The sequence below is a fragment of the Sarcophilus harrisii genome, chromosome 4 (genome assembly GCF_902635505.1).
Source record: "Sarcophilus harrisii chromosome 4, mSarHar1.11, whole genome shotgun sequence".
Lineage (NCBI taxonomy): Eukaryota > Metazoa > Chordata > Mammalia > Dasyuromorphia > Dasyuridae > Sarcophilus > Sarcophilus harrisii.
The window spans coordinates 69,433,488-69,553,988 of NC_045429.1; the positions used below are offsets into that span (position 1 = coordinate 69,433,488).

The 120,501-nt window shown below is 40.5% G+C and overlaps 2 protein-coding genes across 3 annotated transcripts; one reads left to right on the plus strand and one right to left on the minus strand.

The window, feature by feature from the left end:
- Nucleotides 1-208: 208 nt before the first annotated feature.
- Nucleotides 209-45,457, plus strand: KIAA1614 (KIAA1614 ortholog). Its single transcript, XM_031936984.1, has 10 exons — nt 209-388; nt 3,166-4,122; nt 5,018-5,081; nt 15,484-15,633; nt 18,383-19,953; nt 24,851-25,007; nt 25,336-25,609; nt 32,730-32,854; nt 33,744-33,928; nt 44,724-45,457. Exons 2-10 carry the CDS (start codon nt 3,195-3,197, stop codon nt 44,915-44,917), a joined length of 3,648 nt encoding a protein of 1,215 aa, XP_031792844.1. The 5' UTR covers nt 209-388; nt 3,166-3,194; the 3' UTR covers nt 44,918-45,457.
- An 18,306-nt stretch (nt 45,458-63,763) lies between these two features.
- Nucleotides 63,764-112,358, minus strand: STX6 (syntaxin 6). 2 transcript variants are annotated; one of them, XM_031936985.1, is made up of 8 exons: nt 112,092-112,358; nt 96,337-96,506; nt 90,844-90,938; nt 87,667-87,729; nt 82,516-82,638; nt 81,174-81,280; nt 69,888-69,982; nt 63,764-66,141 (listed from the first exon to the last, which is right to left on the minus strand). In XM_031936985.1, exons 1-8 carry the CDS (start codon nt 112,124-112,126, stop codon nt 66,065-66,067), a joined length of 765 nt encoding a protein of 254 aa, XP_031792845.1. In that variant the 5' UTR covers nt 112,127-112,358; the 3' UTR covers nt 63,764-66,064. The 2 variants fall into 2 exon arrangements, with proteins under 2 accessions (XP_031792845.1, XP_031792846.1); XM_031936986.1 differs by lacking the exons at nt 90,844-90,938; nt 96,337-96,506; nt 112,092-112,358 and adding an exon at nt 89,795-90,805.
- Between the last annotated feature and the right edge of the window lie 8,143 nt (nt 112,359-120,501).

Below are 120,501 nucleotides of genomic sequence, written 5' to 3' on the forward strand. Positions count from 1 at the left end.
TACCGGGGGATGGCATTTCCTTCTCCGCCAGCACCCTCCCCACAACCCTGACCCCCTTCCCAGCTGGGCCGGGAGCAGCCCCCTCATGTTGTCGCTGCTGCTGCAAACCCAGACCGAAGGCAACCGAGTGGAGCTCGTCCAGAGAGGGGGCCAGGCTGGGCCACCCTGCTGGCCCCCCTCCCTCCCCTTCTCAGGTCCTGGTGAGAGTGCAGGACCCAGCCTGACCAGCACTGGACTCATGGGCTAGGTCTGCTCCCAAAGACTTTGGCGGCCTGGAATTCCAGGCCTGAACTCTCTTAGATTTACTGGGGAGACAAAAGGTGTCCTCCTCCTCCTCTTCCTCCTCCGCCCCTTTGAAGAAGGGGTCACTATTCAGCTGCGACTCTGAGTGAGTATTGAAGGAGGTCCATGCTTAGGGTGGGTGGAAGAGTTCTACCTTTTGTCAAGGGCCTGCCAGAGGGAATGTTGGGAACGGAGCCTCCGAAGGAGCTGGGAGGAGGCTGAATCTCGAGCCTGGGTCCCCTCTGGGGCTTTCTAGAGGCTGGGATGATAATAATAGCCTCTGGGGATTGAAGTGCTACTTTCTCAGGGGCCAATAACTTTGCAAGTTGACTTCATTTTATTTTATGTGTATAAGAACAAATACAGGACTTTGTTTATAGAAACAGAAAATTATGCAGGGTTTTGTGTAAGCCTTGCAGAGGGTTTGTCCCATCCTTAAAGATCTCTAGAGATGTGGAACCTAACACATTTCCTGATGACCTGAGTTCAAATGCAACTTCAGACACTTACTAGCTGAATCTGGGCAAGTCACTTATTACTATCTACCTTGGTTTCCTCTACTGAAAATGGGGTAATAATAGCATTTACCTCTCAGGGTTGCTCACCAAATGAGATAATAGTTATAAAGTGCTTAACACTGTGTCTGACACATAGTAGGAGCTTTTGTTTCTTTCCTCCTCTCCTCTTTCCTTCTCTTCCTCCCTCCCTTCTTTCTCGATCCCTTCCTTCCTTCCTTCCTTCTTTCCCTCTATCCTTCTCTTCCTCCCTTCCTCTCCCCTTTCTTCCTTTCATACTTCCTTCCCTCCCTCCATCTATTTCTTCCTCCCTTCCTTTTTTCCTCCCTATCTTCCCTCCTCCCTTCTTTCCTTCCTTTGTTCATTCATTTGTTCGTTCGTTCCTTCCTCCTTTACTTTCTTCCCTTCCTCCGTTTTCCCTCCCTCCTTTCTTTCTTTCTTTCTTTCTTGCTTTCATCCTTCCTTCCTTTTTCCTTTCCTTCCTTCCCTCCCTCCATCTATCTCTTCCTCCCTTCCTTTTTTCCTCCTTCACTTCCTTCCTTCCTTCTTTCCTTCCTTTGTTCACTCATTCATTCATTCCTTCCTTCCTTCCCTCCCTCCACCCACTTCTTCCTTCCTCTCCTCCTTCCTCTTAATATCTTAATTCTAAAGATTCCACAATCAGGAATCTTTTTTTTTTTTTAAATATAATCTGTGTTTCAGCAGTGGAGAAAGCAGAGGACATGGAGTTGGAAGACTCCATTTCAAATCATGGCTGTACTGTTTATTAACCCTGTGACTGGTGCAAAGTGCTATGGCACTTTTAGTTCTACCTTTACAGGGTTGTTGTGAATGTCAAAGATGCTATGTATAAAATGCTTAGTGAGAAACTTAGAGCACCATGTAGCACCAGTTATTATTATTAATTTATAAGAGGGCGACTTAAGGGATAGAACTGGGATTCTTATCCAAGATCCACAAATTAGAGGGAATCTATGAAAGTGGAAAAAATATATCCTTATTTCAACATAACTGGTTTTCTTTGAAATTATGAATATTCTATTTTATGCATTTTAAAACATGATTCTGAGAAGGGTGCCATTGGCTCCACTGGACTGCCGAAGGGGTCTATGATACCAGCAAAGTTAAGAACTCCTGGACCTGAAGAGTAGTACTGATGGGTTGCTATCAGTCTGGAAGGAAGTATTTAGTTCAAAGCTTCTTAGACTGTGGGTCCCAACCCCATATGGGGTCATGTAAGCAGATGTGGGGGTTGTGAAATTATGATTTATTATGTCTGATTTGTATACCTATTTACCTGAGGTCACATAAAAATTTCTCGAGAAAAGAGATCACAAGTGGGAAAAGTTTAAGAAGCCCTGTTCTAGTCAGCAAGCATTTACTAAGCACCGACTGTATGCCAGGCACTATGCTAGGTGCTGGGGATACAAAGGCAAGAAAATAAAATCCCTGCCCTCAAGGCCTCTTGCTTGTGTTCTCAGCATAATGATCTATATCCTCATTTTATCATCAGTATGAGCACAGCTGTTTCCTCGATGTGCTTTCTTTTTTTTTTTTTTTTTTAATTTAATAGCCTTTTATTTACAGGATATGTACATGGGTAACTTTACAGCATTAACAATTGCCAAACCTCTTGTTCCAATTTTCACCTCTTACTCCCCCCCCCTAGATGGCAGGATGACCAGTAGATGTTAAATATATTAAAATATAAATTAGATACACAATAAATATACCTGACCAAAACGTTATTTTGCTGTACAAAAAGAATCAGACTCTGAAATATTGTATAATTAGCTTGTGAAGGAAATCAAAAATGCAGGTGTGCATAAATATAGGGATTGGAATTCAATGTAATGGTTTTAGTCATCTCCCAGAGTTCTTTCTCTGGGCGTAGCTAGTTCAGTTCATTACTGCTCCATTAGAAATGATTTGGTTGATCTCGTTGCTGAGGATGGCCTGGTCCATCAGAACTGGTCATCATCTAGTATTGTTGAAGTATATAATGATCTCCTGGTCCTGCTCATTTCACTCAGCATCAGTCTCGATGTGCTTTCAACACACTCACCAATCTCCTAAAAGAAATATTTGCTAAGTGCCTACTGTGTGCCAGTTACTGTGCTAAGTCCTTTATAAATACTGTTTTATCCTCACCACAGTCTGAGAGGTAAGTACTGTCATTATCTGTATTTGACAGTTGAGGAAATCGAAGCAAACAGAAGTTAAGTGATTTTCCCATGATAGTTCCATGGAAAAGGAAGACCTGGGGGCCTGTGGCTGGCTACCAAAAAGGTGTGAATTCCAGAAGGTTAGTGCAGCTTGGGCTTAATCTCAGTGGTGATTCTTCCTCTTTCTGTGATCTTTCTTCCAGGCTTGGGAACAGAACCAACCATCAGCTCCATGGAAGCAGTCTCACCTGTAGAGAGGAGGTGGTCTGGAAAGGGCCTGAAGGAACACGGGGGCCAAAAATCTCATAGATCCCCACTTCGCCCCCAGGAAAATAAAGAGCCTGGTGCAATGGCCGCAGAACCCATTGTGGGGTGGGTAGGCCAGCCCCATGGCCCCTCTGTGCTGGAATGTAAAGTAAGAGCCCTGAAGGAGAAGAGGATGTTGTCAGAGAAACAGGCCCTAAGTGTTGGCCTTGTCTCCCAAGAGCGACCCTCCCAGAAGAAGCCCAGGAACCGCAGGAGTAAGCCGGCTGCCGGCCCGCTGAGTGCTCCTTCTCAGGACCATGTGGTGGCCCCCCAGGCTCAGATGCGCACTTACCTAACAGACAGATTGTTGGACAGTAGTGATGACCTGGAGCAGGGGCCGGTGCACAGCCCCCCTGCAAGCCCCAAAGGCACCCAGTTTCCAAATCAGCTCGGTTTAGGGAAGGAAAGCCAGAGGCTCCCAGAAGGGGTATGGAGGCCCCCTGACTCAGGTCTATTGCAAGAGGCCAGTTATTTCCAAGCAAGCCCAACTCAGACCATTGCTCAGAACAGGTCAGAGATCCCAGGGCCTGGCAGGGATGTGACCCATATGCTTTCCCTGGACAGTGGGAAGTCGGGAGCCCTTGCAGAACATCAGGTCCAAGGGGGAGTCCTGAAGGAGATGTCTCTGGCCGTAGAGGGAGAAGACCCCATTTGTACAGCCACCTTACAGGAACACTTGTGGAAAGCGGACAGTTGGGATAGTTTAAGGAATGGCAGCCATTCCTTGTCTTTAGCTGACCGAGTGGAGAGGAACCGCCTTCTTCTGCAGGAGAGGAGAGGCCTGTCTGAACCCAGCTGTTCTCAGCACCACCAAGAAGGACCCCCAGCCAGAGCCCCGCGGGGAACCACACCAGGTGAGAGCAGCAGATAAGAGGTGTAAAGTCTGCTCTGGATCAGCTCTTTTCTGTAGCAGATATAGGAAGGCTCTGACAAGAGGCTTTGGGTCCAAATCTTTCATTGTTGAATTTTCTGCCCAAACATCAGAGAGTTCCCCAGCACCGTCATTTGCTGCAGTCCTGCTGTGAGCTGTAACCAGCTGAATCACAACCAAAAAGCCTCACCTGGTTGATTAAAGGGGAACAGCAGAGCTGTCAGCAGTGTCCCTTCTTAAGCATTACCATGGCCATGTCCCTGTTTGAAATATCCATGAGCCTCAGGTTATTGTGAAAATCCACAGCCATGCCAGAACTTCATCAATTTTGCTGTCTCGAATGAATAGAAAGCAGCTCCAACCCATAAAAAAGTCCCAGGGGGAAGCCTTGTCCTTTCTTGTTGTATATTGCTGCTTCCCTATTACCTTAGGTACAGGGTAAAGAGGGCAGGATCTCGTTTCCTCTCTCCTTCCTGCCCTTTTTATCCTTATAGGTCTATCTTCTCTGAAAGTCAATTATCTTTGAGATCCTTAAAAAACAACATCCTTAAAAACTTACTTTTACTTCAGTATCATTAGTACTGAGTCTGCCCTAAGCAACCTCTTTCAGGCTACACAACATGGGAGCGCAGCCCATTGGCAGTCTCTGTAGGGAGATAATTGTTTCAGGGGGCATTGTTTTCCTTCCCTTCTCCAAATGGCAGCTGAGGATGCTCCAGATTGTCCCACTGGTGGCAAGGAGAAGAGTTTAAGTGGGAAAATGTAGTCACACAAAAGGGAATGTGTCATGCGCTCTAAGCAGATTAGTGACCAGGGGACCTTAGGCTCCTGGGTTTTGTGATATTGTCTCTGACCTCTTCCTCTGTTCTGGATTCCAGAGTTGCCAGGGGGAGACCTAGACTGGGACTCAGGAGTATCCTTGCAGGACTCTGATGGGTGCAGGTAAGAATTCAGAGTTCATTTTTTCTTTTCTCCTTATCTCCCTATTCCCTGCTCTCTTCCTCGCCCCCCATCTCACATCACAATTAGCACTAGTTTAAATTAGCAGTATTAAAAATGAAAAGGGTGAAATTTCCATCAGTGAAAAGGAAATTGAAATAACTAGGATCCCTTTTTCCCAATAGTATGCCAATAAATTCTGACAATCTAAGTGAAATGGATGAATGTTTACAAAAACATAAATTATTTCAGATTAACAGAAGAAGAAATAAAATATTTAAATAGCCCCATTTTAGAAAAAAAATGAATAAGTCATTAATGAATTTTCTAAGAAATAATCTCCAGGGCCAGATGGACTTTATAAGTGAATTCTATTAAACATTTAAAGAACAACTAATTCCAATACTATATAAACTATTTGGAAAAATAGGCAACACCAAAGAAATCATAAAAAAGAGAAAAGGACCCACATGTGCAAAAATGTTAGTAACTAACTTTTTTGTGGTGGCAAAGAACTGGACAATGGGCAAATGCCCATCAGTTGGGGAATGGTTGAATAAGTTATGGTATAGGAAAAATAAGTGTACCCTACCAGATTCCTTTTATGACATGAATGTGGTGTGGATACCTAAATCAGGAAAAGCTAAAATAGAGAAAGAAAATTATGGATCATTTTCCTTAGTGAATCTTGATGAAAAATCTTAAACAAAATATTAGCAAAGAGATTATATGAACTTATCACCAGGATAATACACTATGACCAAGTATGAGTTATACTCGGAATGCAGGGCTGATTCAATTTCAGGAAAATCATCAGCATAATTGACCCTATTAATAACAAAACTAACAGAAATCATGATTATCTCAGTAAATGTTAAAAAAAGCATTTGGCAAAATATAACACCAATTCCTTATAAAAACACTAGCGAACATAAGAATAGATGGAGTTTTCCTTAAAATGATAAGTAGCATCTACCTGAAGCCATCAGCAAGCAGTATATGTATTGGGGATAAAATCTCGAAGCATTCTCAGTAAAATTAGGGATGAAACAGGGATGCTTATTATCACATTATTATTAAATATTGTCCTAGAAATGTTGGCATTAGCAATAAAAGAAGAAAAAGAAATTGAAGAAATTAGAGAGAAAATTATCATTCTTTGCAGATGATATGATGGGATATTTAGAGCATCCTAGAGAATCAACTAAAAATCTACTTGTGAAACAATGAACAACTTTAGCAAAATTGCAAGATATAAAATAAATCCACATACATCATCAGCATTTTTATATATTGCAAAGAAAGCAGCAAGAGACAGAGAAATCCTATTTAAAATAATTGTAGACAACATAAAATATTTGGGAATTTACCTGCCAAGACAAATCCAGGAACTATATGAACACTAAATGAATTACAAAATATTTTTCACATAAATAAAGTCAGATCTAAACAATTGGAAAAATATCAATTGCTCATGAGTAGGTCAAAGTAATATAATAAAAATGACAGCTTTACCTAAATTAAACTACTTATTCAGTACCAATCAAACTGCCCAAAAATTATTTTATAGAGCTAGAAAAAAAAACAAAATTCATCTGGAAGAACAGAAGGTTGAGAATATCAAGGGAACTAATGGGGAAAAAAATGCAAAGGAGGGTGGCCTAGATGTACCAATCTAAAATATACTATAAAGTGATGAGGAAGGAAGGAAGGACAAGGAAGGAAGGAAGGAAGGAAGGAAGGAAAGAGTCTCCTTCAGTCTACATTCAAACTCTGTCAGTTCTTTCTCTAGAGATAGATAGCATTTTTCATTGTGAGTCCTTTGGGATTGTCTTGTATCATTGTACTGCTGAGAAGAGCTTAATCATTCACCATTGTTCTTTGCATAATGTTGCAATCATTGTGTACAATGTTCTCCTGGTTCTCAGGATACATTTTAAAGTTTTATCTTCATTATTAACATTTTCTCCCAATACTTTCTTAAGATGAAGCAATCAACAAGATAATAAATCAAGTCCTAATCTGTAATATAAATGTCACACTGAAAATTTAGCAATTGGCTCTCAGAAAGGTGTTGGAGCTTGGCTCCAACATACCTCTTGAGACAGGATTCTCAGACTGGATTTACCACCTCTTTTATGAGTGTATAGCTTTGAGCTAATCATTTAACTTCTGTAGGTATTTGTTCCCCATCTACAAGACAATAAACACTGTAAAGTAATGGAAAAATCACTGAACTTGGAGTCAGCAGTTCTGGCTTTTCCATTTACTAACTGTATGACTTAACAAGTCAATTATTTTTCTGGATTCGGGTTTCATAGGATCATAGCATCTCAGAATTGGAAGAGCTTCAGAAATTATCATCTACTTAAATCTGTTTCTGAGCAAGCATGTTTTGTTGAATATCCCTAAGTCTGGTCTCCACTTGAATTTCTCCATAGGAGACTCTCTACCTTGGAAGTTGGCCCATTCCACTTTGTGGCAGCTCTAATTGTTAGAAAGAATATTCTGAAATCAAGCTGAAATTCCCCTTTCCTAGTTCTGCCCTCTAGAGCCAAGCAAAAATAAGTGTATTTTTATTTTGACAGCTCTTCACATTCAGAAAGACAGCTCTCTTGCCATCTCCCCAGTAAGCCTTTGCTTCTTGAAGCCAAATAGCCCCCATTCCCTCAACCAACATTCATGTAGCACAGTTCCTAAGCCAGCAAATGAGTGTAGTTTCTAAGATCCCCAGAACAGAACAAAGTATTCCATTTGTGGTCTAACCAGGTGTGAGTACAACGGGATTACAGCCTCCCTCTGTTAACGCAGCCACTCCCTACACATATTAATTTGGCTTCCATTAACACACCATTGACTCATATTGAGCCGGCGTCCTGCTAAAACCCCAGAATATTTTTCCACTGTCCTTGTAAAATTGATTTTTTGGACACCAAATAGAGAGATCTTTTGGGATTCTGAATCTGGCTTTTCTATTATTTCTTCTAGTTTCATGTCATTAATAAGCACACTAACCAACCTTCATTCAGCTCAGTTCAACATTTAAGCTATGTAAACAATCTCTTGTGAAAAAGACAAAAAAAAAAAATCTTTGCTAAAAAATTTTGAACGGGACATAGCCCATGACACGTCTCTGAGGCACCTTGGCAGACATCTCCCTTCAGGTAGAATTAGTTCCTTAATGACTATTTTTTTTGGGTTCTAGTCACTCAGCTAAATGATCAGTGAATCGTCAAGCATTTGTTTAAGCATATTCCAGCACTGTGATAAGCACAGTGGGTCCAACAGCCCTTGTTCTAGGCTACCCGAAGGGAGAGTCTGCGCTCAGGTGCACTTTCCAGGTCAAAGCTGTTCTGCTTGAAAACTAGGTCATCCCCAGCCCACCGGTGAGTAATTGCAGGCTGAAGAGTGGCTCCATGCCAGATAGTTCACAGCTCCCCTGGTCCAGACCGAGAATTCTCTGTGGAGGCTGAAGCTGCCAGATCTGTTTGCAGAGATGTGCAGAGGCAGGAGCCCCTTCCACCTCTCAACAGAGGAGTGCCTGGAGGCTGTGTGAGATCTGGGCCGATATACCCGTGGGGAGAGGAGGCAGGCTGGTTTCCCTTCCTGTGGGTCCCAGGACAGCCATGGGCCCGGGTCTGGCCCACCTGGAGGGGTGAGAGCACAGCAGCATCCATCACCACCCCCAGGGGACGGCAGGTACCCCACCTGTCTCCGCAGTAGCAAAGACGCGGGAGCTGCTTCCAGTTTTCCAGCTGTGCAGTGATCTCACCCCTCCTCAGTGTCCTGTGGTTTGTGCTGAGGGCTAAGGTCGACAGTACTGGCTTCCATTGTCCAGGACACTTCCTCCCTTCCGTTCAACATGAAACCTGATCTTTCCTCACACCCTTTGTCTCTGCAGACAAAGAGCAGGTTCTCCACCCCAACATCCCAGACTTAGCAAAGATTTATGTGCAGAAGAATAACATGAGGAATATCATTCTGGCCAGGATTGGGATGGGGGGGACAAGGAGAGGAAACAAGTGGAGAAGGTATAATGGTCCAGATCCATGTTAGTGAGACACTGTACTAGGGGTAGAGCTGGAGGAGAGAAGGGGAGAGACACAGGAGATGCTAGTGGGATAGAATTGATAGGACTTGGTAACTGATTGGATGTCTGAATGAAGGCAAAAGGCAGTCAAAGATAAACTAGTGGAGCAGCTAGGTGGCCTAGTGGATAGAGCGCCAACCCTGAAGCCAGGAGGACCTGAGTTCAAATCTGGTCTCAGACACTTTACACTTCCTGGCTGTGTGACCTTGGGCAAGTCACTTAACCCCAATTGCCTAAGGAAGAAAAAAAGATAAACCCTTTGGCTTTAAACCCAGAAGTAGAGGTGGACCAGAAGAAAATGCCTAGAGTCCAGTCCATATCTAAGCAATAATCTCTTCAGCATCAAACTAAGGAGACAGAAAGAATGAATAGAGAGAAAGTGGATGAAGAATAAAGAGAATATGTTGTCTGAAGGGATGGAATGATACTTGTCATAGATTGTTTTGATCATGTGACTCCATGTCTTCTCTTCGTTCCTTCCCTCCTCTCTTCGTTTTTCCTTTCCCTCTTTCCTTCCTTTCTTTGCTCCTCTCTTCCTTCTTCCCTTTTCCCCTCTTCCCTTCTTTCCCTTTTTCTTCTTTTCCTTTCTCCCTCCCTTCTTCCCTTCTTTGTTTTCTTCTTTCCCTTTCTCCTTCTTTCCTTTCTTTGTTCCTCCTGCTTTCCTTATTTTCCTTCTTTCTCTCTCTCTCTCTCTCCTTCCCTTCTTTTCCTCCTTCTTTCTTCCTTTCTTGAATGAATAGAGAGAAGGTGGATGGAGAATCAGGAGAATGTGTTATCTCTTAAGGGGGGAATGATACTTGTCAAAGGTTGCTTTGATTCTATGTGACTCTGTGTCCTCTCTTCCTTCCTTCTTGTCTTCCTTCCTTCCTTCCTTTGCTCCTCTTTTCCTTCTTCCCTTCTTCTCTCTTCCCCTCTTTCCTTATTTTCCTTCTTTCTCTTTTCCTCTCTTCCTCCCTCCTTCCCTTCTTTTTCTTCCTTAATTTCCTTCTTCCTTCCTTCATTTGTTCTTCCCCTCCTTCCCTTATTTCTTTTCCTCCTTCCTTTCCCTTTCTCCTTTATTCTTCTGATAAGCTGTTTGTTTATACCTCTCTCTCAGACCACCCTAGACCTTCTTTGATTCGGAACCAAATCCAATGGGGCTTTCCTTAGGTTATAAAGGTAGATAGGACAACAATGCTAGGAGATTGAAGTGCAGATGGTTACAACTGAAAGATGTCAGGAGGCAGTAGGAGGGCATGTAGCCTCCCATCCCATCTACTCAGCAAGGAGGGAAGGTGTCCTGATGATGGCAGGTCTTTCTTCCACCTGACTCACCTGGATGGAGTATAGGATTGCTCCTGTATGGGGTATGTGATAGCTTCTGGATGAGGTATGGAATAATTCCTGTATCGGATGTGAGATAGATCCTGGATGGGGTGTGGAGTGGCTCCTGTAATGGGGTATGGAATAGCTCCTGGATGGGATGTGTGATGGTTCCCGGATGGAAAAGGAGGTGAATGGGAGGAAGGTAGAGAAGTGTGATGGTGGCAGATTATTGAAGGACAATTGGACTGGCCGCAGGAAATAGCATTTTGTTATTGTGGTTGGGTTGTTTTAATTGTGTCCTAGTCTTTGTGACTCCATATGGCATTTTCTTGGCAAAAATACTAGAGTGGTTTGCCATTTCCTTCTCCAGCTCTTTTTACAGATGAGGAACCTGAGGCAAACGGGGCTAAGTGACTTGCTCAAGGTCATCCAGACAGTAAGAGGCTGAGGCTGCATTGAACTCAGGGAGATCAGTCTTCCTTACTCCAGACCCAGTGCTCTGGCACCCCTTGTGGCTCCAAAAAATTAGCATTGTGTGGGTAAATAGCATGGCAAAAGTAAATAGCAGGTCCCCTCTCTCCAGGACAGAAAGACCATTCCATAGACAGCAGCTATTTCCTCCATTCCCACAGAGGGGGCTGCCCTCAGGGCTACAGTATGAACCATTTATTCATGGGACCCTTAAAGCTTCCATTATCCCAAAAGGTGCTGGAGACACTGCTAAGCAGGAAGCCTTAAGTATTTTCAGAAATGGGCTATTTTCCCCTCCAGGATGCTGTAGTTGTTGAAAATCTGGAAGGTATTAAATTGTCTCCTCTTTAATCTTCTTCCTTTGGAACTGAAAGAGTTAAAGTCTAGTCTCATTGAAGTAGTCATTTAAGCAGATTATTTTCACTGGAAGGAGGAACACAGCTGCCCAAGCAGACCAGTGGGCTGTCTGCCCCCTTCCTGGAGGACGGCAAAGTCTGAGGTGGGTTTGGGCATTTTCCCATGTGAGACCCGACCCTCCTGACTTTGGGAAGATGCTGAGCCTAAAGAATGAGCTGTTCAGTCCTGGCTCCTGGAGGCTGGGGAGGAAATCTCGTCCTGGCTAAAAATCCACCTAGTAAAGCAGCTTAAGGTGATGGAGGAAGAGGAAGGGAAGGAAGGAAAGAAAGAAGGAGGGAAGGAAGGGGAAAGTGCCAGTGAGCAAGAGCCCATAGTTATTCTCAGAGGATTTGAGACTGAGGCATCTGGAGCTCAGACACCCAGAAGCTGGGATATTGTGCTCCTAGGAGTCTGGGACCCATATTTAGAATAAATTCCTTCTCTTAAAAGGGGAAAATTGCACCTAATTTAAGTTTGTATCTCTTTCCCCATCTCCCTGTGCTCAATATATTTTTAACCGAAGTGATTTGAAAGAAATTAGGATTAGATATGGACTGGAACACACAGGTACCACATAAACATACATGTGCACCAGGCACACACCCACACCATACATGCACATGCACACATGACCACCACACTGCTCCAATGCACACAGGTCTATGTGCACACGTATGTGCCATGTGTATGCACAGGTGACCCACAAATACGCACATCAGTACCATGTGTGCACCACACACACCCACTCCTCACACCCATACACGTCCCTCACATATACATGGTACACATTTACACGACACACACTGTGCACACACAGCCGCTCCCTCTGAGAACCCCCCCCCCAGCCTCTGTCTTTCTTTTCTAGAAACTCTAGATTTCTTTTTCCTTTTTCCCTTTTTTGTGGCAGCAAACAAGCCCCAAGGATGGGCTCGCTGCTTTTTAAGGGTGGCCGGCCCCTCGTCCCCCTGAGTCGCATTATTGAATCCCCTTTTCTTTTAATTGCTTTTCTCAAGAATGATTTTTTTCATCCTTGTCATTATAACTTGCCTGCAGGCTGCACAGAAAAAAGGGGGGAAAATACTTTCCTAATCAATTGAGAGCCTGGCTTTGTTCACGGCTGATGAAAGGGCTCGCCAGCGTGTTGCAAGTGGAGCGGGCAGAATGGTGATTACAGAGCAGGGCAGGCGGGAGGCTGAGCAAAGCGGAGCCGGCTGCCGGGCCGGCAGCATCAGGGGCACCGAGGCCCGTGTCTTCACCAGCGGGCTGTGTGATGAATGCCCCAGACGGCAGGGCTCCTCGGGGCTCTCGATTGCCTCGGCTGGCTGCCAAAGGCCGAGAGCTGGACGCGGGCATCTCCCCGGGCTAGCTGTCCTGTCGGAGTTCATCCCCCGGGGCACACAGCTGTCCTTGGCAGAGCTGGGGAGAAGCTGATTGGCACGGAGGAGAGAAAGCCGAGGAGGGGGAGGGCTGGGGGGCTCCTGCAGAAGGCATCGGTGCTGGCGGCAGACCCGGGGCTTTCATTTTCACACCCACGCAATCTCCTGCCTGCCAGGCTCCCAATTAAAAGCCTGCCTGCCTAGAAGGCACCCCCCAGAAAGCAGCATGTATTGACAGGAACAGAGCCATAGGCCCAGAAGCTGCCTCTCTCCCCCTTCTATGAGCTCATGGAACAAGAATAGAAATACAGTATAGGGAAGTTTACTCTTTCCAAAGCACCAACCTTTGCACTGTCATATTTAATCCTCAAACAACCCTGGGGAGGGACAGGAGGGCAAGAGACACCCAATTTTAAAAAGAAAAAAACCTGGGCCTCGGAGAACTAATGTGACTTTTCCAAGATCACAGAGTCAAGAAATAATAACAACGCTGGGAATAGATTCTTAGTCTTCTGGTTCAGTCTATGAATGGATAGAGGGAATAAAAAAGGCTTTATTTGGTATTCACTATATGCAGGTCAAAAGATGCACGAACAGGAAAGCAGACCCTGCCCTCAGAAGGCTCCCATTCTAATAAAGGGAGACCACCCAGAAAGGGCAGTTGGGGACCCCAGGGACAGAAGCAGAAGGCAAGTGATGGACAGCTCCTTTCCAAGAATTGTCTCCTCACTGACGCCTCTCTCAGACTTAGAGTTGAAAGATGTTCAGTGTGAGGGACGGGGTATACAGAGGAGACTGGGAATCGGTGAGGGTGAGATAAAGTGAGCCCAAGCCTCTGAGCTTGAATATGAGTCTGAAAAGGAGGCTGGCAACAGGCACGAAGGTGTGGAAATGGCTGGAAAAGCTCCAGACCTTCCCTTAGGACCTTTGCAAATGGACCACTTGCTAGGAGGGACTGACTCTCCCTCCAGTACCAACCCCCCACTCTGTGTGCCCTGGGGAACTGTCTTGGTGCTGATAGCAATAAGAGGCCCTTGTTGGTCCAAGAGCAATGTCTGGCATGGAGTAGGTGCCTAAATGCTTGTTTATTTAATTGTACCACAGAGATAAGTCTTTTATTTTTCTTCCTGGGAAAGGTAAGCCCAACCCAGGACTGTTAATATAGCAGGAGGGTATGAGAGCAAAGAGGGAAAAAAATCAGAAACCTGTGGTGAGCTATGGCCAGTCATCTCTCCAAACTCCTCCTGATTGCTTTCCTTGGACTCTCAGGCCTGCAAGAAGCAGAGCTCAGTCGGCAGAGCCAAGATCTGGCCAGAGGGACTCTGAGGTCCCACTCCAGGAGTTGACCATCACACACAATCCTCAGTGGTCAGTGAAAGGGGCCTTTTATCTGTAGCTTCTTGTTATATCTAGAATTAATCCTAGTTTTCACCTTGCTTGCATTTTACAGCCCCTAACTTCATTCACTTGGTCTATACCACCTTCTATGGGAAGGCTTCCCTGATCTTCCCAGTTGTAATTCAGATTCTTACATCTATACTTACCTCTTAACTTATATGTTTGTAGCAAAATGTAAACTTCTTGGGAGCAGGGACTCGTGTGTGTTGTTTGTCTCTGTATCCACATACATCTGGCACATGGTAGGTGCTTAATCCATGCTTGTATAGGGAATGGAACTGGAATGGGCAGGAAAAGGGGGACAGGAGAGCTGTCCTGACTCACCTTAATCCGCTGCATCTTCTTCACCTGCCAAATGAGGAGGGCCACCCGATAGCCAAGTTTGAGACCTTGAACTGGAAAATGTTAGGAAAGAAAAAGGTAGAGAATCTCTGAATAAATCCCTATTTAAGTCCCACCTAAAATCCTACCTTATACAGGAAGCCTTCCCCCACGTTCTGAATTCTATTGCCTTTCCTCTTTTATTTCCTTTCTATTCTGTGTATAGCTTATTGGTGTATATGTTTGTGTGTTGTCCATTAAATGGTAAACTCCTTGAGGGCAAGGCCTGGCTTTGCCCTGTTCATTTGTACTCCTATTTTTGTAGCCGCAAGACCTGGCATATAGTACATGCTTAATAAGTGTTTACTGACTGATTATTATCTGTTATTACTGTTACTGCTGCTAGTCTAGGCTATGCTAGTCGGCCAAAATCATTTCCAGCATCTCTTTCCCTCACTAGGGAGTCAGCATCCAGGTGCTTAACCAGTGTTTACTGATTGATTATTATCTGTTATCACTGTTACATAGCCTACCCGGTCTAGTCTATGTTAATTATCCAAAATCATTTCCAGCCTCCCTTTCCTTCAGTAGGGAGTCAGTGTGTGCTCTCTCAGGTGCTTAATAAGTGTTTACCGATTGATTGTTATCTGTTATCACTGTTACTTAAGCAAAGTTAATTATGCAAAAGCATTTCCAGCTTCTCTTTACTAGTGACTGTGCTCCTTGGTGCTTAATAAGTGTTTACTGATTGATTGAAAACCACTCGGGTTCTGCTCCTGGCCCCAGCGGACAGTCACCAGGCTCCCCAGTGCACCGGCTGCAAGGAGCCCAGGGTCGCCCACCGGCCGATGTCCCCTTCCCTTCCTGAGTGTTCCCAGTTCCTCAGGCGCCGTGTGCCCTCTAGTGAGGGCTCCCAGGAGCACAGCAGCTTGGGAAACCCGCGGGACCTGCGCCCAGCCAGGACCTTGTCATTGTTAAACCACTTCTAATCCTTGTTATTTTCCTCTAATCCCTCCCGGCCCCTCCCGCGGCTCGCTGCCTCCTCCAGGGCCTTTGTTCCCAGCCAGGAGCTGCTGCTGAGCCCCCGGAATGAGCAGGCCCAGCGGCTCCTCCAGCAGGCCCGAATGAAGGCCAGGACCAGCCCTCTCCGGGCCAGCCATGACATCGTTCCGGCCGTGGCCGTGCGGCTCCCCGGCAGGTGAGTGGGGACGCAGGGGCCGGCGCTGGCCCTCGGGAGTGCGGGGAGGGGCCGGGCGCCGGGCGGCTGCCTTCTCTGGGCTCTCTGCCTCTCATTGTGCCTCATCTACACCTGGAAACCGGCCTGTGGCGTCCTTGCGCCCCCCTCTTCACAGCCCGCCCTCGCTGGAAGCCCCTTTGCTGTCCCGGCGAACCCTCCCTGATGGCCCATGCTCCCAGAGAATAATACGGGATCCTTTCCCAACACTAGCGTCCACAACCAGGACCCGGAGAGGACGCGACTCCCAACCTGAATGAGACTGACTATGGTTTTTTCTCCCATTGCAAGGGCCCTCCATTTGGAGATGGAAAGCCCTTCCAGGCGAGTCCCTTCATTGCACAGGGTAGGAACCAGGATTAAGTGGCTTGCCCAGGTTGTCCAGGCCAGGGTCTGAACCGTCCTCTCATTGAGGGCTGGGCTTCTCTCCTTTCAGGCAGTCTCAGAGGGAATAGCCAACAGTTAGAGAATTCCCGGCTTGAGGGATTTTCCCCAAAAGGCCCACACTCTCAGTTCTTCCCTGGGACGTTTCATGAAATCATCAGGGATGCTGAGCCACACTTGACAAGGATTGACCAAACACCTGCAATATCCAGCCCTTTTCCTTCTTCCATTAGATCCAGGACCAGAGAAGGTGGAAAACAAGCCTGCCCTTTGCTGAAATCCTCGGCCCTTGGATGTCCCAGAATCTAAGTTGACCCTTTCCCCTCCTTCAGGACAGGCTCAGGGCTTATTTAGTTCAGTGTCTGGTTCTTAGGAAGTAAATTTAAGAGCATTTGTTAATTTGTTGACTTGGCTGACCAGAGAGATCTGCTTATTTTTCCTGAAGAGCAGTCTCAGATTTTGTTTTGTTAAATTAACCAAGATCCTGGGTATGGTTCAAGATGGTGTTTAGGGGCAGCCGGAGAACTCTTTCTCTCTCCATCCTGGAATGGAGACGGAAGGGGAGATGCCCTCTTTTTATTTGAGGATCTCAGAGACATCCCTCCTTTTTAATCCCACTCCTTGAATGTCAAAGGCCCCCTTGGAATGAAGCTTTCCTTGGTGCTCTCAGCCAAATGCAAGGTTAGCTCCTTGACCCTTCTTTTATCCTTCTAGGGATGCTCCTGGGCTTTGGCTCATAGCTCCTGCCCTTGTTCACTTGCTCTGTTTTCCCTGTTAGGGCACGAGTGCTTGTATTTATCCTAGATTTCCCACGCTGCTCCTCAAACATACTAAATGTGTTGGGTTAAATTGTTGTTCTTTTGGGGAAGATACAACAGCTACATATATCAATATAATATAAAATAATGGATAATGGGGTCAGACCGTCATCGGAATAGCCAGACATACCAGATATGATGGTCTCAGGCAGCCGTGTAAATTCACACAGGCTCTTGTTGACAACCAAGGACTTCACTGTCTCTTTGAACCCCAATTTCCCCATCTGTAAAATGGAGATAACAATCCTTGATTTACCAGTCTCATAGGTCCGAAAGTGCTTTGTGAACCCCAAGTATTCTAGTAATGTGAACAACTAGTAATAGTTCCAGTGCACATGACAGACGTCTAACGTTTGCTGAATTGAATTGAATTGAATCAGACACTTTCTGCACACAGTCAGATGCGCCCCCACCAAACACACACACTATACATTGACATGTATTTTTGCACCCTTTTCTAACAAGCGCACACATAGGCATCGGCATAAATACACAAGTTGTCTTTCATTTCCATTTCTGGGCAATCATCCAGATGCAGAATATGAAAGAAATGTCCTAATGACTCCATCTCCAGCTTTTTTCAGCAGAATCGGATAGAGGAAGGCTGGATGAAGAGGAGGATGTTGTGAGAATAAGAGAGGAAATAGGAATATGTGTGGCAAGTTCAGTAGTATACACGTTATCCTAGATGGAACAGAGAGCCTGTATCCTGGGGCTAAGGCTGGACAAGAGATTGGAGGCAAATTATGGAGGATCTTAAATGCCAAACTAAGGAGTATGTACTTGATCCTATTGATAACGGCGGGAGCCACTGGAGCCTCCCTCAAGGGCTGGATTCAAATTCTGACTGTCACTGAATTAACATGTCATCTTGGGCAAGCAATTTTGTCTCTCCACGCCACAGTTTCCTCAACTACAGACTAAATCAAAGCTTCTTAAACTTGGGTCAAGATCCCCTCTGGGGTCAAGTAACTGAATGTGAGGGGTGTGAAAACTGTGGCAACAGTAAAAGGTTTCTGAAAGCAACGGCTAAAAATTAATTTAAATCAAACTCACAATGCATCTGAGAGTTTTTTGGCAGTTCTTGGCATACTTGGCAGTACAGCACGCACACTTTGCATTGCACGTGCACAAACACTGCCAGAAACACCTCGGATCAGATTCGAGACGGGGTCGCTGGAAAAATTTCTTGGGCAGAAAGGGGCTGCGAGTGGAAAAAAGCTTCAGCAGCCCTGGAAGGGATGAGCTGTAAAGTCCCTTCTGGCTTTATATGTTTATTTATCCTATGATCAATGTCATGACATTTCAGATTAAGCCAATTTGAGCCAGAATGACCTCCGTCTTATCCAGTTTTGGGTCCCTCTGGGGTTTGGTATGAAGTCACTTAGTCCCTTTGTGGAATGAAGCCCCACTTTGGGGGAGCGAGCTTGTGGTCCTGAGGATCTCCCCCAAGTTTTCTCCATACCCTTCCCTGTGACCCTCATCTCTTCTTTGTTTTGTCTCTAATCCAGGGACGCTGGATGTGGGGTGGGCCAGAATCCCAGGCTGACCCTCGCCTCCCAAGATGGAGATGCTCCTTATGGGGGGAGCCTAAGTGACTCTTCCAGCGGAGAGTCCAGCTGTGGCCAGAGGAGGAAGCGAGGGCCTTCACCCTCCAGAGTCCGCTTTGAAGATGAGTCTGCCCAAGATGCTGAGGTCCGGTATCGGGAGAGGTCGCAGCAGCCTCCAAGGAGAGCTCTGGACTCAGTGCTCCGGGCCCTGGGTCAGGGACCCCTGGTCTCCAAGCCTGACCTTTCCAACTACATCAATGGTGACTTCCAGGCCCGAGAGGCTCCGGGGGATGAGGCCTCCTGGGGATCACCAAGCAAAGGAAGCGCGGGGGGGCTGGGCAAGAGGAGCCTCCCTGGGAAGATGGCCGAGCTGACCGTTGAGGGCACGTGCCATGCGTGTGGCTCCTACCTTCAGGGGGTGCCTCGAGACCCGGAGCTGTTTCCTGTGGAGAGGAAGATGCCCCTGGGCAGGAGCCACAGTCGGGACAGGGAGGATGCCCGGTGCGGGAGAAAGGGGCAGGGGGATTCCCAGCCAGAGCCCTCTGCTGCCCGGGGCCTGGTCTCCCCGGTCTGGATCCTCCCGTCCCGGCAGCGCCTCCACACGGAGCACATCCGAGAGACTTACATCGGGTGCGTCTCCTTCCCCGATGAGGCGGACTCTGCTCTGGACAGCACCGACACCTCTGACAGCTGCAGGACGGACAGCGAGGAGGCTGGGACCCCTTACCGCAGGAGCAGGGGCAGAGCCCGGGGGAGTGGCCCCCCAAGGGGCCGCAGGGCCACAGGCCCTCAGAGACAGGGCAGAGAACCCCACCCAGAGAAAGCGGAGGCAGGAGGCAGGGTCCAGGAGCCTCGAAGTGCCCCCGAGGGCTCCTCCCTGCCCAAAGAAGACCATGGGCCCCTGTTCCCTGTTCCCGAGGCCAAAAGCCTTTCCAAAGAAGTGCGGCCCCCCCTAGTCACTGCCAGACAGAACTGTGGGTGGGCCCCCCCAGGAGATACCCAGGTGCCCTGTGGGGCACTGAATGCCATGGCCCCTTGCCAGCAGCTGGCGCTGTCTGTGCCAGCAGTGGAAGCCCAGATTTCAGGGAGCCAAGAGCCCCTCAAAAGTACGGCAGCCTCCCAGCCCCCCAGTCACGGCAGCCCAACAAGGAGACCCGGTCGTGGCTCTCCCCAGCAAGCCAAGAAGGCCGCTCAACCCTTCAAGCCAGGAACGTGGGTCCCTACTCCTCCTGCTGCGAAAAAAGCCTCCTCACCCGCACCTCACAGAAAGGCTGTGCTGGCCCGGAACCTTGGGCCAGACGGCCAGAGGAGCCCGGCCGGGGCTCAGCAGCTCTCCCCGAGAGAGGACGGGGCAGCGGCGGGGGACGAGCCTCGAGAAGGAATCCCGCCCGGGCCCCCCAAGATCAAGGAGCTCCTGCTGGTCCCATGTACCAGCACCGGGTCCGGGGAGCCGCAAGACAGCCCGAGGGATCGGAAGGAGAAGGGCCCAGCCCGGCCGGAGTCCGAGCCCTCCCCAGAGAAAAGCAGAGACGGTAGGAGGGAGTTCTGGGCACGGATGTCACTCCAAGGGTGGGGATTTCACTCAAAATTCTTCAAAAAAATATTGAACCAAAATAGTTTTAATTTAATTTAAATTTAAAATTAATTTAGTCTTAAATAACTTCCTTTTTTAAAAAAATACCTAGTGTGTGAAATAAAGCACTAAACTTGCAGTCATGGGTCTGAGTTCTAATCCCAGTTCTGCTTCTGTGACTTGTCACTTCATAGCTATGGGCCTCAGTTTACTCATCTGTAACATAGGGGACTTGTGATGACCAGAGGAACTCTGAGGTCTTTTCCAAACTCTTTGATCTTGTAACTAATTAATCTAGGTCTCCGTTTCCTCACCTGTCAAAGGGGAGGGAGTTAAATTAGATGCTCTTGAAGGGCCCTCCCAGGTCTTGAGCTGGATCTTTTTTTAGAATTAGAGATCATTTAATTCACTTTCTAATCAATTTATTATTATTTAATTAATTAAGGGCTTCCACTCCTGGCAGTCAGAATGATTGTTATATATGACATTGTACATATATGTATATATACACATTGTACATGACTATTTTTATTTAAATTAACTTAATTTATTATCATTTAATTGATTAAGGGCTTCCTCTCCTGGCAGCCAGAATGAGAAGTCCACCTTGGTCCTGGGCTCTTCCTATTATACAGGACATTGTACATATATGTATACGTACACATTGCCTATGTCTCGGTGCCCAAAGGATAAAGAATCATAGCTCCAAAAGTCTGGAGAATTACTGAGTTTTATTTACAACTTCTGGAGCTAGAATCTCCGCATTGCTCTTCTCTTTCCGTTGTCTCGGAGTTTTAGCTGGGACGGCTTCTCAGGCCCCTCAGAGGCAAGCGGAAGGTGTCCTAGAGGGAAGGGAGGCAGAACACAGAGTGTGGCCCCCAGTGACCTGAGCCTGCCTCTGGACAGCTACCTGATATTAGGTGCGGCAGATTAGTGGAGAAAGAGAACTCCTGGTTCCTGCTGGGGAAACTGAGGCATCTGCAAAGACCCTGAGTTTTGTGGTTGTTGGAATCACTTATTATTAAATCAGTCTCCTTTGCTGAAGGAAGCTGGCTCCAACATGCCCAGGAGAGCTGATTGTTAAATTTTCAGTCAGCATTTACAACTCAGAAATCCACAAGTGCTACAAATCAGGGTTTAATGTAGTGTTTGTTATTTGTTTGAACTTAAGAAAATAATAGGAAAATGTTAATAATATTGGTTCAACTTGAAAATGCATCAACCTTATTCTCCCCTAACCCCCAAAGAGCTGATTGTTAAATATTTACTATTATACAATCCACTCATTCACTTTTGACAAGGAAAAAAAAAGCACAGTTGTGCTATGTTCTATCCCCCTTTCTAAATCTAATTCAACAAGTTTTCTCAACTGTCAAATGAAGGGGAAAGAGTTGAACTGCATGCCCTTAAAGAGACCTTCTGATCTAGAGCTATGATGATCCTGTAGTACGGTTAATATCTTAAATTTAATAAACAAGCATTTATTAAGTGTCTACTGTTCACAAAGCACTGTGGTAGGTGCTGGACATATAAAGTCAGAAATGAAAAGCATTACTCTAAAAGCTTGTATTCTGCTGGATCATTCAGCTAATGATGTTCTGAAGTACTTTATCAACCAAAGATCTCTGGACCTTTTTCAGAACAGAGGGAAGTGAGCAATCTGAAATGATCATTTTCCAGTCTTTGTAGAAGAGTCAGCTATGAAAGTAAAACCCCTTCCTAGGACCCATCAGGAAGAAGGCATTATGCCCCACCATCAACGCCCAAAGCCAATATTCTGTTTAAACTACTTCCTGCACATCAAAAATTCTTTCTTTTTTGTCGCAAAATTCAATTTATATATTATCTCAGTATTGAATTTTTTGCAAAATTTTTTTATTATAATTACATTATAATTTCACACCAAGACAGAACATTTAAAGATAGGGAGATGCTTTGGACAATTTCAGCAATGACAATATGCTCTATTTAAGTGAATTGTGAACAGTGAAAAGTGAAAAATGAATAAGACAAAGATATAGACCTTTATCATCATGTGGAGATTAAAATTATCCCACCTACGATAAGACAGGCTGAGGCAGAAGTCTGAGCCAATGGCACTTTATTAAAGGGTCACAGTCTCCTCTAATAAGTGGATCTCGGATCTCCCTCATGATCTGAGATGCCGTCTCCTTCCATTTTTATATTAAATTTTTTTTTTATTTTTTTATAAGCCCAATTTTTATAGGGCAAGATGTACAATCATTCCAGAATAGCTATACCAAATACAGAATAATTCCATTAAATAAACAAAATAATATGTCAGCAGGATCACAAGCTGAGTAAAGTAAGGAATATCTCCACATAAAATGGACAGGCTTCTCCTTCATTTGGGCAGAAGAAAATGATACAAGCTAACACAGTCAGTGACCTAAGTGGTCATAAAGTTGTCGCCTGTTCCTATTGGACAAGCGATTGGTCCAGATGTATAAAGCTATTTTGGGGGACTTTCCATGTAGTTGTGATCTCTGCCGCACTGGGCTTGGTCACCATCACAAGGCAAGACAAGGGTGGAGGACTTTTAGTTAACTTCCTATAGTTAAGCAAGTACACTTAGAATCTGCAGCTCACAGCTCTGGGAGCTTATGTACAGAATTTTGATATGATTCTCTTAAATTGATCAGTATTGATTGGAACAGAGTAGGGGTCCAAATAAATTATTTTTTTCATTCACCATTGCCTGGGGGGAAATGTCTCCTTTCAAGTTTTTATAGAGTCTTTATAAGAATAATCTATATGTATATATATATATATTGAGGGTTTTCCTGGTGAAAACATGAGGAGAGAATAGGTAAAATTTGGCAGAAGATTTTCTGCATTCTGCCCAACAAGTTAAATACAAGAAATGGAACAAATCAAAACTGATTAATCTGTTAAATTAATAGTAATAAGAATAATAGCTATTATTTAGTTATTTAAGGTTTGTAAAGTGAGCCTTACAACAAGATTGTGAGATTTCAAGATACCACCTCACACCTATCATATTGATTAATATGACAGAAAAGGAAAATGATAAATATTGGAGAAGAAACGTGGATTGTATAATAGTAAATATTTAACAATCAGCTCTTTTGGGGTTAGGGGAGAATAAGGTTGACACATTTTCAAGTTGAACCAATATTATTAACATTTTCCTATTATTTTCTTAAGTTCAAACAAATAACAAACACTACATTAAACCCTGATTTGTAGCACTTGTTGATTTCTGAGTTGTAAATGCTGACTGAAAATTTAACAATCCAAAATTTAACGATCCAAGACAATTCCAAAAGACTCATGATAAAAAATGTTATCTGCTTCCAGAAAAAACAAAACAAAACAAAACAAAAAAAAACTATGGAGTCTGAATGCAGATCGAAACACACTATTTTCTCTTTACTTTTTGATAGTTTTTCTTTTTGTTCTTTCTTCTTTCACAACATGACTAATATCTATTTTACATGATTATACTTATATAAAAGTCAAATTCCTTATTATGTTAGACAGAAGGGAGGGAAAATAGAGGAGACAAATTTAGGGTTCAAAATCTTATTAAAAATAAATGTTAAAATTTTTCTCTGCATGTAATTGGAAAAAATAAAATATTATGTTAAAAATATTTACGAGGTAGATATTATGGGTATTGTTGCTCTCATTTTCCAGATGAGGAAACTGAGGTTCAAAGGGTTACATGATTTGCTAGTTAAGTGTTGGAGATTCAAGCCCAGGTTTTTCTGAGGCATTGTGGTGAGTCTAAGGATCTAGATAAAAATCCTGGCTTTGCCTTTTCCATCAGTGTGACTTTGGGCACAGCTGCTTAGCCCCTGTGGACTTCAGTTTCCTCATCTGTAAAATATAGAGTTTGACTAAATGACTAAAGTCTTTTTCAGTTAGGTCTACGACCATGCAACTTTCTACCACCACAGTGGGGACATCACACATATGGTCAATGAAGCACATCCAAAATGGAATAGGAGGAAGAGAGCAGACTGGATCACATTTGGAAAACTGTGTAGTATTTTTAATGATCTCAAACTGCTCCTTGGCACAAAGACCTATTATTCAAAGACAAATGTTCTCCCAGGTATTTTTCCTAGTAGTTTTAATCTTGGAATGATACAGTCACAGGAGCATTAGGGTAATGGGTGAAACAAGGGACAATGGGAAAAGTCATGGTGAATCCAAGTGGGCTGATCCATATTTTCAGGGGTAACTACCCTGTCTCTTCTAATCATACATTTCTTAGATGATCTCTTTCTTGTGTAGGGGCAAGTAGTAGGCAAGATTAAGGGATAACAGATGGAATGTCCTAGGAAGTCACTGATATCCAGAAAACATAGCAAAGCCTAGAGGAAGGCCTCCAGGGTGGGACCTCTGTGGAGAATGCATGGAAAAGCATGGACACGAATCACCAGATGAGAAGGCTTGAGTAAAACTCTCAAGATCCAGACCCACTGGGGTATTTGAGCATCATTTGCATATAGTACCATTTTTCCCAAATAACTCAGATTCTTTCTCTCTTCTTCTTTGTGTCTCTGTGACATAGGGATGATCATGATTGACTTTTGGTCATAAAAATTAATTTTTTTAAGAGAAAGTAACCCTTTTTAAATATAATTAAACCAATTTATCCATCCCGGTCTCGTCACCATACCAACTACATGGCTTCACTTGCTAAAACCACCACTATTCTGCTTGAAGTTTATTAAACTATGTATACTGTATTTCCTAATTTTCCACTTGTTTTTAGTAAAAAAAAAAAATTTGTCTTTTTGAGGACTTGAAACATACCAGATATGGATGCTGGGACCTGCCTGATGTCTCTATGATTGTTGCAGGTGGATTCTTGGGTCTTTCTGAGTCAGCTGTGACCAGCAGCCTCAGCTCCACAGGCCTTACGGTCTCATTGGCAACAGAGCAACCCCAGTCGAGCAAGGAGATGGAGGACAAGCTCCAGAGGATAAAGCCCAGCTCAGAAAAAACAATCTCAAAACGGTGAGTGACTGAAGGAGGGTTTTCCTGTCTAACTGCACAGACAGTCCCACGGTGGGGATTATCTTGGGGCTTCCTGAATTGCCTTGAGAATCCTGGGGGGTCTCTGAAATCCTTTCAAAGGGTCTACATATTCAAAATTAGCTTTTTTAAAAATTCTATTTTATTTTAAATATTTATAATAAAGACTTTTTGAACAGATCCTCACTAATTTTTAATAGTGTCAAGATAAAAGTTTGATAAAGTTTCTCTCTGCTTCAGAGTCTTACTCCAGACCAGGTTTAAGTTGCCTTTTGTAGTATTTTCTCACCAGCTGACCAACATATTTCAGAGCATCACCAGGGTCCTCTTCAGGCCCCAGCATCCCCTCGATGACCATTCCAGCCGGTGGCAGCAAGAAAGGAAGCAGTATCTCTTCAGCACTTGGCCTGAAGAAATTCTTCTCTCTCTTGGGCCAAACCACTCGCCAAAAACTGGGCAAATTCCGATGCTACAGCATGGAGCAGATTCCTCCTGCAGCCTCTGACCAGGGCCAGCAGAATGAAACCCACCAAGCCCCTAGCTCCAAGATGAAGAAAGCACCTTCTCTGCAGTCCCTCCAGCTGGTGAGTCCCAAGGAGCCATCATCCCCTCTGGAAGGTTCAGCCCCTTCTTTTTGTGGTTGCTGTGATCTTAGATTTGGCCCCGGGGCTTCTTGCTGTTAGAAAGTGGGTATTCTGGGAAGCTGGCCTGGGACACTGACCATGGCAAAGAAACGGACCTATCTATGCTGACACAACCAAAGAGAGCTGGGTCTTGAGTCAGGGAGATCTGAGTTCAAATCCTCCTTAGATATTTTTATTAGCTGTAATGGGTTTCAGTTTCCTTGTCTATAAAATGAGGATTTGGGTTGGACTCGATGCCTTCCAAAGTCCTTTTCCAGCTCTGTGCTCTTATGATCCAGCACACCCTTGAGATGCCAGTGGGTCCCCTTGAACATAGGGTGAAGTGGACCATGGCCCAAACTTTTCCTCTTTAAAAAAGGGAAGCTTCTCCCTCGTGATGCAGCGCCCAAAGTCCTGAATTTAAACAGAAGAGATCCAAGTTTGACTTTATCTTTCATTAGCTGTCTGGCCATGGGCAGGTTATTCTGGATGCTGGATGCCGGAATGTTTTGCCATAACTTCCTAACATGGACTAAATGACTTACCCAGGATTACATAACTGGTGAATATATGAGGCCAGATTTCATTTCAGGTCTCCTTGACTCCAGTTTTGCTTCAGTTTCATCATCTGTTAAAATGAGAAGAATCATATTTACACTACTTTCACAGGGTCATTGAGAAATTGCTTTTAAAAAATTGCTTTATAAAATACAAATTGCTATCATTTTGCATTTATATGATGCTTTAAAATAAGAAAAAACACTTTACATATGTTATCTCATCCAACCTTCACAACAATCCTTTGATTTAGATGCTATTATTATCCCCATTTTATAGATGAGAAAACTGAAGCAGAGAAAAATTAAGTGACTTCATAACCTAGCCCTCTACTGCCTTTCCAAGAGTAAGGTATATACCTCCCCTCCCCTCACTCTTTGGCCCAGTGACATTGGCCACCTTGTATTTAGTTTGTACATATTTGTTTGCTTATTATCTCTTTATTAGCTTATGAGCTCATGGCAGCCAAGGGCTGTCCTTTGACCTCCTTTATATTCTCCAGTATTTAGCACAGTCCCTGGTAAGCACAAGGCAGACTCACAGACTTTCCTGGGGTCTCACAGCCCTTCCTGCTGCAGAGAAATCCTTCTCTTTTTCCTGAGTGAGTCTTTGCCACACTCTCTACAACAGTTATTCTGGGCTTTCCCTTCCTTTCTCAAACATCCTACAAATTGTGTAGCCCTTCTTTCTCAGTGAAGGGAATAATGTCTTACAGTCATTGAAAATTGAGTGCATCTGCCACATTTCCTATCCACATCCCCAAACCCTTCTATGTGATTCCCCTTCCTCTCTTTGTCCTCCGTCCTCCCAGGAAGAGATTGCCCTTCTTGCTGAGTCACTCTCCTTGTTGCTCTGATTCTATCCCATCCTGTGTCCTCCAGGGACCTCTATCCCGTTTAATACCCTTTTCTCCGCTTTCATTTTTTATAACCTACTGCCTCCCTCCATGATGTCTGCAAGCGTGGTTGGATTTCATCTGCCTGTCAAAAATTTCCCCTTGATCCTGCCATCACCTAGAGCTGTTTTCTCCACCTGTCGTTTCCATTTCCTGATCTCCCACTCACTTCTCTACCTCTGGCTTCAGACCTCAGTCTTTGACCCAAACTTTAGTGGTTAGCAGTGATTGATTAGCTGCTGGTTTGGATTAATTATTCTTTCACAGATATCTCTGCATCACTTGATACTGTTTGATACACCCTTCTTTTCCCTAACTTCTTTGATTGGATCATTTCTGCTCAACCTCCACTCCTGGACAATCATTCATCGTCTCACTTCCTCCCTTTCTTGGACCTCAGTTTCCTCATTTGTAAAAAGGAGGGCTTGGGTTCCATCAAGAAGCTAAAGCTGTGAGTGACTCAGAGACCATCCGCTCTCATCCCCTCATTTTATAGATGAGGATATCAAGGTGTTTATAGCTCACACAGGTAGTAAACATCAGGGTGAGATTTGAACTTGTGATTTCTACCTCCTCTTTCTGGATGAGATATTGAGCAAAAAATAAAAAACAGTGTCAGGAAAACATAAAGAGTAGAACAAAGGGAAAATTAATCCGGGAAGGAGATGGGGTGGAGACAATGGCCAGGCAGTGGGGAGGGAGGAAGAAGGAAATGTTCTGTGTCTGTTTGTGTACCCTCTCTGCTGGCACCTGTGTTTGCCAGCATCTGTCAGCACTATCACTGACACCATTTTCCTTGAGGGTCTGGCCTTCATTTTGGAGTCAAATTTATACAGTGCATACCTAAACCCTGTTCCTGGGAGATAAGCTGAGTTTGTACCATAGAGGTGCTTCAAGGGAATGGTGCCATAGTAAAAGGGTGGGGGAACAGGAATGGGGGAGGAGGATTTGTTTGGAATCTAAGTAGAACTGGAGGCCAGAAACGCAGCTAAGAGGAGGCAGGGCAGGAGCAGGACTTAGGAGGGCATTGGAGGGGCTGAAGAAGATGGAAAGAGGGGGCAGGCTGCCCACCTTAGAGGAATTTATGACACAACTCTGGAGGTGAAGTTCTGCTGTTTCAAAGATTCTTGGCTTTTTAATCTTGTGTTTCTATGAAGTGAATATATGGAAGAGTTGGGACCCAACTAGTAATCCAAGCTGTGTTGTCCATGGTTCTTCTTGGGTAACTACCTGTCATCAGCCCTTGGGGAATCAGGAGATGATCCCTCAAAATCTTTAGGATTGATGGCTTTTCTTCCTTCTTCTGATGGTCTCCCTTCTATAGTGTCCCTTGAGGACACATGAGTCCTATTTCCAGAGTCCAAATGTCTTTTTACAATGGAAATTTGGAGTCAGGGAACTTAGATTTTTTTTTTTAATAATAGCTTTTTTATTTTCAAAATATATGCAAAGATAGTTTTCAACATTCACACTTGTGTTCCAAATTTTTCTCCCTCTCTTCCCCTTATCTAGATAGCAAGTTATCTAATACAGGTTAAACATGTTCAATTCTTCTGAATATATTTCAGGAGGCTTGGACTTAAACTCTTTCTGTGTCTGTAAAATGAGGCTGGCTGGGTTGGATGACCTCTGAGCTCTCTTCTATCTGAGATCCTCTCATCCTATGATCTCTGAAGTCTCTTCTAGCTCCAGAACTATAATCTTGTGATTGGATTGAGGTGGGATATAGTGAGAGGAGAGATCAAGAATCAAAGATGATTACCTGACTATGAGCCAGAATGGCTGGCAAAATGGTGGTGCCATAAACAGAAACAGGGAAGCGGGCCAGATTGAGGAGTGCTAGAGCCAGCTGAATTAGATTGAAGCCCATTGTTAAAGTTTCCATGTGAGCATTGATTTATAACTTGAAAATCAGCAAATGCTACAAGTCAGGACTTGATTTTTGTTTTGTTGATTGTCTAGATTTAAGAAAGCCATAGAGAAAATCCTAATAATACAGATTAAAATTAATATGTGTCATGGATATACAATATTCCCCAGTAATCTGGCTGTTATGCATTTACCAGTACTCCTCTGAATTACTCTTAGGTATGTAGTCAACTTCTTATTATTATGTAACTCCTTGTAACAGATTTAAAATGATCATTCTCGTCCAGTCTGTCCATGTTCACTTTCCTTTCCCAGTTAGGGGGCTCCTCCTTTAGCTTCCACCCTGGGGTCCCTGCCATTTCTTGCTGCTTCAGACAAGGGTCTTTTTCTAACACTTATTCCAACTTCAGTTGAACAAGGTTGGGCCCAGGGTTGCCCAGCTGGAAGAGAGGAAGAAGGTTGAAGGGATGAAATTGAGAGTATTCGGAGCTGATTAGATATGGCCCATAAGGAGGAAGAAAGCCCCTTTGCTGCTTTGGGGCTCCTCCTTCACACCTTCCTTCCCCAGGAACCTCATCATTGGAGAATCTCATTCTCCTGCAAGATTGAATCAGCTTTGGTTTTCACATCTCTCATTAGTTTTCTCTGCCCCTTAGATTAGACTCAGACTTGAGGATCACGCCATGAGCTCCAGGACCTCGATCTAAGAAGGGAGCCCAAGAGATTTCTCCCAATTTCCCACCAGTCACATTCCTTTTGGACTTCTTTGGATTTCTCCATCACATCCCATCCCTAGTAATTTTTTTACCTCCATTTCCCCTTCTCTGGCAGCTTCCCTTTATATCTTATTCCCTCTCCCCATCCTATTAGATTGTATAAGCAACCTGACAACAGAAACTACCTTTCTTTTTATTTGTATTCTTATTACCTATGGTTAGCACAGTGCCTGGTATATAGTAGGTGCTTAATAAATGTTTACTGAATGGCCAAAGAATAAAAAAAAAGTAACTCCACGGTTTCAAACACAGCAGACTTGGTGAAAAATGATGGCAATCCATGAATAAGCATTTTTAGGCGTCTACCATGTATCAGGGATTATGCTACTTTGGAGCATGTAAGTACAAAAGAGAAAGAGTCCTTGCCCTTAAAAAGTTTACCTTTTTGTAAAGATATGTGATGTTCACAGATACATAAATACAGGAAATGCACAATTATTAGGAGGAGAAGGAAGAGGAACAGGAGCAATTAAGGGAACCTAGAAAGTTCTCTCGAAGGAAATGGCACCTTATATGGTTTTAGGGATGCAAATACAAAAAAGAAAGTCTGTACGTATGTAAAAGGCCATTTTGGCCGGACTGCCTATGGGGAAAGAGGAGTATCCGTTGTGTGACTGACCTAAAAAGTCTGGAGTCAGATTATGGAGGGTTCTCAATGTCAAACAGAAGAATTTATATTTTAGATATTTAGAAATTCAGCCATTTCCTGAGGAATTAGTGACATCCAGACCTGTGCTTTAAGAATATAAATTTGGCAGCTTTGAGAAGGATGATTTGGATAGAGGGAAGACCAATGAGGAGGCTATTGCCATAGTCCGGCTGGAGGTTGTTAGAGATAGAAGGAGGAGTAGAAGCAAGAGCAAATTTAGGTGCAAAGATATCAAGCTAAGCTTTTGAATTTGGAGGGTGGTGATAAAAAATCTAGATGAAGATGTCCTATAGGAAATGATTCCTATAACAGGAAACCATGTTCTATGTATGTTCTATAGGAAATAAGGATCAGGATGGATTTCAGATGAGAAGTCAGAGTTGGAGTTAGATCTCCATGGTAATTGAAGATGTGGTGATGAAAAATAATGCTGAGAGAGAGTAGGGAGAGAGCGTTGGAAGGACCAAACTCTGGGAAATGATCATATTAAAAAGCCAGGGAAAGGATGGGAAGCCGGTACAGGAGAGAAAGGAGGAGTGGCTAGGAATGCAGGGAGTTAGGAGTCTTCTGCAGAGACTTTATGATGCCTTCGGTGTCTCCGGGAAAAGCACCAGAAGATCTAATGGAAAAGATCATTTCAATCCTTCAATAAAGGAAGAGGAGGTGATTGGTGATTAGTGCCTGTTTTTTGGTGAACATGGAAAGGGAATGTTATATTATATTACATTGTATTGTGTTATATTATATTATGTTGTTATATTGTATCATGTTGTAGAAAAAGAAATTTGTTCCAATTCAGCAAAGATTATTACAACTGGAAGGGAGCTTCGCAATTAGATGATGAAGAACATGAACCCTAGAGCCAGGAGGATCTGAGTTCAAATATGACTTCAGACACTTAACTACCTTTGTGATCTTGTACAAGTCCCTTAACCTCAAATGCATTAAAAAAAAAAAAAAGATAAAATATATTTAGGGGGAGGAATAACTTGTCCAGAGCAACAAGGCTAGTTAGTGGCAAAACTCAGATGGCCTCTTTTCAACAATACTACAATATCAAAAAAACCCTTTAGAACAGAAGTTATTAACTTGGGGGTTTGTGACCTTGGGTTTTTAAAGTTTTAAAATTTATTTTTAACTTAAGTACAAAATAAGAAAAGAAAAACTTGCCACATGCATGGCAGAACATGAGAGGATTCAATATAAAGCAATAAATTTCCATTTTAAGAAACCTATATAATAAATACTACACATTGTTTTCAAAGCTATCTATCTATTCTTTGCTTCCCTGTCAGTTTTCTTTTATCCTCTACTATGCCCTTTTTACTTAATTTTTTTCCCTTTCTCCCCCATCCTCCAAAGAAGGTTACAGTTAGTCTTGGATACATACATACACACACACATATATATATATACATACTCATCTTCATAAATACACGTACATATACATTAATATATAAATCCATATTTATGCATATGCACATATATGTAAGATCATACTGTGCTTATTTCTACTTGTCTGTTTCTCTGATGGATAAAGATAAAAGGATAAAGAAAGATGGATAGCATCTTTCTTCATGTCTTTCCATGTTTTTCTGAATCAACCAGTTCACCATTTCCTAGACCACAGCTATATTTCAATCCAGTCATATTCTGTCTGAGAGACCGTCTATAAAATTTTCCTTATTTTTCTGTCTTTCTTCCATTCTTGGTTGCATACATTTTATTTATATAAAAATCTATAATTTAAATAACCAAAATTATTTATTTTACACTTCAACAGTGCTCTCACCTTATAATACAGTTTAAGGTTAGATCCTATTGCTGAATCTATCTTTTTTCCCCCATGATTTCTTTAAAGTCCCCAACCTCTAGTTTTTCTAAATAAACTTTGATATTTTTTCTAAATCAGTAAGATAGTTTTTTTAAAGTAATTTAATGGTATTTCATAAATACATTAGGTTAAATTGTCATTTTTTGGCTATATTTGTTTTATTCACCCATGAACATTAAATATTGCTTCAATTATTTAGATCTAACCTTATTTGTATACAAAGTGTTTTACGTTTATTAATTTATGCATTTAAAAACATTATCCTCAGAAGAGAGAGTTCATAGGGTTCAGCAGTTTGGCAAAAGGGATCTGTGACATATGGAGATTTTTCTAAATGGTTCTAAAAGTCTGGAGAATGTTTTGAGGGCCCTTGTGCTAAGAGTCGGGGGAATGGATTAGCAAACTTTAAAAACCCTTTTATAGTCTCCACCATAGTCCCCACTCCACCAGTCTGCTTTCCGTCATTTTTCTCACCTGTAATACTGGATCTTTCCCACCAGGTGTCATCCTCTCACCAACATAGAAAAGCTGGCTCAGTTCAGAATCTGCATTCTCTACTAGGCAAGGGGGACCGTTCAAGCCGTTACCTGGCAGGGGACCCGGGCGAGCCCAGAGCGTCTGACAGGTAAGATGGGCCCAGAGCCCTCTGACGGAATGGCTTGGGCAGCCTACGTAGGGACTATCTCCTTCTTGGTCACAAGTGGGGAAGTGAAGGAGTGGGCATCTTTCCCCCCTTTCAGAAGAACTTTCACTAAATTGAAGAAGTCAGTTTCTGATGAGCAGATCAATGGGAAGTTGGAGGAAACACAATCAGAAGAAAGTTTGAAGGGGAGAACTCCTAGGGGAATATTTAGAAAACTTGCTGCAGTTTAAGATCTTTCAGGAGCTTTGAAGAAAAGACTCATGATGGAAAATGTCCACATCTAGAGAAAGAACTATGGAGTGTGAATGCAGATCAAAGCTATTTCCACTTAATTTTTCTTGTGTTTTTTCCCTTTTGTTCTGATCTTCTTTTACAACATGACTAAGATGGAAATATGTTTAACGTGATCGTACATGTATAGTCTATATTAAATTGCTTGCTGTCTTGGGGAGAGAGAAAATTTGGGAACTTAGCATCTTATAAAAGTGAATATTGAAAAGTGAATATTTACATGGCATTGGAAAAGAAATAAATACTATTAGAGGGGGATGGGAGAAAAGAAAAAACTATCTGAGAAACTCCAGGGAATGCTTCTTGGACCCTTGGATGGTCACTCGGTCCAAGCCTGGATTGATTTAAGGGGTGCCCAGAGAAATCCCCAAACTCCCTCACGTGGTTCTGGGTGGGACATCTCTTTAGCAGAGGCACTAGGGAGACTGGGAGCCGGGTCACTGACGATTCTAGAGGACCAGGACTAGCTATGATCATGCTCACTATTGCTGAAAGAAGAGCTAATCCCAGAGAGATGCTGTGCCCTAGTGCAGGTGAACGAACACTAACACCTTTCTCCCGTTCCTTTCCCGGCCTGTAGGCAAGCAGGTGTCACTCCTAGGCGCTCCCTCAGCGTCGACGATATTGGTGTTCCCAACCTGGTCCGCTCTGTGGGTCGGATAGCAGAAGTATTTCCAGATGGGACCAGCCAGTTGGAGCTTCGACGTCCCCCCAATGGTACCTTCGGCTTCTGTGTGTCCTCAGGGAATGGTCGGCCTGATTCAGGTAATTCTATCCCCGTGCACAAGGTCCCCATAGAAGTCCCTGGGAGTCACCAACAATGCCTGCAACCCCAGCTTCTGGGGGCTGCGGCTGGTGGGTTTCAGGGGCTCGGGGTTCAGTGAGCTAAGGTGATCGGTGTTGGTATGCAGGTGCACCGATAGGGTGAGCTCCTGGAATAGAGGGCTGCTCGATGGCCCAGCGTGGGACAAAGCAAACCCATCCGGGTCAGAAACAGGTCAAAACTCTCAGAATAATTAGTCAGATGGCGCTTTATGTCAGTGTACTTCCCCCAAGATGAGTTGTAGATAGATGAGAGGGAGAAAGCAAAAGAGAGGAGGAGGAGGAGAAAGTGGGAAGGGAGGGAGATACAGAGACAGAGGAATAGAGGGGGCACAGTGCAGGGGGAAGGGAAGAGGGGAAGAGAGACAGAGACAGTGAAAGAGAGATAGAGAGATAAAGGGAAGGAGCGATGAAGTCAAAGGGGGGATGGAAGGAGGAAGGGAAAGAGAGAGATTTGAGAAAGCTCATTTGGGGGCGGTTCCTTTTTAATCAAACGGTCAAGATCTTGACCTTTGCGGGCTCTTCTATTGTAGTCTTCACCCCACCTTCACCAATCTCACTTCTCAGGAGCATTTAAGGTGTGTTAGAGAACATGGGCTTAGCTAGTTTAATTCCATCGGGGGACCAGTTGGAACAGTAAGACACTGAGGGAGGCCAGTGTCTGGCTGGGGTAGCATCCAGTCCCAAGGTGGCAGAGAGACTTCAAGCGAAGGATGCACAATGGGACTTGCCTTCTGGTGTCCATAGTATCTTGAAATCAGGTTCTTAAAATCCTTCCTTTGGGAATGCAGCCCGAGCTACCGCGCTCGTGCTCCAGGCCGTCACCGTCACCGCAGTGAGGCTCCCGGGTGCCTGCGGGAGAGGCGGCCTGGGTATTTTCCTTCTCCTCTCCCTTGCCTGTGCCTAGACATGCGGACAGTTTCCTCTCCTACTCCCAAGGCCCCCCACGCTTGTTTGTGGTGGTTTACTGCTTCCCTCACAGGCTGCCCAATCGGTGCCCTGGAAGGTTGCTCTCGGGCTTCTCTCAGCTGAGGCTTGTCTGGGTTGGGCAGAGAGTGGTCGTCATTTGGTGTGGATGCTGTGGGCGACTGTCGCCTCCTGCTCATCCTCAACTGCCCCTCAGAAGTGCTGGGGAAGCGGAGGAGAATCAGGGCATGGTCCTTTGTGGACACAATGTTTTACTGAGAATCTTTTTCAAGCTCAATCTTGGTGCAAATGAAACTTGAAAGATGGGTAACAAGCAAACTGACCCCAACCAATGCAGAGAGTGTATGGCCTATTCCTCCCTGGGTTTGCTCCTATTGACTGATGTGCCTCCATCTAAGTGAAAAAAAAAAAATCCCATTTCTTCTTCATTCAGCATTTTGTTTACAAATCACCTCAGGCTGAAGTTTGCATTTTAAAAACATTTCAGTGCTAAATTTGGGAGGAGGGAAGATTGAAAGAAAAAACTCCTAAAAACAATCTTTGCCTTCAAGTGGTTTATATTCTAATGTAACAAACACACAAGGACTAGGAATGTAATGTATGTAGATTGACTGTAACCTTAAGGGGAAGTGAGAGGCAGGAAAAATGACAGACAGAGACAGAGACAGAGACAGAGAGAGAGAGAGAGAGAGAGAGAGAGAGAGAGAGAGAGAGAGAGAGAGAGAGAGAGAGAGAGAGAGGCAGAGACACAGAGACAGAAACAGAGAGAGACAGACGGAGAGAGACAGAGACAGAGACAAGAGAGAGAGAGAGAGAGAGAGAGAGAAGAGAAGAGAGAGAGGAGAGAGAGAGAGATGGAGAGAGAGAGAGGGAGAGAGAGAGAGAGGCAGAGACACAGAGACAGAAACAGAGAGAGACAGACGGAGAGAGACAGAGACAGAGACAGAGAAGAGAGAGAGAGAGAGAGAGAGAGAGAGAAGAGAAGAGAGAGAGGCAGAGAGAGAGAGAGAGAGAGAGAGAGAGAGAGGCAGAGACACAGAGACAGAAACAGAGAGAGTCAGAGAGAGACAGACAGAGACAGAGAGAGAGAGAGAGAGAGAGAGAGAGAGAGAGAGAGAGAGGGGCAGAGAGAGAGACAGAGACAGAGAGTGCATGTCAGACAGGCAGTCTGAAAGTTCATATCTCATAAAAACCCTCCATCTTCCAGGAAAGCAGGAGTGAGACATAAGCATTTAACTCCCAACAGTTTGTCCACACTGGGAAAGAGATTCTTTTTAATCCTTCTCTCTCACAGCAGCATGGGTTTTCCCAACAACATCCTAAGCCCACATCCCTAGTGTGTCTGGATCCCAGAACCGCTCTGGGTCCTAGATCTTATTTTTATCTGTTGCTGTATCCCCAGCCTTGAAAAGAGGCAAAGCTTAAAGCCAACCACTGACAGCAACGTCCGGGGCTCGCCACCTGTCGCGTCCTATGCTGCCGTCCTGGCCCCCGCCAGCATTTCTTTCCCCTCCAAAATTCCTGTATCTTGCATCACCCGGGGCTGGCCAATCCAGGAATTACTGGCATTAAGGCCGGAACACTCTGTCTCAGCAGACATATCCCCCTGGGACGTAGCAGGGGAAGAGAGAGACTAGATTTCCCCTCTGCTTCTGCCTGGGTCTGTTGGGAGGGAAACCATCTGACATGGAAGGGATGGATATCAGGGGAGCGAGGAGAAAGGGAATCATTCCATCCACAAGCAACTGAGACAAGTCAGGCACTGTGGATACAAAGACCATCCCTGTCTTTAGGAAGAATACAATAAATTGGGAGCGTCAAGTTGTACATGGAGAGTGAGGGGCCTTATTTTTAATTTTATTTTCAATTCCAAAGATCAATGACACCATAAAGATAATGTTTTGACTTGCCCAGGAATTGGATTTAAGGGAGACAAAGACAAAGTCTCAGCCTCGCTCTTTCCTCCTGGGATACTGAGGAATGAAGGACAACCAGTGCAGAGTCACCAAGACTAAATAGAGTTTTGTGTCTGAGGATCAATAAGATTAGTTTGAGTGGCTTGTTGAGAGTGTAAAAGGGCAAACTATGGAAATTATGCCCCCAAAGCTAAGTATGATAGAAAGGAAGGTAGGGACTAGCAGAGTTTCAGTTACCAAGCAGACACAGATAATAAGGAATCATTGTGATTTATTGAGCAGCAAGTGAACAAGATCAAGCCTACAATTTAGGAAAATCTGTTGGGAAGCTTTGGAGAGGAGAATCTTGAGGAAGGAAGATCATCAATGAGGAGGCGAAAAGACGGGATAAAAGTATGACTGGGACAATGTCAGTGGAGGAGAAATGACGATTTTCCTTACTGTGTGAGGGGTGTCTCAACCAAGTCTTTTCTCTTTTTGACTTTGAAACTTCCTCTTGACATAACCTCTTTCCATTTCTGAGTATAAACATACGATAGGATAACATCATCATCTTCCTGACCTTCAGTTGGATAATGGACTTGACTAAGGTCAAGGGGAGCCTTTCTGTCCCTTCCAGCTCTGAGATTTTAACAGTTTTTATTTGGGTTAAACATGAAAATCCACATCCTTGTCAAAAATCCTTTCCACTGGATTAAAAAGTACTTCCCGTAGTAATCTTTTTTGTGCTTTTTATTTTTTACAAATGACTTCTCTTTAGAGTTCTGCCCCCAGCTCCTCTCCTTCCAAAAGGTCTGGCTTATATCTGGGCTTGTTCTTCTGGGTCTTATCTTCACTTACCACCCACACATTCCAAAACTCATCAGGCATTTCTCTTGTTTAGACAAAGCCTGCCCCAGGCCCCTCATTAAGCTTTATAGCTTACCTCAGCAGTATTCTAAAGGGATAAAGGAAACCCAGAGCCGGGGTTTAAACCAGATGAATGAGAATGAAATCGAGGGGTGTAGCAAAGAACCCGTAAAGGAGAGAGACTGGGAAACAGAGCTGGCTCTGAGCTGGTAGGTCCTGAGCCCCCACCTCCAGGACCCTAGGTTTAAGATCTGCAGAGTACCTGAGAGGTCATTTAGCCAAGGGTCTAGGATCCTAGATTTAGGTCTCCTGGAGATCTGAGAAATCACCTAGGCCAGCCTTATGTTTGACAGATGAGGAAACGGAGGCTCAAATTCACACAAGGAGTGGAACTTACTGGAATTATAAGAAAGAGCAGAAGGTGGATCAATAGGGAAGACAGGATACGTACCTATATCACCTGGTCAGTGAGTGAGGAGCTGATATGAAAACAGGATTTCCCAATGGATACACTGATTTTGTGTATCAGCAGTGTTAAAACAATTTTAATCAAAAGTCAGAGAGGTTGACTTCCTGGAGTCCAAGAAAAAAATAACTATTTTCCCAGAAATCGGAAAGGGGGCCCTTGAGAAGGCAAACTAAGCAATACCTAGGAACTTTAGGTATCAAACTGGCTGCACTTTCCCCATCACCCTTCTCTGCTCCCCACATCCAGTTTGCATAAAACCTAGACATTGCCTATAATTGGTAGCATTTTTTTCTTCCAGGATCAAAGAGATTTTCAGAGTTGAAAGGCATCTATCCCGATAGACGGCTGGCTAAACCAACTCAGACCTGAAAAATAGAATCTCTAGTTCAATTTATCTGAAAAGATCAACTGACTTTTGCTTGATTATCTCCAATAAGAGAGCCCTGACTCCCCTCTGAGGCAGACCACTTCACTTGGAGAGAACTCTCATTTGGAGGAAATTAACTTTTTTTTTGCCTGTTGTTCCTAGTTCCAAACAGAATCAGCTGAATCTTATTTCCATTTGATAGCTTTTCCTGTAGTTCTTAAAGCCAGCAATTGCATCTTCCTTAACCCTTCTTTTCTCCAGGGTAAACATATCAGGTTCATTCAACTGATTCTCAGATGATATGAATGCAAAGGGCCTTCATTCTGCTTGTTGCCCTTTTCTAACAGTCTTCAGTTTTATCAAAGGCCTCCCTGAAATGTGGGGCACAGAAAAGGACCCCATTGTCTATGTGGAGTCTGACCAGGGCAGAACACAGCAGGACCTCCTCATTCCTGGACACAACATCTCTCTCAGTTCAGCCTAACATGTCATTAGCTATTTTAGCTACCATGTCACACCATTGATTTATATTGAGATTGAAGTCCACTAAAATTCCCAAATCTTTTTTTTTTTTTTTTTTACTATATTTTCTCCATCACTTACAACAAAACAATAAAGCAAGTCCCAATTTTTTTTATTGTTGTGGTGTAAATGCTCACACAGGAAATTTAACAATCAAGCTTTGGAGCAGAATGATCTGTCTCCTATAGAATACTCTTGCCTGCAGCCAATGTAAACCTGGCTCTATATTTCTCCATTGCCCTTTGGGTAACCAGAAATGTTGGTTCATCTCTGAGGAATCAACATTTCTGGTTGATTCCTCAGAGATTGTCATTTCCCATAATTCATTCATTCAACAAGCATTTGTTACATGCCCAGTAAGTGTCAGGTACTTCTCTAGAAAGTAGAGACACAAAAACTAAAAAACGATGGGATTCTGCTAGAGAGACGTGAGGAGGGATGGCATTCTAGGAGGGATGGACAGTGGGTGAGAGGGAAAATCGAATGCTGTATTCCAGGAACAACAGCAGGCTGGCTAGTTTGGATGGATTATAGAGCGTGTAGGGAGGATAATGTATTTATTATCAGTCTAGGAAGGAGGTCTGGAGCCAGGTTATAAAGAGCATTCAATGCCAGAGGAGCTTGTGTTTTATCCTACATGCAAAAGAAGAGCTACTGAAGCTTCTAAAACAGAGAAATGATGTGGCCAGACTTGGAAGAGCAGGAGGATCCAGGAATAGGCTTTTGCTGTAGTTCAACGGAAAGAGATTATACCTTGAACTAGGGTGATGGAGGGAAGGGGAAGGATGAGAAAAATGTTATGTATGCTAAAAAAAAAATCGAACCCACTGGCATTTATTGAGTGCCTACCATGTGCCAAATACTGTAGATTACTATGGATATACATTATTTCCCTCTAATAGGATATAAGCCCCAAGGGATGTATATTCTCCAGGGGCAGGCAACATGCACAAACACACAAAATTCTAATAGTTTAGAACATACTCGGCCTTTTGGGGCACCCTGTATAAGCATATACAAAATACAGACCAAAAATATAAGATAATTTCAGGGGAAGGTGCTGCAACTGGAGGGGCAGCTGGTATTAGGAAAGCCTTCATGTGTGGCAAAGCATTTGAGCTGAGCTTTGAAGAAACTAAAGCATATCAGAGGTGGACATGAAAAGGGAGAAAAGGGAGTGCATACCAGTTGTGGGGGACAGTCAGGAGCAAGGTTTAAAAATTGGAAAGGTTGCATGTGAGGAATAGGACTGTGTGTAAAGGTGAACACTGTATAATAAGCCTGGAAAGGTAGGTTGGAACCCATTATAAAGGGCTTTCATTGCCAAACAGAGGAATTTCTATTTTTCCTAGGGGTAAGAAGAAATCACTGGCATCTATTGAGCAATGGAGCAATGTTCAGACGTGTATTTATTGAGATCTCTTTGGCAGCTGGATGGAAAAAGAAATGGAGAAGGGAGAGTCCTTCTCCATTTATAAAGTTATTGTAATAGTCCAGGCTAGAAATAATGAGGGTAGTGATTGTGTGAGTGGAAGATGGATGCATTTGGGGAAGGAGACTTGATCATTGATTTGGTATGTGGGGTGAGGGAGAGTGAGACATGAAGGATAGCATTAAAGTTTGGGAACCCCGGTAACGTGGTACCCTTAATAGAAATAAGAAAATTCAGAAGAGGGCTAGTTTTGGGAGAAAAGATGAGTTCTCTTTTGGAATTTTGAAATATCTATGAAACCTCCATTCAAAATATCCAGTAGTTTAGGTGATGACATGAGCAAAATTCTGCAACTTGAGAGTGTGATTGGAACAAGCATATCATGGGCAGGTTTTAGAAAACGAGGAGAAAAAGATGAAGAGCAACACAGATTTCAATTGCAATCAAATAAAGAATGTGTTTGGGGGAGAAGATGGAGTAAAAGGTAAAATAGAGGAATTCCATAGTTCTGAGTTGTGAAGACAAGATCTTCCTTATGTATGGCTGCATTAGAATGAAAGGGATGATCATATAAATTGAGGTTCATAAATCAGGGAAACAAGTATTTGAAGAAACAACAACATGCATAAACAGAATCTCCAAATTTAAGGACAGTGGTTTGAGTGGAAAGGAGAGATTGAGAATCATGTGCTAAAATCCTTGAGAAAGGAAGAAGGGCTAAGATGTATCCTTACATGATGGTATCAAGATATTGGAGAACATATAAAGTGAATCTGTTATAACCTAGGATAGAAAAACAAGTTTGTTTTAGAAGTGCTGACAGACTTGTATAATTTGTCATCTGTTTGTTAGTTCTTCCAGTTTCTATAAATGTCCTTCAGTGATCTGGTTTAGAAAGGTCTCACGCCATGTTTTTTCCAGACTTGTTTTTCCCTGCACTGCTCCTTACTACTTTGGAAGGCAACATTACTAATAATTTCCCACCATCTTCCTTTGTAACAAATAGCAAATGAGTTTATATTATAAATTAGCATTTCTCTCAAATGCCATGTCTCTCCACTTGCCAAGGAGATGAAGAGTTTCTGCTGTACCGTGGCTTCCATTTTGTGGAATTAACATCAGTTAAGCTGATGTTAATAATCAGAAATATTAGTAATTGGAGTTAATGGTTATTGTCATTAATTTTGTCCAATTCCCATTTTCCAGAGTGAGTATGTCAGATTGGAGCTGATAAAGAAGGGTTATCAGCAAGGACATTATAGCACTTGGCTCCTATAAACATAACCCTATATATCTATGTGGAAACAAAACTAGTCAGGAGAACAGAGTGTTAGTTTTTAGATGTTTCCAAATTAGAGCCACAATAAACTCAGGCCTGAGCCCAAATTAATACCCCTTAGATGGCCAGGAAGCTGCATCAATCCAGCTAGAAATCACCAGGACACTTTGCCAAGGGATGCCCAGCTTGGCCTTTGGCCCAACCCCCATCACCAATCAAGTCCAGATTTTGCCACTTTTTCCTACCTCATGTAGGGTAGAGAATGCTGACAGGTATTGGTCCTATCACACAACGTATCTACTACATTGTGAAAGGCAGCTCAGTGGATAAATGCTGGTCCTGAAGTCAGAAAAAGCTGAATTCAAGTCCAGACTAGTTGTGTGATCCTGAGCAAGCTATTTAACTCTTTCTACCTCAGTTTCCTCAATTGTAAAATGGGGATAATAGCACATAACCCATAGGGCTGTTGTCAAGATCAAATGAGACATTTGTAGAGCCCTTATCCCAGTGCCCGGCTCATAGTAAGTGCTTAATAATATTTCCTCCCTCCCTCCTTTTTGACTGTCTTGTTGAGGAACATATTTATGTCATCTCGATTACATATCATTATTTTCAGTTTAGCCCAACATTCTACAGGTTGTTGAGATCTCTTGGTATCCTGAGTCATCCAATATGTGAATTTCCCTCCTAGCTACAAATTTGTAAATTTGATAAGCATTCCATCTAAGCCTTCATCCAAGTGACTAATGAAAACTGTTAAACTACAAAGGGCCCAACACAGAATGTACCTGGGGCAATCCACTCTAGAGCCCTCTTTCCAATCATTAAAGAGCATCAAACCATTAATGGGGGCCTTTTAGTTCCAGCCAATCAACCAGTTTAAGTTCCAGCTAATCATCCTGTGGTATAGTCTGTAGCCTTCCCACAATAATACCATGACAGACTTTGTCAAATGTTTTGCTAAATTCTAGGTTAAACTTTAGTTACAGAATTTTTCTGATCCATCAGTCTGGTAACCATTTAAAAAAAAAAAAGGAAATTGTGTTAATTTACCAAAAGTTTTACACTAGCCATACTTTTATTTTTTTATTTTATTTTTTTAGCCATACTTTTAATAATACACTCCAGAATTTTGCCAGGAATTGAAGTCAGGTTCCTAGTCTATAATTAACAGACTCTACTCTTTGTCCTTTTTTTTTTTTTTTTTGGTGAGATATTCTTGGCCCTTCTCTAGTCCTGTGTTACTTCTTCCCTTCTCCACAGTCTTGCAGAAATCACCAACAGTGTCTCAGCAAATCACACCTGCCAGTTCTTTCCATACTCCAGGGGCATACATAGTTCATCTGGGCTATAAGTCATCAAGGGCAGCTGGGCACCCTTTCACCATTTCTGTATTTATCTTGGATATCCAATCCCTCTTAGTCATTTTTATTCTCCCTTTTCCAGCTCAAAGATCTTTCTTCCTTGGAGAAGAAAACAAAAGAAAAATAATAGTTGAGAAGCTCTGCCATCTCTCCATCAATCTAATTCTGAGCACCGATCCTAGTTCTTCTTTTCCAAAATAGACCTGAGATTTCTTGTTGACCTAAGTTTCTCTTACAAGATATAGCTGTGAGTCTGAGCCTTAGAAATTCTGGCATCAGTCTTAGTTCTTTTTGACTTATGCTTCCCTCATAAATCTAAATTTCCTTGATGCCCATCTTGTTCTCTTTTCCTCATCTTCTCAAGAATATTATTCTGGAAAACTTGCCATCCTTCTGTTAGCCCATGAGATTCTACTTAGACTTCTTTTCAACCTTTTGAAACCTGCTTTCCCAAATGTGATTTTCCTCTTCTGTATCACAAATTCTAAAACAAAATTGCATTTTCCCTCCCAGTCCCAGCCCCATGATTCCCTTCTTTTCCAGACCAGCCACAAGTTTCTGTGGATTGATAACAGTCAAGTTCAGATCACTTTCTCTTTGTTCTTCTAGGACAACCCAAGAACTTTTTAGTTTCCTTCCTTGGGGCAGAGAATGAATTGAATTAAATTAGTTTCTTACTGCTATTCTATCAGGTGTCTGAAGTAGGCTGTTATCTATTTTCCAAATTCCTCATCTATTTCCTTTCTTTCCTGGTTGACTACAGCATATGCCCAATGATCGTCTCATTTCCATTTTTCTTACTGTTGCTGTTCTTCACTGAAGATATCTCCATCATGCTTTCATCCTCTGGTTCCTAAATTTCTCCTTGAGAGAATAGCTTCCTACTCAGTGATGCTGCTTTGTCTTTTGCCTATTTGGTTCCTTTTGAATAAGCTATTGCCTTCTAGAACCACATTGGGACAAATTTAGTGGTAGAGTAGACAGAGGTTGCTTCTTGGATTTAGGATTAGTTCCAATCCTGGGACAGCTGGGTGATCAAGTTACTTAAAATTTCTCAGCCTCAGTTTTCCCATCTGTAAAATTGGGATAATAATGGCATTGACTTTGAAGGGTTGTTGTGAGACTCAAATGAGAGAACATTGTAAAGCCCTTTTGCAAACACTAAAGAGCTATTGCAAACTCATAAATGATAGCTATTCATATTAATATCCTTTTTTAAACGGTGTGAATGCAGGCTTGGGATCAGGACAAGGATGTACTCACTTTGGTTAGGACTGCAGGATAATCATAAGTGACTGATGGCTGGAGGTGGGAGATGGCTGAAGGATTTTAGAATGTGAGGATGAAGAAAATATGAGTCTCTCTCTGAAGGAAAGAAGGAAGGGAAAGAGGGAGGGAAGAAAGAAAGAAGAAAAATGGAAGGAAGGAAGGAAACAAGAGAGAGAGAGAGAGAGAGAGAGAGAGAGAGAGAGAGAGAGAGAGAGAGAGAGAGAGAGAAGGGAGGGGTGGAGAGAGGAAGAGAAAGAAAAGCCCCTTGCTTTCAGTAGATGCCCCATAAATATGTACTGATTTCACTTCCAGGAGTGTTCTAAGTTCCCTCTTTTTCTTCCCAGGGTTCTACGTTCAGGAAATTGCAGATGCCAACACAGCCAAATTGTACTCGGGGCTTCTGGGAGTAGGGGATGAAATCCTGGAGGTGAACGGGGCCAAGGTCACAGGGTTGGGTCTGGCCCTTGTCAACCAGCTCCTGTCCCAGTCAGAGAGCCTCTCCATCCGAGTGCTGAAGCAGAGAAGCTCCCGCCGGTGACCCAGAGGGCTCCACCCCAGCTGTCCTGGGGCTCCCTGGCAAGGAAGGCTCCATAAATTGTGGAAGCCAATTCCACAGACTGTAGGGAGTGTTCTGGGCCAGCTCTGGCATTCAGGGAGGGGTGGTGGGCCAAGAATTAGTGAAATTTTGGGCAAGCCCCCATGGGTCTCTTTCCTCAGGCAGAGACTCTCAGGGGATGCCTGTAACTGGGTGCTTTGTCCTAGTTGGAAGGGGTGAGCCTTGGCCCTTTCAGTAGGTGAGGGGGAAGTCAGCATCAAGAAGTAATTAGCCTGATGGAGACTGGCTTTCCTCACTCTGAATCTCAGTTTCCTCATGTGGAAAATGGGAGAGTTGGGAATTATGACTGTTAAGATCCTTTCTGTTCTAAATCATTGAGGTCCTGGGCCTTGAGTAGACAATGACCAAAGAAGCTCTTCAATACTGAAGAAGTCCCTTGTCTTTTCTTTACCTCCCCCTCTAGATTCTTTTTTTCATCCTCGGGGGTTTTTGTCCAGAAATAAAGGTTCCCTTTGACCAAAAGAGCCTCAAGAACTACTAGGAGTGACCAGATAATTGGGGGGTCACATCCCTGGACCCTGCTTTTTAGACCCTTTTGTAAGAAGGGAAGGAGGAAAACCAACAAGAAAAACTGGCAGCCCCAGCCTAGTTCTGCATGTCCTCTTCTGGTTAATGATAGAACTGGACCACGGTGCCAGCCCAGACAACCTGCTTTGTCTCTAGGGCACAGCACTGGCTGCCTTGTGTCCAAAACATTCAGGCTCTGTGCCCGGGCCTTTTCTGTGAGGCTGAGATAGATGGTCAAGCTGGAGGTGGAAATGTGCCAGGCGGGGCTCAGGGCTCCAGGGCCCGAAGGGATTGGAGGATTCTGATGGGGGATGGGGCAGGGAGGAGGGAGGAAGGGGGGAGGAAGGGGGGGTTACCCCCCTGAGGCTACTCATCTCCTTCAGGGGCTGCTATAGCACCGGGAAACCACGAGGTTTCCTAAGTTATTAATACTCAAAGATGAACCCTCGGGCTTTCTGCATGGAGTCCCATAGGGAGGGGAGAGAGGGGACTTCTAAGAAAGGGCCCTGAAACAGCACACTGCAGTGAGAGAACACTACATGTATCCTAGGAAGACTAACTGCAAGACTATGGGCAGATTACTTAATCTCTGAGCCGGTCCCTTATCTGCAAAATGGGACAATAATAACAGTAACAGCGATGTTACACTAACTTACCAGATGCCTTATAAGGTTGCAAGGTAAGTGCCATGATTGTTCTCACTGCAGATGGGAAACTGAGGCCAGCAGAGGTTAAGTGGCCTGGGCCTCTAATTAAATCTGAGGTTAAATTTGAATTCCGGCCTTCCTACCTCCAGGCCATCTGGGTGAGTCCTTCATTTGGAAGCAGAACTTATCAGATTCACCAGAGGCTGGGGCCCGGGCTATCTTGGGCACTAAGCTGCTGTGACATGGTTTGATTCGGTTCTTTTACCGAAGAGAACATCCTTGGCTTGCAGCGGGGCTGGCTGTATCTAGGGCAGGGTAGCTCTGCTCCAGGAAGATGGGAACAAAGAATCTTGCTCTTTGTTCCACAAAACGTTTATTCTTGATGGAAGTATAAGGGGGGGTACCCTTGCCTACTGGGTAACCCTTAGAGAATCACCACGGTGGGCTCAAAGCTGGGGTAACTCAGCCCCAAGCCTAAGTAGGGTGATCTTGGATAGGTTCCCTTTCTGGAAGGCAAAACAAAAGAATTGGGATCCATGGCTTTTAAGGCCCCTTGTCCTTAAGGGAAACTGTTCCCAGGGTCAAGACATTCCAATGAAATTGGGGTTTGAGGAAGGTGATGTAAAATGGCATTAAGTTAGCACAGAGAATGAAGGATTGCTGTACTACAAGTGGTGGAGATCCCTCACCTAACACGTAAATCTCTCTGCCAAATCCTTTGCTTCTTAATCAGTCTCTTCCAATTTTAGTTCTTAAAGCCATGCACCTCTGGGCAGGGAAACTCCCTGCTGGAACAGCAGCTCGGGGCGAACAGGTGCTCCTTATTTACTCCTCATTGCCAGGGCTGGAGGCTAGTAGGGTTTTTGAGAAGTCCCAGCTACACACGCATCCTGCCTAATTAAAGGACTATAGAAAAGGCCCAAGAGCTGGGAGGGGTCAACCTGAGAGGCCATCTGGTCCGTTCTTTTGTTTCAAAAAAGCAGGGATGGAGACCCAGAGGTCATGTCACTCACCAGGTCACACAAGCGTCAAGGACAAAGTCTTCTGGCTCCAAAGCCAGGATTTGGGTGGAAGACTCTTGTTCCGTTCCGGCTTCTTATTGTCATTTGTCCTTTGCTCTCAAGAAGATGTGGACGTCAGGAAGGTGACCCATGACCAGCAAATGAGTTAGACTGAAGTGAGGGAGGGCTCCCCCGGAGCCATCTGGGTACAATGCCATGGAACACCTGGAAGGTAAGGCCTTTCCCAGGTCTCAGGTGACAGAGGCTGTGCTCTTCAGGGACTAAGGCCAGCTCATAAAGGAGGCAGAGAATGAACGGCCTCTTACTAGTCCAGAAAAAAAGGTCTGAGATCAGGGTTTCTGGGTAAAAGAAACGATTGCTATTTAGGTTCACTCTGAGCAACCAGGCCCCCAACAATGATCCCGTGGGCTTGGGTCGAGCCTTATTGCCGGCCCATCAGTGAGAGCGTGGGTGATTTGGGTTTAAGGCACATCCTGTAGGAAAGACTGTGCAGGTAATAGAGCTACAGCCCTCAGGTCACAGAGGACCAGGACTTTTAGAAAACTAGGTCCAGTGGTGGCAAACTCCAGTAGGAAGGAGATGCTAAACTGCCCATCACCGACTTACAATAGAATATAATGTTGATTTGTGGTTTTCTATCTCATCTATTTTGTTAATATTTGGTATCCCATTTTAATTTGGTTCAGGTTCTTGCAGCTAAGTTTGAGGACTCTAACCCAAAGTCTAAATCATGCTTGTCAAGTGGTCAGCCCAGTTTGAACCGTACTTGGCGATAGGGAATGGGTCGGGGTGGGATTGAGCTGTCTCAACACATAGCCCTCACCCAGACGTTGTTTTCCATGCCCTAGTCTTCCCCTGCTCCGTGTGGGGTATTTAAGGGGGACTAGCCCCTCTGCGTGAGGGCGGGCAGAATTCTTTTCAGGGCTGCTCATGCACCTCTGGTACCATCTGCCCGCCGCTCACTCTGGCCTGTGGCTCCCACCAAGCGGTCACTCCCGTGGCAGAACGTCCCGGCCAGATGGTATCCCATCCCATCCAGTCTGAGGGTAACCAGCAGGTTTCCCCCTCCTTGGTGAGTTAGAGAGGTGTCTGCCCTAAGCAAGTGAAGGCTCCCCTGTCAGAATGGGTCCTTGAGAACAATCTGTTCCAACAAACCCAAAGGCTGAAGCTTAGCCCTTGCAGGGGCACCAAGGACCCCGAGGCTATCCACTGCGCCCCAGGGCCATTGCCAGACCCCCTGACTTTCCTCTTGCCACTAAGGCTCCCTTGAGCAGCTCTGCCATACTAGAATACAATTCACTCATGAGTCAGGACATCACCCTTTGATGGCACTGGTCTTCTAAGGAAAGAAAAAAAGAAAGAGCATTTGCAGTGCATGCATGTAACTAGAATATGATTTCCCTCTCCCTCTCTTATACTGAGTGTGTCACTGAATTGAAAGGAAGACTAAGAGGGCTCACCAGGATTAATCCAGTCTATCTTCTTGCCTTTGGACCACGTCTACACACCTTACCTAAAGCTATCCCGGGCAGGTGATTTTCTCACCCCACAGGTGACCAGCTCTCACAAGGAAATTAATTCTTGACCATAAAACTTAAGTAAATTATGGAGGGCTTCGGTTTCACTCCAGCCCGCCTCCGTTTGAGATTTCTTGCTCTTTCAAGGGGTCCAGGGGAGAACAAGAAGCCCCTTTCCCCAAACACAGACCTTGTTTAGAAAAATGTCAAGGTCCTGGAGAGGAGGGGAGGGAAGGCAATTAAAACAGCCACACGGCAAATTGACGATTGTCTCACTTCCTCGGCTGCTGCCAAACCGGTCCTTAGGGGGTATTTTATCTTCAGCGCGTCTCCTTTCCCCACACCCTTCTTTTCCCTTTTGCTTGGGCTGGGGATGGTTGAGAGGAGGGGACTGCGGGGAGTCTGGACTGGCCTGCCCGGCCGAGCCCCCACAGCTTGCTCTGCCAAAGGAACAGAAGGAAGGTGAGGGTCAGAGGTTGCTGCTGGAAGCCAGGAGCGGCAGATGGATAGCCTTGGGCCCCAGGTGCTAGCTGAGAGAGGGGCTCAGCCATCCCCGCTTGGAAGGGCAGATCCCCCGCCCCTAATGCTGTGCTGCTTACCCCCTGGGTCCAGTTAGAAGTAATGGAGGGAGGCAGATCCCCTCAGCTCCGAGGGGGGTGTGGGGGAGATGAGTAGGATCAGAGCAGGAGGCTGCAAGCAGCCCCCCCGCCCCCCCCCCCCCCCCCCCCCCCCCCCCCCCCCCCCCCCCCCCCGCGCAGGCTGGAGGGTCTGGGGTCTGAGTGGGGCGGGGGGAGGGGGCGCCGCTTCTCGGATACAGATTAGCCGCCTGGAGACGAAGTCTTTTCAGTCCGGCTTCCCGGGAAGCAGACCAGCTCTATAAAAGGAAAATGTAAAGCCTTCACAGCTGGGGCCGCTCCAGGCCTTTCTGCAAAAGCCTGGCCTGGCCCGAGTCCAAGCGGCAAGCCTCAGCGGGCAGCGGGGGGGAAGGGGCCCGGCCTCCCAGCCCCCTCGGCCCCCGCCCCAGCCAGCCGGGGAGGTAGCTGCGGGGGCTCTCCCTCAGCGCGCCGGCCCGACCCTCCCCCCGCGGCCCCGGAGCCAGCTGGGGCCGGTCGGTCCCTGCGCTCCCCATCCCCAGGGCCGGCCCCGAGGGAGCGCGGGCGCCCGGCTCCCGCCACCACCCCTCCCCCTCGCATCCCACCGCCTTCCCGCACCCTCAGGCCCCGAGTCCGGAGGCGCGGGGGCCAGACCCGGATCTCAGCCCGGCTTGGGGCTTGTAAAAGCGTCAGTGAGGCTAGACAGCCCAGCCACGTTCCTGGGGGGCGGGGACGGGCTAGGAGAAGTCAAGGTCCTCCCACGCCCGAGGCTGTCGCCTCCCAGCCCCCCCCCCCCCCAGTCCCCAATCAAATGGCCCCTTTGTTCGGGCTGGATTCTAGACCTGGGTGACCCCGACCCAGCAGACTCCGCTCGGCCTCCCCCGGGGCTCGGAGGTCGCCGAGCCTCTGCATGAGGGGAGGAGTCGGGCAGCCCGGGGCCTGAGGGTGGGAGCTGGGGGGAGGGGAGGAGGGGGCTTTCGGCCAGCTGGCCCCGTCTGAGTTGAGACGTGGAATAGCGGCCGGCTGGAGCTGGGGGCAGGCCGCTGGGGCCCCAGACTGAATAGAGGGGGAGTGACACCTTGCTCCGGGCTGCCCTCCCAGCCGTGGGAGAGACTGGGGACCCGCCCCCGACTCCGGGGCTTTCCGCGGCACCTAGGTTAGTCCTCGGTGCTCCCCTCCCCGCATCTCCAGCAGGGCTCGGAGGGCTTCGATTTAGAGGCAAAGGTCCTGGAAAAGTGGCCCGCTTCCCGGACAGCAGGTGCGGCAGGGAGGGTCCCTGTCATCCCACCCCCCCAACTCCCCCCGGGTCTCCCAGGGTTGCCGCAGTCAAGAGGAGGAGGGACTCCGTTTCCCGCCACCGCAAACAAATAGCACAGTCAATCACTGCAGTCCGCGAACGGCCCCGGGACTGCGGCCAAGAAACCTGATACACCTGTGCAGCTGTGTGTGTGTGTGTGTGTGTGTGTGTGTGTGTGTGCGCGCGCGCGCTCTGGGTATACCTATGTGGGGTGTTTGTGCGGGTGTGTGCGTGTGAGCTCTGGGTACGTCTGTGGATCTGGGGGGGCTGTGTGAGCTCTGGGGGTGTCCGTGTGTGAGCTCTAGCATGCACGTGGAGGTGTGTGTGTGTGAGCTCTATGTGTGGATATGTGAGCTCTGGGTGTGGGGGGTGCGCCTAAGCTGAGGGTATGTGTGTGAGCGCTTTGGGTATATGTATGTGAGGTTTGTGTGTGTGTGTGAGAGCGAGCGAGCGCGCTCTGGGCGGAGTAGGGGTGCGTGGGGGTGTCCCCCTTCCCGCCGAAGCCCTTCCCTTTCTTTTGTCCCCCCCATCCATCCCTTTTGTCTTTGCTTTTTGTTCTCCAGCCTCCCCCCGGAGTTCGTATTCCGAAATTAATGATTCCAGGGTGTCTGGACAGATTGCCCGGGGCTCTCCAGGGAGGGCTGGGAAGGCGGGGGGAGGGGCGCCAGGATGGGGGTTTTTCCGGGAGGGTCTGGCCACAGTAACCATCAGCTCCCCAGCCCTGTTCTCCCGACTCTGCTGCCGCCCTCCCGATCCTCGGAGGGAGACAGAGAAGGGGGGCAGGGCTGGGGGGAGGGCGCTCCGGCGCTGCTGCTGTCTGATTAGTAACCAGAGGGAGGAGGAGGGGACCGACTTCAGAGAGATTGTCAGACAAATTGAGCTACCTGGTGATTTCTGAAAAAAGGCAAGAAAGGCCGAATCCGGATTAGGGCACGATCTGGGGCCCGTCATCCCCGCCCCAAACTCCCTCCTTTCCCTTCTCCTCCCCGCCCCCCAGCTCTCGCCCGGAGAGTGCTGCTCGGGAGGGGCTTAACAAGCACGCCTCCTCCCGCCGGCGGCCGGGCTCGGGGGCTGGGCCGGGCTCGGGGCCGGGCCGGGCTCGGGGCTGAGCCCAGCGAGCTTCCAGCGTTGGTTCGCCATTGTCCCTTGCCCGGGCCAGCGCAGCTTGTGTAGCCGCCTCGGGTCCCTTTGCTCCGGGGAGCCTGCGACCGAGGCCCAGAGTCACTTCTCTGAGGCGTCCGCGGGTTGGGTTCCCGGCAGCCTGCAGGTGCTCGGCCAGCCTTTGGGTGCCTCTGTGCACAGAGCCTCGTTGGGCCGGGGGGAGATAGACATTCTAAGTCTTTGAAGTCCCACTGGCTGATAAAACACGCCCCCAAATTTTAAAGGTGCGGTGCGGGTGAACGTAGGTTTTCCTGGGCGAAACTTCAGGGCACGTATCTGCAACTTCTCTTAGAAAGGGAGGAAGGCAACCTGAGAGCGCAGGACTTGGGGACCGAGGCTCCGAGCCCAGCTCTCCATCCAGCCTCGGGTAGGCTGCTCCCAATTTCATGGATAAATAACGAGATTCCACGACAAACGCGCCAGCTGCAAACCGAAGTACTCGGCTCGAAGTGCTCGGTCCGCAGGATTATTACCAACAAAGCAATCGCCAAAACCTTTAAAAAATGGGCAGGAATGGGAAAGGCAGAAAGAATATTTCTTTTCCCTAGGGGATACAATTGGGGGTTTGGAGTTAGGAATCCTGCCTCAGTTTCCCCATCTATAAAGTGGTGATAATAAAAATCACCTTCCTCCCAGAGTTGTGAAGATCAAATATTAGTAAACCATTTTGCACTCCTGACAAAGCTATACAAATGCCAGCTGTAATTATTAATTAGCACGAGCAAAGGTAAGTAGTCTCCAGAGCTCAGGGTCCACTAGTGAAAACCAGCACCTTTAAGTTAGTTTGAAATTTAGGATTCCTGGGGGGCGAAAAAGTGTGAAAAGGTCAAGATATTTTAGGGTATGGAGGGCCTTGAATGCCAGGCAGAGTTTCAAGCCATTTAAAGTGACTTCATGGAAGACATGCCTAAAGAAGATGATGCTAATAGAAGTATGAGGAATAGTTGGGAGGTAGGAGAGGGGAAGGTCTATAAGGAGGCTATTGGAGTATGGTCAAGGGGGGATGGGAACGAGGGCTTGTACTAGAAAGGAATAAAAAGGAACCAGGAGGAGGAGAATATTATGGAGATCTGAACTCCAGTACTTGGCCTGGGACTGGAGGCAAAAGGCTACAAAAGATAAACCTAAAGTTCACGTGTGGAGCCAGTGAATGGTCAGCCCACAGTTACCATCAGCCTTGGGGAAAGTGTTTTCTGGGGAGGTTCCCTTAGGTCTCAGTTTGGGGTTTCTTACTCCATCAGCCAGGCAGCCAAATGGTGCCATAGTGCTCAGAGCCTTCCTAGCTGGTTGACTCTAGACAAGTCGCTTCACCCTGCCTACCTCAGTTTCCTCATCTGTAAAATGAACTGGAGAAGGCAATGCAAACCCCTCCAGTATCTGCCAAGAAAACTCCAAATGGAGTCACAAAGAATGAGGCAGACTTGAACTGACTGAACAAAGCAGAAACGACTGGCAGTGTTTGGAACCTAGCCATCCAATCTCTGCTCAATCTCATTGCTCCTCCTTCCTTCACAAGGTCGTCATCCTCTGTGTCTTCAGGCTACACAAATTCAGCTGCTGCTCAATCTCTCCCTCACTCCTCACTCCTCACTCTTCCCCCAGAACGGGCTGCCAGTGTGGTTAATTCTTCCAAAGCAGCTCTTGCAGTCCTCCTCTTCTCTCCCCTCTCGGGGTCCCTCATCCCGGCTCAGGCTTCTCATCATTTCTCACCCCGGTCATTGCCATAGCTTCCAAATGGTCTCCTCTACGACAGGGAACTGGGGAAGCTGCTGAGGCTAGTTTGGGATGAATTTCTTTGGAGAGGTAATATGGTAATGTTGAAAGATGTGTCTCTGGAGCCATAAGTCCTGGGTTCAAATCCTTTATCATTTGCTCTGTTAAGCCCGTTTTGTTTTGTTTTTTAATAAATAAATGAGATTGAGTAAGATGAGTTATAGAATGCTCAACATTATGCAAAGTGCTGGGGATACATATGGAAAAGAAGCACTCCTGCCGTGGGGGAGCTTCCATTCTAATGGAGGAAAGGACACATATGGAAGATTTTAGCTGCAGGTCAGATGGAAAGATCCCATGGTCCTGAGGGTCCACCAGCAAAGCAGATAGTAAAACCTCCTCTCCTTTTCCATTCAATCAGCAGTTAGCACAGAACCTGGTACATAATGGCACTAATTAAATGTTGATTGGGGAGTACAGGGATGCCATGTCCAGAGTTCCTGGGCCTCTTTGCCCGATGGATGATGTCTTGGTCAGCATTGGTTGCTGCCTGTGGTAAGGAAAATTGATTCCTTTTCATGATGATTTTCCCCTTAAATGAAGGCTCTACTATTTTCAAGACTGGCTCAAGTCCCAAGCTGAGTGTATGGGTTCTCATCACCTCACCACTGGAATACTTTTTGGATTTTTTTTCCCTACCTCATCTCTCCCCAGTGCACCACACCATCACTCCTCACACCTTCACTCAAATACCGGTGATTTTCCTAAAGCACAGATCTTGTCACCCTCTCTCCCTACTTTAATAACTCCAGTGATAAAATAGAAAACACTTTTCAGCATTTAAAGTTCTTTTACATCCTGGCTAACTCAGGAGGAAACATTTCTGGTGAATTGATCAAACCCAGAGCCAACAAGTCATCAAAGGTAGGGCTAGGAGTAATATTAACAACAGTTAACATATAGCAATTTTAGCTTGGTAAAATGTATTAATTGTATTCCCCCTATAGCTATGCCCTCCTATTTATTTAGTTATTCACCAATTAACACTTATTGTATTTCTAACTTTTTGTTACTATAAAAAGTACTGCTGTAATTCTAATCTTATTTTCCTTCCTTCAATCTTAATCTTATGGTTGCCCAGTTCAAATGTACATTATTTTCTCTTCATGGATCCCTTGCTCTCTTATTCTATCTCCATTTTTATCCTATCCAAACTCAATGTGCTACAAAAGATTTATGGAGAATGTCCTGCAATGGCGCCGAGTTCACTGCAAAATTGATGTTTTTGAAAGGCAAACAGGCTCTCATTCCTGCACAATGATGCTTTTGTTGAAAATTTCTCCTTGATTCTCTAAAAAAATTTCCCATTTTTCTTTCTCTACAATCCCTTCATCAAGCAAAAAAAAAAAAAAGAAGAAGAAGAAAAAGAAAGAAACCTCAAACAAAAAGAAAAAATAGAACTCTCAATACATAAACACATTGTCAGCAAAACAAATTTCCACATGGTTCATGTTAAAAATTGTACCTGTCTGCATTTTCAAGTTCATCACTTTCTGGCAGGAGGTGAATGGTGTCTATTATCTTCATTCTTTTGTCTTGGTGCTTTATCATTGTGTTGAGTAGAGACCTAAAGTCTTTCAAAGTTTTTTCCCCCTTCCATAGTGTTACTATGGAACACATTGTTCTTGCTCTGCTCACTTTGCTTTGCATTAATTCAAAGAGATCACCCAGTTTGCTCTGAAACTGTTCATTTTTATAATTTTTTAGAATATGCCATTCTATACCACAGTTCGTTTAGCCATTTGCCAAGTTTCACCTCCCTTAGTTCCTAAATTTTGCTGCCATGAAAAGAGCAGAGATGAATTTACTGACCAGTAATTAATTGCAGTTTTAATGCAAAAGCAAGTTTCCAATTAGACATACCTGGCACCTCAATCTTTAACATTCGCCAGTCTATTCACAAATTAGCCCAAATTTAGTAATTCAACAAGCACTTCTTAAGCATCTAGTGCAGAATCTGCCTGAGCCCAGTCTTCTTTTTCTACTCATTATTTTCTTTTGTCCCTCTCTTGCTTCTTTCCTTCCTTTATTGCTCCCTTTAGCTGACCTCCACTCCAGCTCTTACACCCCCACTCAGAGAGCAGCACCTGCTTGAACGTGGCAACTGCCTCTGGCACGAGTCTCTGGCTAACTTCAGAACCCATCAGCTTGGCCCAACCAGCAATGGACTAGTAGAGAAGTCAGTCCTTTAATACAGTTGGTTGACAGCGAGGGTTGTTATCAAAATCTGCCTGGCTATCCTCCAAGACAGAGCAGGAGGTTTGACTCCCATGTGGCAGCTGGCATAGATTTGCCCTTCATGAAGTACCTTGGCTTGTGGTTCCCTTGGCCCCAAGTAGATTTCAGAGTGTATTCTCTATCATTTGCATTCCAGTATTAGACCCATAAATGATATTTTGTATTCAATAGCTTTCAAAGCAATTTGCCTAGAGGTGGTGGTGATAGTGGTGTTAGTCAGTCCTGTCCAACTCTTCATGACCCCACTTGGGGCTTTTTTTGGTCCCATTTTACAGATGAGGAAACTGAGGCAAAAAGAGTCAAGTGATTGGCCCAGGGTCACACAGCAAGGAAGTGTGAGAGGAGATCTGAATTAAGGTCTTCCTGACTTCAGACCCAGCACTCTACCCACTGCACCACCCCGCTGCCCTTTGAAACATTCCCTATGTTTCAGCAAAAAGTGATTTTGTGCCCTCTTCGAGATGCTCTTAGAAGTCACATTTCTGGCACAAAGAAAGACACTGATCTTAGCATCCCAAGTTGGCCCTTTAGAACAGAAAAACCTGAAGACGTTACAGCTCAGATCTTTCAGGGCAGTTATCAAAAATTAATTTCTCTTAGGTTAAGGCCTCATAGTGGATTTAGGAAGGTTTAAGATATAATGGAGAGCCAATCCTGAAAACAATAGCATGGAAACTATCTCCCTCCCCCTGCATTTCTCATATTTGAGAGCTCGAATCAGGAAATTAATTATCATATGTACAACTAAATTGACAACATCCCTTCTACAGTTATCAAGGATTATCCAGTTTATTAAAGCAGCTTAATAGCATAATTACCTGGCACCACTAAAATCAAAGCAGCCATTTTTTAACTGAGAGGTTCACACTCTTCCAAATGCTAGCTGAACATCTTGTGGAGCTTTGTATTTGGCTTCTGAAGTGAGACAGGGAGAGAGAAAAGGTTTTCAGAAGAGTAAATTGGCTTTGGGAAAATGCAGTCTACCTATGGTAACATTTAGAGCAGAAAAAAACATCTCCCGAGAAGGATCTTGGCTTCGGGACTGCATAAAAGATCCAGTATTCCTAAGGAGCAATGGCCAGAATGGGCATTTGGTGATACTTGCTCCTCTGTCATATCCAAGGATATGACATGTTTCAAGTATAGACAGGAAGCCATATCACTGGGCACTCGTCATCTGGGCCTTACCTTTTTGTTTCATCTGTGGAGAATTCCTAAAATAACTACATTCAGTGGGGAGTTCCTGAATGTCCCTGATTTGGACGCAGATGACTTACCTTCATTTAAAATCTTTCAAACTTACCATGTAAGACCTTTTTCTTTTACCCTTTTTCTGGGTCTCAATTTCCTTACTTATCAATTGAGAGAGCTGGAATATAAGATCTCAAAGGTCTCTGTCAGTTTGGTTTGATTCTTTGACCCCAAACCTCAGGCAGGTATCATTACCTCAGCAACCAATACAGAAACCTGTATTGACACAGATAGATTTCTCCATGGTCAAAAATGCACACTTTTCATTTGCCCTTGAAATGTGACCTGCTTTTATCCATTGAGAGATAACTATCCTCTTCCTCTCTTCAAGTTCAGCCTCCAAGCTGCAATTACCTATACACAGATGCATGTTGGTTCTGCAGGTAGCACCGCTTTCCGGTCCTAGGGTCTGTCCTATACTTTCATTTGTGATGGTCTTCGTTAAGGTCCAGCAATTTAAACTGTAACGGAATCTCTCCCAGTTTAAAGCCTTAATTCTTTACATTTTTGGACCAAAAATGAATTAATCCTTATCCATATAAAGGGAGGCACATAGAGCTAAAGGACTGGATGGAGGTGATTGTTCAGTGGACAGTAAATAGCAACTCCTGAAGTAATTTGGTAAATTAAATTGTTCGGGGATATTCAGAAATGCAGCTTAGTTTCTAAAATCAATCTGTCAAATCCACCCTTTGGTTTCATTAGGCAGAACTTCAGGATAATTGAATTTGTTTTTGCTGAAGTCAACTGAATGCATACTTTGGCATAATGCAGCATATGAGATATTGCACAATGTGGCAACATCAGCTTGACTGACAGCTTGCTTTTTCTTCTTGAGGTTTTCTGGGAAGGGGAGATAACTAACCCAAGATTTTCTCTAGAAATATGGCTGTGTATGAATTAATAAAAATTGCCAACATTTATGCAGGGTTTTAGAATTTTAAATTTTACCCACCTAATATTTGTTATTTTAATTTTATAACATTTTATAATAATGTATATTATTAGGTGACCTAATAAATAAGATTCCACGATTTGAAACCTCAATCCTGAAATTGCTGATCTTTGACTTAAAACAAGTCCCCACTATGGCCTCCTTACAAATGGTGAAACCTTGACCAGATAAACTCCCACTTTCACTAGAGTCTCAGTCTCCTTTCTGAATAACAAGTAGTTCCTGATGTCATGCTGGGTCTCAGAACTCCGGTGTGGTCACATACACTGTGGTTAACGTGGATGTTCTTCAGAAAGAAACTAGCCTTAATCTTGTCAACCACTGCCTCAGTCAAACTGAGAGCTGGGAAAGATCTTGGCTTAAAGAGGCTCGGTCTCCCACTGCATGCAAAGCCTTCTGGGCCCAGCTCTGGCCACCAGGCCCAGATGGCTCCTCGGGGGAAGCTGTGACTCTGCAGGGTCCACCCCAGTTGTAGACAGGAACATTCGATTGACACAGTCCTCTGCCACGCCTGGCACTGGCTTTTCCTTTCGTACTTCTTGTGGTAAAAGGGAGTCAGGTCGGGCAATGGATTTAACAGAGAATACTCTCCCTGTGGGCCCAAGTGAGGGGAGCTCCTTGTTAGGAATCTAGGGTGAAAAAGCTCTGATCCCATGTGGTTAGCTTAACTGAGACCGTTAAAAAATTTCTGGGTAATTTAATCATTTCATTAAGGCCAGCAGTTACTAATAAAAAAATGGTCATCTCTTTGGCCCACCTCAAGACCAAAAACCTTTTGATTTAATTCCAACACAACCATTTATTAAGTGTGTATATGAAGTGAATGGGGACACAAAATCAGTGCCATTCATTGAGGAGTTTGTATGTATGTACAGGGACCAAACAGCATTAACAAAATCTATGAATTAAACTCAAGGCTCAATTACTTTTTTCTGCTGGTTTGTGGTTTTAAGGACAGGGAAAATAAAGAACCGAAACTGTGTTTTTCTTTTTCTCTCCCCATCCCCCCCTAAAAAAGATCACAATCTTGAGAGATCAAGAAATTGCCCTGGTATTCAAGGTCTCTTCTGAATAAGATAATAAAATCATAATATCAGAGAATGGGGTCTGAGAACTCAGTGCAAAGTCTCTTACTTTGCAGGGCACTTAAATAACCAGCATTCAAAGTCTGCTGCAGGCATTGGGAAGGTCTGGAAGGTAGAAAACACTGTAAAAACCAGACAAGAGTTCAATGTCTTTTCACGTGACTTTAATACAGTACAGTCTTCTTTATACAATTGTATGTAACATGACTCCAAGAGAAGAAGTTGGAAATACAGCAGGAGCTGATAGATCTCGAGGGATAAAAATGCCAGTAAGAGGAAAAAATTCCTAGGATGGCTACTTGAATTGATAATTTTCTTCAAGAATAAACAGTAAGCATGTTTTTCTGATTTATGGTCATCACTGGTTCTGTCTGTTTTGGTGCACACTTTGAAGCCACAGAAGACTGCATTTTATTTCAAGGAAATGGACATCCCTGAACATGATTGCCTTTTGTTTATTCCATAGGAACCGGTCAATAGCTAATATGCCCAGACACTCCAGTCTAGCAGAAACAAACTGCTCAGGGGTATCAGCTTCTTGGACCTGCCTATCCTGCAAACTATAAAATGTCATCAATGCATAGACTACCTGTCATTTAAAACTTGGATCCTACTTTTCTTCATAGCTCAACCTTAAATATCTTTAAAGTAAAATTTTCTCTTCTTCCCATCAGACTGGGCAGTTTTTGCCTAATGTTGCCATTCTCTGTGTTAAATTCTAAATACAATACATATTTCATGGGAAAAAAAAACAATGCTTGGCAATACTTTGTTTATTCAAACTTTATGGTTAATCTTCACTTTTCCATTCCCTTTCTCTCATAAATGTTAAGTTTACAGTTTCAACTTCCTTCTCTTAGATTGCTTATAGACAGACAATTCCCTTAATCTACCCAAGTTTGGGGTTTTTATCCCCAAAACCTAGTGTTAATGATAGGAAGTAATCACTTCAAGCCCCCCCCCAAAAAATATTCCAAAAAGCATTAGTAGACACAGCGTGGCTGTCTCTTATTTGTCCTCACAGGGATAATTAAAAAACAAAACAAAACCCACACAATTATTTTAGTCTCATGCAGACTAGATTACATATATTTCACTGTTTATAACATTACACCAGTACAGTGCTTCTCACTAATGGGTATACCAGCATCCCAGGTAACATCAGCTATCCTCCCCCTCACACACCCACTTTACTGTTAATTTACAACCAGGCTGGTGTATAACACTGGAGACTTTGTGGCCTAAGGAAGGTAAGGGTAAAGCAACTGAGATTTGTTCCTTTATCAATGAAACTTAATACTCTAGTAATCCCACTTGAATAATTCAGTAGCTTTTGAGATTTCAGTAATTCACAAACCAAAAGGAAAAAAGAAATAATATCATCTATATCCCATTTATTCTTATACCAGATCGGCTATGGCTAGCAGAACTGGTCATCATGACACAAAAGCAGAAGTGTATCCCATGGTCAAGCTGCTGCTGTGGAGAAATTGGATAAAGAGATGCATGTCCTTAAGTGGTATTATATTAATATATTATATTAATAACCACCATGGTCAATAGGAAGAACATTTCTTGGGGGGGGGGAAGGTGAAAAACCAATCATCAATTGATATCAATCATTGATAGCACCAGGTTTTTAAGTGACAGAGGGAACCAACTTTTTTCTAACTATTTTGGGAAGAAATTATGGTAATAAAATAAATAGTCCCACCATAGCGGGGCCACATTGATAGGACACATTAGATGGACATAAAATATCAATATTTATCTATAAAGACAGGACTATTTGCAAGACCTAGATTCTATTGTGGTTCACTGTGTGTCAAAATTAAAATGCTCCTAACAAAGTAATGCTAATATGGTCATTATTATTATCAATAGTAATGGTTAATAAAGTCAGTTCCAAATGATTAGCTTTGCACAATTTTTTCACTCTTCGGTGAAATCTCTGCAGGCAAATGAGAGCAAGTGCCAGTTTTAAAGGAGCAAAGGAAAGGCATTTCACTTCCTAATCACAGATTCCGTCTCTAGTGCCAGCCTCAGTTTCCTCATTTGTGAAAATGAGAGCTGAACTACACAATCTCCAAGATCCTTTCCACCTCTGAAGTTTTAGGATGGTTTTTTACATCAGGATGGTTTAGTAGTTTTTTCTGTATCATCAACATAATACCAAACTTAAGGCCAATCACTACACAACAACTGTCTTGAGATACCAGCTGTCTTAACAACTCTCAAAAATTAAGAGTCAGAAAGTTAGCCTGTTCAGGACTGAACATCTCAAAATGGTGCATACTAATTTTTATAGTAATGAGATGGCATTTAGTAAAGTCAGAAGAGACTTTATTCCTATATAGCAATGACCAAAGTTTAAAAACGCTTCATAATTTACTGTATATCTTATCACAGGTACTTCAAAAGATCAAACTAGAGATGAGATGAAATATAAGGTCTTAGTTTTAAAATACGTAAAGTTTCCAAGGCTAGGGTGAAAAAAGGCCCAATAATCCATTAAATCACAAAATTTCTTGGAAGGAGATTCAGAGGTCACTGCTTCAAAACCACAAATGCAGTATTCATGGCTTCCTAGACTAGCCAGATTGTTGTTTCCTGTAAACCTAAATATAAGCAAAGGTATTCAGAGGGATCTCTTCCAATGGAACATCGCCATCACTTATCAAGTGTTTATAGCCAGTGTTGATCTATGAAACCTTTGGTTTTATCTACTCAATACTGATGATATAGGCTAAAAAGTGGTTTCTGATGTTTAAACAACAAAAACAAATTTTAAAAAGTGGAATTTTAAGAAACTCGCCAACAAGATTAGAAGTAGTACCTTCCCAGCTGCCAAAATACATAATATATGCTGTTACCCATTCCTGTTGCTACATATGATTCAAAGTTAAAGTACTTTGCATATATATATATATATATATATATATATATATATATGGCTTTAGATAAGTACTAAACTTTTTATTTGTGCAGTGTAAATATGTATATATATATATATATATATATATATATATAAAAACACATTTAAAGTATACACTTGTATTTAACATACAATTCACAGAACTCCAAATGAAATGGATTCTTTTAAGAAGGAATACAAGGAAGCTTACAGATGTCTCTTATTAATGGAACAGTCACTTTCTAGCCAGAAAGATTCCTCCTCTCCCCTACCCCCCCAATTTGGCAATCACTTCTTTACTTGCAGAAAGTAAAATACTTAACAGAGACAGATTTCAGTTACAGTCAACTAGATTCTCTTCACAGTCCTTAAAACCTCCTAAGGTAAAATGGAGTAAAAGTTGCCAAGTTGTTGGCTACCAGACTCATCAGTCTGTTCAATTCTGGGTAAAAGCAGAACTCTGGAAGGCTGCCAAGTTTCCCCTCCTCTCTCCTGCTCTGGCAGGAATTCTAAGATTGTACAAGCCCCATAAACACACACGCACAATGCCCAAAGCAACATCCTGCTGTACTGTGGTGCAGAACACACAGTGTAACAACACCTCACCGTCCGTACTAAGACACAATCAAAATTAGAAGCACCCCTCGCTTTTAGTCCTGGGTTTGGATTCACACTGTGGCAAACATTCTGGGTAGTTTTGTGCTGCTCCTCCCATGATACTATCACCTGTGGCCCACAATGCCTTCCTAAGAAACGCTATTAACCTTTTGATTCTCATGCACACTGCTCTACAAGTTCCTTAAAAAATGGTGAGGCCTGAATGTGGGAGACAATAAAAGGAAAACTGAATGCCATACCAACCCCACAGGTCAGATGTCAGTTGCTATTCTTACTATTCCACAGGTAATGATGTTAAAGAGAAATCTGAGGGAACCAACCAAGCTTTCATTAAGACCTCATTAACTCCAGTGAACTAATAAAGAGCTCTTTGGCACTCCGAGCCCCCAAGGCCTCCAGCCCTGTCGTTTTCTGAGGCTCTGCAAGTTCACACCCGTCTCACAGGGACTGACTGCACCAACAGCAAAACAACATGCTCTATTTATTTTGGCCAGAACTGGGTTTGGGGGAAGGCCTGGATATTTCATTCATTCACTTATTTACTTTAGAGAGGCTGATTAATAAAGCACAGCTCCTTAACAGGCAGGGCCCCTGAATTAACAGTCTTATTTTAAACCAAGGGACTCCACACTAGCTAATTCTCTTCTTCCCCTCAAAACTTAACAGGCAATGGGTTAGTTCTGTCTGATTGTGTTTTGGGGTAGCTGCTGCCAGTCAGTTAGGTCAGGCCTGAATCCAACCAGGCCAGTGCTACCTCCAAAGCATGGACTTTTAAAGAGAGACTTTGGTAATTAAGAATGGTTTGTTCCTGCACTGTCCATCAATGAATCACTCGTCATATTCCCTTTCGAGTTTCTGTCCCAAGTTTCTTTTGTATCAAGATGTGCAATTTCTACTACATCTAAAGAGAGGTATACAAGCCTAGTTCCTTCTTGCCATCTAGCACTAGGCCCTAGGTGTGGCCGGCTTATTCAGAAAAGCCTTCAGAGGAACAGATATGGCTTCTGCCCAACTTTAAAACTTTTAAAACTACTATTGCTTGCTACCTTACAGAAAATTGCTCCCTGTGACTGGCAGGAAAAAAAAAAAAAGATTGAAACAGGAACAAGTAAAAATGGATCTAGGGAATCAGAACACTGCATGGAAACTTGGGCTCCTAGACAATCTTCAGAAGAGTAGAGGGAATCCTATTTTTTTTTTTCATTTTTTAAATTTCTCAGCAGTGAGAAACATTACTGAGGAGTGATTCCAGTGATTTTGTATGCACCTGAACATCCCGAGTTAGCGGTATAGCCAGCAGTAGCAATGACTACATGCTTATTTTAAGACACTGGTTGTCTCTTACAAGGCAAACCTAGTGGTTAATATTTCTCTAATGTGTCAGTTACTTCTTTTGGAGACATTTTAACCAAATGTACCCAATGAGGATTTATTTCATTGTTTTGAGGACTTTCCTTGTCTCAATGATGTATGTATATGATGTGTGTGTGTATATTTGTGCATACCAAGACAACACAGAACTGATTTTCTTAGAACCTTATAAAACTGAGTGGATTATAAGTGAAGCCACTCAAGAGGATCAGAATTTTTTTGCTAATTTAAAAAACCAATAAAGAGTAGCCAGACATTTGTAATATATAAAAAGTCAGCTAAGTAAGGAGTGTAAACAAAGATTATCAACCATCCCTTTTATTTTATAAATTCATTTTTTAGTATCCACAGAGTCAAGTTTCCTTATCTACCATGATCCTGGGAAGAAAAAAAAAAGGATGGCATCCTTTTTTGAAAAGAATTACAAATATCCAGTATTAAAAATTGCAATTCAAAATTAGCCTGGGCCAATACATAATTATGGTTGATGAAACTGGTGAATACTGAGGAGTTACCCAAAAGGACAAGGACAATCAAGGTAAGGTTGAAATTCCATTTCAACGCTTGGTCCTCTCCAGGCTTTTGCAGTCCACCTCTTTTGGACCATTCCTTTTCTTCAGTGACCCCGTAATTCCATCCATGTGACTTCTCCTTCCCACTTCCTGAGTTACTGTGGCCAAAACCATTCATCCCATGGGAGCCAACGTCAGGTGACTTAGCTCATTGGCTAATGCTTTGGCTCATGCTTTCCTAGAGTGGCCTTTGAGAAGCCAGAGTCCCAAACTGCTACTTTAATAGTTTATTCATTAAGGAAGGTTATAAAAATATCCTATTTACATGTGCATGTATTTGAGGCATTTGAAGAATAATCAAGAAGCCTGACGTTTAGTTAGTCAGCAGTCTGGGTTTCCATGAAAATTACCTTAAACTAAGTATGACAAAGCATTTGTCAGTTTCATTTGGAATTGGCTCAGTTATTCAAATGGAAGAGTGATAAAAATCAATTGCTTCCTTAAGCAAACAAATAACCCAAATCTCCCAGCTATCCTCGTAATTATAAACAGGTAAGAAAAGTCTGGTCCAGGGCAGAGGTCTAGCTTGCTGATTTTCAGCCTTGGAATGAATAAAACAGCGGCAAATTCCCTCTCTTCCCTGCCCCACTTCCCCAACAAAATATAAAACAAAAAAACCTAACCTAAATAAAAATTAACGGTATAGAGTAAAAACAAGACAACTCCTGATTAGGCAGTCTATACAAACTTTTTCAAGTAGTCCATGAAGTGCTTTGCAGTGACAGACTTAGGGGTACACGTTACAGGCATGGAATGTGTCCACTAGGTGAAGGCTAAGGTTAGTACAGGGGGCAAAAGCTGCTGCCGGGCACGTTCGGCCTGGGCCTGTGGTTCGGCCTTCCGCTTTCCCTGAAGCACTCAGAGCACGGCTCGCCACCTGTTTTATCCCAAATGGTGTCTACGTGGTCAGTGAGTGCCATTTCCACCAAATGAAACAGGACTTGGCAGGGAACTAGCATTTCTCTCTCTAGTGTAGTCTACATGAAGTGACCCCCCCGGCCCAGGACTCAATGCATTTACTATTACTGGACATAGTTCCAGGTTCTTCTACCTTCCTTAATGACCAGCAAAGGTGGAGGTGAAGTACACCCTGCAGCAGCCCAACTTACACAACAGTTTGTTTTAGATAAGACAGTGGCATTTGTTAAAGGGAAAAGAGCTTAGGAGAGAGAAAAGATCCCCCAAGAAAAAGGAGGAAAGACCTGGCAGAAGCAACATAGCCAACATTTGCTGATCCATTCCCTGCACTTCCGAGGGAGCAAAGACAGACAGCAGCTGGCTGTGTACACAGCAGGAGTAGCCATATGCCCCTGCTGGGAGCCACCCGACCTGGGCAGGAGTCCGGCTTCCACGTCCCCTCCAAGGGCTTGGTAAGGCAGATCCTGCAGCAGCAGCTGCCAAGAGCTCTGATTCAGAGAGAAAATCAAAGTCTGGGGTAGGAGTTCTTTGGAGCAAAATAAAAAGGATGGCAACATGAACCGTGCTGACTTTTCCCGTCTCCCCTCACGTTTTCTTATGGGGAATGAGCAGCATTCAAAGCCTCTTCCATCACAGCACCAGAAAGAGAATGAGCACTACCAGTAAGATCCCAAAGAGAACGATGATGGCACACCACTGCCGACGATCTGGAAGGCAGGGAGACATGGATTAGCTTTCTTAACAAAATGAGCTAATATTCCTGACTTCCTGGTGACTGTGGGCTGTCAAACAGAGGCTGGATGTGGATGCTTGGGGCAGGGGGACTTGGGGACCAGAGGTCCCCCCAATCTGGCAATGCTACAAAATGTCTGAGATACACCAAACACTAGCAAACTTGTACCTACAGTCAATGACCTTCAGACAGACATTGCTTCTGGTCTGAAGTGCAAGTTGTGCTGATCCCCAAAAAGGTCTTATCATGATTTAAGTATTTATTTGCTTTGTGTTTGAAGAATCTCATTAAAACCTGAACTCAGCTTCCTGTTGCTTAATTACTGTATTAGTTTAAGAGGAGGGTGGGTTCTTTGTTTTTTGCTGATATTAATGTGACAAGTGGAAAGACCATGTGTTTTAATTATTCACCAAAAATCATATTAGTAAAACTATTAACTAATTCCTTTTTTAGGTGCTAATGGAAAGTAGAAGAAAAAGCTGGTTTGAGATAGGAAAAGGGAATGCTTAGAGCATCAAGCTCCCTAAAAAGACACTATATATCTTAATTCTACATAGCACTTTTTCAATTTTTGATGACTATGAGTTTAATAATAGTAACGTTGCAATATATATATATTCATAGCAAGAATCTCTTTCTTCTTAAATTCTCTGACTTAGCACTAAGAAGCAGTGAAGGAAAGTAAATTGGTTATAGTGGATCAGTTAAGAAAGTTACCTATATTAACAACTGAATGATATTTCTTTAAATGTAGCTAGTACCTAGAACATTTTCGTAAGCTCAGAGTACTTTTTGAGGGGAATGGAAGTAAATTTCAGGGTTGGTTATTCTTGACTTTCACAGAAAAGAGTTTTGAGATATATAGGCTGTAATATATGAATCTGGGTTTGGAAAAATGGAAAGCTGGGGGATTTTTTTTTTGTCTGCTGAACATATGGGAAGTATTGAAAATCAGAAGTGGGTCCTATATGGCAAGGGGGGGAGATGTGTGAGGGGGATGAACACAACAAATCTTATTTATTTCCACAATCTTTCTAAAGTAAGCCTGGGCTATAGAAGAGCTGGGCTAGACTGTAAGCACAAATTGATCCCCTTGAACTGAATATGCTACTAAAAGTACAGAGTGTTATTTTTCAAATTAAAATGATCTGGACCTTCAGAATACAGAAGGGGGGAAAAAAGGTTTAAATCCTTCTAAAAAGTTCTGCATTAATTAGAGAAAAAATTTAATTTTCATTATTATTTTACTTGATTAAAATGAAGTATATAGAGAGATTTAAAACAGGCTAGGAAAACAAATTATGCCCCCCACCCCAAGTATAGCACAGTTCTTATTAGACAGATGATTTAGATCAAATGTTCAAAATATATGCATCTCTACTATGAGAAAACTTTCAAAATAGTTAAGAGTGAACAGGACTGCTCTGAGGCAAGTGATAGCATTCTTAAAAATTTGTTTATCCATAGAAATTTTCACAATTATTTGAAAATGGATGTTGGCTATTTATTTTTAAAGTTTAACCTCAATGTAAAAACATAACCTTTCTCAAGACACATAGTGGATATACTTCCTGCAAAAAACAGAGAAAGGAAGCCCATAAGCACACTTCCTGTTTTTTATTACCCCTGACATCCTGCTATTCTAAGGGCCCCATAGAATTCTAGTACTGTATAGCTTTTCCATGAGCCTTTTCTTACTTGTCAATCTCCTCTTCCCTCTCTTCTACAGTTGCATTTAGTTGGGATTTTTTAATCAAGGGAAAAATGTGTTATGCCCAAGCTAAAACAGGTTAAGAATGTTCTCTTTTAAAGTAATTTTCCTTTAAAATTGTAAATTGCTCCTGTGCATCATGGACTAGGCAACTTTATGCATCTGCTACTCTTTTAGACTTCTCATAATCACTTCCTGTGAGTATGAATATTTGGAACAATAACCACATTCCTTTTTGACCTCAGGTAATCAGTTTTAATTATCTATACAGATAAGCTAAAGTGCCTAACTCAACCATTTAGAGAAGGAAGCAACACACAGAGAGAGACAGACAGACAAACAGAGACAGAGACTCCTCCAGGTATGTTTTTTTCGAAGGGAAAATTGAATAACTTGCATTTTGAATTGATGGAAGAAGTCATTTACCAAGGCTTGGTTGGCACTAAGTTTAGAGTAAGTGGAAAGATGGTTGATGCCCTTGAAAGTTAAAGGAAAATTTGAAGGAGAAAGTTTGGAAGAAGGTGGGAGGAAATAAGTCCTGTTTCACACCATGTACTGAGTTACATTAAATGGCGATGCTTAATAGGTAGCTGGTAATGTGAAAATGCAGCTCAGGAGAGTCTTAACACTGAACATAAAGACCTGAAAATCAACTGGCAATCTGGGATAAAACTGAATCCATAGGAACTGATGGCATCATCAAGTGATAAAACAAGGGGGTTAAAGAAAAGACAGTCCAAAGTCAGGCAAGGTCAGACAAGTAAAAGAACAGTTACCACAAAAACACTGAAAGGAAAAATTATCCAGGAGATGAACAACAGAATGAAAGAGAAAAGGAGGATAACTGAGAAAAGGCCAGTGATAACTTTGTAGAGGGCAGTTTCAATTGAATGATGAAATCAGAAAGTATGGAGGGTTAAAAGAAGCTAAACCTTCACTCTCTAAACTTCAATCTCCTTTTCTATTCCCTACAAATATTTCCATGTATTTTCTATTCTCAAACCCCCCTTATTTAACTGACTACATGCAATCACTATAGTCTAATTTCTCCTCTTCTCTAAGGCTAAACTCCCAGGAGTAACAAGAACTAACATTTATTAAGCATCCACTTTTGTGCCAAATATTATGTCAAGCACTTTACAAGTATTTCCAAGAATATCAATATCACTTTGAAGTTACCCTTCTATAAAACCATGTGTAAAATGTATTGACATTTGTTTCAAAAACTAATTGAGCTTCTATTTATCGCAAATTTAGTCAAGAAGGAAAAAAAACAACACAGGACTAAAAGGACAGGTTGATTTCCCAACCTGTTTTGAGAATTATCTCAAGGGCCAAGGTTAAATAGAGGGCTCTCAAGGCAAAATTTAAGTTTAAAACTCATATTAACCTGAAAATACAGTCTCTATAGCATCTCTGGGAGAAGCATATGTAAGCAGAAAATAAGTGCTGTAATTTCAAAGAGGCTAGAAATCAAACAGGTTTTTTCCATCCATTTATTAACTTAAAAAAAAATCTCAGTCCTGCAAACCAACTGAACTAATTTGTTTAAATATTTAATGATGGTTTTAATTACAACTTTAAATGAAATTAATTTAGACTTTGGAAGACCAAATAATAAGCCTCTGGCTTTTAGGAAGATAAATGTTAAGGGACAAGTGAGAAGGGGCAAGAAAATCTCTTCTTTATCATTTGTTTTAAATGTTATCTATTCTGGCAAAGGCAAATGGAAAGAGAGGGAAGATTTTCATGGGTCATTGTGTAGAAATTGCCTCCAATTGCCTTCATAACCATAAAAAAGGAAAAAGAGAACTCCTATATCTTTTTTTTTTTTTTGCCAAGATTATATCACAAGACTTCCAGACAAAAATGAAAAGTTCTCCTTCCCTCAACACACATATAAAAACCTGAAAAGAACAGAAATATAAAAACCAAGACACCTATGCAACCAGCATTTCAAGGATTGTAAAAACAGTTTCTCTCTGATTCTCATTACGATCAGTACCTACCGCTGGTCATATGGGAAACTTTTGCAAGTTTCTTCATCACGTTGTCTAGCCGAGACTGTGTGCTGTCCAACTCATGAGAGAAGTCATCTAACATTCTGGGTAGAGAAGTGGATAGAAAGCACATGGTAAAAAAAAAACAACCAAAAAAACAAAGAAAACCATATTGTTATAACTCATCAATAAAAGGCAAAATCTCCAAATCATAAGAAAAGTGAAATCTAAATGTCTTCATGTACTTTAAAGGCATAAAATGACTTATGTTCATGCTACAAGAGACTAAACCCCTAAATGAGTCTCTTCCTTTCTCACCAGAAAAACAACAAAAAAAGTTTTAATAAAATAAAATTGATTCAGCAAAAGGTCAAGAATTTCAAGGGAACTAATAAAAAAAAAAAATCAAATGATGGTGGCCTACCTCTACTAGATCTAAAACTATATTATAAAGCAGCGGTCATCAAAACCATTTGGTTTTGACTAAAAAATAGAGAAGTTGATCAGTGGAATAGGTTGGGTTCACAGGACAAAATAGTCAATAACTGTAGCAATCTAGTGTTTGACAAACCCAAAGACCCCGGCTTTTGGGATAAGAATTCACTATTTGACAAAAATTGCTGGGAAAATTGGAAATTAGTATGGCAGAAACTAGGCTTGACTCACACTTAACACTCTATAACAAGATAAGATCAAAATAGATTCATGATTTAGGCATAAAGAATGTAATAAATAAATTGGAAGAACATAGGATAGTTTACCTCTCAGATCTGAAGAAGAGGAAGGAATTTGTGACCAAAGAAGAACTAGAGATTATTGATCAAAAAATAGAAAATTTTGATTATACTGTTAAAAAGTTTATGTACAAACGAAATTAATGCAGACAAGATTAGAAGGGAAGCAACAAATTGGGAAAACATTTTTATATTCAAAGATTCTGATAAAGGCCTCATTTCCAAAATATATAGAGAATTGACTCAAATTTATAAGAAATCAAGCCATTCTCCATATGATATGAATAGACAATTTTCAGGCAAAGAAATTGAAACTATTTTTAGTCATTTGAAAAGATGCTCCAAATCACTATCAGAGAAATGCAAATTAGGACAACTCGAGATACCACTACTCGCCTCTCAGATTGGCTAAGACAACAGGAAAACATACTGACAATGACAAAACATTGTAGGAGATGTGGGAAAACTGGGACACTGATTCATTGTTGATGGAATTGTGAACTGATATAACCATTCTGGAGAGCAATCTGGAACTATGCTCAAAAGGTTTTCAAGCTCTGAATACCCTTTTATCTAGCAGTGTTACCACTGGGCTTATTTAGCAAAGAGATCTTAAAGAAGGGAAAGGGACCTGTATGTACACGAATGTTTGTGGCAGCCCTCTTTGTAGTGGCAAAAACTGGAAACTGAGTGGATGCCCATCAATTGGAGAATGGCTGAATAAGTTATGGTATATGAATGTTATGGAATATTATTATTTTTTAAGAAATGAAGCAGAATGATTTCAGAGAAGTCTGGAAAGACCTACATGAACTGATGCTGAGTGAAATGAGCAGAACCAGGAGATCATTATACACGGCAACAAGAAGACTATACAATGTTCAATTCTGATGGACGTGGCTCTTTTCAACACTGAATTGATTCAAGACCAGTTCCAATTGTTCAGTAATGAAGAGAGTCATCTACACCCAGGAAAGGACTATGGGAACTGAGTGTGGACCATAACATAGCATTTTCACTCTTTCTGTTGTTTGCTTGCATTTTGTTTTCCTTCTCAGATTTTTTTTCTTTCTAGACCTGATTTTTCTTGTGCAGCAAGATGACTGTATGAATATGTATACATATACTGGATTTAACATATATTTTAACATGTATGGGAATACCTGTCCATCTAGGGGAGGGAGTGGGAGGGAAGGAGGAGAAAATAGGGAACAGAAGGTTTTACAAGGATCAGTGTTGAAAAATTACCCATGCATATATCTTGTAAATAAAAAGCTATAATAATAAAAAAAAGGAAAAGAAAATTGAGTCATATAAAATTGGTCAGCATTTGCTAGTTGTAATATAGCTGAAGAATTAATAGAGCCCAGTACATTTTTCTGTGTTTTATCAATTTTCTTAAATTCTGCTATCCCTTCTGTCAGGCAAATAAACTATGAAGGGCTACAGTAAAAAGGCTTCTAATTATTATTAATGGTATGTTTAAAAAACAAAAAAAACAAAAAAAACACTGGACACAGAACCAGAAGTGCTGGATTTGAGATTCAGCTCAGCCACCTACTGGCTGTGAGCTTGAACAAATCACTATTTTCTGAGCCCATTTCCTCATCTGAAAAATGGGAATATTTGTATTTCCCTCCTCATTAGGCTATTAGGAAATGCTCATGAAAGCCCTTAATTAGCTGTAAAACATTATTATGAGTGAGCTCTTGCTCCAAGATTTGGAAAAGGCTCATAGCCAAACAGCTGGTGGTAGAATATAAGCTGGTGATAGAGAAGGGCTCCACAACTCATGAAAGAGCACATGTCAATGAAGCCCATGTGAGTCATCCATAGCCAAGTTGGCAGACTTCTGGCCTGCAAGCTGCAAAGAACAAGCCAGAACAAGATTAAAAATCAACTTTGAAATGTTTGACAAAATAAATAAAAATACAGTAAGACAAATACTGTTAATCTGTGGTTTTTTAAGTTAATATTTCTACTTGATTTAAAGGATTTTGATTTACATTGATGATTTAAAGGAGCTAAAAGTTGACTATATATCACACACAGTCCAACATAATGACAGGACTTATGTATTTACTATTATCAGAATCTCCTAGACAGGCAGCATGTTAGAGTGGAAAGAGATATAGGTAGGAAACAGGATAGGTACCCATCAAGTGGCAAAAAGCTGAATAAACTGTAGCACATGGATGGAATGGAATATTAATGTACCCTAAGGAACGAAATGTAAGAATTCAGACACCCAGGAAGACTTGTGTGAACTGAAGAAGTATGAAACAAGTAGGACCAGAGCAATTTACATGATGATCACAATAAAGTAAAGGAAAACAATACTTAAAGACTTGGGAATCTTGATCAATGTAGATATATATCATGGCTTCAGAGGCTTGAAAATGAAATTTGTTCTGTCCTCTAAGCAGAAAAAAAGAGCCGATAGATTTTAATGCAAAATGAGATGTACGTTTTTTGACCAGGTAAATGAATGGATAAATTTGTTTTGGCTGATTATGCTTATTTATTACAAGACAGGGAGATGAGTTATTAAAAACTGCTTCAGGAAAAAAAAAAGGAGAAAAAGATGTTAATTTAGCATGAAAAATACAGAACCAAAAACTTTATATGGGGACATAAACTGAACAGTTTCATTACTAACTTTTAAAATATAATGTAGTTATTGTTGTTATTGCTTTGTGGGGAGGAGAAAGCAGCAAAATAAATTACATGCACCAGAAGTTCAGTTTCTATTCTTTGTAATGTTTGATGAATGCAGTCACCTCTTGGCTGTGAGGGATGAGATAATACTTGGAAAAACACTTCAGAAACTTTAAAACTTTAGATAAATGCTAGTTGCTATCATTATCATCGTTGTTACAAAAGAAAATGTTTTTCTAAAAAGGAAAAAAAAAAAAAAAGCACTGATCAGAATTTTATCACTGCAACTTAACACTGATGACCACTGGGCTCAACTGCTTTGAACCTTTGTTTACTCATGAATAAAAAGCTATATTAACAACATGTTTCCTTAAATGCAGCTGATACCTAGAACCTTTTCATAAGCTCAGAGTACTTTTTTGGGTGAAGGGAGGGTGGAGGTGACTTTGGGAGTTATTCTTGACTTTTACAGAAAAAAGTTTTGAGGTATATAGGCTGTAATAGATGAATCTGGGTTTGGGAAAATGTAGAGGAAAGCTGGGAGATAGTTTGTCTCCTGAACATATGGGAGGTATTAAAAATCAAAAGCAGGTCCTAAATGGCAAAGTAAGGGGGGATGATGAACACAGATCTTACCTGTTTCTTCAATCTTTCTAAAGTAACCTTGGGCGCGAATTTAGGGTTAGGGTTAGTATGTGTGCTTTTAGCTATAGAAAAGCGGGGCTAAATTATGAGCACAAATCCATCCTTTTAACTGAATACGCTATTAAAAATACAGAGCATTATTTTCCAAATTAAAAAGATCTGGATTTTCAGAATACAGGAAGGGGGGAAAAAAAACAGCTTAAATCCTTCTAGAAAGTTCTACATTAGAGTAAAAAAAATTTTAATTTTCATTATTATTTTACTTGATTAAAGTGAAGTGTGTAGAGATGTTTAACACAGGCCAGTAAGACAAATTATGCCTCCTCAACTATTTGGAACCTTTGTTTATTCATGCATAAAAGGAGGAGAAGGAAATCAACTCCTTACAGGATGAGGATTAATGAAGGTGCCCCTGAAGCACTCTGCAGACCTGGAAGGCCAAAACAAATGTTGTCCCTACAACTAGGTCTGGATTAGTGCCAGGACACATCTCTGAGGTGCCTGATCCAAAGTTACAGTCAAATAAAATATGCTCTCTGGCTACAGCCCAGTGAAAATAAGCAGCACTGAGTTTAAATAATGTGATCTCTTCAGGGGAATTCAGATACCACACTACAGCTAAGCCTTTATTGGAGATGTGTATGTGTGTTGTGCAAGTCTCCCCATACTTCCTCCTCCAACAAACTGCCCAGCACACAGCACAATTTCTTCCACAATGAAGGAAAGGAATAAAAATGTTTGGCTGCTTTTAGACCTCGGTCCCCTTACTAGTCCAGTCCTTTAAAGCTAAAACATAACTGGAGGACTAACTTTAACACTGTGTCCAATACTACTTTAGTTCCCTGGGAGTGGTGAGAGGGGTAGCATCAGAAGTAGGGGTGGGGAGCAGTGAAGAGAAAAAGAGTGAAAAAAGTCTTTCCCTGGCAAAAGGAAGTCTTGGTATTTTCAGTTGCTTAGAACTTTTTGAAAAAACAACAAATTAGAAAATTTAAGGGGGAAAACACATTTCACAGAGCTCAAATATGCATGACAGAAATGGAATCATCTTTTTAATTAACAATTGTTCAGCTTTTACTTTGATTAAAACTTTTAAGTAATTCTTCACTCGTGAAACCACTAGAGTAAGACAGGATATTCTCTCATATATTCTGGGACATCTTTAGCTCATAATTAATTTTAGAAAATGAGGCACTGAATAAGGATTCTATAAATAATTTGCAGAAAGTTAAAATGTACTTTACAGGTCACAGGTTTGGCATGTATGCAATGTCCAAGGACAGTCTCAACATGTCACATCTCTATGTATAAGGGACAGAAAATGGCCATTTAAAATTCAAGTATTTTTTGGGTAGTTGATTTATTTAATATTTTCCCCAGTTACATTTAAAACAGATTCCAGGCATGAGGGGACAGTCAGTGCAAATTCATAAAGTCCAAAAATGGAGTGTCCTTGGGTGGGCAAATGCAAGAAGGCCAGGGTCACTAGATCAAACAGTATATATGGAGAAGAGATGAGCAGGATGCTCTAAGAAAACCCTGAATAGACTCACATAAACTGATACCAAGTGAAATGAGTAGAGCCAAGAGAATATTGTACACAGTAACAGCAATACTGTATGATGATCAATTGGCAATGATTCAATTACTATTCTCAGTAACACAATGATCCAAGACAATTCTGAAGGATTTAAGATGGAAAATATTATTTATCTCTAGTGAAAAAAGTGATGAGTCTGAATGCAAATCAAAGAATGCTATTCTTGAAATTTTTTCTTTTAGTCTGTGTTTTCTTCATAACAAGACTATGTATATTTGGAAATAGGTTTGCACATGTATAATCAGAATGCTTGCCTTTTAAAGGAAAAGGGGGGGAGGAAGCAAAGGGGAGAGAGAGAATTTGGAACTAAAAATAGGAAAAAAAAAAAACACAAAAAACAACCAAATATCAAAAATCACTTAAACATTTAATTGATAAAATCATTAAATAAATATGTATTTTTTAAAAGAGTATATGGAAATGTGTCAAATACAGGAGTGCCTACATATTGGGAAGATGGGAAAAGGTCAGGTAATTAAGGGCTTTCAAAGCCAAACACAATTTTATATTTGATCCAGGAAGTAAGAGAGAATCACTGGAGTTGACTGAATTGCGGAGTGAGGAAAAGAGATGTGGTCAGACCTTCCCCTCCCCCCCCCACCCAATTTTTACAGTTGAGCAGACAACAGACTGGGGTAAGGAGAAACTTGAGATAGGGAGACCTTACTATTGCAACAATCTACCATGAGTCCCGGTAATGAAGGCCTGTCCCAGGGTAGTATAACAGAAAATGTTGCAAAAACAAAAGTAAAGGGATATAGCAACAAATTGGATATAGGAATGATGAGAAAAAGAGGAATCAAGCACCCCTAGGTTGTGAGCCTGGGTCACAGGAAAAATGATAGCATTCTTAAAAGTATTAAGCCAAAGAGAGGCTTAAGGAATTGGGGGAAGGGGGAGAAATTTAGTTCAATTTTGAACATGTTGAATTTGAGATGTCTGTGACAATCAATCTGAAGTGTCCAATATGGAGATTCAAGACAAAAGGTCAGAAGAAAGGAAAGAGATGAATAAACAGATTTGAGAATCAATTCAATCCATAGAAGCTGATGAGATTACCAGGTGAAATAGTTGAGACAGGTGGAACTAACATGGTAGAGAAAAGGCAGCCAACTTATCTGATCCCCCCAAGTCCCTCCAAATTTTACATAATACCATAAAACAATTCTTGGAGTGACAGGACCCATAGGAGGACAGGGTGAAATAATTTTACAGCCAAAGAAACTGAGAAGGAAAGTTCTGTCACACTAGGCTGAGAGTGGAGCACAGTCCAGGGCATACCAGGCCCTGAAAGCTAGGAATAGGCCTTGGGAATCTCAGAATCAGCATCAGCAGTGTCTGCTTCCACAATTTGATTTGATTTGAACACTTGGAGGCAGGACTCTGCTGCTCTGCCCATACTCAGATCTGGATCGCTCTCCTGGGTGGCAGTTCAGGCATTAGGACAGAGATTTTGAGGCCACAATGGAGCAGGTACCCTCTTCCCAGTCCCAAGGCAGAACAGAGTGTTTGTAGTCACTCAGAGACCAGGTGAGTAATAAATGCACCTTTCTGTAGGATCATACCACCTTGGAAGAACGGAAAGTTTACAAATACCTAGAAGTATCTCTGAAAACAGTACACAAAATCCCTGAATCTTGGGACAATGGCCCCACTTTAATCAAGCTTTTTTAAAAGTCAAGAAATAGAATGGAAAGATGAGCAAACAACAGAAAAAAATTCTGACCACAAAAAGTTACCATGGTGACAAGGAACATCAAAACATACTCAGAAGACAACAAAGTCAAAACTTCAATATCCAAGCCTCCAAGAAAAATATGAATTGAAAGAAAAAAAATTGGGAAGAGCTCTGAGACTGATACAAGAAAATTATGAAAAAAAAGTCAATAGCTTGATAAAGGAGACACACACACACACAAACTCTGAAGAAAATAACACTTTTAAAAATATGTCAAATGGTAAAAGATACACAAAAAGTCAATGAGGAGAAGAATGTCTTGAAAAGCAGAAATGGTCAATTGGGAAAAACAAACAAAAAAAAGGTATAAAAATTCACTGAAGAAAAAACTTTACAAAGTACAGTTGGCTAAATGCAAAAGGAGGGACAAAATTTCATAGAAGAAAAAAAGTCCTTAAAAATTAGAAGTGAGCAAATAAAAGATAAGGACTTCATCAAGAAATCAAGTAACAATAAAATGAAAAATAATGAAAATATACAAAGAAATATATCTCATTGCGAAAATAACAGACCTGGAAAATCCTGGAAGATCCAAGAGAGATAATTTAATAATAATTGGACTGCCTGAAAAGCCATGATCAAAAAATGAGCCTAGACATCATCTTTCAAGAAATTGTCAAGGAAAACGGTCCTGATATTCTAAATCCACCAATCACATCCTGAAGGAGAACCCCAAATGAAAACTTTCAGGAATATTGCAGTCAAATTACAAAGGTCTCAGGTTAAAGAGAGAATACTGCAAGCAACCAGAAAGAAACAATTCAAGTATTGTGGAGCCACAATCAGGATAACACAAAATTTAACAGTTTCTACATTAAAGGATCAAGAAGGCTTGGAATATGATATTCTGGAGGGCAAAGGTGTTTGGATTACAACCAAGAATCACCTACTCAACAAAAGTGAGTATAATCCTTCAGGGAGAAAATGGACATTCAACCAAATAGATGCAATTCATGAAAAGACCAGAGCTGAATAGAAAATTTGATTTTCGATACAAGATTCAAGAGAAGCATAAAAAAGTTAATAGAAAAGGGTACTTAATAAGGTTAAACTGTTTACATTCAATATTTTTAACTCAAAGGCATTCTCATTGTAGGGCAGTTAGGAATATATGACAAAGAACATAGGTGTGAATTGAATATAAAGGAATGATATGTAAAAAATAAAATTAAGATGTAAGAAAGAAGAATGCACTGAAAGAAAGGGAACAGGAGAAATAGAATGGGGTAAATTATTTTCTATAAGACACAATAAAAAGCTTTTACAGTGAATGGAAAAATGGGAGGGATGAACCTTATTCTCATCGGAATTGGCTCAAAAAGGGAAAAAACACACATTCAATTGTTCATAGAAATCTATCTTAACCTACAAAGCAAAGTAGGAAAGGAAGAGGATAAAGAAAAAAGGCAGTGTGTATAATAGAATGGAGGGCATTCTGGAGGAGGCAGTAGTCAGAAGCAAAATGCTTTTAAGGAGAGATGGGGTGAAAGATAAGAGAGAACAGAATGGGTAGAAGATAAATAGGATGCAGGAATATGCATTAAGCAATCATAACTATGAAAATTTTTGAAAAAAATTTCTATGATAAAGGTCTCATTTCTCAAATATATAGAGGACTGAGTCAAATTTATAAAAATAGGATATATTCCCCAATTAATAATCAAGAGATTTCAAATGAAGTAATCAGAAATATCTATAATAATATGAAAAAGTGTTCTAAGGGGGGCAGCTAAGTGGTGCAGTGGATAGAGCATCAGCCCTGAAGTCAGGAGGACTTGAGTTCAAATCTGGCCTCTGACACTTAACACATCCTGGCTGTGTGACCCTGGGCAAGTTACTTAACCTCAAATGCCTCAGCAAAAAAAAAAAAAAAAAAAAAAAAAGTGTTCTAAGTCACAATTAAACAATTCTGGGAAATTGCCAAATACATATTAGGTCAATTAATAAGACAGAAAAGAATAACAGATATTAGAGGGAATATGGGGAAAATGAAAAATTAATACATTGCTGGTGGAGTTGTGACCTGATTCAACATTCTTTACAGAAATTTGGAGCCATGCCCAAAGAGCTATAGAACCGCATCCTTTGACCTAGCAGCACCACTACTAGTTCTATTATCAAAAAAAGAGATAAACACACACACACACACAAAGGGAAAAGGACCTATAGGTACAGAAATATTTATAGCAGCTCCTTTCTGATAGGAAGTTGGAAATTGGGAGATGGTCATCAATTGGAGAATAGCTGAACAAATTGTGCCATGTAATTATGATGGAATACTACTGTACTGTACTCTAAGGAAAAAATAGGATGCTTTCAGAAAAATTTGGTAAGACTGGAAAACTGATACAAAATGAAATGTATTGTATATAAAACAACAGCAATATTGTAATATCACTTGTGAATTTTCACTTAGCTATTTTCAGCAATATAATGATCTAAGACAACTCTGAAGGTTCTTGTGATGAAAAAATATTATGAAGTACTTATGACATCTGAATAAATGACATCTGAATAGACTGAAACATACTTTTTACTTCCTTTATTTTTGAGGGTTTTTTTTAGGGGGTGTCTGTTTTCTTTCACAATATGATCTATATGGAAATTTTTTCATGACTACACAAGAATAATCTATATTGAATTGCTTGCTCTTTCAATGAGAGGGGTGGGGAGGAAAGAACAGAATTTGGAACTCAATGTAATTGGGGAAAAATAAAATACTAAGAATTAAAAAAAAAAAAAAAAGAAAAAGAAAAAAAAAGAAAAAGAAAAAAAAATGAAGGGACCAGATCAGAGCCATGGGGGACAACCAAAAATAGCATAATACAACCTGGGTGAAGATCTAGCAAAAGTGATTCAGAAGGAATGGAAGAAGGGAGGAAAAATGTAGGTGATGTACCAAAATAACATGTCAATAAAGATAAACTAGTACTTGGTGTTTGACTGAGAGAACAGATCATTACAAAGGTTTAAGTGAGAAGTAAGGAAAGTCTGAACTAGGGTGGCAGCTGTGTGAGTTAAAGAAAGAGTTGGGTGCAAGAGATAGGGAAAAAGAGGAGGAAGAAAGAAAGCTCATTTCTGAGACTCTCTCCCTTGCTCAAGAAGCTCTGCTAGCTTCCAGTTGTCTCTAGGATAAAATACAAATTTCTGTTTGACATTTAAAGCTACTGGCAATACAGTTCCCTGATCTCCCCCATCTTAATTTTTATGTACTCAGTGTTTTTCACATAAAACATTCCATCCCCCATCATAACACCTTTGCAATCAATGCCCCCCATGACTGGAAGGCACTCTCTCCTCACCTTGAATATATGTTCAAGACTTATTTTTGTCAAAGGTCAGCTCAAGTATCAATTCCTCAGAAATTACTACGGCTATATTCTGAATTTACTTTCCGAGTTCCCATTGTTTTCCCTCAATGGCATGTAGAGGACAAGGACTGTTTCATTCTTGCTTTCCTATCTCTGGCACCTCGCCTACTTTGCCCAGCACATTTAAATAGGAGCTTTACAGATGTTTGCTGAAGGAGGTGATCTCACTTAAGGGGTTTTTGGTTGTATGGGGGAGAAGGGTGGAAAAGAGGAATCAGTCTCATCATATCTATGATGAAAAGGCTGGTCCAGATCATTTGGGAGGTCCCTTCTGGCTTTCTATGTATACACATATCATAAAGAAGCATCCATTTTTTCTAATGGCATATTTTTTAAAATGCCGAAATCACATGAATGGTTTAAGTTGCTGAATGTTTTGAGTTTTCCACTAATTCCAGTTTAGCAACAGTTGTTCCTAAGTAAAAGATTTAATGTAAACAAAGTATCTCTGCTATGAAACCACCAGTCACTGCAGACCCATTTCACTGAGAATGGCTTCTCTCTTCAACCCACCTTTTTCCCCTAGCAGTGGGATTATTTCTCAATACTTACACTGCCTGTTCCTCTAGCTCTCCACCAATGCGCTGTGACATGTTCTTCAGCACCCCAATGCTGCCAGAGACCAGCTCTAACTGCTCATCCTGCTGTTCCACAATCAACTAGGGGCAAACAAATAGTTAAATCAATTAAAACCTATTTTGCCTGGTTCAAAGCTCAGGCCCTTAGTTGTTGTTCTGCCACCCTGAGCTGGATGAAGTTTAGAAGCAAAGATTAGAGATCAGGGGTCCAAATCTCTCCCCCAAGGAATGCATGACTTGAAAGGTTCAACTGTCAAACAACAGAGATCATCTGTAGCAGGGGTTTAATGAGAAAGATATTCACCAGTGGGCTGAAACAAGTTATGAGTCTAGCTGTAGAGTTTAAACATTATCCAGAAGGACACTGTGAAGGGTGATAGGTACTTTGGGGAAGAAATGGCCCCTTGATAGAATATTCTTAATGAACACTAGAAAGAAAGGATTATTACAAAGTAAATGCAAGATTCTAGCAACTATGTGTAGTTACCACTGCAAGCAAAGCATTTCCCCTTTTCTTCAGGGACAAACTATGGGTGCCACTATACCTACATGTTACAATGACACCCCTGGCTACTAGTCTAATTTGTTTTTCCATTCTGTAACCACAATCTTTCCCATATTTGTCTTTTATCAGTTTGATGACTATCAAAAGTAAATCAAAAGTGACTAAGCCAACTCATTAATGGCAACTAATAAATTTCTATAACTTTTATGTACATAAAATAGAAATTAAGAAATTATCTTTCAAGTGTAATCTGATTTACTAGAGATCAAATTTTTTAAAGCATCAACTGCATTATTAAAAACAAAAAAAAAATGATATGATCGCCTTCTTTTCCTTGTTTCTTCTCTCCCCTCCCTACCCTCTTAAAAGGTCTATCATTTGAATATACAATGGTACCAATAGATGACTTTTCAATAAAGAAACAAGAACTCAATTTTTCTAAGAGAGCCTTTGTCTAAATGAACAAACAGCCAAGTAGCTGAGTGGGGGTTGTGAAGGACATTTTCTTTTTAAATGCACAGCCTTGTCTCTTATTTCTGGATATCTGGCCTGCTTTTCAAGAACTACAAGCAGTTGTAGTCCTCTTGAAACAAAATAGCATGCTAAAATAGGCCTTATACCCCTTAACTACAACAAACGTCAAGAAAACAGCCCCATCAACCACAGGAAAAGACCTACTAAAGACCTACTCCGAGGTTCGCTTTCACTAAGAAGGTAAATACCGTGTCTCTTAATCAGAGAAAGCTAAGTGGATTGTGTTATCTTCATTCTTCCCTTGTTCAGTTAATCTGGAGGCTCTCTGGTCACTCACCTGTTGCTGCGCCTGCTGTTCCTCAATGAAGTGGGCATTAGCTCGCTGCAGTTCTCGATCCAGGCGGCCATATTTATCTGCCCCAGCATTCCAACTCTGACCCCCACTTTCTCCTAGCAGTGCCTATGCAAACAAGGTCGAGAGGAGTCAAAACAATCAAGGCTTTAGTATATTAGTATTTGATAAACCCCCAAACTTAGCTTCTGGAGTCACTACGTCACAAAAACTACTGGAAAAAACTGGAAAATAGTATGTCAGAAACTCAGCACAGACCTACATCTCACACTCCATACCAAAACAAGGTCAAAATGGGTGCCTAATTTGGGCATAAAGAGTGACCATAAGCAAATTAGGAGAATAAAGATTAATTTACCTATCAACTCTTTGGAGAAGAATTCTAATTCTCCCTACTTCCTACAGAGAGCAAGAACTTTTTCCTTTCCTATTTTGTATGTATGTATGTTTTCTTCCTTCTTTTGAACAGTTTAGGTGAGACTATGTTCAAATGTCAGCTGCCACTCCCATCTTCTTGTTTGTATAGATAATTACATGTGTATCTCTAACTATATGAGATAATTTTCTCTATTCTTCTTTTCCTTCTCTTCTAGTGTATTCTTTGTCTATTTTCCATTTATTTCTTAAGATCATCAAGATATAACAATCACTCTCAGACTTGTCTAATTCCTTTTAAGAACCCTAATGATAGGGTTCAGAGGAGTACATGTATCATCTCCCTGTATTTGATCTAAGAAGTTTATAATTTAGTCCATCATTATTCATTAGAATTTTCTTTATTAACACTTCTATTTATTGTTATTATCTATTATTTATTAATTATATTAATTATCTATTGTTAAAATTTTAAAGTTTCTCTAAAGCATCGATTTTTTCATCAGGAATGTTTGGAAATCTTTTATTTCAGTAAAGGACCTTACATTCCTGCACTGCCACACTTCCCTTCCTTCTCTACAGCCTTTTTAATACATAATCAGTTTTGCTATTTAAATTATTCTCAACTATAAACCCTTATTCTTTGCCTTCTGAAATATTGTATTCCAAGTTTGCTGTTTTTTAATGGTGATTGCTAAATCATGTGTATTCCGATTCTGGCTCCTTGGTTCTTGAAGATTTTTTTTCCCTTGACTGGAAGCTCTGGATTTGTGCTGTGATGTTACTGGGAGTTTTTATTTAAGGGTTTCTTGCAGGAGATATCCAATGGATTCTTTACCTTCTGGTTCTAAGAGATCTGAGAAATTTTCTTTTAAGATTTCTCGAAATAAGATGACTTGGAGTTCATATTGTTTTTGTTGTTCAGTTATCAGTTCTGATTCTTCAGAACCCTGGTTGGAATTTCCTTGGCAGAGCTGCTGGAGAGGTTTGCCATTTCTTTTTCCAGCTCATTTTACAGATGAAGAAACAGACAGAGTTAAAAGTGACTTGCCCAGGGTCACACAGCTAATAAGTATCTGAGGCCAGATTTGAATCCATAAAGAAGAGTCTTCCTGCCTCCAGTATGACATGCTATCCACTGCATTCCTGACTGCCTTTATCTTGCCTAGTGATTCCTAAATCTTTTTCTCCTTGAGCTGTTTTTCAGTTCTTTTAATATTTCTTGATGCTTCATGATATCACAGGCTTCTATTTGGTGCATCTAAATTTTCAAGGAGTTTGTTGCCTGGGAAAGCTTTTGAAACTCCTGTAACCGTTAATTTTCTTCTCAATTCTTTTTTCCATAACTTTCTTTAAAAAAAAAATTTCCTTAAATTTTAGCACTTTCGTGCCATTTAACATCTGTAAACTTAAAAAAAAAAAAAATTTCTTGCTTCATTGCTTCCAGGAATTCTAGTTGACTTTGTATCAATAGGTTTTTCTTATAGATGTTTTGGAGTCATTTTCTTCTGAATCTGTCTTGAGCATCCCTACCCACTCACATTAGTTCATTATGGTATGGTTCTTTTTGTGTTTGCCCATTATTCCTTACTTTAGGTTTGATGTTTGGGGTTTTGCCTCACATCTGGAGAAATGGCCTAGGGTGGTCTTATTTGCTGTTTTTTTTTAAATTATTGAGTGTTCTATTATTCCAGGATCTTAGGAACAAGTTTGGACTTATAAATCATCAGTACATACAAAGAGATCTGACTGAAGGAAAAGTCTGATTGCTGCTGTCCTGGTCTGGGCGCTGCCAGTTCATGATCTGAATTTGGGTCTATGCAAGAGAAGGCTGCTATTAGATTTCATGCCATTAGACAGCTGGAAAGCTCTGCTGGTTCAAAGAGGAAGAGGTATAATCTCCCCTTTTGTCTGAGTTTCTCGCCCTGTTTATTTCTTTGTAGGCTAGGCTAGAAGCTGGAGGTGAGATATTGGGTTAAGCTTGGAGTCTGAGCCATCATTGCTGCTGCTGACTTCTGAATTTCCTTTCTTGGTACGCTGCCTAAAGGTTTCATATCTGGGGAAGTTACTGTTCTGAGACGGCTGCCCCAGCCTGAGTTGGTGATAGTACGCAGCCTCTCCCTAAGTGGCAGGATGTTCTTTAGGCCATGTTTAAGCCTTGACTGTGCTCAGTGTCTTCAGACTTCCTTGTCTAACCTTCTTTGCCAACTTGGACCAGGCAAAGGATGCACTGTGACTTTTTCTAGATTTCTCCATCAGTATTCAGCCTAGTGTATTTTATAATTTGAAAAAGCTGTGGATGGGAGTTAACTCAGTTTCTTTCTATTAATTCTGCCCATTTCTTTCCAAACAATGGAATTTTTTAGTATAAAAAGTCTGTTAGGAAGAGGCTAAAAGTTTATAGTGCCTTCAAACCACCACCAGCCCCAAGGAGAAGAGACAGGGATTGTACAGAGAACTACTGGGCCCTTGGTGGATGGGGACCTTGTGCTTGCTGATGCCTGGGTCTTTGGGGATTCATTTTTGTTTTTTCATGATATCCTTAGGATGGGATAGTTAATAAAAGCTGGCCTGAAAGAGGTACCAAAGCCAGGGAACACTTGATTATAGATATCTAAGGAGCAAGTATGAAAACAAAACAAAACAAAAACAAAAACAAGAGAAAGGAGGCATTCAGGAAAGGGTAAGGACTGAAGATACTTTCCAATCTTTTTAAAAACAACCTCAGCCCTAAATTTTTCTTTCAAAGTTGACAGAAAATGAATACCAGGAAACAACCTACACACACCATTTTATTTAACTTGTTTTCTAAGAAATTAAATTACTTTTACCCAAATTTATTTCATTTACAAACTATATAACTATCAATTTATCAATTAACAATTGATTTTCTCTCCTCTCCCTCACCACTATAAAAAAGAAGCATACAATATATATTATCAGGTGTTGCATTATTAGTCATATCTCAAAAAACATGGAACAACAAGTTTATATTTTTAAAAATATGTAATGCTGTTCTTTTCCAATTCCCTGAAGCAAGATTGTAAAGCTACAAGCCAAGTATGGCTCAGATATGAATTAAAGAAACAACTTGTATGATGATGAAGATTCAGATTTTTCCCTATTCTTCTAAAAGCTAAAGGTGACTCCTTCAAAGACTATCAAGACTTTATTTTTAAAAAAATTGCTGAACTAAGGCCAACTTAAATGAAATATAATTATGAGGATATACATGTGGCTTATTATCACAACTGGTTCAAGTATTGTTATTCAACTTCCTCTAAAATGAGATTGAAATGAAAAACAAAATGAAAGAGGAACTCTAAAAATAGCCTGGGTTATGGCTATTCACTAGCTCTGAGAGCTGCTACAGGACCTAAGGGGAAAACTGGAGCAGGTTAACATAGAGGAGAAAAATTATCTTGAAAAAGAGATTTTTGAAGGGGAGCTAATTGGTGCAGTGCATAGAGCATCAGCCCTAAAGTCAGGAGGACCTGAGTTCAAATTTGACCTCAGACACTTAACACTTTCTAGCTGTGTGACCCGGGGCAACTCACTTAACCCCAATTGCCTCAAAAAAAATTTTTTTTTGAATTGTAAAACAAATTAAATAAAATTTTTTGATAAGATGTTCTGAAAAAGTTTATTATCTCTTCTCACTACAATATAATAGCTTTTTCAAAAAAATAAATACAAGCTCCTAAGAATTACAGTACAAATTACTAAGAGTTACAATTTCGTAAGGACTTAATACCTAACTTATTCCATAAACTGGGCTGATGAGCCAATTTGACATAAGATGCCAGAAGAACTATTTTACTGTAAAATAATCTTGTTACAGATTAAGATAAGTCATTTAAATCAAACGATATCTTGGGAATGATATTTGTAGCTGCAGAGCCCAGGCAAAATAAAATATTACATAAAATGTTTAAAAATACCATATAATAAACGGGATAGCAATAACAGAATATAACCCTGCACAAAAAAATTAACACAAAGTACTTCCATCACATAACTGAAAGCATATAAAAAGCATTTAACATTCTTATTGGATTTAGAAAAAGGTTCTACCTTCTATATACCAAAATACTCACTTTAACTTATGATTTTTTATTTTTATTTTTTCATCACTTTTCATTTAAGAATTTACTACCCTACTATACCCATTACAGATCTCCCATCCTACCTACCCATACCTTTTTCATTTTGTTTTTCATTTCAGTCTCATTTTAGAGGAAGTTGAAAATACCTGAACCAGTTATGAGATGTATATGTATGTATTACATGTTACAACAAAAATGGAGGTATTTGTGGTTTTATTTTAAGTGTGTGTGTGAGTGAAGTGAAGCAGTTCAACAATCTAACATATTGCCTGAATCTAACAGTATCTGCAACCATCCATACTCTCAATTCCCCCTTCCCTCCAAAAAATCCACACATACAATTTTCCAAGGAGGATATAAGAGGTTCAAAATGCACTTTTTTTTTTAAAACAAAGATGCTTAATGAAGAACATTTCATTAACAAAAAGTATATCAAAATCTCACCAAAGTTTTAATAGCAAAATGTAAGGGAGAAGTCTGCTTACAAAGTTTTTGGAGAATTTTAGAAGTTACTGCACTATTAATTTACATATATGCATTTACTCTCAGAGAACATTAAAAGCTGCATGAAGTCAGCAGCATAAATAACTTTACACGACTTAAACTTCACTGACCTTGGGCTATTTTTTCATATAATATATCATCTTTTTCTTACCTGTCTATTTTTTCTTTCAGTTAATGCCTGAACTGATGAACTTGACATCTGATCCTTCATTTCCTGTGTAATGAATAGGATACAAAAAAAGATAGAAAAAAATTATTAGCTTAAACTGAAAATTATGGTCCGATATTTAGGTCATTCACACACATTGTTTTTCACCAACAAAAGAAGTCTATCTTTTCAAAAACAAAAAATAATGACTAGCTTTTAATCGACTTGTTTCATAAATATATTGAGAAAGCAATTCCTTAAAAAGAGGGAACTTTGTTAAACTTAAAAATTCATCATATATTGCTATCTGGAGAATTTTCATATTAAAAAATACATGCTAAAACAATGTTAAGTATAGCATTTACCACTAAGAATACCCAAATCTGTGTGCTGAAATTTGAGAGCAAAGTTGAATCAATTTTATGTAGTCTGAACCTATTTTATGAAGACTTACTATCTCCCCTCTCCAGAGTAGAGTATTATGTAGGGTGATTTTATAGAGCAAAATTAATGCACCATTATCTAAAACATTCAAATGTTTTCCTTTGTGCATATTTGTTTCCCTTCTTAGAATTCTTCAATGGCTCCCTATTGCCTGTATCTTACAGGGAAATCTCAGCTAGGAATTAAAAATCTCAATACAACACCATATCATTCCAATCTTGTTGAATGTTATTCTTTTTTATCACACGATTCAATCAAAATTAACCTTTTGGCTGGACCCCATATATGACATTTCACCTTCAGTCACAGAAAGCATGTGCTTTCATATTTTGATGATGTCTGGAATGTACTACCTTCTTACCTTTGCCCTCACAAGAATCCCTAACTTCCTTTAAAGCTTCAAAGTCTTTGTTAATCAACATATGAGTGTTGGAATTAAAGACAATATTCTAAAATCAATATATCTTGTTTGGATCTATGTAAAAAAACCTCAGCTTTGATCTCCTTTTTTAATCACAAAGTTTAAAACAAACAATAAAGAAGTTGTCAATCCCAACAGAAAATGTCCCAAATACATTGATAAATGATACCTGGGTTTACACTATGATGATATGTTAACTGTTATGACATGTAGTACAAGGAAACTACCACTAAAACCAAAATTTTGCATACATCGCATAATTTGTAATACCCAATGTCATCAAGACCCTTTTTCATATTCCTGGGTTAACCCAAGGTGTTTTTTTTTTATTTTTATTTTTTTAAACAATAATGATAAATCTCTTTTTGAGCTAGACATGCTTTAAGTGAGAATGTCACAGCTGAAAAGGATCCCAGAGATGATCAAGCACAGCTCCCTCTCATTAGACAGATGAGAACAATGAGATTCAGAGAACTTCAATGACTTCCCCAACATCACAGCAATTGTCAGAGCAAAGCCAGGAAAGTCAGACCTAAGCTGCCTGATTCCCAGTGCAGCCATCTTTCTACTACATACCATAATGCAAAATCTAAACATCTAAACTAATTCCATCAATTTCCTAAATGGGGAAACAAACACAGAGGGAAAGGAGTTGCCTAAAATCACATGGATTCTAATTACAGGGAGAACTAGGACTTTTGTCTCCAAAATGGCTATTCTATACCATGCCGCCTTCACATGAATGAAATCCATCTGAAATTGGACAAATGCCTTAATGATTCTTCCATTATAAAAATACAATTTAGGGTTACACTTGACATGAAATTTAAATCTCAGTTCACACAAGGATGTTAATATTTTGAAATTCTGATTTGAATAAAAAGGCATTTTTTTCTTTGAAATAATGTGAAGATAAAAGTTTTTCCTAATGATAATAAGCAAAGAAGCCAGAAAATGAATACTCAATTCTACTTTTAATCATGAAACCAAAACATCTTAGGTCATAAACTTAGACAATGATTTTTGCCCATAAATTCTGACTTTTCTTTTCAATTACCACATAGAATACTTAAGGATAGCTTTATGCAACTATTGGTTTTCCCAGCCATGTATAACAAAAATGGAGATTATCTGCTTTATGATGGATTATTTTGATTACTGAAGAACATTTGATAGAATTTTAGAGTTGAAAAGAATCTTTAACCTTCACATGTCCTTCCCCCCATTTTACAAATGAAGAAACCTGAGCTCCAAGGAGTGATTTACCTTGCCTGAAGTCATTCTGTAACACAACAGGGACTAGATGCCTCTTAGTCCAGTCTTCTTTCTATGCATACTACATTTGAAAAAGAATTTTACTCATTTCATTTCAGGAATGCAGAGCCAATCTATTGTAAAGCCAATTATAACAGTATCTGAACATTTAAAATTTTAGCAATAATCATCACTATAAGTAGACAGTAAAAGGAGATCATATTCACCATTTAAATTGTGTGGCTCTGATAATCCTTAACACTGAAAATGTCAACTGACCACTCTTTGCCCAAAATGACCATGTCACATTCAGAAGTCCTGAAATGATCCTAAATTATTTTCAAGGTAAAACTTTCTAAAACATACTTAGTCACAGTTTTTCCCCTAACAAATTGAGTATTCCCCAATAAACTAATACACTTAACCACATAGTTTTACTCTAACTATGAAAGTATATGGCTAAATATCCACTAGACCATTTAAAAATATAATCTGCTATTGGGTCCTTCAGTATTGGGAATTACCCAATTCATACTATGAACTAAACAGTTTGATTAATTCATTGTTTTCCTCTATTTCTCTAAAATAATTGTTCCCTAAATGTTGACCAATAGTAGCAAATGCAAATGTCACTAATAAGGATTTCCAAAAGTAATTTAGCTAGAGGAAAAAGTGGCCAATAGTAGTTAGTCTTCAACAATACTAATGTGATTTTTCACTCAATGCAGAATACAATTGTTGTTTCCACAATCCACATTTCCATTGTTCTGGACACAAACAAGAAAAAGAAAGATTCCTTAACTCCTTTAAAGGAAAATTTCCATATCTAGCAAATAGATCATTATCTAGAGTCTTTTCTCTGGTCCAGGAAATAATTCTGATTTCACTAAAAACACATGCCTTTTGTCAAAGAAACATATTTAGAAGATTGGCATTTGTTAGTAATCTGGTTCAAAAAGAAAGGTGATTTCAGATCTAGAAACTATTAACTTTTGTCCAAGAGGAAGGTATTCAACATATTACCTGTTTCCGACACAAAAGAACAAGATCATGTTCCTTACCCTGACAACTTGTCGTGTGCTTGTAATGAAGGCTTTTCTTACACCCAGTTCAGTTGCATCGAGGTTGAATTTTCGAGGATTTGCTTCAACTATGCGTATGGCAGCAGTCAAGATAAAAATAACTTCATTGTCATCAAAACTCCACACAAGCTAAGTATCTTATTTCTCCCCTCCCTTTTTTTTTCCCTTAATAGTATTTTATTTTTCAATCACACATAAAGACAATTTTCAATATTCACTTTTATAAGATTTTGAATTCCAAATTTTTCTCCCTTTTTTCTCTCCCCCCTTAAGAGAGCAAGCAATGTGATATAGGTTATACATGTGTAATCATTTTGAATATGTTTCTATATTACTGATGCTGTGAAAGAAAAATCTGAACAAAAGGGGAAAACCATGAGAAAAAAAGTGAAAATAGCATGCTTCAATCTGCATTCAGTCTCCATAGTTTCTTCTCTGGATGTGGATGACATTTTCCATCACAAGTCTTTTGAAATTCTTTTCATATCTTATTTCTTAATATAAGTAATGTCTCACATGAACAGTAATATAAATTCAGTGGAATTAAATTTGAATTTTAAAAAATATAATCAATCCATGCCAAAGATTTTCAAACTTTTCATTGTCACAATTTAATTTTCATAAGCCACAAATCAAAAATTCCTAAAATCCCTTAAAAAGAGGTGAAGGGGATAGCTTATAAAAGCTAACTTTGTAACTAAATGGCAAAGTGATGGTACAGATTTTGGCTAAAAGTAGTACCCAAGATCTGTCTCTGATCTGATTAATCTAGAATGTCAAAAAAATCTGAGGAATATGTATGAAGTGTTACAGATTGAACAGTAGAAGCAAAGAAATAACACATATTGTCTACAACGACATAAAGTCAGTATGGAGAGTCAACAAAATTATGGTTAAACAAAAAATGTCAATATTTACACAATGTCAAAATTAAAGGACTCATTCTTTCCATGAAATGAACAATTTTTAAAACCAACTTAGCAAAGGACTGTATGTTGTAACAACATTTGCTGGGAAGTATTTGTTGAGTTAAACTTTAAAAGTGAAAAATATAGCTTCATACCAGTGACAACAGTATCAAAATGACACCATGGCATCTTTTAACATTAAATAATTTGACTGAATAGCTGTTTGTTATATTAAGTATGTAAGATAATATTTAAGGTGGTTTTTATGATTTTTTCTTCAAATATTTATCCTTTTAACGTTCTCCTTTATTCTCTGCTACTAAACCTAGTTTTCCCCTTCATCTAGATGTTCAGAACTAATGGATTCCTCCTATTCTTCAACTTGGCATTGTTTTGGATTGCACTGCCTAACTGGCTCCTCTAAGTAGCCATTAAAAGCAATGCTTTCACTAGCATCCTAGTATCCTATTGCCCTTTGAATTTTTATTTTTACTCATCTTACCAACAGCAACTTCATCATCTAGTCTCTCGGCTAAGCTCTGCTAGAAAAAATATGGCACCATCAGAATCAACTATGTTCTCTCAGGTTGGCTAAGATGATAGGAAAAGATGATGAATCTTGGAGGGGATGTGGAGGGAAAACTGGGTCAATACATTATTGGTGGAGTTGCGAACTGATCCAACCATTCTGGAGAGCAATCTGGAACAATGCTCAAAGGGCTATCAAACTGTGCATACCCTTTGATCCAACAATTTTACTACTGGGCCTATATCCCAAAAAGATCTTAAAAAAGAGAAAGGGACCTGTATGTGCAAGAATGTTTGTGGCAGCCCTTTTTGTAGTGGCTAGAAACTGGAAAGTGAGTGGATGCCCATCAATTGGAGAATGGTTGGGTAAATTGTGGTATATGAATGTTATGGAATATTATTGTTCTGTAAGAAATGGCCAGCAGGATGATTTCAAAGGCCTGGAGAGACTTAGATGAACTGATGCTGATTGAAATGAGCAGAACCAGGAAATCACTATACAAGACAAGATTATATAATGATCAATTCTGATGGACTTGGCTCTCTTCAACAGTGAGATGATTCAAGCCAGTTCCAATGGACTTGTGGTGAAGAGAATCATCTGCACCCAGAGAGAGGACTGTGGGACTAAGTATGGATCACAACAGAGCATTTTCACTTTGTTGTTTGTTTGCATTTTGTTTTCTTTCTCACTTTTTTTCCTTGCTCATCTGGAGGGACTTGGGGGTAAGGGAGAGAGGAAAAAAAATTTTGCAACACGAGATTTTGCAGAAGTGAATAGATGAAAACTATCTATGCATGTGTTTTGAAAATAAAATGCTTTATTTAAAAAAAAGAAAAAAACCAACTGTGTTAAATGACTTCCATAATAGTAACTGGATTCACAAAAGCTAAACCAAATTTTCTCATTGTCACTTTCCTTACCTATAAAATAGGGCTAATGTTTGTATTATTCTACATTACAAAACTGCAAGGAAAAGTTATTTAGTTCTAGATGCTTTTTAAACTCTATATAAGTATCATGACTGCTTAGCAACTGTTTTATTGAACCCCCTTGCTTACTCCTAACAACAGTTCAAAATCTTTTCTATATTCAAGCCCCCAATCTTACTCCTATTTCCCCTTCATTTTAAAAAAATAAGCCAAATTTTAGTAACTTTTAGCAAATGATTTTGCCTTATCATTTAGTGAGATTAAATCCATCTTAAAATAAGCAGCACCCTCAATTTCTCTCTTCTCTACCCTGAAAACATATCAAATGTAATTTGTATCTCATATTTTTATTTTACTATCTCCTCTTAGCTTCCCTCAAGATTACAAATATATTGGAGAAGGAGGACAGAATAATTAGAAACCTAACCTATTACCCATTTTTACTAATTCCTTTCTTTGATTATTAAACTTCAGTTCCTACTGGAACAGTTCCTATAAGGAAACTTATAGTTCCTACTTTTACAATTCTGTGTTCTACTGAAATTTGCTCTTTAAAAGATCATCAATGATTTCCTAATCCCCAAATTTAGTTATCTTTTCTAGGTCCTTTATAAGGATGAATCAATAAACATTTATTTTGCTGTGGTTGTTCAGACATATCTTTGTGACCCCATGGACCATAGGCCTCCAAGCTCTTCTCTACTTCACTATCTCTAGAAATGTATCCAAGCTAATGTTTGTTGTTTGCATGATACTATGTATCCCTCTCATTTTCTGCCATCCTCTTCTCCTTTCCCAACATCAGAATCTTTTCTAGTGGGTCCTATCTTCTCATTATAAGTGACCAAAATATTTAAGCTTCAGCTTAATTTCTGACCAAGGATTCTCAAAAGCCACAATTTGAAAACTGATTCTGTAGGACTCAATTTATCTGACAGTCTAATTTTCAATGGTGTACATTGCTACCAGAAAAATCATAGCTTAGACTATGTGGACTTTTTTTTTTGAAATAAAGCTTTTTATTTTCAAAATACATGCATAGATCTAGATAGTCTTCAACATTCACTCTTACAAAACTGTGTTCCAAATTTCTCTCTCCCTTCCTCTCCCTCCCTCTTCCCCTAGATAAGCAATCTAATGTATGTTAAAACACGTAGTAATTCTATACATATTTCCACAATTCTTATGTTGCACAAGAAAAATCAGATCAAAAAAGAAAAAAAAAATGAGAAAAACCAAAATGCATGGAAACAACAACAAAAAAAGTGAAAATACTATGTTTGTGGCCCACACTCAGTTCCCACAGTCCTCTCTCTGGGTACAAATGGCTTTCTTCATCACAAGACCATTGGAACTGGCCTGAATCACCTTACTCTTGAAAAGAGCCACGTTCATCTGAATTGATCATTGTATAAATCTTGTTACCCTGTACAATGATCTCTTGTATAATCTTGCCGTGTACAATGATCTCTTGGTTCTGCTCACTTCACTTAGCATCTGTACATGTTAAGTCTCTTCAGGTTTTTCTGACATCATTCTGCTGATCGTATCTTAAAGAACAGTAATACTTATATGGACTTTTCTTGGCAAGACAAGGACTCTGCTGTCCAAATTTGCTATAGTTTTCTTTCCACAGAGCACTTTTAATTTCATGACTTTGATCTTTGAGCCCAAGATTATAAAATCTGACACTGCTTCCATTTCTTCCTCTTCTATTTGCCAGAAAGTGTCAAACACTTGGCAAATGTTTGTCACGATGTTAATTTTTTAGATGTTAAGCTTCAATCCAGCTTTTACACTCTCCTCTTTTACCCTTAGCAAGAGACTTCTTAATTCTTCTTCACTTTCTTTCATCAAAGTGGTATTCTCTGCAAATTTAAGATTGTTGATATTTTCCCCAGCAACATTTAGTGAAGTGTTTATTATGTCACAACCCTTGTACTAAAAACTGAATTCACACAAAAAAGCAAAAACTTATTTCCTGCCCCTTAAGGAGCCCATGTTCAAATGGGCAAGAGATTACATATACAACTATGTCCATACAGAAATATAAATATAATGTAAATAGAAAGTAGTCTTAAAGGAAAGGCCCTAGTAAAGAAAGACACAACAATCAGATAGGTGTATTTGAATTGAGTCTTAAAGGATGCCTAGAAAACAAGGAGGAAAAGGGTTCCAAGCAGAAAGGGGAAAATTATGAAAATATATAGAGTCCAGAGATGGGAGTACTATGCTTGAGGAACAGCAAAATGGCCAGTGTTACTGAGTGGTAGAATATGACATAAGTTGTTAATGGGCAAACCAATCTTTGAAGCTTTGGTATTGTTCATGTACCTTCCCTCTTCTATAGGTCATCACTCACCAAATCCTGCCTGTTTTATCCATGAGAAAGTTTCTTGAATCTGTCCCAAATAGCAATACCCTAGTTCATAACCTAGTTTTTTGCCATCTTTACCTCTCATCTACACTATTCTGATAACCTAAACGTCTTTTCATCTACAGTTATTCCAGTTTCCAATAAAGAGACAGATGTTCCTAAAGGATAATTCTATTCACACCAGTCTCCGGGTCAAAAACCTACAAAGCTTAATGTGCTAGGACTGCCACTGACATTACTATTATAGGAGATGAATGGGGAATATTTATTAGGAAAAAAATTTTTTGTTAAGTGCATAGGATTTAAAATGAACACCATCTTTTTTTTTTAATCACTGTATTGCCAAACCATATGCTACATAATTTTAAAAAATTACATGTATTAGTAGTCAAAAAGTAACATGGGATTTCTTTCCCTAGTGGATTTTTTTCCCCATAGTAATAGATAGAGAATGAAGAGGAAAGTAGAAAAAAAATGAAAAAATCTTTTTGAATTGTTCAATTATGAGAAGAATTCTTCATTTATAATTAATGAATGTGATTATTACTAATTACTTAGCTCACCTGTCATTCATTTTGGATTGCACCAAGATCCCCCCCACCCCCCCAAAAAAAACCCAGTAAATCATGGGACATGGAAGGAAATTAAATTATATAATTAAGAAAATGATTAGAGAAAGATTTCTGTATTAGCAAACCACCACTGGTAAAAAATATTAAAGGATATTAATAGTTTCATCCAGATCTTCTAGGTCCCATTCTATGCTTCGCAAGTTGTTTCTGAGCTCATTGGTAGTCCAATCAACTTCTTCTCTTGTTGCTACAGAAGGATCCTGAAGGAGTTCTGTCCATCTCTGGAATAACCCTTGAGCAGTATTGACAGCTTTCTGTACCTCCCTACAAAAAAAAAAAAAAAAAAAAAGATGAAGGAATGAAAGAAACAATGCAACTATGAAAAAAAAAAGGATTACTCTTAAATTGGATCCCTTTGTGCTTTAAAAAAAAATTCTCATATGTAAATTGTCATTGTCAAATTGAAGGTGCTAACTGTATCAAGTCCTGAATGCTACATATTTCATTAAATAATCACACAAAGAAATCATTCTAACATTTCAAGTTAACTCAAAAAGAATTTATTAAGAACCAGGCACTGGTGATACAAAAGCAAAGCTAAAATAGCTCTACCCTTATGTAACTTATATTGTATGGGAAGAAAACGACATATACAAAAAAAAAAAAAAAAAAAAAAAAAAAAGTCAGTTTAGTGGACCAGATCTGAGTTCTTATATACACTTATGTACCTATGTGATTATAGGCAAGTTACTTAACCTTTCTCAGACTCGGATTCTTCTTTTATAAAATGGGAATAATAAAAACATATGTGGACAGTAATAGATCTTAGTGAAGCATTTTACAACTCTTAATGAGCAATAGAAACACTAGTTGCTATTGTTATTCTAGAGGGGAAGATACTTGCAATTGTTTAAACTGTGAGCTTCCTGGAGATGAAGCTCAAGCTGAGCTTTATTAAAAAAGCCAGTGATTAAATGAAATGAATGTAAAGGAGAGCATATCCCAAGAATGGAAGACTGTCTATGCAAAAATATGGAGTTGGGAGATGAAATATCATATCAAGAAGAAGCAAACTTTGAGTTTGGTTAGAAAATAACACATGAAGGAGAGGAACATGAAGTAAATCTGGAAAGACATGCTGGGAGTCATAAAGTAATCAACATTAAACATTCATAATGTGGCAGTCCAAGTATTGAGGAACCCAATATTTATAAATAAGCAAGATAATTCCTAACACTGAGGAGATTACATTTTAATAGGGAAAGACAACATATAAGAGATGAGGAGAAAAGAAAAAGGATATGCTAATAGGTAAAATAAGTGGGGAATGACTTAGTTCCAGACAAAAGAAATGAAGATTTCAACATTTTATTATGTACCTCCTATGTGCAAAGCACTATGCTATGCGCTGAGGATACAAACAAGACAGTCCCTCCTCTCAAGGACCTCACATTCTAAATGGGGAGACATTATAAGTTAAACATATATAGGTTTAAATTAGAAGTCAGACAAAAAAAAAATTCATGGTTCTTATAGTGTAGCAGTAAAGCAGATAATAATGCATCTTCTTACAATCTTTCTGACATTGAACTAGTTGAGTGCCAAAGTCTTTAGTCTCAAGAACTTCAGCAGAAACCCATTACTGCTTCCTCTATTAATGGTAGTAAGGACAGGCTTCAAGTCACTGGTCTGAGGGGTGCTGCTACTCTCCCAGGACTCTCAGGCTTACCTATGTTGGGTTGATAGACCTCTTTCCCACAGTGACTGCTCTGCTAAATGATAAGGGGACTAGTAGAGAGATCAGTGATCAGACAGATATTGCTGTACTTATGGCTCTTGGGTTCTGGGTCTAAAAGGAAGCAATGGTTAAAGAGGTGCAGTAGTTTGATTTGCCTGGCACATGCTAGCTTCAAACTCTTGCTCGGGGTTCTTTGAAATTTCAGTTAAAGCTGATTTGCCTGCTGAGTAGGCTTTTGGTGGAGATGACTAGCACATCCAAAAAAAAAACAACAACAAAAAAAAACAAAACAAAAAAAACAAACAAAAAAAAACATGTTCCACAATAGTTGATTTCCCTGCTGATGGCTGCTGTGACTGGGCTTAGAGGTATGATCACTGTGATCACTGGCCTGGAAAGTGCTCAGAAAGCAGGGTCTGCGTTACAGTGGGATGGGGGATAAGGAGACCTGGGGTACAAACCTGTATAACTTGAAGGATAGTAGTGTTCTCAACAGAAATGGAGAAGTTAGCAAGAGGGAAGAGTTTTGAAGAAAAGAGTATGTATTTGGTTTTAGAAACCAAGAGTTTGAATTGCTTATGGAACAATATATGGAGATGTCCAATAAGACAGTTGGTGATATGGGTATGGGGTTCAGGAAAGACTGGGGTTACACAAACAGATCTAGGAATCTAGAAGAGGGGTGTGGGACACAGTCAAAAGCTATACCTACAAATTTGGGGGAGGGGGAGAGGAAGGAAACAGATTCAGCATTTCTCTCATGATGCTAAGCACTTGGGATACATATAGTAGTAAAAGACAATCATTGCCCTCATGGAACTTACATTCTAATGGGGAAGAAAATACTAAAAAAAGAAAAAAAGGGCAAGAGAAAAGGAGATGAAAGGAAAGAGATGAGACACCCATCAGGAAAAAATTCAAAAACAAGACCAGGAAAATAAAGGCTGGCTTTGAATCCCTCCATAAAATGAAGACCCCAAAAAGAATTCTCAATGTGAGAAGGCCATAGATCATGCAGAAGAATATTTCAGTTTAAGAGAAGGCTGGATGTTCCAAAGCTGCAGATATTGAGAATAGTTTCAAATTGAGAAAACTGCAAAACATGGTTTGGAAGCCTCAAAATCAGGAAGAGGTCAAGAGGGATATAAAGAAAAGTCTGATTTAGTCCTCTTGAAGTGAAACTTGTAGAAGATTACGTATTTTGAGAGTAAAAGGTGGAAAGGGAGTGAATTCAAGATATGGGGGACAGCTAATATAAACACAGGAATAGGAACACAGAGCACCATTGAATCAGTGCTTTTGAATTATGGTACTGGAGAAGACTTGAGAGAGTTCCTCCAATAAGGATATCCAATCAGTTTAATGATTAAATTAATTCAAACTACTTATTGAGGGGACAAATTCCTGAAGCTGAAGTCACAAAATGAAAAGACAGAACAACTCACTGGAAAAGACTGAATGTGAAAGGAGAAGGGGATAGCAGCTTTCTTTTCCTTTCCCTCTTTCCTATGCTATCTGGAAAGCCTCATGAAATAGTCATTTTGCTTTCTTGCTCTTCTTTTTCTTCCTTCCTTTTTTTTTTTTTTTTTTTTTTTTGGCCTCTGGTATAATATTGTGAACTTGCATCTATAGTTCTTCAGGCATTTTTTCTACTAGATCTAATCCTTTAAATCTTTTCATCACTTCCTAGTCATAAGGAATATTACTCAGGTCACATATATAGTTTAGTTCATCATTTCATTGAGCTATATAAGTCTCTCCATCACAATAAGACAGTAATCCAGGAGGGTAAAGGACCTTAGTGACTAATCCAAATCTGTCATTTTCTAAATGAAGAAACTGAGATCCAAAGAGTTAAATTTGGTTGTTTAACTTTCCTAAAGTTATGGTAGTAAGAAGCAGAACTGAAATCTGAAGTCTTCCAATTACACAACTGTTTATTTGCAGAATAAAGATAAAAAGATCTAGGAATCATTTCTACAAAGAGGATAAATCCATGAGAGTCAAGGAGATCACTAGAAAAGAAAAAACAAAAACAAAACAACTCCTCCCAGCTGCCAGAAGGCAAAATTAAATGTAGAATTGACAGAGGATAGATTTGCACTGAAATAACAGGTAAGACTCAGTGAATTTTTTTTTTAATTATAGCTTTTTATTTACAAGATATATGCATGTATAATTTTTCAGGATTGACCCTTGCAAAACCTTCTGTTCCAACTTTTCCACTCCTTCCCCCCACCCCCACCCTTAGATGGCAGATAGATCCATACATATTAAATATGTTAAAGTACATGTTAAATACAACATATGTATACATATCCATACAGTTATTTTGCTGCACAAGAAGAATCGGACTTTGAAATAAGGTAAAATTAACCTGAGAAGGAAATCAAAAATGCAAGCGAACAAAAATAGGGGGATTGGAAATGCTATATAATGGCTCACACTCGCTTCCCAGAGTTCTTTCACTGGGTGTAGCTGGTTCTCTTCATTATTGAACAAATGGAACTGATTTGGTTCATCTCCTTGTTGAAGAGAACCACGTTCATCTGAATTGATCATCATACAGTATTGTTGTTGAAGTGTATAATAATCTCCTGGTTCTGCTCGTTTTACTTAGCATCAGTTCATGTAAGTCTCTCCAAGCCTCTCTGTATTCATTCTGTTGGTCATTTCTTACAGAACAATAATATTCCTTAAGATTCATATACCACAATTTACCCAACCATTCTCCAATTGATAGGCTTCCATTCAATTTCCAGTTTCTAGCCACTATAAAGAGGGCTGCCACAAACATTTTGCACACATGGGTCCCTTTCCCTTCTTTAAAATGTATTTGGGATATAAGCCCAGTAGTAACACTGATGGATCATCAAGGCTATGTACAGTTTGATAACTTTTTGAGCACAGTTCCAAATTGCTCTCCAGAATTGGCTGGATGTATTCACAATTCCACCAACAATGTATCAGTGTCCCAATTTTCCCACATCCTCTCCAATATTCAGCATTATCTTTTCCTAGCCAATCTGAGAGGTGTGTAGTGGCATCTCAGAATTGTCTTACTTTGCATTTCTCTTATAATGACTTGGAGCATCTTTTCATATGGCTAGAAATAGTTCCAATTTCTTCATCTGAAAATTGTTCATATCCTTTGACCATTTATCAATTGGAGAATGGCGTGGTTTCTTATAAATTAGAGTCAATTCTCTATATATTTTGGAAATGAGGTCTTTATCTCACTAAGAAATCAAGCAACAGATTTATAAAGACTAGATCAAAGGGAGAAATTTCTTCTTCTTTTCCTCTTAAAAAAAAGTACAGTAAAGGGAAAAGAGGATCTTTCTTCATCCCTTCACCATCAGCCATATCATCTTGCCACAGAAGCTCATGTGGAACTAAGTGTTGAGTTTGGTATACTGTGGAATTATGGAATTGAGTTGATTATGAAAGAACTGTCATCATATTTGTAGTATCACTTTTCATGGCAGCAAAAATCTACATACAAAATAAAGACAAGTTGAGGTACATTCAATTTTTTTTATGTCCAAGAGTCAGTTGATAATGGACTAAAATTCAGGAAAAAGATTAAGACTTACTATAGAAATCTGAAAGTCACATCCATAAAGATAATAATTAAGCCGAAGAAATCAAATGTGATCACCTAGTGAAAGAGTGTGAAGAGAAAAAGGTGATCCAACACAGAAACTTGAGGTACTTACAGCATGGAGATGGTGTGATATTGATAAGGAGGCTGGGGAGTGAATACTAGATTATAGGAAAACCAAGACAAGGTGTCACCAAAGTCCAGAGAAAAGAGGATTGAGGAAGATCAGACTGCCATCAAGGTCAAATACTGTAGGAGGGCAACAAGCATTCATTATGGGCTTACTATGTGCCAGGCACTGTGCTATACAGTACAGTAGTAGAACTGATACTCTTGTAGATAAGAATGAGGAGAACTGAGAAAAAGCAAGTGATCTGGCAATTAAGAAACTATTGGCAACTTTGGAAAGAGTAGTTTCAGCTGGATGTAAGTCAGAAATTGGACCACTAAATCTAATGGCCATTTCTCAGTTCTCATCCAGGTTACCCACTAACCATGAGCATCCCTCAAGACTCTGTGAAAAATGCTCTTTTCTTACATACAATTCCATTTCATGGTCTAATCAGCTCCCATAGTCATTATCTTTATGCAATGTTCAGTTATATTTTTCTAGCCCTGACCTCCAGTATCACATCTTTAGCTGCCAAGTGGACATTTTGAACTGGATGTCATACATATGTTAAACTCAACATGTCCAAAACTGAACTCATTATCTTTCTCCCCAAATTGTCCTCTGCTATTTATTGCTATAGAGGACAGCATCATCCTCTCCCAGTTATGCAGGCTCAAAACCTAGTTGTCATTCTCAACTCCTCACACTCTCATCTGCCCTCCCATACCCTAACTGTTGCCCAGTCCTGTCACTTCCACATTCATGATAATTTCTCATATATGCCTTGTCTTATCCGAGACTGCCTTCACCCTGGTGCAGGTCCTCATCACTTCACAACTGGAAGGCAATAGCCTTCTTCTTGGTCTAAATCTCCCTCCAATGAAGTTCATCCCTGACTCAACTGTTAAATGGACCTAAGTTTGACTGTCATCTTCCCACATTTTAGTCATTCCCAACCAAAATACTATTTCTAGGTTTTCAATACCCCCTTCCCATACTCTATTGTCCAACCAAACTAATCTGCTTGCCATTCCTTACATTCAACATCCTACTTCTCTTCTCCTCTACTTTGTACAGGATGACCCCCATGCCTAGAATGAGAATTTCTCATTCAAAGGTAAGCTTAAGTGTCACATTTTACATGGGGCTTTTCCCAGGTTCCCCAACTGCTATAGTATCTGGGACACATGGCTGGGTTGGAATCATCAAGGGCAGCTCAGAATTTCTTCTGATTACCAACATACTTTTAGCTATTTTTTGTTTTAATCTTTCCAGTCCCAAAAGACTAATTTTTTCCCCCCTTGGTGGAAAAAAAAAGGCAAAGAAAAATATCTTGTCTCCATTCCAAGCTACAATCCTTTCCCTTCCTTTGACCTCCCCCCATCCTAGTTAACATGAAACCATTTAAAGTCAAGATTTAGAGGTGAAAAGGACCAGAGAACATCAGATGATGGATGAAGACAATGAGACTGAAACATTAAAATAACTTGCCCAGGGTCACATAGCTAAGTAAGTGCTTCAAAGAGCATTTGAACCAGTCTTCCTAATTCCACTGCTCTAACCTATTATACCATTCTCCCCTTCCTTCTCTGTCATCCTTTGCTTTTCTTTGGGGCCTCAACTTATTTTGAAGTCCTGGCCTTGTTCTTCTAGAATTGCCTGTGCCACAATTTTGATCCATCTTCTATTAAATGTCCCTGGTTCTCTCTTCTATCCATGTCTTTCAAAAGTCCAAATTGATCGCTGAGGTTCACATGTCTGTTTCAGTCTTTCTTTCAGCTTATCAGCTTAGTAGATATCCCCTTTCTTTGAGTAATGATTATGCAGCATGATAGTCATTAAAAAAAAAAAAAAACTGATACATACATAGAATGAAACAGTAGCTAGAAGACTGGCTGTGAAGTCAGGAAGATCTGGGTTCAAGTATTGCTTCTAATATACACAAATTAGCTGTGTGATTGTAGTCAAGTCTTAAATTCTCAAGGCTCCAAAGAACTCTTTAGGATTACAAATGAGTTAACAATAAGCAGCAATGAACCCCCTCCCCCCCAACTGATACAGGTATATGCATGCATCTGTCACATAGCCTATATGTGATTCGGATTTTCCCTCCTTTACAGGACACATTTATCAATTCTGCAAAGAAAATATAAATTCCCCTTTGAAATAGAAGCCTTAAGAAACCTCTAAATTGGCATATTTCATGTATAAGTTATTGGCATCTACTGACCCTATTAAAACTCAAGATATATGTGAACGATTGCATAACTGTGAACAACGTGCATCAAGTCATATAGATAGGCTGGTATATTTCAACACAGCTTTACTGCAGCTACTGGAGTGCCCACATTTAATCTGAGCCCCAAATCACACATAATCTAGCATCATCATAAACACTGAAATCAGAAATTTTTCAAAAAATTGCTACTCTTCATTCATCAAGTGTGCCATGTAGTTGTAAAGGATTTATGCTGATCTAGGCCAACTCTCTTTACAATTTCTTCACTAACAAGTAAAGAAAAAAATGTGCCAGCTGAGCAAGATGAACTCCAAGGCTCTGAGAACAAATAATGCTGATTTAGCTGGGGCTAAAACATACAACTTTGGCCTCGTTAGCACTGTGCTTTTAACCAAAGAGTTGAGTAGCTACAAGCAGTAAAGACTATCCCATTTGTTCTTATAAAAATTCAAGGTATTTATTCAGACAAACCTTGTAGGCTTACTTCTTTTAACTAATCTTTCAAATTAAATAACAGGACATGACAGATACAACCAACCATGGTAGAAAAACAAATCAAGTTTGTGTTTCTAAGTTTGTGACACGTTGCTGACAGTGAATAAATAGACTGAATGTGTAAAGAAATTTATTGTGCTTCACATTTAACAATGAGCAGCAAATCAGTCGATGTGCTAATAAGCTAGTTTATGGCTTACTCAGTACTTTTGTTCTATTCATTACAATTTTCCTTTTGGAGACTAATAGAAATGTGCATCTTTACCTAAAAAGGAGGAAAAATAATTAATTTAATTGCATTAATTTTAATCCTTATTAGAATCTTTGATCAAAGGAAGAACTGAAAGCTTTTAGTTAAAAGGAGATAGGTGAAATGCCAGTAGATCTAAAGAAATTTAAATCAATCCAAATTAACCACAAATTAGCAAAAATATGGACATTCCCTCTCTAACAGGTTTTTTAATTATGAATTCTACAAAGGATGTACAAATTCCCTTTTGTAACAGAAGCCTTAAGAAACATCTAAGTTGTCATATTTCACTTAGTAACATTACCAGCTTTCACTAGTTCTACTAAAATTCAAATCTATAAAGACACTGTAAAGAGCGTCAGTGCAGGAAGAGATTCACTCCAGGTATGGGAGGAATACCTATGATTTGGGGAGTGAAGGAAGAAGGGAGATCTAGGGTACAGAAAATGCTTTTGTAACTAATAGAATATTCAACATGTGATGGGTCAGGCCATCATTTTTAATGCCTTACATGTCAATTTAGTCTGTCTTTAAATGTAGATTATTTGGAAGGGGGACAGGGGATTTTCACTTAACCTTTATTTCTATATACAATTATCACCCTATTTCTCTCCACAGAAAAACTTTTCAAATAAATCACCATATTGGAGTTTGGGGGAAGGATGTAGAGGGAAAGAGAACACCATAACTCTCAGCCTTAAGAACCTTGTAGTCTAGTTCTGTCATTATAATTTCACAAATATTAAGGACACCAATGACATCTTTTTAGTCAAACTAGATTGCTTTTATTCATTCTCCTTGATTACATTTGGAAATGCTGCTCATTCCCTTCTTTAAATTTAAAACACCTTTTCAAGATTTTGTGGATGGCATATATGGCATATATTATGGCACATTCTCTGTGTCTCTCTGGCTTGCCTTTTTTTAAATCTCTAACTCTGGTCATTTCCCAAAGCTAAAGTGCTTTCTTGAACTCATTCAATTTCACTTTCAACTGCTGTCTCTAAAATGATGCATAACTCCCCAAGTTTATCTGCAGTCCATCTTTACTATTCAATTCTCCCATTTAAGATCAAATCCTATATTTCTATTTGTTTTCATGACCTCACCCTTTGTTTTAAAATCACCTTCCAGATTGTCTAGCACAATGACTTGTATATTCTGTAATTGTGTTCTGTGTATTGTGTGTTCTGTAAATAGTGCCTATCAATTACCTCCTACAAAAATCAGCTTCTCTTTTCTAATTTCTGCTTTGGCCTTCAAAACCACCATTCAGCTATTAACTTCGGAATAAAAAAGTATTCTATTTGCTTTGTACTCCACTGATCTCATGAAGTTCTCTCAGTTTTCATCTGTAATGTACAAGATGTCTTTCTTCACTATATTGCCCAAACCAGCATATCCCAGATCAAAGCCATCATTACACAAGATTATTGCAAAAACAATGAGTCTTCAAGCTTGCAATCAATAACAACAATAATAGACATTTATATAGTACTTTAAGTTTAATTTTGCAAAATACAAACATCTTTCTTGAGCCTTACAATTACTGTATGGCAAACCCTTTCTCTATTTTACAGATGAGTAATTTAGCTAAGAAAGATAAAATAACTTGCTTATTATCTCCACAATTATTACCAGTGGGAGGATTCAAACTTGGCTCTTCCAGATTCTAAGTATGGTACTTTATCATGCACACTTCTTCCCAATTAAGCTCAACACATATTTTTTGTCTATCTGTTTTGGGTTTTTGATGTGACCTGTGATCTAAAAAGATCACCTATTAGATCACGTTTTACCCAAATGCTAGTATAAATAAAAGGTCCTTCAACAATGATTTCATCTTAACTCTCCAGGTTAATCTTTTGTCACTGTTTATGGTAGAATCAAGCCAATCTCTTTAGTATACTCCTTATGCTAAGGCTACTTTGCCCAATTCTTTCTCCTTATTGAAATCTGCCTCCCCACACAAAGGCGCCATTTTCAGTTTGGTGGGAAAGGTGTACAATTAATGTGATACAAATCAGATTATAAAGTATTATGTGACCATTTATGGGAAAAATTACTTCCAGTTTGAGAAGTGGATTACAAATGAAACTTCACAAGTGTATTTGATCCTGAACAAGACAGTTTTTCCATGACCCATAAAATGGAGACAACGCTCTACCTACTAGGTGAGATTGTGAGGAAAATGTCTTATAATCTGTTAACACACCCCTGTCACTGAGATTTTTATTCATCTAGGTCCGTATTTATTTCATGGTGCAGATTAAGTATTTCTTGTTTCATGCACTCTTTCCTGATTGACACTATTACCCAATTATCTTCCCTTCTCTAACATATCTAGGGGAAGCTTGTAACAGAGGAAAGGGAACTAAGTTTGGAATGAAAAAACATGGACTGACAGATTTCACCTCTCCAAGCCTGTTTTCTCATCAACACAATGACCTCACAGGGTTTTTATAAAAATCAGTGGAACTAAAAGGTATATAACAATGATCTGTAACAATAAAAATAGTAATAAATATAAGCTAATATTGCTACCACAATTTCATATTATTATATGAGGTTTGAAGGAAATAGGAATGTTTAGCCAAGAAAATAGTCAAAGGGAATATGACAGCCATCTTCAAGTTTTTTGTTAGATTGTTACATGTAACTAGGATTATTTTGTTTGGTCTTATAAGGGCAAAAACATTATCAATAGGTAGAAGCTACAAGGAGATAAAAATTTAGGCTTGATGTCAGGAAAAACTTCCTACAACTGTACAATTGTCCAGATCTCAAAAAGAGATGACTTCCCCTTTCAAGCAGAGGTTGGATGACACTTGTCAGGTATGTTACAATGGGATTCCTTTGCGGTAGCGGTCGGGGTACATAATCACTGAAGTCATATTCTAATCAAATTCTATGATTTATTCCTGTCTTGAAAAGTTCTCTAACTGCTTCATACAGGTACATCTTAAGATCATGGATTTAGAGTTGGAAGGAACTTTTCCAGTCACAGAAGTAGTAAATGCCAGAGTAAGTACTTGAGCTGATTTCCTTCTCTCTCAATCTAGTAGTGCTCTTTACACTGAATCATGCTTTTCTGTGCTATTAGCAGTCATCTGATCCAACCACTTCACTTTACAGAGAAGAGGTTAAGTAACTTTACATGAGAAGTGGCAGAGGACTTAGTTCCATAGATGGGTTTACAAACTCTTCCTAAATAATCTGTGTACTACTTTTGTAACCTTCAAGGAGCCTAGCATAGTGCTAGGTAGACTGGTTCAATACATGTTTCCTCAATTATAAAATTAAAGTACAGGATTAAAATCAGTGATCCTAGAACCAAACTACACTTAAGAGAAGCCTAAACATTTGAAAAGTTTTCATAAAAATCTTTGGGTTTAAAACAGAAGTTTTTGGAAAAATAACATCAGTCAACTTTCCTCAAACAATTATTCTATAAAGCAAAAGAGTTTCTTTCATTGAACTGTACTTAGTCAAGTACTCTGTGTAGAGAGAACAAGCTTATTTCTTTTGCTACAAATGATCTGTTATTGTATATGCATAAAGAAATGTTTGTTGTTATAACCAAGATTCTGGAAAAATATTCCTTGGTGAAGGATGAATCATTAAGGAGAACCTAGGGAAGCAGAGAGCTGAGAAGAACTGGACTTTTCCATCATTGAAAATCTATATCCTGCTCTGAAATAACAGTTTTAGAGGCATACCAAGTTATGGGTAAGGATAATTCAGGGTTAACAATTGTTAGAAACAAAACTCTTTTTTAAAAAAATATAGCTAAACAATGTTAAAGTGAAATAACACTATTTAGAAAAGTTTTAAGTAAGGCATGTTTGACATGGCACTTTATGATAGTTTATAGAATCACTCTTTCTTTTCAACCACCCCATGAAGCAAACAATGCAAGAACTCTATGCTTCATTTTACACATGGAAAAACTGAAATTTGGAATGATAAACAACTTTTCCAATAGTCCATAGCAAGTTATGTAGGTCAAAGTTAGGAATGAAGCCAGTTCTACTTATTCCAAATACAGTGTTCTTTCCACCAAATCGCCCGAAAAGTAGGGATGCTCCTCAGACACAAATAGGAATTTAGTGAGAAATACAAACAGAGAAGTTAACAAACATCTGTGTTTTATATGGGTCACAAGACCAGAAAGATCTCCAGAAATAATGAACAGGGGAAATGGAATATTAGATTAGGATGATCTGAAGCCTAGGGGAGTCATGTTCAATTCAAATTTATTAGGACTAAAAGCTCAAAGTGTTTGATTTAGCTTTTAATTCAGGCTAAGGTATTTAAAATTCCAGGACAAGAACCAAAAGAGGGGTCAATGAAAACAGATTAAGAACTGTGAGAATTAAACTCAGTAAGGACTAGTAAAAGCTAATATTATAGGTTTTAAGAATTTTTAATGATTAATTTCTGATTTATTTTAAAAACTTTGATTCCTTGCAATGTCTATTTATTAAAAGCTTTTAAAAAAATCAGAAAAGGCTGTGATTCCACTGAAAGCTGGGTGGGAACCTATATTCCATTTTGCATTGACTCTGAGAAGAGGAATTCAGATGGAAGACACCAAGTATGCCAAATCTCAAAAGCATAAAAAAAGAGTAAAGGAAAGCATACTTTACTTCCTATTCACTTAGGAGATTTAAACTGATCTATTCTTCCATACTAATTTGAGTGTTAGGGAAGCAACATTTAATACACACATAAAAAAAAATTTACAACTACACATAGTCTTGAATTGTATTTTCATGTGTGTTAGTTTCTTTTCTACGCCACTCATTTGGATTTAACCATTCTGTGTGTACATGTACTCTGATCTCCTCGATTTAAGGAGCAGAAAACATTTTCTATCTCATTCAACACTCACCACAATGTTACGCACATATGAATCTCTCTAATAATCTAATACTTATTAATCTAAAAATACTTGTTGAATGAATAAAAAAGAGGTTCATCAAACTACCATCCAATAACCAATACAAAACCTTAGTTTTAATGACAAAATCCATTCCCTTCATTCCTCTGCATTAAAAAAGCTAAATGCCTTCCCACTGAACACCTCAGTATCAGGCTTGAAATAATGAACTAAGAAAAAAAAGCTCGATATTCCACTTGTGAAGTTTTAAATTTTTATCATTATAACTATACTGCATGACTAAACACAATGTGAAGAGGATATAGCACTTTGTAGCACTCTGAAATTTATTCGATTATTACACACTTCTCAATTATGAAAACTGCTAGTTTCTACTCAAGCATCAAAGAAGAGAAACAAAGGACTTAAAACAACCTATTCCACATACCAGAAATCTTTGTGGAGAGTGTACATTTCCTAATTCAGTGAACTAAATATTATCCTTAAAATTTGAATGCTAATAAAAGTAGAATACATATTTTATACATGCATGTGTATATATATATATATATATATATCTACACACACACACACATCCATCTTTACTGCTACACATGTGTGTATATAATATACAAGAGCACATTTCTTAAACAATACAAAATGAAGGATTGGAATAGCAACAGTTTAGCTTAACAGGTTTTCCTACTTTTATGAAACAAAATTAACCAAAGAGAAAAGAACTTTCAAGGGTACTCTTAAGCAGGAGGATAAATTTACTGCACTGTAATCTTCACAAGAATTACAATTATTAAAGTGTGCATTAGAGTAAAAATATTTACTCCTGCTAGGACAACCTCAGTTAGCTTTGTTCTCTACTGTAAATGCTGATAATAACTAAGAAAGCAAAATAGCATAAAAAGTTAGCTAAGTATCTTGAACTTTGGGGTCCTTTGGTTTTTCAGATATTCTTGTCCAAGCAAGAGGATCTGATTTGCAATTGAAGGATTTAAACTCAAACCCTGTCAAAACTTTGGCCAAATGATTTAATCCAATTTTTGTGCTTCTTTTTTCTTTGACTATAAAATATAGGGATTTTTACCTTTAAAGCATCTGGCAGTTCAAAATTTATGATGCTATTCTCGTCCAAACCATAGAGACTAAATGCTAGCAGCATGACTTATTTTTTTTCCCTCCATGATGAATGACTCTCTCTACCAATGCAGGATAGCACATCAAGAGATTTTTCTAGAGGGTTATAAGGCCATTACATGTGGGGGAGGAGGTAGCAACCAAGATCTTCAGGGCCTCCTCCAGGTCAGTTCTCTAGCCACCAAACTAAGCTGCCTCGCTTATAACTTCTCTCACCGAAAACAGAGAGATTAGATATTAGAAGTGTGATTTCTTTATTTTTCCCCCCCTCTATGATAAATAACTTTCTCACCAATGCTGATCAGAACATTGAGGGAAAAGTGATTTTTCTAGGGGTTAATCAAGATCTTCCCAGGCCTCCAGACTAAGCTGACTCTCCAACATATACCTCCTAATTAAGTTGTCAGTGAGAAATTACAATCCCATTCTCCTTTTTCTGCCATTTGCTACAGGCTTCAGTCAACTCAAGAAAATGGTTTATATCCCCTTTGAACAAAATAAAAGAACCCCCCTCCCCCGCACTGAGAGAAGATGACAACTAATGGATTGAGACACTTAAACGATCAATCCAGGAGATGACTAGGAAGGCAGAAAAAGAGAACGCAGGAGGGACATCTAACACTGAAGTAAACGTTTTAACAACAACTTTCCTTCAGAAGGGGGGGGGGTGGGGAGGGGGACGGGGACTCGCTGCGGCTGGAAAGCTGCAAAGTTTGGTTTGGCTGGTTTCATTGTTTTCTTTCCAACATCATCACTGAGTATGAAAGACTGTTTTTCTTTCACCACATTACTCAACACACTTAAAAAAAAGTCTGCTCCATCAAATTCGGTTGCTTGCGTTCCCTCTCCCTAGAGCTGTACCAACACACCCGCCCCACGCCTCCCTGCAAACAGGCTCCGACACTTCTGGGCTGTCTGTGGTCTCCCCGAGACTCAGAGCTGAAGACAATGGGAGTTTACCCAGCGGAGTCAATCTAGGGGCTGGGCGGGTGACTCCACAGGTGGAGGGGAGGAAACTCATTCCACCCAGCAGCGCGTCCCTTCTCCGCCACTTGTTGCCCGAGGGCGGCCCGAGTCCGGGAGCTTGCTGGTGGTGCTGCTGTGGCTCCCGCCCCCGTTTCCCTGCGCCCCGCGCGGAGTCGCGGGCTGACACGGGCCTCTCCTTAGACGCACAGAACGGCTCTTCTTCCCCACACGGGTAACCCACGCAGGACAGCGCCCCCCCCCCTCCGAACCGTCACCGTCCCACGACGGCACAGTCCGGGCCCGACGGAGCAAGCGAGCCGGGCTCGGGGAGTTCCTTCGGCTGGGGCTCAGGGAGCTCCGGCCCCCCAGCAGCGTTCCAGCCCAGAAGGGCCCCCGGGGCTCCTCCCGACCAGGCCGCGGGGCTAAAAGAGGCCGCCGCGCGCCGCGGGCCGAGCCCCGCACCGCCATACTCACCCTTTCACCACAAAGAAGGGGTCCTCCATGGACATGGCGTCCCGGCGGCCGCCCCACCGCAGCCCGTCCGCGCGCACCGGCTGCTCGGCCCCGCGTCCCGCCGCCCCGCCGAGGTGTACGGGGCCTGAGATCGGCGGCCCGGCGACGGGTGCGCGCGCAGAACCTCCGACGCTACCGCGTCTCAGGGGCGGCCTGCCGTGGGGAGAAACGCAACCGAGGCGGCCGCAGGCTCCTCAGCTTGATCCCCGCCTGGAGACTACGAGACTCCCGGGACCGGCTCCCCCCGTGCCTCCGCCCCTAGCGGCCCCGCCTCCTCGAGCCTGACCAATCACAAGCACACCTCCCAAACCACCACTTCCGCACTCCACTTTCACGTGACACAGGCGGTGTCTTCCTATAGAAGTTGTGGGGGCGTGGTCACGTGACGAGGGATCTGGGCCGCCAGGAGCTCCAGGAGTTGGAGGAGGGGCTGCTTTTCCCTCGTCACACGGTAGGATGCGTTTCTGGAGGAGGGATTGGTCCCCAGTGATAAATGCTTCCTCGCTCCTAGAGGTGGGAGCTTTTCAGTCCCGCTTTACGAAGCAGTTGGGTCCTTTTTCAGTCGCCTCTGACCATCTTCACGAGGGCATTGGGAGCTTTCTCGACATTTCCTTTTCCAGCTCATTTTATAGATGAGGAAACTGAGGCAGACAGGGATGAAATGAGGTTTCTGGGACATTGTAGAGAAAACCAGGAAGAAACAAGCGCGATTTTCCCCCAACTGGTGGGTTCTCCCTGGAGCTTTTTTTCATAGGATTTTAATAGCTTGAATTTCTTCCTTTGAAAACTTAGCCCATTTATCTGGGGAAAGACAAGTGCTGGTTTATTTAAATCAGTTCCTCTGTATCTTAGATGAACAAATTATTTTTCGAGAAAAACTTGCTGCAGATTTTTTTCCCTAGTTAACTGTTTCCCTTCTAATTTTAACTAAATTGATTTTGTTTGCACAAAAAATTTAAAATTTCATGTAATCAAAATTATCTAATTTATTTCCCCTTTATCTCTGGTTTAATCAAGAACGTCTTCACAAATTTTCTTAACCAAAGATAATTCCTTATGAAATATTGATATTATATATATATATATATATTATGTTATCATACATTAAACGAGTAATTATTGTGAGGCTGAAATAAAATCAATGCATGCATTTGTTTCCATAAATATTTTGGTTTTTTTGTTAAATATTCTGTAAATATTTTATTGAAATAAACTTTATTTTAATGTAAAAAAAAAATTAAAAAAAAAAAAAGAACTTCTTCAGATCCATGGTTTTGAAAGGTACCTCTAACTTTACTCCTCTAATTTGTTTATGGTGTGACTTTTTTATATTGAATTAATGTATTCATTCAGAGTTTACTAGGATATATAGAATAAGGTAATAATACAAGACTAATTTTAAAGATAGTCTAGACCTAATTTCTGCCAGATTGCTTTCCAATGTCTCTGGGAATTTTATTAAATAATGAATCCTTCCCCTTATATTTGTGGTCTTTGGGTTTAACAAACTATGTCCATTTCTTTTTGTAACATATGTACCTAATTTGTTCCAGTGACCAACTTTTCTATTTTTAACCAGTGCTACGTCATCTTAATGATTGCAACTTTGTAGTATAGTTTTAAGATATACATCTAGGCCTCCTATTGTTTTTCCTGACATTCTTGGTCCTTTGTTTCTTTAGAAGAAAATTATTATTTTTCTTATAAATATTTTGGTAGTTTGAACAATGTAACACTGAAGATGCAAGTTTAGTTAGTATTGCATTTTTATTACATTGTCATGACCCAATCATGAGTAATGAATATTTCTCCAGTAATTTGGAGGACATTATTTGTATGCCACAGATACTTTGTAGAGAATATTTTGAGCAAATAAGTTTCACATAGAGTAATGCAAGAGTGTGTGGGTGTGGGGGGGGGTACTACTAATGCTGGCCCATAGGTGCCCTTTCACTTTGTCTATCCTAGTGTCATATCCTGTGCTTTGGCAAGGATTCAGTTCAACAAGAAGTAGTGCATTCAAAGGAATCGATAAAACTTGCCAAGTAGGTATTTATGCCAGAATGCAGTGATTACTTTTCACAATTGCTGACTCTATAACATTTATCCAACAAATATTTATTAAGCCCCGTGACAGGTACTAGGAAATAAATTTAAAAAAAAACATCTCGTCCCTCAAGTAACTTATAGCCTACTAAAATCAGAACATTCATTATTATAACTTTTGAGGGAAAAAGTTTCAAGAATAAGTATTCTATAAGGTCAATTTGATGGTCTTGCTATCTTTGAGGAACCAAAAGAATTCTGCCCTAAGCCTTATACTTCTTTAGTCTATATTAGCTTCAAAGGTACCAGAGGTTCAACTTGGAACTAATTATGAAACTATCCTTTGTCCTCTCATTACTTGTCTTGAGGCAAATGGGTTTAAGTGACTTGCCCAGGGTCACACAGATAGTAAGTGTTAAGGGATTTGTCCTTCTGATTCCAGGGCCAGTGGTCCATTCACTTCACTAACTGCCTCAGTTCTCATTACTTTTCACAGTTTTCCTGACAGAACTTGAGCTTATGCTGATCTTGCCTGTTGATCACTTTTTTATTTCCAAAACAATTTGGTTTTTTATGTTCAGATATCGGCCACACTTAATCCATAATCTTTTCTCCATCTTCTGTCAAGCCACCTTAACTGGCTGATCTCTGGCATCTTCTGTCTCTATACCTTCCACAGATACTTCCACTTATTAGAGATTTACTTATCTGTGCATTTCTGCTGGGCTTATTCATCCATTCTATCATCCTCCAAGTCTCAATTCAATTAATCATGGAGATTTTTGAGTTTATGAAAGAATGGGAATGGAGGGTTTCACCATATTCCTAGATCACTACTTAACTAAATAGGTATATAACTCTCCCACTACTCAGGGTAGGAAAGGGATATCAAGAAGGCTCATATGATTAAACTTTATCCTGTCATTAAAAATAGATCACAGTTTTTCTCCAAAAATTGCCAGAAATATCATGCAACAATTGATTTTACCCAAGTACTTCTTTATAGGCAGTCTTCAAGTCAAAACACAAATCATTTTTGGTATTCTTAATTTCTGAAAAGTGTTTTGCTCATTTTTAGCTGAGTATCACCAATTGGATTTTTTTTGAGATTGTGTATTCATTTAGAGTTTACTAGAATATATAGAATAAAGGTTAGAAAATCTAGATTCTTAATCCAGACACTGAAAATTCAAAATGAAAATAATGACCCTCAAATCCCTTATCCCCTTGACCTATCACCATATCGCAAAGCTGGAGAACTCCCTTTCTCTCTACCAATTTGCATCATATTGAATGCTGTCTGGAAAGTCATACACCTCTGCCACTTGTGACTCCTGCAAGTAGTCTTCCAATCTTCCCAGAGCCCATGCAGCTGGAACTCAATCCTTTGATTCATTCCCTGATGACCCTGAGGTCATGTGAGCTTTGCATTGTTATTTCTTTACAATCTCTGGGCAAGAGAAGGTTTTATTTCTGCCTCTGATGAGGATTAGCATAGACCTGACCAAAGTACCATTAATTTTTTCTCAATTACATTCAGACAAAAAATTTTAACATTCTTTTTTTAAATGAAGAGTTCCATTTTTTCCTGCTCCCTCTTCCTTCTCCTTGAGAAGACAAAACTATGTGATATAGATTATACAAGTGTAGTCATGCAAAACATTTTCATATTAACCGTGTTTCAAAAGAAAATGCAGACCATAAAACCCCACAAGAATAATAAAGTTTAAAAAGAATGATTCAATCTGCATTTAGATTCCATCAGTTCTTTCTCTGAAGGTGGAGAGCATTTTTCATCATGAGTCCTTGGGGATTGTTTTGGATCATTGTATTGCTGAGAACAGCTAAAGCATTCACAGATGCTCATGGTAAATTATTGCTATTATTGGGTATCTTGTTGTGGTTCTGCTCATTTCACTTTGTATATCTATACCATTTCTAAACCAGTTTGTGGTATATATAGAAGAGTTCCTCAACTGATTTTCTACAATTTGTAAAAAGCTGTTAGTCTTTCTTTGTATCTGACAAATTGAAATAACTTTAAATTTTGAATTAAAAGTTATCAATGATCCCTAGATGACATCTAGAAAATGTCAAATTTGAATGATGTTACAAATGGTCCTAAAGTCACTTTAGGTCAACAATTATCTCTAGCCCCTCAATTCAAGAACAGTATTTAAGATACTGGACCATAGAAATGTGAAACAGCAGAAAATATCATAATTGTAGTATAGGATCCAAGACATGCCAGAGATATCAGAATGGTTTCAGTGAGAAAAAGAAACAAAGGAATGGAACACTGAAATATTAGATTTTTATATGGGTAGTTTTGCTCAACTGCTTAAAAAAATTTTTTTAAAGGAATGGCTCTCTCATTCCCTAATTGATATGAATATTATAACCTAGATATGATACAGGATATGAACAGAAAATTTTCAGACTAAGAAATTAAAGCCATTTCTAGTCATATGAAAAAATGCTCTAAATCACTGATTAAAGATTTCTTAATTAAGACAACTCAGAGTAATACTTCTCACCTCTCATATTGACTAATATGACAGGAGAAGATAATGACAAATGTTGGAGAGTATGTGGGAAAACTGGAACACTAATACATTGTTGGTAGAATTGTAAAATGATCCAAACATCCCTTAGAGCAATTTGGAATTATGCCCAAAAAGCTGTCAAAGTGTGCATACTCTTTGATCTACCAGTGCTACTACTGTGTCTCTATCCCAAAGAGATCGTAAAAGAGGGAAAAGGACCCACATGTGCAAAAATTCTTATAGCAGCCCCTTTTGTAATGGCAAGTAACTGGAAATTGAATGAATGTAGGGAAATGACTGAATAAGTTATGCGATATGAATTTAATTGAATATTATTGTTCCATAAGAAATGATGAGCAGGCTGATTTCAAAAGAGCCTGGAAAGACTTACATGAACTGATACTAATTTTCTTTCTTTTTTTATTGTAGTGAGTTTATTTTTAATACACATTGCTTTATGAATCATGTTAGGAAAGAAAATCAGAGCAAAAAGGAAAAACCATGAGAGATAAAGAAAATCAGTAAAAAAGAAGTGAACATAGCATGTGTTGATTTACATCTATAGTTCTCTTTCTGGATGCAGATGGCATGTTGCTTTGGAACCCTGAACTACGGAGAAGAACCAAGCCTTTCATAATTGATCATTGTACATTATTGTTATTTTGTGTTATATATTCCTGGTTCTGTTTGTTTCACTCAGCATCAGTTCATGTAAATCTTTCCAGGCTTTTCTACAATCAGCTTGTTCATCATTTTTTACAGAACAATAATATTACATTACCTTCATGTACCACAACTTATTTAGCCATTCCCCAATTGATGGACATCTACTCATTTTCCAATTCTTTGGTACCACAAAAAGAGCTGCTATAAACATTTGTGCACATGTAGGTCCTTTTCCCTCCTTTATGATTTCCTTAGGATAGAGACCCAACAGTGGACTGCTGGGTCAAAGGGTATGCAGTTTTATAGCCTTTGGGCATAGTTCCATGTTGCTTTCCAGAATGGTTGGATCATTTCACAACTCCACCAACAATGCATTAGTGTCCCAGTTTTCCCACATCCCTAATAACATTTAATGCTAAATTGATTGAGCAGAACCAAGAGAACATTGCACGTGGTAACAAGATCATGTAATGATCAACTATGATGAACTTGGCTCTTTTCAACAATGAGTTGAAACAAGGCAACTTCAATAGACTTCTCATGGAGAGAGCCATCTGCATCCAGAGATAGGACTGAGAAGACTAAATATGGATCAGAGCATAGTATTTTCACTTTTTTGGTTATTGTTTGTTTGCTTTTATCCCTCCTGTTTTGTTCCCTTTTGATCGGCTTTTATTTGTGCAGAAATATGGTTAGAAAGTAAGAAAATACGGTTAGAATATGGTTAGAAGAATTGCATATATATCTATATATCTTATATTGGGTTGCTTGCTGTCTAGGGGAGAGGGCAGGGAGAAAGGGAGAAAATTTTGGAATACAAGATTTTGCAAAGATGAAAAAATAAGTACTTTCTTCTCCCTTTTTTCCTTCCTCCCTTCCTGTTTCTGTCTATCTCTGTCTGTCTCTCTCTCTTGTCTCAGAACCCCTGGCTCATTTCAAATGCCATCTCCTAGAAGATTCCTTTCCAGATTCTCAGTCATTAGTGTTCTCTCCCAAAATTACTTGGCATAGGCAGCTAAATGGCATAGTAGATTTCAAAACCTGCCTTAAACACTTACCAGTTATATGGCTAGTGCAGATTCCTCATCTGTAAAATGGGCATACTGATAGCACCTTCTTCCCAGAGTTTGTTGTGAGGATAAAATGAGATAAAATTTGTAAAGTGCTTGTAAACAACTATTGTTATTATGTTTTGTATTTGCTTATCTATGGCAATGTTGTTTTCTACTAGTAGAATGTAAATTCCTTGTACAATTTTTTCATTTTTATGTTTGCAAGGCTAATAATGCTTGGCACATGGTAACAACTTAATAAAAAAATCAATACTTGGTGAACTAAATTATATTGTTTTTCCTTCAAACCTCCAGCAGTCTCAAAATTCTGAATTATGTGATTATTTCCAATAGAAGGCGATACTACCTTGTCTGTTTGGGGGATTGTGGGCCAATGCCAATTGCCATTTGCTGTGTGTTTGCCTTCTTCTTGGCCAAATAGTATGTGGATGGACAATGTGGGAGTTTCTTTAATATCTATCACCCCGAGGCAAACTTCCTTAGGAAAGGCAACCTGATGCCAAAGAATACAGAACTACTTCCTATAGCAACACCCGTACTGATAGCTTTTGAATGACCTGCCATTCTTCAATTTCCATGTTATGACCAAGTGGAAGTTCAAGAAAAATGATGTACATTTTCCCCAGCTTACACTCTCCTCCCCCACCAACTTACCTCCATTAATTGAGATTTAGTTATCACTACTATTGATCAACTGTATTGGAATGGTCTGATGTTTTCCAAATCCAAGTTAACAATGCACTAAACTGATAACTCAAAATGAGACGTTCCCTTACCTTCAAAATGCCAAAAAGTCTGCAGTCCTAGGAATCCCATAAATTAGATTGAGGGCAGGGCTAACCACTGTCTGAAGGCTGGAGCCGGTTCACAATTAAATTTTGATTGTGAGCATTCACACCTCAGAAATCAGCTTTGATTTATCCTTTCCTTGATTATCTAAACCTAAAATAGTGGGGAAAATATTAATGATGCAGATTATCTTTAGTACTTCCTCTCCACCCTCACTCCATCCACTTTTTAAACATTTTCTAGCACATTGCTGGGTCTCGGGCAACAAATCTAATCACTTCTCCTTGGAAGAATAGGAGGTGTTTGGGTGTCTTATGTTTTGGTCCACCAGGATCTGCACAGATGCAGCTGGCAGGCAAGCAAGAATGGCTCTCTCTAGCATCTCCTCCCCCCAGCCTTCTCTGAAGAAGACTTTGATTCCTGAGCCAGGAGAGGAGGCAGGAGGTTGGGGCCAGAGTCTGACTGCTCTGCTTTCCTCAGAGAGAGGTGGTACTAGCTAGAATCATAACCATTTTTTCCCTTAAATGTCATTAGTCTAGGGAAAGTAATTATAGGTTTAAACTAAAGTCTGATAACTATTCCTTAATAGGGACAGAGTATTCCAAATTGTGTCCAAGGCTTGATGCCTTTCCACAATCAATATACATAGTAAATAGCAAAACACACACACACACACACACACACACACACACACACACACACACACATACACAAAAAACTATTTTTTTCCTGCTTATATAAAACAGAAATCAGAAAAAGTCTGTTACCTGGGAAAATATACACCATGTAATAAAGAGTGAAGAGGCTTTCCCCTTTGGGAGGGAGATAATTCAGCTCTACCAAGAGAGAGTCCCAGGTCTCACCAAGGGGAAATTCCTCAAAATCTTTAATGTAATAATCTGAAAATAAGGACATGATTATATGTCAGCTTCTTCCTAGATTCTCTCTCTTCACAGGTCTGAAGAGAGATTGGAATTTTCTATCTTTTCTCTGAGGACTCTGGAAGCTAAAATTGAGAAGATAATCTTTTCTTTCCTGGATCTCAGCAACTATCCTCTCCTCTCACTGAGTAATCCATCTCTACCAATGGGCAAAGTGTCCCATAAAATTAGCCCTTGAAACCAAGATTTACATTTCTTCAAATACTATTTGAAGAAGACAACTATTCTGTTCCCCTCAATCTTTCCTTCTGAAAGTTAAATGTGCCCAATTTCTTTAAATGATTCTCATCTGCCAGAGACATGTGGTCTT

Excerpts from the sequence above, each read along its gene's own strand:
- KIAA1614 (XM_031936984.1), top strand. The coding sequence starts at position 3,195 with ATGGAAGCAGTCTCACCTGTAGAGAGGAGGTGGTCTGGAAAGGGCCTG. Across the intron at positions 5,082-15,483 it reads CAGGACTCTGATGGGTGCAG|GGCCTTTGTTCCCAGCCAGG; the intron begins GTAAGAATTCAG and ends TGCCTCCTCCAG. Across the intron at positions 25,610-32,729 it reads CTCTGCAGTCCCTCCAGCTG|GTGTCATCCTCTCACCAACA; the intron begins GTGAGTCCCAAG and ends CTTTCCCACCAG.
- STX6 (XM_031936985.1), bottom strand. The coding sequence starts at position 112,126 with ATGTCCATGGAGGACCCCTTCTTTGTGGTGAAAGG. Across the intron at positions 87,730-90,843 it reads GCACACGACAAGTTGTCAGG|GAAATGAAGGATCAGATGTC; the intron begins GTAAGGAACATG and ends TTCATTACACAG. Across the intron at positions 82,639-87,666 it reads CTGAAAGAAAAAATAGACAG|GCACTGCTAGGAGAAAGTGG; the intron begins GTAAGAAAAAGA and ends TTGTTTGCATAG.